Raw genomic sequence first — 144,179 nt, 5'->3', positions numbered from 1 at the left:
TTGGAAAAAACAGAGACTTCATGGGATAATATGCATGACTGGAATTTTGATATAGAAGAATACAGGTTGCACAGAAAGAAAGAGCAAGGAAAAAGAGAGGACATGTTGACTTATGTTTTATAAATGTATACACCTGCTCTGAGGTTGAGATAGAAATAGGAGACCCAGCATCTTACAGGAAAAAAGAATCCAATCTAGACTTAAGTTATTCAAGTGATGGCAAAACCACTAGATTCTGTGGTAAATCTATCCAATGTTCAATAACCCTGCTACTGTCAAGAATCTGTGCCTTATTCTATTATGGATTTGTGTAGCTTCTACTTTTAGCCCCTAGATTTTGTTAAGCCTTTGTCAGCTAGTTTAAAGAGTTATCAACAATCAAAAATCCTTTCCCCAACTAGGTACTTACAGACTGAGCAAATTACCTCTTACTCTTCTCTTAATAGATTAAGCTTCTGTAATCTCTCACTGTCTATGCTAGAGTAGTAGTTTTGTTGGCCCCAGGGAATTAGGGAGACAAGGTGGATGAGGTAACATCTTTTACTGGAACAATTTATCAAGCTTCCGTGCCACACAGAGCTCCATGGCATCATTTCCAGATGTCCTACTGGTTGCAATTCACCATTTCTTGCCAATGGGAGCTGCAGAAAGTAGTGGCCCGGCGAGGACTTTCCCAATGGAGGCACCAGGACGGTCCCCATGAGAGCACCCAAACCACTTCTGCTCCACCCCCACTGTGCCCCTGCTCTATCCCTTCCCCTCCGCCCTGCCCCTGCTCCACCCATAATACTTCCCACCTCTGCCCTGTCCCCTTGCTGAAGTCCAGTCCCTGACCAATGACAGCCATGGATTTCCAGGGAGCCTGGCACAAGGTGGCAGTAAGGATCACACCTCCCCCCGCCACACACACACCCTGCATTCACTGTGTCATCAGGAGCCTGCTTTGCTCCACACCTCCTCCCTCTGCCTTCCCACTCTGCTCAGCTTCTCTGTGTCATCAGGATGCAGAGTTCCCTGGGGCCGGGACACTCTGTTTCCTACTACCACAGTGAAGCTGAACACAGCAAGCTGGGAAAGGATGGCTGGGCCAAGTGGAACGGACTGCCAAGTCCTCCAGCTCCTGCTGCCATGGTGAGTGTGTGGGTGGGGAACTCCTGCTGCCACTCGGTACCGGGCCCCTCCCCACCAGGCTGCCCAGACACTTACTGCAGGATGACTGAGGTGTTACACTGTGGGGTACCCAAAGCATGGCCCCTTGAGTGACCACACCAAATCATGCTATGCACACGATGCCTCTGTGTCTGGCCCATGTTGCTTCCCATAGCTCCCACTGGCCTGGAATGGTGAACCATTGACACTGGGAGCTGCAGGGCTGCATGCCTGCAGACTTACAGGTAAACAATCCGTCTCACAGGCAACAAGCAGTTAACACTGATGACCCAAGTGCAGCCACCATGTTGGAGTTTTTCTACCCCTGGATTAGGCCTTTGAATCAGTGCATCTTACTTAGTGTTGATGTCAAATTTATTATCAACCATGATCTATATGTCAGTATGGGAGTCATTGGTTTATAAAATATAATACCTCATTCTATAAATGAAACCTACGATCACTGTTCCAAAGTCCATGACCTGACATTCGGCTGGTTTGTTGCTGACTGGTTGGTTGGTTGTGTTTTCTGCCTGCTTGTGTAACATTTCTCCATGTAATGATATCTAAGATATTATGCTGTAACTACAGAAGTTCTGCTTTTTAACGAATCAACTACTTTGGTAGCAAGGCATTTCTAATCCAAATTTTGCTGAACAAAACAATATCTTTTTGCTGAACAAAACAATATTTTCTCTGATTATTTTTAAGCAATTCACTGAGTTTGATTCCATGAAAATTTAAGAAGTGGCCATATTGGGTCAGATTAATCATCCATCTATTCCAGTCTTTTGACACTGGTTGATGTTGAATGACGGAATGAACAGAAAAAGGTAATTATCAAGTGATCCATCCGTCTTGCCCGGTCCCACATTCTGGGAGTCAAAGTTATTGGGGGAAAGAGGAAATATACCAGCAACTAATTGATTCTGCCTGCACAGACTGTGAGAAAAGTTTTCATTAACATGCTTCTCACAAGCTCTAAATTATTTCATGAGCAAGAGAATTAATCAATATACTGATTATACTTCTCTGGAAATACATGGATCACTTACCTCTATAAATAAGGTAAACAGTCATGGTCCAAACCTATACTAAATGAGCAGCTCTTTTAACAATGCCAAAGTCTTTACTCTGAAGGTTGGAATGTTTGAATTTATTAACTGATTAATCTTAATTTTACATATGTGATTTTTAAAGTGCTAATGAAGCTTGGGGTTTGTACTGTAAAATATAAAGCAATATTGTTCCTATTACTCAGGAGTAGGCAGATTGTGGCTGACCTTTGAGAAAATGTACAATCAAGAGAGGGTTAAATAAGCTTTCCTTTTTGTAGCTTGTGGAAGGCCTAGCTAAACTAGCATTGCCAACACCTTCCTTTTAGCAGCAAGTAAGGCACGAGTTAAACCAGCGGATAAGGAGAGGCAGATGGATGAATGTTTACACCTCCACATCAGAGCTGTCTGGTTAGGTAACAAGGTGTGTGCTGCACACATTGAATAACTGTACCAGCTGGTGCATGTACCTTGTCACATGTGAGTTCTGAAAACAGGTTATTTTTATAGGCCATGTTGCTTCTAGCAATATACCCATCATTGGCATTTCTACAGCCTGCAGAAGGCTGCTTGCCAAACTGAGCATACACGGACACTTGGGACTGAGAGTTACAGGGTCAACTACCTTTGCTCTAAGCCTGTATTGCACAGTGTTACCAAGAAAGAGGACAATTTTAAAAAAACAAAACAAACAAACAAACAACCCCAAGGTGTAAGAAAAACATCCTAGTGTGATTTTGTGGCAGAAACATTCTGCTTTAGCCAGGCAGTGATGTGCACCACCTCAATGGAGGCAGCCTGTGACATGTTGTCAGAGTACATCTTCATTTCTAGGGTTCCCCCTTCTTTCTGGGCAAAGCAAAGCAAGATACTCCATCTCTGCGATTCCTGTTGGCCATTTCTTTAGCTCTGCAGTGGCCAGTGTTTCCCTGAGTAGTCCCTAGCCTGGACCTCAGCATCACAGGGCTGGAAGGGACCTCAGGAGGTCATCTAGTCCAGCCCCCTGCTTCAAGCAGGATCAACCCCCACTAAGTCATCCCAGCCAGGACCCTGTCAAGGCGGGACTCAAAAACCTCAAGGGATGAAGAATCCACCACCTCTCTAGGCAACTCATTCCAGTGCTTCAGCACCCTCCTAGTGAAGAAGTTTTTCCTAATATCTAACCTACACCTTTCCCTCTTCAACATCAGACCATTACTCCCTGTTCTGCCATCTCACCCTCCTCTTTAGAGCTCCCCCTTCAGAAAGCTGGAGGCTGCTATTAAATCACCCCTCAGCCTTCTCTTCTGTAAACTAAACAAGCCCAAATCCCTCAGCCTATCCTCATAGGTTTTGTGCTTTAGCCCCTTAATCATTTTTGTTGCCTTCTGCTGAACCTGCTACAGCACATCCAAATCATTTTCATACTGGGGGACCCCAAACTGGGCACAATATTCCAGACGTGGCCTCACCAGTGCCAAAGAGAGTGGAATAACTACTTCTCTAGATCTGCTCAAAATGCCCCTCTGAATTCACCCTAGTATACTGTTAGCCTTCTTGGCTACAAGGGCACACTGTTCACTCATATCAAGTCTTTCATCCACCATAACCCTTAGGTCCCTTTCCATCGTACTGCTACTGAGCCAGTTTGTCCCCAGCCTATAACATTTTTTGGGATTCTTCCGACCTAGATGCAGAACTCTACACTTCTCCTTGTTGAACCGCTTGAGATTTCTTTTGGCCCAGTCTTCAAACTTATCCAGATCACTCAATTCTCTTTCTACCCTCCAACGTATCTACCTCTGCCACTAGTTTTGTGTCATCCTCAAACATGCTGAGAGTGCAATCCAGTCCTTCATCCAGGTCATTAATAAAGATGTTGAACAACACCCGCCCCAGAACCGAGCCTTGCGGCACTCTGCTTGAAACCAGCCATTAACCCATCTTTTAGATATTGAGTCATTGACCACTACCCACTGGGCCCGACCATCAAGCCAGTTTTCTATCCATCTTATAGTCCAAGGATCCAACCAAATCCATATTTCCTTAGCTTATGGACAAGAATGTTGTGGGAGACCGTATCAAAAGCTTTGCTGAAGTCAAGGTATATCACATCCACTGACTTCCCCATGTCCACAGAACTTGTTACCTTGTCATAGAAGCTAATCAGATTGGTCAGGCAGGACTTGGCCCTGGTAAATCCATGTTGGCTACTTCTAGTCACTTTCCCCTCTTCCAAGTACTCCAAAATGGATTCCTTGAGGATTCCCTTCATTATTTTCTCAGGGATTGAGGTAAGGCTGACAGGTCTACAGTTGCCTGGATTGTCCTTCTTTCCTTTTTGGACAATGGGCACACATTTGCCTTTTTCCAGTCATCTGGTATCTCCCCTGATCTCCAAGCGTCTTCAAGGATAGTGGCCAAAGGCTTGGCAATGATGTCTGCCAATTCCCTCAGTACCCTTGGGTGCATTAAATCCAGACCATGGACTTGTGTACACCTAGTTTTTCTAGATACCTCAGAACTTGTTCCTTCCCCACAGATGGCTGCCCTCCACCTTCCCATACTGCATTGTCTAGGACCATCACGTGGGAGTTGACTTTGCTGGTGATGACTGAGGCAAAAAAAAGCATTGAGTACTTCAGCTTTTCCTACATCATCTGTCACTAGTTGACATCTCTCATCCAGTGACAGCCCCACACCTTCTCTGATAACCCATTCATTGTTAACATGCCTGTAGAAACCCTTCTTGTTACTCTTCACAGCCCTTGCCAGCTGCCATTCCAATTGTGCTTTCACTTTTCTGACTACTCCCTGACATTCTCCAGCTGTCTGTTTATACTCCTCCTTAGTCAACTGTCCAAGATTCCATTTCTTGTATGCATCCTTCCTGAGTTTAAGTTGACCAAGAATTTCCCTCGTAAGCCAAGCTGTTTGCCTACCATGTTTGCTTTTCTTACTGCGCAGAAGGAGGGTTTGTTCCTATGCCTTTAGTAAGAGTTCTTTAAAATACTGCCAGGTCTCTTTAACTCTTCCCCTTCATTTTCATTTCCCAAGGGATCTTGCTATCCATTCTCTCAGGGAGTCGAAGTCTACTTTTTTGAAATCAAGGGTCTGTATGTTACTGCTCACCTTTCTTCCTTTTGTCCAGATCCTGAAATTTATGATTTCATGGTTGCTGCAGCCCGGGTTTCCACCCACTTCTATTTCTCCTACTAATTCTTCTCTGTCTGTGAGCAGCAGGTCAAGTTTGCAAGGCCCCCGGTCGGTTTCTTCAGTACGTGTACCAAGAAGTTATCCCAACATTCTTCAAAAACTTCCTGGATTGTCTGTGTGCTGCTGTATTGGTCTCTCAACAAATGTCCAGATGATTAAAGTCTCCCAGGAGAACCAGGGCCTGTGATTTGGAAGGTTCACTTAGCCGCCTGAGGAAAGCCTCATCTACCTCATCTCCCTGATCTGGCGGTCTATAGCAGAGGCCAACAATGTCTCCTCTGTTACTACCACCTCTAAGCTTAACCCAAAGACTCTCAACTGGCTTTTCTGCCTCCATATACTGGAGCTCTGAGCAATCATAATTCTCCTGCACAGAGTGCAACTCCTCCTCCATTTCTCCCCTGTCTGTCCTTCCTAAACAGATTATAACCTTCCATGACCATGGTCCAGTGATGTGAATCATCCCACCAGGTCTCATTTATTCCAACCACCTCACACTTTGCCCGTTCCAGGGCCTCTAATTCTTCCTGTTTTTTTCCTGAGGCTTCTGCCATTAGTGTACAAGCATCTTAGAGAAGTGGCTAATTGGCCTACTTTCTCCTCTTCACCCAGGAAACCCACTTGATTGTTTTCTCCACCTTCCCCACTTACCTCAGGGCTTGTGTCACTGTCCCCTGATGAACCTAGTTTAAAGCCCTCCTCACTAGGTTTGCAAGCCTGCCCGCAAAGATGCTCTTTCCTCTCTTTGTGAGGTGGATCCCATCTCTTCCCAGAAATCCCTGTTCACAAAAGAGAACCCCTGGTCAAAGAAACCAAATCCTTCCCTGCTACACCACCTACGCAACCACCCATTTACCTCTGTGATTCGACGATCGCTATGTGGACCCCTTCCTTCCACAGGGAGGTTAGACGAGAACACCACTTTTGTGCTGTATTCCTTCATCTTCCTTCCTAATGTTACACAATCCGCCATGATGTCTTCAAAGTTGCTCTTAGCTGTATCATTCATTCCTACATGGAGAAGTAGGAAAGGGTAACAGTCTACAGGTTTAACAATTTTTTGCAGGTACTCTAGTATTCCAGATTCTAGCTCCAGGCAAGCAGCAAGCTTGCCAGGATTCTAGGTCTGGATGGCAGATGGATGACTCCGTCCCACTTAGGAGGGAGTCCCCGACCACCACCACTCCCCATCTTTTTCTCTTAGGGGTGGTGGGATAGAACCCCTATCCCTAGGACTGTGCATCCCATGCCTTAGTAACTGTGGGGACTCCTTCAAATCTAATCTCTGGGAGGTATCAGCCCCAGTTATGTCTGCTATACTACCTATGGAGAGAGGCTGAAAGTGGTTACTTACCTCTACTGGAATTGGAGAGACCCAAACTAGTTTCCTCCTCTTGGAGGTAACATGCTTCCAGTTCTCCTCCTTGTTTTGAGTAGCCTGCTGTTCCTGCAGTATTATATGTTGCCTTCTATTCAGAAAGTCTTCACCCTCTCTGATGGACCTGAGGGTTGATATTTGCGCCTCAAGTCCTTTAACCTCCTCTTCTAAAATGGCTACCAGCTTTCACTTGGTAGAAAGAAAATCCTTTCTGTCGTCCGGGAGAAAGACAAACATGGCACATGCCATGCAGGTCACAACAACAGACCTCTCACCAGTCATATCCCTGTTCATTTTTTCCCTTTTCAGAGATCCCTTATTTGTTTCTAGTGCCTCCTTGAAAGGCACAACAGAAACAGCATATAAGAAAGGGAAAACAGGTATGGGGCTCCTCCCTAAGATGAGCTTGCAGGCAAACTCCCTGATAGCTACTCCTGTTTGCTGTGGTTGCCTTCTTGTAGGTCTGCTAGCAGGTTAGGCCCATCTCAAAGCCTTTGATTCCAATCTAATCAGCCCTTGAAGGCCCACCTGGAAGGAAGCTCTCCCAATTCACACCTTGCAAACTTGCCAAAATGCCAAACATGTTTTCCAACTTCCCCTCTCTGCAAAACAGATGCTCAGGCACACAGGCAGCTATGCAAACTGCCCCTCACTGCAAAATGAAACAAATGCTCATATGCACACACACAGAAATTCAACCCACCAGCTCTCAGTGCAACCCCCAAATGCCACACTCACCGGAGCTGCTCCAGGATACTTTTTCTAGGCAAACTCCTCGTTAGTTGATCCTGTTTGCTGCTCCCACATTCCCACCTCCAGCCACATTCCCTCTTCAATTCAGACCCCTTTTATATCTCTTTGGGTCTCTTCTGTTTCTGTTCTGTTTCCAGAAAAAACAAACCCATAACTGCCTTCCCAGACATCCAGCTTCTTGTTCTAGAGGGCCACTGAAGATATTGCTCAGCTTGGCAGCCTGAACATGCTAGGCATCTCTTGCAGAAAGGTCTTACTCCCTTCTCTTTCTCTCTAGCTGAGTTCTCAGCTCTCTTCATGTAGTGCGTTTCATGATCCTTCAAAGCCCGGTCAGACGTCTAATGAAATTCCATTATTCCCAGCTGGAGTCGCTAATTAGTCCTATGTTTCTAGCTCATCCGTAAGGCTTAGGAATAGCTGCTAAGAAGCATAAGGCTGAGCCTGGCCTGTCTCTAAAGGTCAGTTGACCAGCCACACACCCACATTATAGCTAATCCCTTTCTGAAGTATATTGAAATAATATCCTGGTCAGTCTTTGGAACTTCTATTGTGTGGGACACAACAGTCCTCTTCCTGTAGCACCAACAGCTTCTATATCATTCACAGTTCCTTTCATCTCAGGAAATGACTCGCAGGTAGTAAAGATTATTTTTTTCATACAAAGCATTTCAGACATTTCCACCAATTATTTTTTCCCAGAGTCACCTAAAATTCTTCCTCAGTCATGTTAGTTAGGCAGGGCCTTGGTTATAGCAAGATTACATGGTCAATGAATTTTCCACAAAAATTACTTATAATTTGCCACTTCTGCTTCCGAATCTAAATGCTCATTTCTTTGAAGTCTCTCATGCTGATGGTTATGAGGAAAATTTTTGAAACATGAATCAAAGGAAAAAGAAAGATGCGATGACCTGGATCTGAATCTCTAGTAGTCTTAATTAATATTTATATTAAGTGGAAGCCAGGGGCTCCATGGACCACACTATGCTTAGTGCTTTTCAAACCCACATAACTGTACCTTCTTAGGGTGCAAATACTGGCATTGATTTATATTTTAATACCAACTTTGAGAATGCCACTGCTAAAATGTTAGCAGAAATAACAAACTAATATGCTTGTTTGCATTTAAATTCACCAAAGAAACATTAACACTCAAGCAAGCGACATAACTTTTCCCATTTTCTTCTGCACTATGCAAGGGATAAACCACACACTAAAGATTTGGTCTAGTTCTCAGATGCTATAAATCAATGCTTAATTTGAGGGAGGTACCCTGATTGGAATACCCAGTCCAGCTGGTGTCTAGTCTATAAAAGGAGATGGATCTGTGCCCCCCTCCACCCCACACACACTCTCTCTTTCCATTTTCAAGTAGTTTAATATAAAGTTCTCAAGGAAGAGACTAACATCCAAATAGGCAGAAACCTAAAAGTCCACAAAGACATAAAAGCTGGGTCTATATGTGAGCACCCTTTCGAAAAGGCAAAAATCAAAGTTTGGTGGTTGAAATAGCGGCCGTCGAAAGGGAGCAGCTGCTGCCATTATCAGATCGGCATTTCAATCCACTCTTTTGAAGTGCTGCTGCAGGTCTTTTGAAAGAGAGCTCCAAGCCCTCTTTCAAAAGAGGGGAGGCAAGAAACACTTCAGATGGGGTCCCATGGCTGACAAGCCCTTCCAGGGCCTCAGACAGCCATCCCCTTTAAAGGGCCCCTCCTCCCACCCTCCCCTCCGCATGAGCCAGGTGCTGCCCAACCTTTCCCAGCCCAGCAGCGCCCACCCGTGCCCACAACAGAGGCCCAGTGACAGCTTCTGCAGGAGGAAACCCTCATAATGGATGCCCTGCTGGCAGTGCTGTGCACCATTGCCACAGTTGCACCCAATCTCATTGGGTGGCTGGGCAGTCCCCCTAGGGCCATGGGGCTTTCCCACCTGGCGCTCTGCTGGGTGCCCCCCCCTTGTGCCCCAACGCCTCTGGACCCACCCCAGCAGCACCAAGTGGTGGGAGCACTTGGTGCTAGGGGAGTGGGGTAAGGAAAGGTGACTGTGGAACTTCTGCATGTCAAGGCAGACCTTCGAGGAGATCTGCCACTGGCTCACCCCCACACGCTGGCACCAGGACACCTGCATGCGGCCAGCCCTCACACTGGAGAAATGGGTCACGATCACCATCTGGAAGCTGGCCACCCTGGACTCCTACCGCTCCTTGAGACAGCAGTTTGGGATAGGCAAGACCATTGTCGGGGCTGTACTGATGGAGGTAAGGTGTGGCCTGGTGGGTGGGGGGGTTGGGGCAAGGGAAACCCTCCACTGCAAGGGGCCAGATGGGGCAACGGCTGAATGGGTGGGAGGCAGAATGGGCCCAAGGCAGGGGGAGACAGCCACCACGCCCACACTAGAGTACATGTCCTCCTTCCCCACCTGCAGGTCATCAGAGCCATCAACGCAATATTTCTCCATAGGGTCATCTGCCTGGGGGATATGGACATTACTGTTGCTGGCTTCCAGGACCTGGGCTTTCCGAACTGCATCGACGCTTTGGATGGCACACACATCCCCTTCCGCGCCCCGCCACACAGCATCGGCCGGTACATCAACAGGAAGGGCTACCATTCGGTAGTGATCCAGGTGAGGGGCCAGTTTACTATGTGGGCTGGCTGGCCACACCCATGATGCCTGACTCTTCTGGAACTCCGGCCTCTACTGGTGCATGGGAGCCGGCACCTTCATCCCCCAGCAGGAGATCCCAATGGTGGAGGATGTCACCATGCCACTCTGCATGGCAGCAGATGTGGCATACCCCCTGCAGCTGTGGCTCTTGAGGCCATACACAGGACACCTCGACCCCAGCCAGAAGGCATTCAATCAGCACCTCAACCATGCCTGCAATGTTGTGGACTGGGTCTTCAGGTGCCTAAAAGGGGTGGTGGAGGTGCCTCCACATGCAGCTGGAGGTCGGGGTCCTCAACATGCCCCAGGTGGTACAAGCCTGTTGCGTTCTCCACAATGTTGTGGAGGGAAAGGGGGATGCCTATATCCCTGGGGGCAGTGCCGGCTATGAGAAGCTGGGCACTGTCCCCATCCAGCAGACCCACCAGGATGGCCACCACATCCAGAAGGCCCTTAGGTAGGCCTTTGCTGAAGGCCATCTCTGATCCACATGTACACCCACGTCCCACACACATCTGCCACCCCCCCTCCCTGCCACCCCCACCAGCACCGTACCTGCATATCCACCACCCACCATCCCCCAAGGAGCACAGCATGGAGTGGTGAACAATAAAATAAACATTTATCTACACTATTATCGTTAACTATGCACAGGGGGTGGGAACCTAACTTAGAAAGGGACAGGGGGAACCTAACTTGGAGGAGGGTGAGGCACTCATTCCAGGGCAAGGGTGTGGGCCAGGAGACCTGTTGGACCCTGGAGCCCCTGCCTCCCTGGTTGTGGGGTCCCCAGCAGGGAGGATAGGGTGTGCGTAGCACAGGCAGATGATGCCAGCAAGTGGGCCTGGTGGGGGCAGAGGGAGTGGGCTCAGTGGGGGTGGAGGGGGCAGGCTCGATAGGGGCTGGGGGGGCAGGCTCGTGAGGGTGGGGGAGCAGGCTTAGTGGGGTAGCTGCTGGGGGGGGCAGGAGGCTGACAACAGTGGCTGCATGGGCCCAGAGGATGTGGCCAATATCCTCCAAGGTGGTCAGCAGCCTCTCCCAGGCTGTCCTCCTCCACTCCATCTTGGCCTGGGCGAGCCTCAGGTGCTGCTCAGCCACCTCGGCCTGGCGCTGGCTGGCTGGGTCCTCCTGAGCCTGGCAGGGGGCTCTCTGGCCATGGCCCTGATGGCATGCTGCCTGGAGTGGCACTCAGGTGCCTCCGACGGCTGCAGGGGGACTCTCGGGGATGAGGGATGGCGTAGGGCTCTCCTGGCCCACAGATGGTGCAGCTTTGTGGAGAGGACAACATGTCAGTAATGTGCCCCAAATGGAGGGGACCTGGCTGTAGCCCAACCACCCAAGCCTACCCCATGTGGTCTCCACCCCCTCAAAGGACACTGACCCCCCAAGGGACACCAACCTGCCCCCCATGGGCTGTGCCTTCTGGCCCGGAAGTGCATCCAGGGGTCTCTTATGCAGCTGGCCCTTCCTGGCCTAAGGAGTCACCCCCACCTGATGGAGCAGATGTGCACCCCTCCCTGTACGTACCTGAGGGTCCCTCAGCGACGTCCAGGGATGGCCGGCTCCCGGTTGTCTGGCTGGAGGAGTGGGAGGGGATGAAAATGGTGAGGTCCCCCTCCTCACTTCACCACTTGGTGGTCCCCTCACCCTCCTGTGTCCCCAGGCTGGGCTGCTCCTCCTTCTCTGGCTGCAGCTCCTCAGCCAAGATGTCCAGCAATGAGGGGTGGTGGTGAGCTGTTCTGGGGCCCCAGGATGCCCCGGAGCTCCTGGAAAAAGGAGCACGTGGTTGTAGCTGCTCCAGAGCAGCCAGCCTGGTCCCTGGCCCACACATAGCCCTGCTGCAGCTCCTTTACCTTGGAGCGTACCTGCTCTGAGTTACCCTCTGGGTATCCCTTGGTATGGAGGCACTGCACCAGGTGGGCGAAGGCACCAGCATTGCACTCCTTGACCCCCATCTTGTGCAGGATGTCGTCATCCTTCCAGAGGCCGAGGAGGTCCCGCAGCTCCTGCTCCATCCAGGAGGGGGTCCTTTTTTTTCTCCCTCTTGGAGCCCTGGGAGCACAGTGGGGACTTGTAGGGTGGGCTATGGAGCTCGCCGGGGGGGCTGGCTTCCGGCCATGCTGTATCTCTGGAGCTTGGGGCTGGAGCACATGTAGATGATGCTCCTAGCACACTCTTAGCTTCCTGTCACAGGTTTCCTGCATGCTTGTGGCTTTAAGGCAGTTGAATGCAGGGACCATAGAGCCCTGCTGCTGCTGTCTGGAGCAGCCCCGCACTCCAGATGACCAGCGCCGTGGCAGACCCGTATTTTGAAAAAGCGAACTGTGGAGCATCTACACGTGTACTCTTTCAATTCAGTATTTCGAAAGGGGCTGATCTTCCTGATCTGGGGTCAGGGTTCAGATTTCAAAGTTTGACCCCATTCTTTCGATTTTCTTTCAAAAGACAGTTTACATGTGTGTATGTTCCTCCCGCTCTTTCGAAAAAGGGCCACTTATTTCAATTTTTTGTGCATGTGTAGACACATCTAAAAAGACCCCGATTTGCCCCTAAAAATAGTCATATTAAAAAAATCTTCCCAAGGAAAACAAAAAGCATATACAATTATATCTAGAACCAATGAACAACCTCTCAGAGAATATAAGTGAAGCTTTAAAATTAATTTCTAGGAAGTGGCAGAAAAACTGCTAGAGACCCCAAGGCCCTCTGGACATTTCATATGCAAATCTCTTTGTTATGCAAATTCTAAAGTGATGGTTAACTTGTAGAAATTCTTATCAGCTTCAGCATTTTGATGCTGAAACTTTTTCCATAGATCAAATTGAGGAAAATTTTCATTTAGATATAAAATTCCTTACCTTGACCTTTCCCTAGAGTTTTCTAGTTGATAAGCCAGACAAGCATAAGTTCATTGTTAAAATATATTACTTAATTGGACTTTCCCACTCTGAATGTAAAGTGAATGAGCAACCCTGAAGAAAGATCTAGATATTGTGATTCTTGTTAAGGACTAAAGACGTTTTGCTAGAAGGGATAATTAGTTTTAAATCTGTGGTAAATTCAAAATACCTGTTTTGTTCAGTGTTGTTATTGGAAATTCTCAGAAAGCAATGTGAAATAGGATTTAATTCTCCAACTCCCATATCAAACATCTCATAAAAAAAAACATCCCTGTACTGAAAAATATGTAAGGGCCGGTTTTTTTTTTTTGGTTTTTTTTGGTTTTGTTTTTTTACAGTATGTAGGTTCCTAATGTAGAAGATAGTCTCCTAGTCTATTTTTTTACTTTTTTACCCTGAACGGAACAAAATAGAGCCAGAGGCTCAGATAGTGATCCTGCAAATATTCTCAGCTAAAATTCAATTCTCAAGGTAGTAATGTTAACTTCTTTTCTGGTGTTGTCTTGTGTAAATTTGCATTGTGTAACCTGTTAAGAGCAAATGTTTATACAAAAAGAGCTTATCATTCTCATTTTCTATATTTCTGCCATTTCACGTGGTCAACCAACTTTCCCTATACTTATAGGAACAGTTGACAGTATCTGGGAAGCACTTTTTATACTGTTTCCTCAACCAAGTGATCAATAACAGATTAGCTTTGTCTACATGAGCCCCTATCTGTTGTTAGGAAGAAGGGGCTTTCGAAGACTGGGGCGGGGTCCTTTCAAAAGGACCCCGTCTCCATGGGTGGTGCATGATTCGAAAGCAGCACTTTCAAATCGCTGCAGCTGCCATTATGCTAATGAGGTCATTAGCATCTTTCGAACTTGCTCGTTAACATGCCCCTTCTGAAAGGAAGGGGCTCATGTAGACACAGGTATTCTCATCAGTTGCCTTTACCCCAGAGTCCATTTTGAAAAATTATTATTGTTCACTTTAGACCTCTTCCGTTCATCCGGGAGTGTATTTGTTTCTTAGGCATATAGTCTGTATTCCTGTAGGAAGCCAAATTTAAATAAGTAGCAGTATTTCATTCTAAAACTGAATTTCAAGTAAAGGAGACCTACTTTGTCTTAGCTGAGAATCCAGTTACTGGATGTTTTTATAGACAAATAGTGGTCCACAGCAGGCCTGTATTTAGTGGAGGAAAATATGCACAAGCCTTCAGATAGCTGTATAACACAGGACTATATTTGTCTGCATTCCTCTGGCTCTTCTGGCTTGGCATAGCCAGAAAATTATCACTAACTGTGTGAAAAAAGTCTCATTTTGAAAGAAGCAGTGTAGTAGTCAGTGCTGGAGGGGGTCCTACTGCCTTGGGGACAGAACAGTCATGGCACACCACTGAAGTTCCCCAGGCTGGCACGCTGAGCACCATTCTGCAGGGCTGGGCTGCACAGTTTATAAGGCCTGGTTCTGGGGCAGTGCTGAGCAGCAGTCAATGGGCTCAGTGTCTTGCAGCAAGGCTGAGCTGCACAGTTTATAAGGACTGGTTCTGGGGCAGGGATGGGCAGCAGTCAGCAAGGCCCAGCTGCCTTCAACAGGGCCGAGCAGCTCAGTGCACCAGTGTCTCCCCTGCAGCCAGATAGAGTGGAAAGTACACCATCATGGCAGTGTGGGCCAGGAGAGGCAAGGGGCAACCTCTCCAGGGTAAGGAGAGGGAGGTGAAGGCCCACTTGCTCCACTGAGCCCCGGCCTGGGGTCCCTAGCAACAGCTCTCACCAGAAGCCAGGCAGTGACTATCCAAACAGCAACACACGACAATGGGCTCTGGTGGAGCAGCCCCCAGGCCACTTCCTACTTCCATCCCCATCATGACTGGTCCTACTGGGAGTCCTTGGGGAGATCAGGAAGGCAAGCATCCTCCAGATATGTGGCAGCTGGCAGGCCCATCCAGTCAGCCATCTCCACATTGTTTGGATAGTGGATGGGCACAGGATCATAGGCTCTGATCGGTCCAAGGGCTCAGGGTCACTGGTGACGGGCAGGATCCCAGGCTCATGTCATTCCTGGTCCTTGGAGTAACTGGTAGTAGGGGGACCCACTGGTGCAGACAGGTCTGGGCCCTCAGTGTAGCCAGCAGCGGGCAGGCCCACTGGCTCAGGCTCGTCCTTGGGGCAAGGGACATACTGCAGGCCAGAGGGCCACAGCAGATCTGGGAACTCTAGGTACAGGGCCAGAGGCAGGCTTGGCTGCACCCTTATGGCAACTGGCTGGTGGCTCTGGCTGTCTGGCATGGGTCTTTAAGCTCCTGATTGTGGGAACTTGGTCACAAGCCTCTGCTGTGCTCAGAGGCCAGCCTTTTAATGAGCTGTGGGCCCCGCCTCTGACACTTCTAGTCACAGGTGCTGCTCACTTTGGGGCAGAGCACAAGCATTCTGAGCCCGCCCATCAAGGTCTCTGAGAGCAGATGGGAATAAGGGGACTTTGAAGTAGGTGGGGTCCTTTCGAAAAGGAAGCCCCATCGGGACGAGCCGTGCGGCGGCGAGGTGAGTCAATTTCGAAGTGCCGCGGCCGCCCACATGCTAATGAAGTGCTGAATATGTATTTCAGCACTTCATTAGTAAATTTCGAAATGGCAAAGTCTGGGGCTAGTGTAGACACGGTCTCTCTGTTACTATTAGGCATCTTCAGTCATGGAGCCCTGCAACTCCCAGTGGATACCATTCATCTTTCCTGGACAATGGAAACTGTTGGAAACAGTGGCCTGGCTCACCAATTGATAATCTTGATGAACTGTTATGCAGCTGGTGAACTGGAAGTTCCCCACCCTGACCTATCAGCTATTTCATAATTGTTGCTGTTTATGATAGAGTGAAGTGGAGGAGACTTGTAGATGACCTGTGTTCCACATGGAGTACAAGGGTTAAGTAGTAGTAGTAGTAGTGTTGCCTAATTTACAGCATTTTAAAATAAATGGATTTCAGCAACAATGAGATCTAGTAACAGGGACCTGGTGCCTCATGGTAAGTCAAATTGGTAATAATGATATCTTATACTTCAGAGAATAGTACTATAGTTTCTGTCTTTCTGGAAGATGTAAAACACTACTTTTAGGTTAGTGTATAAGCTTATGTTTCATTTGAAAAACAAGCATCTCAATTTTCAGTTTAGACCTGAAAATACATTAATGCTGAAGTCATCTTTTTTCAATCATTCCTTTCTGTCTTTCTCATGGTATTAGTCCAGCAAAAATGCAGCAAGCCAACAGCAAATGTAAAGCAACTCAGCTCATACAGAAACAAATGAGTCTCTGGTTATCAGAATATGCATGTGTCTGAATAAACTTAGATAATGAGAGAGGAAGGAATAATATGTATTTTGAAATTTAAAATAAAAATTAAATATAAGCAAGAAAAATGTGTATATAAAAAGTAGTAACCTCCCACTCTCCCCCAGCTTCCCCCCCACAAAAAAAAGAGGTATTTCAGAAGCAAGAATAATCAGTGGGGACACTGGACAATTGAGATTCTAAAGAAGAATCCAAAGACTGTAAGTCTGTTGTGGGGAAACTAAATGTAGCCTTCTTATCTCCATATTCATGGCTGAGGATGTGAGGGACAGTCCCAAACTGAGCTATTTATTTGGGTGACAAATTTGAAGAAAATGTCACAAATTGACATATAATTAGAAAAAGTTTTCACACAAATTGATAGACATGGCCATAATAAATCACCAGGACCACATGATACTCACCTAAGAGTTTTGAAAGAACTGAAACATGAAACTACTGAACTATTAACTGTGGTATGTGGCCTGTCTTTTAAATCAGCTTCTTTACCAGATGACTGGAGAATAGCTAATATGACACCAGTTTTTAAAACATCTTCAGAGGTGATCTCAGCAATTTATAGTCTGGTAAGAAGTTGTTCATCTTGTGCAGTCACAATGATTTTTTCAAGATGCATGTCTTTGTGAATGCTCCACTCTAGATGTCAGTCCACCCCAACACAAATGATCGGAGGCTTTCAACTGTAGTGTTTGGTCACGTTACACATGCACAGTAGCCATGTCACTGTGCTGTTGTTGCCAAATATAGTGCAAGCACAACATGACTGCTGCCATTCCTCAACTGCAGAGCTGAGTAGATCGGGGTGAGCAAACTTTTTACACTGGGCCCCACTTTTCATCCCTGCACTTAGCAACTTCCCCTCCCACCGTCCAACCTGTCTAATGTAATCTAAACTGGTGGAAAATTTGGTTATGTTCATATGAAAAAAAAAACCTTTTGGCATATGTAAAATCTTTATTAATCAGTATATAAATGTGAATGCACACACATAAAACAGTAATACATTTCAACATTTTAGTGAGATGGATGAGTCTGACACATAGCAACCAACTGTGCTGTGTGTCCCCTCCCCCTATGAAATTTCATGCCTCCCTGATGCAGTTTGCTCGCACCTGGGGTGGACTGACTTCAAAGTAAAAGGTAGGAGGGTGGGTAGTGGAGCACTCACAAGGATACACCTATTAAAGAACCATCATTGCTGCACAAGGTAACTTCTTTTTTAAGTGATGCCCCCAGGGCTGCTTTACTCTGGGTGAGTGTAGAGCAGTGTCTCAATAAGGATGGGAGGGCTTTGGAGTTATAAACTGGCCATGAAGGACAGTGCAGGGAGGTCAATATTGGTACTAGAAATTGGTCCACCCATGGTGGCATAATGTTTTGGAAAAGTATGCTCCAAGGTTGAGGTTGTGACCTCGCAGATGTTTAAGGGGACATTATTTAGGAATACCGTCAGGGTTTCCACAGCTGAAAGAAAATGGTCTTTTGCTCTTCTAAGCTACGTCTACACGTGAAGCCTACATCGAAGTAGCCTATTTCGATGTGGAGACATCGAAATAGGCTATTTCAATGAATAACATCTGCACGTCCTCCAGGGCTGGCAATGTCGATGTTCAACATCAATGTTGCGCAGCACCACATCGAAATAGGCTCAGCGAGGGAACGTCTACACGCCAAAGTAGCACACATCGAAATAAGGGTGCCAGGCACAGCTGCAGACAGGGTCACAGGGCGGACTCAACAGCAAGCCACTCCCTTAAAGGGCCCCTCCCAGACACACTTGCACTAAACAGGCCAAGATCCACAGAGCCGACAACTGGTTGCAGACCTTGTGCATGCAGCACGGACCCCCAGCTGCAGCAGCAGCAGCCAGAAGCCCTGGGCTAAGGGCTGCTGCACACGGTGACCATAGAGCCCCACCGGGGCTGGAGAGAGAGCGTCTCTCAACCCCTCAGCTGATGGCCGCCATGGAGGACCCCACAATTTAAATGTTGTGGGATGCACAACAACTACACGTTCCCTACTTTGACATTGAACGTCGAAGTAGGGCACTATTCCCATCCCCTCATGGGGTTAGTGACTTCAACGTCTCACCGCCTAACGTCGATGTTAACATCGAAATAGCACCCAACACGTGTAGCCATGACGGGCGCTATTTCGAAATTAGTGCCGCTACTTCGAAGTACCGTGCACGTGTAGACACGGCTCTAGTGAGTTATTTGTCATGGATGGTGTAGCAAGGATGTGTACAGGAAGACATCCATTTAGAATTGTTTCATGGACACCACAGAGCTTTTGGAGTGTTCAGCTATAGAAATGGACAGTCTTGGCAACGTGTGGAATGGCTTGCTCCTATGCAGGTAGCAGGCAACAGCTCCTCTCATATTGGGTGTATGGTACCATAACATGCATGATACAATGAAGTTGATGAGTTTGTTTAATGTGGAAGGCAGTGACTATTTCAGCAAAAGTTTGGGATGAGATCACATCATGATCTTGTCTTCAGGGAACACCATGTCAGATGGTTCTGCCTCAAGTGCTCCTGTTTCTCCAGCTCATCAGGCTGACATAAGGGCTACAAAAATACAACTTTCATCAACCAAATATAAGAGGAAGGACATGGCTACGGGTTCAAAAGGTGGTTGTGTAAGGCTTCTGATGTTGTAGTTGAAGTACCATGGCAGTGTGAATTGATGGTCTTATGGATATATGTTCTGGATAACTGTGAGGAAGCATTCCCAAAACTGAGTGAGTAAATAGGAATGGTTTGTCTCTTTGGTAGTAGAAGACTATAGTGGCCAAAAGGTGACCCTTAACTGAACTGATGGGTAGACCAGATTCTTAATGATCCAAAATGTAATCTACTATTGTAGATAGAGGCACCTATATAAGGGACAGTTGTTTTTTGTTGAGAATCTTCCATTTCTGTAGGTATTTCTGGTAATGTGTGGGTGGCTGTTTAGTAACACATTTTACTCTGTCTTAGAATATTTCTTCTCCATGTTGCAACCACAGAGGAGCCACACTTTGTGGCTGAGCATCTCTGAGATTGGAGAACAACAAGAAGTCTTGTGGCACCTTATAGACTAACAGATATTTTGGAGCATAATTGGGTGCAGTATGAAGCTTTTGTGCTGTGAAAGAAGATCCAGTCATGGAGGAAATGCATGAGGATTTCATACTGAATTACACGGGAGACACATTTTCCATCCAAAACTTGTGGATGAGTAAAATCAGCAGTATTAGCAGGAAGGCATACAGAAAAACTGAGTTCTACAACATGAGGACAAAATCTCCCAATAATCAAGGTGCAAGACCTAATTTGGAGCAGAAATGCAGACATTTGCAGTTTGATTATAATGTAAATGGATGAATGTGTGGGTAACCCCATTAGCAGAATATCACCCTGAGGAAACTGAGATGTATCTCCCACCCATGTTTTTCTGAAAAAAAATGGCAGCTGAGGATATCTGCTGTGGTATTTTGACAAGCAAGTAGGAGGGATGTAATAAGGGTTATACTGTTGCAGATGGTCCAGTCCCATAATTTGATAGCTTCCATGCATAAAGAGTTTGACTTGGCTTTTCCTTGCCAGTTGTTATAAAACATGCATGACATGTTGTTAGTGACAATACAGATGGATTTGTTCTGCATGAGTGGGAAGAAGTGGTGTCAGGCATAGCATACAACTCAGTGCTATAGTGGTGTTTAAATGAGTGTCCCGTCTTATGAGGGATGTGTTTGTGGTGATAACCAGTGACAGAGGGTCTTTCTGAAAAGTAGCTCTTGCAAGGTTGTTTTGCAATTGTGCCCACCACTCTAGGGATGTAAGGACCTATGGTGAAAGCATGAGTCATCTGGCCATATTGTCTTTGTTGGGTACATACAGTCTGATGAGCCAAACTTCTAGGCATTTCATGTCGAGTCTTGTAGTGTACAGTACTACACAATTTATAACTGCCATATGTTTGAAGGCAAATTCTCACGATGGTTTGAGGCCAGTAGTAGACTGTGTGGATAGTATTGTCAAAGTGGTGAATGAGTGGGATGGTAACACTGCTTTGACCTGTATGGAACTGAGAAAAGCTCCAATGAATATCAGATGATATATAGGCTCCAGGGTAGATTTCTGCTTATTGACTGGGAGCTAGTTGGTGAAAGACATCTACTGTTGTTTGTGTCTCAGCTGCCATTTCATGCTGGCTGGTGCCCTTTGGTAGGCAATCATTTAAGTAGGGGGAAATTATTACTCTCTGGCATTGGATTTATGCTACTACTACTACCATGAGTATCTTCAAGAAGACATGAAGGGCAGTAAACAGACCAAATGGTTGAAGTTGAATCTATGGTTGCATATAAAGCTGCTGAGTTTGAAAAGAGCTAAGATAGTTCTCCATTCACCGCTTTTTGTTTTTTTTTTTTGCTTAGGGAATGCAGAAGGCCAACCTATGGAATTCCTTGCCTGAGTTTGTTATGAAGGAGAAGTGTGATGGGGAGGACTGGGCCACAACACCCCCAGCTAGAGGTTCCCATATTTGCCACACCCCATCCCAGGAATCATAGAAGAGTCTTCAAAGCAAGGCTAGAAAGTTCTCCCAGGGAAGCAGAAAGCAGACACTCATGGGCCAGGAAACCCAATATAAAGGTTTGAAACACCTGAGTCAGATTAGTGTGGGGTTGAGGACCGACAGGACTGGCTGCTGGATTTGAAGCAGGACCTTGGAGAGTTCACTGTGAAGAGATGGTGAAAAAAATTGTGATGGATAAGCCTGATGGACTGATTATAGATCCCTGACCTGAGGGCAAGAACTTTGTCTCCAGGGCTGTGTCTAGAGTGTCAAGCATTGTCAGCAGAATATATGCAAAATGCGGAAAACATTTATATATCTCCTTCTGACAGCTCTGTTGGGAGAGGCTTTCCAAACTTTTGTCAATGCTCAAATAACAAAATAAAAATATCCATACATGGTCAGACCCAAAGTTTCATCTAGCCCCCTATCCTGCTTTCCAATAGTGACCAGTGCCAGGTGATTCGGAAACAATGAACACCCGTGAGTGCCCATGTCTTGCCAAGTGTGTGTCTGCATTGCCTCTGGTCTTTTTTTGCCTTCTCAGCTACTCAGCTCTCCGGCTGAGTTCCTCCAAGCATCAAACCCATTCTAGGGTAAAAATTTCCCAGGGTTTGTTCCATGTCCTCTTTATAATCTCCCAGCTGGTTTCCCACTAAGAGAGAGTGGTGCTTCCAGGGCTTTTCCTCTTGGAGACTGTGTCTGGGTAGTGTCTAGTTCACCACAGTCTGTTCCCCACTTGAGAAAAGGAGCACTGTCTCTTCAGAGATTCTGTTTTATTCATTCTGGAGAACCCCATATATCCTGTTACACTTACACCTGTAGTGTTACACTTACACCTGTAGTGTTACACTTATACGTACAGCCCTTATACACAAGCAGAAGGATTCCTACTACATTTCCCTTATCTGTAGATCTATGGGGAGGGGTAGCTCTGTGAGTAGCATTTAGGCCTTGGGTTATGAGTTCACTCCTTGAATGGGAAGTTCTGGGGCAGGTGAAGTTAAAAACTCTGTCAGGGATGGTGATAGGTCCTGCTGTGAGTGCAGGGGACTAGACTCAATGACCTGTCTAGGTTCCTTCCAGTTCTACTACATATATATGTACATCTTCATCTTTTACCAGCTACTGGCATGCTGCACTTTTTACAGGATATTTTTCCCATGGCCTTCACTGAAATTTACGTCAGCAAGCCCATATGGTAACTTGCAGTCATTGCAGAATTTCGCATGCTGTACAACTGCACATTATTGTGGCATATTTACCCAAATATTACACATTAAGACATCTTTCAGAATAATCTTGTTGCTTTATTGGTACTGAATAACCTCATTTGACAAGACTTTAGATCCCAAAGCTTGATATTGTTGAAGCTGAAATTTTATGGACCTTGTGCCTGTGGGAACTGTTACCTTTAGTATATGGTTACCTATCTTATACCCTTATAATTCTATCCTACTTATTGCTACAATATCCCTACAACTTAATTCTATTCATTACACGTTGACTACATATGAATTAATGACAGCCATACCTAATGCCATGGCATAATTATATAAAATAGTTAGAAGAGTTACCTGGTATTGCCTGAGTCCAGAGCCAGGCCTGAATGGTAGACATTGAACTGCCCACCCACCAGCTTCTTCCTGAGGCTGGTGCAGGGCAAGAGGTGGCCACCCAGAGCAGCAATGAGGACCACAAAGGCCGCCTGCCAGCTTCTCCCTGAAGATAGCCAAGAGCAGCAGATGCCACTTCACCCAAGTTCTGGCTTACCTCCAGAGCTGGCCTAGGGCAGTGGGAAGCAATCTGGGGTGGCAGAGGCCACAGCATGGTGGTTCAGTCGGAGGCCAGTGTAGTGGGGTCATGTGGTAACTAGAAGCTGCTTCTCCAGGCTGTATGTCATGTCTACTGTGGTCATTCATGAATTTAACTGTCCCTACCATCCCGTCCATCATTTTCCATTTGATGAGGAACAATCACATTCCATGCACATCCCATTGTTCCATTTGAACCAAACCCTGCTTTAAGTTATAAGTGCAAGAAGTTCTTGAACAACTGGACTCACAGGCAGATGGATGGACACATGGATAGACAGATGCATAAATTCTCTGAAACGTATAGTAGGTGATACTTTTCATTATCACATATAGGCTACATCTACACGTGCACCCCACATCGAAGTAGCTTATTTCGATGTTGCGACATCGAAATAGGCTATTTCGATGAATAACGTCTACACGTCCTCCAGGGCCAGCAACGTCGATGTTCAACTTCGAAGTTGCGCAGCCCGACATCGAAATAGGCGCAGCGAGGGAACGTCTACACGTCAAAGTAGCACACATCGAAATAGGGATGTCAGGCACAGCTGCAGACAGGGTCAACGGGCGGACTAGCGCTTCCGGGGCAACAGCTAGCCGCTCCCTTAAAGGGCCCCTCCCACATACACTCAGCCTGCACAGCACGCGGTCTGATGAGCCATATAGGCACACAGACCCCGAGCGCCGCAGTCATGGACCCCCAGCAGCAGCAGCAGCAGCAGCAGCATCAGCTAGAGGTCCACCCAGCCCTCCCGGCAGGAGCAGGGCTTGCCCTGGCTCTTGTCATGTTGGGGGCAGCTGAGCACCTTCTTGCCCCAGGGGAGGACATGCCCCCAGGGCAGCAGGGCTCAGCCCCTCCCCCTGCAGCACCCCGCTCCACCCCCCGCCTCACACGCCGGCGGCTGTGGAGCTACCCCACCAGCACCGACTGGTGGGAGCGGCTGGTGCTTGGGGAGTGGGACGACGAGCACTGGGTCTGCCACTTCAGGATGACCTGACAGACATTCCTGGAGCTGTGCCAGTGGCTCAGCCCCGCACTCAGGCACCGGGACACTGCCATGCGGCGCGCCCTCCCTGTGGAGAAACGGGTCGGCATCGCTGTCTGGAAGCTGGCCACTCTGGACAGCTACCGATCCGTGGGGCAGCAGTTTGGCGTCGGAAAGGCCACCGTCGGGGCTGTCTTCATGGAGGTAAGAGAACCCACAGGGGGAGGCCAGGGCAGGCCAGGGGGGCCAGGGCAGAGCAGGAGGGCCAGGGCAGGGCAGGGCAGGGCAGTGTAGGGGAGCCAGGGCAGGGCAGGGCAGGTCATAGCAGGGCAGGGGGGCCAGGGCAGGGCAGGGCAGGGTAGGGGAGCCACGGCAGGGCAGGGCAGGACAGGGCAAAGCAGGGCAGGGGGGCCAGGGCAGGGCAGGGCAGGGCAGGGCAGAGCAGGGCAGGGGGGCCAGGGCAGGGGAGCCAGGGCAGGGGGGCCAGGGCAGGGCAGGGCAGGGCAGGGCAGAGCAGGGCAGGGCAGGGTAGGGGAGCCAGGGCAGGGCAGAGCAGGGCAGGGGAGCCAGGGCACGGCAGGGCAGGGTAGGGGAGCCAGGGCAGGGCAGGGCAGGGCAGAGCAGGGCAGGGGGGCCAGGGCAGGGGAGCCAGGGCAGGGGGGCCAGGGCAGGGCAGTCCAGGGAGGCCAGGGCAGAGCAGGGCAGGGGGGCCAGGGCAGGGCAGGGCAGGGCAGGGCCATGCACACGCTGCCCACCCCTCATTGGGGCTGTCCCATGTGCTTTCTCCGCAGGTCGTGCGTGCCATCAACTCCATACTCCTGCACAGGCTCGTGAGGCTGGGGGACCCACAGGCCACTGTCGCCGCCTTTGCCACCCTGGGCTTCCCCAACTGCTTCGGGGCTCTGGATGGGACTCACATCCCCATCCGCGCCCCGGACCACAGTGGAGGCCGATACCTCAACCGGAAGGGCTACCATTCAGTCGTCCTGCAGGCCTTGGTGGACAGCCGGGGACGGTTCCAGGACATTTACGTGGGCTGGCCTGGCAGAACCCATGATGCCCGGGTGTTCTGCAACTCGGGCCTGTGCCGCCGGCTGGAGGCGGGGACCTACATCCCCCAGCGGGAGATCCCTCTGGGGGACACCACCATGCCCTTCTGCATCATCGCGGATGCGGCCTACCCCCTCCGGCCGTGGCTCATGCGCCCCTACACGGGCCACCTCTCCGCCAGCCAGGAGCGCTTCAACGAGCGCCTGAACCGTGCGCGCCAGGTGGTGGAGCGCTCATTTGGCCGCCTCAAGGGACGATGGTGATGTCTCCTCACATGCCTGGATGCCAGCCCCAACAACATCCCCCAGATTGTGGGTGCCTGCTGCGCCCTGCACAACCTCGTGGAGAGCAAGGGGGAGAGCTTTCTTCAGGGCTGGGCCGCCGAGGCCGGCAGGGCATACCTCCAGCCACCTGCTGCCCCCAGTCGGCAGGTGGACCCAGAGGGGACCCGGGTCCGGGAGGCCCTGCGGGCCCACTTCGATGACCAGGCCGCGGGGTGAACTGTGCCCAGGCCCCCTACTGCCCGCCCCTTCCTCCCCCACACTCCTGCCCCAACTCCCACACCATGGAGCACCCCACCGCCCCCCCCCCACTTGTCCAGGAGAAATGACAGCACGAACTTGTGGGTGAACGTAAATGTTTTTTTTGTCCTCACGATTTTTTTTTTTTATATAAAAAAATATATATAAGTGAAACAGAAACCAAAAAGGAGGGACAAACATTTAACAAAACCAAGATGGGCACAAATAAAACTATGTACAACAATAAAAATGAAAGCACTGTGCGCCATCAAAAGAAAAACAAAAAGCAGGGAGGAGAGCGGGGAGAACTATGTACATGGGGGGACGGGACAAACAGGGGAAACACCCACACCACCCACCCAGTCCCCAAAGTCTGTCCAACAAGGGGGGGGGCACGTCCCAGGCCCCTCGCCCCTACAGCCCAGCAGTGGGCGTGGCCGGCCGGGAGCTCCGGCGGGCCTGCAGTCTGGTGCGCGGCTGGGTGGGAGCAGGCTCCACCGGAAGGTAGCGGCGCCGGTGAGTCGCGGGTGGCTCCAGGGGTCCCTCGGCGCGGTGGCCCTTGCGGGGAGGTGGTGGGGCGACGGCAGACGGCCCGGCGACGGCTGGAGCAGCCGGTGGTGGGGCTGCAGGAGCGGGCATGGAGGGCGGTGGCGCGGCTGGCGTGGCATGGGGGGCCAGGGAATCAATCAGCCGATTGATGGTATCCAGAAAGGCCCCCCATGCCTCTCTGCGCCAGGCCAGCGCCTGCTCCTGCAGCCGGAGGTGCTGCTCCGAGACCTCCAGATGCCGGCGGAGGATGGCCAGCAGCTGGGGGTCTGTGGCCGCCGGCGGTAGCAGGCGCGGGGTCTGCCGTCTGGCCCTCCACGGGGCCGGTTGTTCCTCGGCCGAGGGGCTGCCCTGGAGCGAGGGTCCCGGAGGGGTCTCCGGGACGACCGATGCCTCGCCGGCGCTCTCTTCTGGTCCTTCGGATGGTGCAGGTGCAGGTGCAGGACACAGGAGAGGAGGGGGGAAAGAAGAATGGAGACAGGCGTTAGTGTGGGCCCCGAGCCGTGGCCTTTGTCCCCCCCGCCCTGTGCTGCAGGTTCCCCATCCCCGTCCCCGGGAGATGCTGCTGTGATGGATGGGGTTCAGGGGTCCCCCTGCCCTGCAGCCCGTCCCCTGGTGGGAGCAACTCTCACTTCACCCCGCAGGGTCTGAGAGCCGGAGAGCTTTCTTAGGCCACAGATGGCCAGTTTCTGGCAGGAGTGACATCACCAGCTGTCGGAAGAGACAGTCCTTCCAACCCGTCGTGGGGAGAAGACCCCAAGGGGGGCCCCTCTGGGATGCAGCTTTCCCCCTCCTCTGGCTGGCTGCCTACCAGCTCTCCCTTCCCCTAGCCTCTACCTGTGGCCCCCGCCCTCGCCCCCCAATTCCAAGCCAGCTCGGCTTCTCCCTCCTGTTTGTTCAGGGCAGAGGTGTCACCTGCCAGCTGTAGCGCCAGGATCCCTCTTTGGCCCTGGGAGCTCCTCAGCTTGGGTGGCTCATATGTAGCCTGAGTCTCCCTTTGGCACTCCCCCCACTCCATCGCATGCTGCTGCTGCGGGGTGTCCCACCCCCTCCTCCCGGGGGCCCCTCGAGGTTCCGCTCCCCCTTGGCCCGGGGATGGGGCATGGCACTGTCATGCAGGGTGGCGGGGGGCAGGGGCTGATGGCTGCAGTGCTGTGAGGGCCATGGCCCTGGTGTCCTTGGGGCCATGGCCATGTGAGCGTGTGGGGGGCCCTGGACACATATCTCTTACCCCCGCCCCTCAAGCCCCGGGGTGTCCACCAGAGAGGGGTACCTACCTGTGGGTCCGCTCCCACGGTCCGGAGATCCCCGGGGGTCGGAGGCCCTGCTGCTGCTCCGGGATGGCAGGAGGAGGATCTGCAGGCTGGAATCGGTGGAGGAGGAGCCCCCCTCCTCCTCCTCCTCCTCCTCCTGCCGCGATGTCCCGGGGCTTACCTCCGGGGCGGAGCCCGGCTGCAGGGCCTGCTGGGGCTCGTCAGCCGAAGTGTCAAGGGTGGCCGGAGGGGAGGAGGTGTGCCGGGAGCCCAGGATGTCCCTGAGCTCCCTGTAAAAGGGGCAAGTGACGGGGGCGGCCCCAGATCGGCTGGCCGCATCCCGGGCCCGGGCGTAACCCTGCCGCAGCTCCTTGACCTTACTCCGGACATGGTCCGGAGTGCGGGCAGGGTGACCCCGGGCAGCCAGGCCATCGGCCAGCTGAGCGAACGCATCCGTGTTCCGCCTCTTGCTCCCCATTACCTGGAGCACCTCCTCCTCGCTCCAGAGCCCCAGCAGGTCCCGCATCTCGGCCTCCGTCCAAGAGGGGCCCCGCTGCCGCTTCCCAGACTGCGTGGCCCTCTGGCTGCCCTGGCTGCTGTGGCTCCTCTTGGGGGGGGTCCCCTGGGGGTGCTGGGGGGGCTTCTGGGCAGCCATGGCTGCCGTCAGGGGCTGAGGGTTGTGCAGGCTCGCCGCCGCGTGTGCACGCAGGAGCCTGCACGTTGCCTCAGCCTCCTGCAGTCAGGGCGGGGGAGGGGACCTTTAAGGGGCCGCTCCACGCGGCCACCAGTGAGCTGCGGGGCTGGAGAGAGCGTCTCTCAACCCCCCAGCTGATGGCCGCCATGGAGGACCCGTCAATTTCGACGTTGCGGGACGCGGATCGTCTACACTGTCCCTACTTCGACGTTGAACGTCGAAGTAGGGCGCTATTCCTATCTCCTCATGATGTTAGCGACTTCGACGTCTCGCCGCCTAATGTCGAAGTTAACTTCGAAATAGTGCCCGACACGTGTAGACGTGACGGGCGCTATTTCGAAGTTAGTGCCGCTACTTCGAAGTAGCATGCACGTGTAGACGCAGCTATACACAGTAAACTATGGCTAAGAAAACATCTACATTATAGAAGCCCACATTTTAACTTTCATAACCATAGCTACTGGGATGGGTCTGGGTGTGGCATCCTCACTTTTGTGGCTATTTCACATAAAGAGTAACATAAATCATATAAAAGTAGTCTGTAGCAGAGTAATTCACACTTATGCAATACCTATGTCTTAACCAAGATATACTTTCATCTATCTGTATAATATTTTCATTGTCACGGTAACCATATTTATGCTTTACAAAATTGATCAAAAGGAAAGAAGTTGCATAAACAGAGTCTGGGGAAAGATAATTTGGACGTAAGGGCTACATCTACACTAGAGAATTTTGTCAACAAAACTCGAGGAGTGTCTACACACAGAATGAGTTTTGTCGACAGTCTGTCAACAAAACTTGGCACTTCCACCAATGGTATTCTACCTCTCTGCAATGAGGAATAACAACTTTGTGGACAGTTTCTGTTGACAAAAAGCCATGCAGATGCTCTATGGTTTAGGGAGACAGGCTTCTGTTCACAGACAGGCTTTCCAGTTCACTGGGCAGCTGGTTGGTCATTCTATCAAGAGAGTGGCCGGGCAGTCTGGCCAGTCTCTGTCAACAGAGCAGATCACTTTTCTAATCTGCTTTTGTGTGTGGACGTGATCTCTCAAGTTTTGCTGGAAGATCTCTTTGGACAGTAACATCTGTTGACAGATTGCCGTAGTGCAGATGTAGCTAATTTGTGTTCAGTGTGAGGAAGAGATAGCTTTTGGGGAGAAATGTTGTTATATTTGCTATATTTTTCCTGAAAGCTCCAGCTCTTTGATATATACATTTGCATGAGAACCTCATGTTTCATTAAACATACAAGAAAGTATTTACACCAGAGGGGTGCAAATTATGGCCCATGGGCCACATCTGGCTAGAGACTCTATACCTTATGTTTTCAGAGAAAATCCTGAAAAAAGAACCATGTGGAAACTAAGAAACTCATGCATTATTTTCAATTTATTATTTTTAAACTAGTCTCATGATCTTGTTATGTATGTGGTTGAACTTGTTTTTAAAATGATTTTCTTATATGATAGATGACTTTAATCATCCAGATTTTATTTTATTTTTCAAACAAATTTATTCTTGCACATAATTTGGGGGAAAAAGTTTAGGAATTATTATATGGTATGTCATTAATATATTTACAACTAAGTATCAGCAAGTCATCCTACACTTCTTTCTTTAAGAAATCATTGTAAAATGAAAATTACATATGAAAAAGAAATGTAAGTCATTTCTATTTAAATCACATTAGAGCTGTGTTTACACAGGAACCCTCTTTCAAAAGGCCGAAGATCGAAAACCAGTAATCGAAATCCAGCGATAGGGAGCATGCCATGTTGGCCACATGCTCCTGGAGGGTCTCATGTATGCCCTCCAGGTGGGACAGCAGCTGGTCCTAGGCATCCACCCACCAGGCCAAGTCAGCCTCCTCCAGCAAGAGGCGCTGCTCTATCTTCTCAGTCTGGTGAAGGCTGGAAGTCTAATTCCCTCAACTACCACTTTGGGTCTGTGTGGTGGTGCTGCTGGAGGTGTCTGGCCCCTCTCTGCCACCTCTCTGGGACCACAGATGGCTTGGAACTATGCAGGCCATCGAATGATGCAGATGAAAAGAAAGAAGGACAGCATTACGGTTCCTGATCAGGACCCTGGGGCCCTGCCCCCTGGGGTTGATGCCCCCCACTCCTGGGGTGACACCCCTCAGCTCCCACTCCCCTCTGGGACTGATTACCCCCTTCCCCAAGGATAGGACAGGCCTGGTGGCCATGTGGTACTGGGAGTGCACAGGCGTTCTCTGCCTGGGTGGGACTATCCCCGGGTGCAGCCCAGCCCTGCCTATGTCTGTCTGCATGTGTGGCGCAAGGAGCTGTCCATGGGCCTGGGTGCTGGCTGTTGCTGGTGGGCATCATGGTGTGCCAGGGGGCCATGGCCAGCCAGGATGTCTGGCCCTGGACTGTCAGGCCTGTGCATGGCCCACTGGCAGCTATGTCACCCTGGTCTGCCAGCTGGACTGCATGCCTCACTGTGGACTTACCAGGAGACCCCTTGATAACATCCAGTGATGCCCGGGTCTGTATTGCCCAGCTGAAGGACTGTGAGGAAATGTCAATAATGAGGTCTCCCTCCTCACTGGACCATTCTAGGGTGGTATCCAGCCCCTTGCTCTGGCTGCCTGGTCCCAGCTTCTCCAGAGCCTCTGGCTTGGGCTGTTCCATGGCAGCATCCTGGACCACTGGTGGTGGAGAGCTGTCCCAGGGCCTCTGGATGGGGCTCCAAGTAGCAGGGGCAGGTGGAGGGAGGTTGATGGGTGCTGGCCATCCTGTTCCCAGTGGTTCGAGGGTGGCTGTGAGGGCCTCCTAGAAGCAACTGATGCTGTTGCTGCTCACCCACTCTTATCTTCCTGCCATGGGGTTTCTGTGTCTGTGTGGCTTTAAGAGCAGCCAGATGCAGGAATCATAGAGCCCTGCTGCTGCAGGCCAGGGCTTCTCCACCCTCCAGCTGGCTAGTGCCATGGCAGACTTCTCTTTCAAAAGAGTGGGCTGTGGAGTTTTTTGAGAATTTTGAAAGGGAGCGCTTTTCCTAATACAGGTCTGGGGTCTGGTTTTTGAAGTCTGAGCCACATCCCTCTGATTTCCTTTTGAAAAACTCATTATACACGTGGACACTCCTTGGCTACGTCTACACTAGCCCCAAACTTCGAAATGGCCACACAAATGGCCATTTCGAAGTTTACTAATGAAGCGCTGAAATGCATATGAGCTCATGTGAATAAGGGGACTTCGAAGTAGGCAGGGTCCTTTTGAAAAGAAGCCCCATCGGGACGAGCCGTGCGGCAGTGAGGCATGTCAATTTCGAAGTGCCGTGGCTGCCTGCATGCTGATGAAGAGCTGAATATACATTTCAGCTCTTCATTAGTAAACTTCGAAATGGCCATTTGCGTGGCCATTTCGAAGTTTGGGGCTAGTGTAGACATGGCCCTTGTGCTCTTTCAAAAGAGGGCTTGTATTTTTGAAAATTTGTGCATGTGTATATGTAGCGTAATTGTATAAAGAATCTATTACATGTCAAAAGAAACAGTATTGCACACTGACCAAAAAAAATGAAATTCTAAGTGGGTTTTGTGTATGTTTATTTTTACTTTACTTTCAGACATGTAAAGTGGTCTTGATATATTAAAATAAAAAGCCAGAACTCCTTTGTTTTGTTCTAATTGTCTGAACTGAAATCAAAGTCAATTTCATTTAATCTTCTTTCTATATTTTACTAGGATTTATTTTGTTTGTAATTTATATTGTTCTTTATTTCATTCTCTTGACTCGGAATTGGTGGGCGATACCTCAAGGCCCCTTCACATTAATCCTGTGAGGACATGTTATACAAAATACTTATCTGACAAACGCACACACTTAAAATATTTCTCTTTTGAATTAGCAGCATTTAATATGGGTAAACAGAAATGCTTCCAAAAGCCACTGTCTTACATATTTTAATTATAGTTTACTCTATTGTTTTACAGTTATACTGAAGGGATCCTTACTGATCCATGAAAATGATTTTGAAAACTGACTAATACTGTCAGAGAATTTAGAGGGGAATCAGCTGTAAAAGACTTCCTTATCTCAAGTCATGTGGGTAACCATATTCAGGAGATTGGATGGTCCCTTAATATCTGTGTATTTCAACCTCCTACTGTCACCATGTCAGGTAATCCAGCCAGAACAGAAATTAGCATACAGACTTATCAAACAAGAGTAGACATACTGAGATAGTATATCTCATTTACATCCATTCTCCTTTCACATGATAAACAGTTTTCTTCAGCTTTTTATTATGCTGCAAAGTAAGTATGCATTCAAGTGAAGATTGCCCTCATTTTCACAGCCAATTTTCTCCTCCAGCTTGATTCTAGAGTGAAGTCATACTAATATTGCAGTTCTGACATCACCAACATTCCCATGGTAACATAGTCTCATAAAAATATATTTATACAGAGTTGCTATTATGACTTTGCTGCATAAACAAGGAGAAACAAGCTGTGAGGGAGAATATTCGTGTTTTAGAATCACATATAAGCATAAATATCTTCAACATATCAATGAGGAATAAAGGGAATAATGAGCAAAATAAATGTGGAGCTGACCCTGATCTCACTGAAGTTAATGGGAGTTCTGTCTTTGGACTTCAAAGGGAGCATTACAGCAGCTCTGTAAAGGTGGCTTACAAGGATTTTTTTTTTAGTAAAATGGCTACATTATCTGAATAGGCATGTTTTCAGTTGGTGTTGCAACTTAAAAGGAAGGAACATAAGATTTGCCACCCTGGAACAAACCTGTTTCTTCAAGTGTCTTTGCAATGGAACGGCCACTACATTACAAAAAAGCTTCAAAAGAAGATGGAAAGTAATTCACAGTGTGCTAGCTCAGTGCTGTACATGAAAGGTGAAGTGGGGGAAATCCATCCTGACTGTGGGAGTTGGTCAACTGAATGAAGCCTTGAAGCATGAAGTTTGATCAGCATTTAATATGTCAGTGATTTTAGAAGTATTTAGCTCTTTAATTTAAGTAAGGGTACAATGCTTGAATGCATGGTACTCTTGAGCAGAGATTTCCACAAACAGAATTCATGCTGTGTGAAGCAGTGTTTCTTTTCGTCTGTTCTAACAAAATGAGTGACCTCTTGTTCCTCGATTATAAGCTAATGTTAAGAGATTGAATTAATACATTTCATACCCTAAGTAACCTAGCAACCTGAATTTAGTCTCTAATTTATATATTCAGGTTGCTAGGTAATACTCCTCTCGAATGCCAATATCCTTCTCTTCAAATCTTTCGTTATCACCCATGTCTCACATTCATACAACATGTGGCTGAATACACACTTTTTCAAGAAGCTCAACTTCATTCCTAAGTTAATATCTTTGCTTTTACAGATCTCATCCATCACCTTCAAACTCCCTCTTTCTTTTGTTATTCTGCTCACTATTTTCTTCTCACAATCTGGATTCTACATCATGTTTCTCCCCAGATATGTGAACTTGTCTACATTCTCTAGTTTGATCCCATCTACATTGATCTTCCTTCTTATTTCCTTATCTCCAAACATCATCTTCATTTTATTAATATTCATAACCAGTCCATTCTTCTTCCCTTCCTCATTTAGCACCTCTACCATTGTTGCTGGCTTCTTTTCATTTTCCTTGATGATAACTGAATCATCTGCAAACCTCAAGTTGTTAATTCTCATCCCATGACCAGTATCCTTTCTACCTCTTCCTCGATCTTGTACATTGCTCTCTGTAGGTGCATGATGAAGATACTCGGCAATATCGGTTCTTCTTGTCTCGAAACTCTACTCATTTTTATCCAACTTCCCAACTCCCTACACATTCTCACCACTGTCTCTGCATTGTCACTGAAATCCTTCAACAACCGTATCAGTCTGCTATCCACTCTGTACAACTCCAAAACCACCCAAGTCACTTACTGATCTATACTGTTAAATGACTTCTGAAAATCAACAAAGCAATTGTAGATGTTCTGGTTCTTTCATTGACCTTTCTTTGCTATTAATCTTAGAGCCAATATCTGCTGTGTGGTACTTCTGTCTTTCCTGAATCCTGCTTGCTAGATGTTCTTCTCCATCAATGTCATCAACTGTCTTGCCTACATGACTCGTTATGGCAATTGTTCTGTAGTTCGTGCACTCCAATGTGCGTCCTTTCTTGGGTATTGTCACTACCACTGATCTTGTCCATTCCTTAGTTGCCTTCCCTTCTTTTCATGCTATATTACATAGTCGGTGTGTTTCCTGAATCATACTTTCTTCACCATATTTTATCATCTTTCCTGTGATCTTATCATTTCCAGGGCTCTTGTTGCTCTTTAGTCATTTCATTGATCTTTCTACCTCCTCCTTCAAAATATCAGGCTCATTCTCAATGCTTGGTGGTGATGTCTCTTTCAGTTCATCAATCATTCTCTCAGAGACACTTGAGTCCAACTGTGTCTTGTACAGATTGGAGCAATATCTCGTCCACCACTGCACAGGCTTCTCCTTGTACATGAGCAACTCATCATTCTCATCTTTGATCATCATCTGCTTCAGCTGCCACTTCCTATTAATATTCATGAATTCCTGATCATCTTATACACCTCCCTGCTCTTACAATCACTGTAATATATAAGTATTTTATTGCTACTGTCAGGAACAAATTCCTGTCAGGAGTTAATCCCAAAGGCCATGGTTGTACTAGTGAGTTTTGCTGTCAAATATCTGGTTTTGTTGACAGTATCTCAACAAAATCCAGCACATTTGGTGACAACCTTCTGCCTCTCCAAAATGAGGAAGAGTGGCATTAGTCAACAGGCGCTGTCAATAAAAAACCTGCAATGACACTCTGGGAAGCCTTCTCTTGACAGACAGGGCATCCAGAACAATGGGCAGCCCTGTCTGCTGTGCTTCCAGGTGTATGTTTTGTTGAGAGAGCAAGAGGGGCAGTCTGGCCACTCTGTCAACAGAGAGGCAAACTCTTCTGATTGGCTTTTGTTTGTGGCTGCACTCTGTTGACAGAAGTTTTGTCAGGAAATGTCTTCTGACAGTGACTTCTGTCAACAGTGCTGTAGTGTAACCATAGCCAGAGAGAGCAGGTTCTCTGTTGGCAAGTAGCCAGGTGAGCTAATGGGAAGAGAGAGAGTTTTGTTTTTTTTTTTTAATTTTATGTTGTTGCCTGTTGAGGGAGTCTTTTGCTCTGTGACCAGAGCAGAGAGAACAAGATGCTTAATCATTAAAAATCTTAATAAATCCAGTAAATACTTTGGCCACAACGTTATCTGGGCATATAGATATGTAAGTAGAAAGGAAATGTTTAGTTAGACGTGATCAGGTTATTTTTAGTTTGGGTTTGGTATGGGACTTCTAAGGCTCTTTGATGTATTCTCCCCTGTACCTTGTAACACCTAAACCAAATCCCAGCGAAGTAATGCTCTGTGCTCTAATCTTGATTTTTTTTTTAAGTTTCTTTGTAACACTTAGCAATGCAGGACACTGTATCACTTTCCTGGTATACTTTATATTTTGCTTTGTTAATAAATTACATTTTTAAGGAAATGATTTGATTCCTGTGTCCTACAAGAGTGTCTGTATATATCTATCAGATTGCAGCTTAATTTCTTTCTTTTGTTTTCAAGCTATCTACTTAGGGAGTATTAAAAGCTTGTGGCTACTTCACAGGGAGATATCCCAAGTGTGTCATTCGGGGGGTGTGGGGGGTTGTCAGTTGAGTGGTGGCTGCTACCTTTCAGAATTAGGAGGGGCTATGTTCTTGGGAAGCTTTTAAGCAGATGTCTATAAAGGTAAGTTTTTTTTAAGGTCTCTTGTGGACTCCTACCCTCTTCACTCAGTGTGTCAGAGTGTGGATAAGCCCTGACAACTCACATTACTTCTGTTCTGCTGTCTGCAGAGCTGGGCCCTCAGTCAGCACCTTCTACTTTTCACATTCCAGCTATGAAGGCAACAATGTATAAATATGGGTGGCATGGGATTGCCACCCTAGCTTTTCCAGTGCTGCTACTCGTGCACTTCTCACAGAGCTGGCCACCTGCCCAACAGTTTCCACTCTTTGGCTGCCCACCTATGAAGGCAGTGCAGAAGTAAGGGTCACAGTACTGAGACCCACCCACACACATTAATCTTGTCACCCCCCCACTGATCCCTTTTGATTCAGGACCCCCAGTGTGAGAAACACTGTTCTCCCCCATGAAACCTGTATAGTATAGGGTAAAAGCCCACATATGACCAGATTTTAACGGGAAAGGGTGGAGGAGAGAAGGGAGACTGCAGCAGATCATATTTCACAGTCCATGACACGTTTTTCATGTCATTGAACTTCGCAGGGCACTAATGATGACACTCAGCTATTTTTCCCCATGTTTCTGTGAATTCAGAATCAGTTAGCATATATTAATATTTCAACACTTTTTGCCATTTTCCTATTGCTATTTTTCTTATATATTTTTCAAAACATACTATTTCTTACAAAGTTTCACTAGTTTGGTTTGCTAGCAATTTAGTTCAGTTTCTTTTGTTCAATCTACAAAACAGTCTCAAGGAACGTCACCATATTAGCATTTATGGGTGTCAAATTCTGTGCTCAGTTAAACTGGGATAAAGCTAGGATAACTCAGATGAAGCCAGAGAATAACTTCAGATTTGCCAGGTGAACCAAGTACAGAATTTTACTCTATATTTTAGTCTATTTTTGTATCTTAATATAGCAATCCCAGAAAGATCTAATGTTGAAAATGAAATTTACAAAATTGTATGTTAATAGTGACTAGGATATTATGTAAAACACAGTTGATGATTATTAAATTGTTATCAGTACAGCAACTAAAACTGTCATTGTTCTCTGTCACTGCATTTGTTTACTTCTGTCTGATAATACCACTTATAGTTATAGTGAGTAACAAAATATAAGAGCGTTGAAAAACATTAACACCCTTTTCCAATTTTTTAACAGGAGAAAAGCTACAGATATTTTTATTTCCTTTAATCCCTAAGTACAGAATAGGAATGGTAATATCACTTATTGCAGTTGGAAGATAACTATTTTGCTGAGGAATTTTCCAGGATACATTGTACTCCTTTGCTGCATCTACACTAGCAAATTCTTTTGAAAGACTTTTCAAAAGAAGTGGTCCTTTCAAAAGATTCCATGGAGCACCTACACACAAAAAAAGCATTCCTTTGAAAGTAAATCAAAAGAACGCAGAGCTCCTTTTGAAAGTGCTTTTCCACTACCATTTCAGGAAGAATGCCTTCTTTTGAAAGCTTCTTTCAAAAGAAAACATGCGCAGACGATCTTCAGGGCCCTTCTTTCAAAAGAGTAGGGCCTATGTGGATGCTCTTTTTCAAAAGAGCAGATCTCTCTTTTGACCTGCTTTTTTGTGTGTGGATGCGCTGTTTCAAAAGAGGTTCTTTCAGAAAAGATCCTCTGAAAGAGCTTCTTTTGAAAGATATCTGTAGTGTAGGCATAGCCGTTCATGATTACACTAATACTGGATAGCAGAAGGTACCAATGAGAACAGTCTGTCCAAAACACAGCTACAGTTAAGTTGGGCTCTAATTCTAGCCCAGTTCATAAACTATTAGTTCTTGTTAATGAATAGTCATGGGCATGGGCTGATATATTTCACATAAGCTAACATAAAAATAATCCCATCATTCTTTTCATTGCTTTTGAGGAGATGGTAGGCTAATCACATTTTTGTCACGAGGCCTATAATAGTCTTTCCAGTTTCCATTGTGAGTGTGATGCCTGTCAGTGTTACTATTTTCCCAGGATGGGTCTAACTCCTCAGTAGGAGAGAAGAAACATTCCAGCTTCTGCCACAGCTGCTGAATCAATGGGCCATATAGAAAGAAATTTGCCATATGGGCTAGCACAATACCTAGGGAACTCTTTGTAGAACATGAAATGCCAAGGCAATCTTCTGTGCTTAGTATGGAGCTAATCTCCAAGTGGATTCTGCAGGTTAGGTTCATGTATCCCATTAGAATGAACCCTTCAAGGTTTTGTGCTGCTCTAATTAGCCCCCATGTAGTCTACTACTAATTAGCTCCTATGTAGCCCCTATGTAGACTAATTATCTCATGTCATGGCACCATACAGAATTTTAGCAAATTTTCCAGGCTTCTGAAAACACAGCAGCAGTAGCCCCTGCGTAGACTACAGTGTGTCCATCACAATTCCTTTAATGATACTGTAGTGTGCTTTAATTATATAAATAGATAATTAAATGACTCATATATCAATAAAATTCTTTCAGAGTAATCTGTGTACAGTTATTTCAAATGTAAATAGTATACAGTACTCATTTAATTTCAGTCTCATGCTGCACGAGATTTTATATCCTTCAGAGTCAATTCCAATGAATAAAATGTTTCTGGAAAATATCTCAAGCTTCCTTTTTAGAAAAAAAGATTTAAAAAAAATTTACAAAACTTTAGAACACAGGAATTCTTAACACTATATACTTTGTCCAATGCTTGAAAACATATTTCAAAAAATGAATTCAGCAGGCTTGACATTTGAAACCCAAAACAGTCTGGAAGGTGAATCCAACCTTAGCACTGCACTTGAATAATTCTCTCTATTTATAAGATTATAAATAGCACGGCACCAAAAAAATCTTATTTCAAAATTCTTATTTGGAAAAAGCATGTTTCCTCACATTTTCTTGGGATTTTGTTTCTGAAAAATAAAATGCATATATTTTCCTGACTAGTTCTTGTAACTCAAATTGAAATGTCTTATAAAAGATCACTATGTATAGAGAACAGACTCAGAATAAAGAAAATAGTTTTCAAACTTTACTTTCTTTTCCTGCTTCAATGGGAGTTACAATTATTAAGAAGATTAAGTTGCAAAGCACCCAGACACTATACCATGCCAGAAGTTCTTCTGCTAGCCAGTGTAAATTTAAGATGAGAACAAATCTAGCTACGCCCGGGGAGGACAATGGTGCCTAGGATGTGGTTCATAATGCCTAAATTAAGCATAAATTAATTCTACTTGGACAATCTCCACCCTTCCATAGTTGCTATGCCTGGTCTCTACGGAGGACCAGCTTAACAATGGAGCTCTGGTCCCCCAAGCAGGAAACGTCTACACCATGAGATAAAGTCAAATTTCAAGGCATTAGCTCAAGTTTAAAACATGACTGTCTTCACATGCAATCCTGTTAACTTGATCTATTGAGCTGTAATACCAATAACAAAATATTGATATTATGGGATGGATAAAGCATTAATTTTTAATTTAAAATCTTGAACCAAGATGTGTGTGGAAACCTCACATCCTTAATTTGAATGTGCTAGCGTCCAGAAGTGTCCCAAATGTGTCCCACAAAGCTATGTGGTGACCCTCCCAGTATGGCCACTTCATTGTGCATTGTTGTCAGGTGTGCAGGAAGAAGGTCAAAGTAAGCCTGCAAAGTTTTGATTGAATTTGAATTGGAATTTAGCAGTCCAGCCCTACAAATAAAAAGGGCATCCAATATGAAAAAATCCCTTTGCCCATCATGTTGCACCACATTGGTAGCCAGCGCACCACATCAGTAGCAATTATCAGTAGCCCTGTACTACAGTCTTGAGCACTCAGGGAAGTGATCTGCCTAGCACTTCTCAGGCTCGCAAGAGAGCTCCAGCTTGGACCCACCAGGAGATTATTGATCTCATTGTCATTTGGGGAGACCAATAGATGGCAAAGAGACTTTGGGTGGCCAAGAGAAATGTGGTCATCTATGATCAGATATCCCACGAGATGGCCGCCAGAGGATACTCCCAGGATTCTATAAAATGCCAGGTGAAGATTGAAGAACTCCATCAGGCCTATCAAAAAGTCCAGGAGTCCACGCAATGGTCGGGGTGGCTCCTTGGATCTGCAACTATTATCAACAGCTGCACGTGCTTATGGGTAGCAACCCCACCATGGAGTCCAAACTGAATTAGAACACTTGTGGAGGCCCTGGTATGAAGCTGGGGGTGAGCCTGGAGGAGCTGGGTGTCCAAGAGGAAGAGGGCAATGGAGAGGAGGAAAGGACCAATGAGAAGAGGACAGAGGAAGTTGTTCCAGAGAGCCCAGAGCTCTTCACCATTGACCTGGAACCAGTTCCCTCCCACCACAACAGTCCTTTCCACAACAACACCCTCCACAGCATTTCCCTTCACACTGGTCACCTCCACGCTGGTCCCTAGCCCCCTGGAGCAAGACTTTTGAGTGAGTTTTTATTCTGCATGCTAGAAGCAGGGTGGGGTGAGTAAAGCTGTAGGGTTTTGCATAGATACAGGTGCTGGAAAAGCCACTTTCCCCTGGGGTACAGTGTTCCCCAAAGGTCCGAGGCTGGAGGTCAAAGCAGTGAGGCAAGAGTGAGATCTAAAAGGAAAGTTTATTTGCATATATGCAGGCTGCCAACTTCCAGAGAAGTGGAAGCCCTGAGAATCAGTTTTCAGGCCTTTTTATACAGTTTGTTTAGATAGTTTGGTAATTAATTGTCTTCTTTAACATACCAAAGTCTCAGCCAAGTTATCCTGAGATCTGTCTGCAAACACCAGCTCTGCTGACTTCAGTTTACCCTACAAAGGTACATGATGACAAAAACAAAGGAGTCTCCAGGGTAAATTGTCTTTAAGTGACAAGGTAACAACTTCAAAGAGGTGCAGATAACCCCCTAATTTCCTCTCACAGAGTGGGGTCTGGTTATTGTGGAAAAGTAAAAATTTTAAGCCCTACAGCAGTTTTTCTTTTTCCTTTTTCCCCCACACAGGTTTGCTAGCTATGCTTCTGCGCCCCTGAGAACAGCTCGTTAATATTTCATGGGATGGAGCTCTTTCTCCTTTTTGGAGATCTCCTAGAAGGCCTCAGCCAGGCATTCTTGTATTTTTTTCTCAGGGTTCTTGGGGAGGCCTGACTTGCGGCTTCCACGGTAGAACACCTTACCACACCAGGCAGCCAGATAATTATCTGGTGTCATGGCACCACACAGCATTTTAGCAAATTTTCCAGGCTTTGGATCACATGGTAGGAGTAGCTGTTCTTTCTCCATATCTGTTAGTTTTTGGAGGGTGATGTGTTCTTTGGCAACATGCAGAAGAATGGGAATTTGAATTTTTTTTTTAATGTGTTTTCTTCCGCTTTACATTTGCCTGCAGAAGCCAGCAGGAGCTGCATTCCCAACCCAACACAGTTTACAGGTTCTGTGGTGATTCCCATCCACATCTCCCTTTTCAACCAGCATTTATTTTCATTTTTCATGACTCCTCCATGTCACGCTGCTGCCAGGCTCTGTTGTGCTTTCCCCAGCCCATGTCCCTTTCCCCCAGCTTTTCTCCTCCACCATTTCTCTGCATTTTCCAGGACTCTCCGACATCATGCGGCTGCCGTGCTCTGCTGGGCATTCCCCCCTTCCCACGTCCCTTTTTCCCCAATTCCTCGTCAGTTTTCTTGAATCTCCCACACCTCACAGGGAATTCCTCTGCTGTGCTTTTCTCCGACATGTTCCTTAACATTCAGCCTTTCTTTGGATTTTCTTCTTTACTTTATTTTTATTGCACATTGAACCCCCGCACACAGCTGTCCATTTTTCACTGCCACAGGACACGTGGCCAAGACACCTGGCGGCTTCCCCAGATTTGCAGGCCTTCTCTTTCCCACCAAATGAGGACAATTGCTTACACCTTATCCTGTCCACAAAACAATGTGCTCAATAAGTGATGGCACATGAGGTATTGTGAAATGCATGCTTATTATCCCATTCTTAATAATCCATGTGTCCTTCAAAAGTATACTTTCAGTGATAGTTCACACAGAAACCCATTCATTGAACTTCAAAGAACATTTTCTGAACTGCATCTTAATTTTGACCTCCATTTTCCAGACTTAGTGCCCAGCATTGAAGAGAAAACCAGAAGACACAAGAAATGCAAACAAGGTCTGATCCTACAGCACATGGAAAACACTGAGGCAGAACACAAGAACCTGACAAAGGATGCTGCTTAGTCGCATCACAGTGTAGCTGTGTGGCGTCAGAGTCAAGTAAATTTTGACAAGAGAATGCTTGACCTCCAGCAGCAGCAATCATCAAAGATGAATGAGGCCACAGAAAAGCAGACTGAGGTAGTGGCAAAGCAGACCAAGTTCACAGAAAAGCTCATGATCATGGTAACTGAGCAGATGGAGGTCCTGCACTCCCTGCTTCAGCTGCAGAGGGACTCCCAATCCAGCAGGGCAGCATCCAATACTGTCTGGCTGGAGACCCCTGAAGAGAGGTCACCCACCCCCATCGTCATGGTCCCTGCACTTGGGGAGGGAAGCAAGGCTACCCTGCCACTCCAGGTCCAAGGACCACTGCAAAAGGCTTTTCAAGCACCCTTGAGAAAGCTTCTTTTCCCATCCACTTAAACCTCTCCTCCCCACAAAATAAAATCATTCGTTTGAGCTTGGTGTGATTTCTTGTCCTGCAGGAGTGTGGGGGGAACACAAATCAAAACAGGTGGGTGGGGGAGGGTGAGTTCCGCTGAAGGTACAGCTGGACAGCATTACTCCCTGGTCTACAGCAGAAGTACAGCTGAGGGAACCAAGAGTGTTGGAGGTGTGCTAAAGGCACAGCTGCTCACTGCATGCATTCTATTTACTGCAACTTAAACCCCTCCCACCAAGTAAAAGCATTAATTCATCACAGCACGGTATGATTTATTGGCATTATGGCAGAGAAATACATATGTAGCATGTGCATTAAAGATCAGTCATAAAGCTCTTTTTTAAAGTGTGCCTTATTGCTGCAGGCTGAGCATGGCTACTCATGGGTGGAAGTGTAGATGGCTGCTAGTAAGCCCTGCCTATTGCTTCCACTTCTGAATTCCAGATCTATGGGAAAGTCTCCCAAATTGATTCATGTATGTTGTGCAAATAGTGTGTGCTGTAATAAAGCTGGGGACGTTAACTTCACAAATGTCCTAAGGGGTCAATAAACATCTGAACCTCACTTTTAAACATCCAAATGCACATTCCGTGATCATTCTGCATCTGCTCAGTTGGTTATTAAAGTTTTCCTTGCTGGGGTCCAGTGGTCCTCTGTATGTTATCATCAGGAAGGGAAGCAGAGGTGAGCGGGGTCACCCAATATAACAATGGGTATCTTCACATTGCCAATCTTGACTTTCTGATCAGGGAAAAAAGTCCAATCCAGGAGCTTTTGGTGCCGTCATGAATTTTGGAATATGAGCGCACTGTGAACCTTCCCTGACCAGCCAATGTTGATGTCAGTAAAATGACCTTTGTGATCTACCTACTCCTGCATGACCATGGAGAACTGCCCCTTTCAGTTAATATACTCTGAGGCCAGGTGGGCCAGGGCCATGATGGGGATGTGTGTGCCATCTATCGCCCCACAGCAGTTAGGAAACCCTACACAACAAAGACATCCGCTATGGCCTGTACATCTCCTGTGGTCACAGTCTTCCTGAGAAGATTCCAACAGATTGCATGGGCCACCTCCATCACTACAGACCCCACTGTAGATCTGCCCATGCCGAACTGATTTGCCACTGACTGATAACAGTTGGGGGTTGCAATTTTTGGCAGTGCAATTGCCACTCACTTGTGAACCATTGAAGCATACCTCAGTTTGGTGTTGCTATACTTCAGGGTCGGCACCAGCACATCACAAAGTTCCATAATGGTGGACTTGTGCATGTGAAAGTTCAGCACCCACTGCTGGTCATCCCAAGACTCCAGAATGAGGTGGTCCCACCAGTGTGTGGTGGTCTCTCGAGTCCAAAACCACTGCTCCACTGTCAACAATGCTGTCATTGCAGCCAGCAGCTGTGAGTTCTTGGACCACAGTTTGGAGATTTGCTCTTCCAAACCATACTCCTCTTCCTCCTCCTCCTCCTCCTCCTCTTCCTCCTCAGCAGCAGCTGCAGCAGCACAACAGCAACACCACCAGTAGGATAGCCAAGCATCATTGAGCTTTGGAATTGAAGAACATATCGTGTGACAGCCACTATGGATGCTGACATTATCTGTACAATGAGTTGGAGCCCTCATGGATCCATGCTTGCACTGGAATGCTGCAGCAGGAAATTACACGATCTCCAGTTCTTTTTTGGGGATATTCAGTGATACAGTGAATTCTGGGACAGTGCTTGGAATTCTGGGATTCCAACATGAAACACCCACTAGTAACTGTGGCTAAGGCACTGTGGGATAGGTACCCACAGTGCAGTGCTCATGCTGTTGAACTTGCATAGGGCAACAGGGATGCGGAGATCTGACACAGAAAAAAGGTGGGTTGAATTTCAAGAAGCTGTGTGGACACTTTATTCAAAGTCACAATATCAAGGTTAAATATTTGAATTTATTAAAGACCAAATTTATCTCATAGTGTAGATGCTGACGAAGCCAGAGAGTGGCTGTAGAAAGGCAGAGAAGTGTTAGCTGCTGAAGTAGAGCAATTCACAGTGGGAAGATTTGGAATGTGAATAAGTCTAAACCAGGAGCCTAATCGTGTCCCCTTTTCCTCCTTCTCCCTGACCAGGGAGAATAACTGGATTCTGGGAATGAACTTGGAAGCTTTCCCCTCACAAACTCTGCCCACTGCAGCTCTGAATCACCCAAACAGAGAAAACAAAAAACCATGGAATGAAATGCCCCGGGAAAGCTGATTTGGAGTAGCAGCCAGTAAGGAGTGAGCCCTCCTTTGCCCTTGTGTCTGGGGCTCGAATCCAATGGAAGAAGAGGGGTGTCTGGGTTCCCCCAACCATTCTCTCCTTCTTCCTGCCACTTCAGAGATTCCAGAGGACTTTGGAGGGACTGGCGAACTGTGCTTTGTCTTCTGAGTCCAACTTGGCTGGCCTGGAAGAGCATGGAGAAACTGTTTTGTTGTTTTGCTGAAATGCTGGCCACCAGAATGACGCCTGCCACGGTGTCACAAAGACCACATAGTTATACTAAGGCATATTCATTTCCCGTAGAACATCAAATTAAATTTAAGGGTTTGTTCCTTTTCTTCAAAGTACTCAATAGCCCGGACACAGAACATCTCAATGCCTGTCTAAAGCTCTGAAATAAGAACTGGGGTCAAAAGTGTTTCCCTTATGAGGCTTAAGGGAACTTTCCACTGTAAGAGTGAAGCTCAGTTGTACAGGGCATAGAGCTTTCCTGGGAGATGATCAGAGACTGTGACCCTTCCAGTCCAAGTTCAGGGTACAGTTATTTGACCTAGCTGTTTCTAACATAAACACGCAGCAGAATGCATATATTGAAATTAAACAAACAAACACAAAATCCCACTATGCTATATACACAATCCCCCATCCCATCACATCCCTAGGGAGAGGCTGTGAGAAAGAACAAACCACTCTGACAGATAGGCACATTGCGTAATGTACTGCTCGAAGGAACTAAGAGACTATGATAAGATTCACATAAAGCTGTGCCGAAGTGGCTCAAAGCATAATGAACAACCTCATGGGAGACTGTTGAGAAGCAGAGGACAACCCCAAAATTGCTCCTTTATTCTATAATGACATGTCACCAATGCTTAAGTGCAAACTGCTCAAGAAATATAAGAGCCTTACTATGGAGTCACAGACAGTCCCCCGGGGATACTTCAGTCTGTCTCATTATCCACATGAACAGACATTTGTGACCTTTACATCCCCTATACTACAAATCACAGGAATATTCAGGTTACTCCCAGTCATAAAGGAACAGTCATTTACCCCAAGCCTATTGCATCTTAGATCTCATACCAAACACAATGTTTATAGCCAATCCTATAATACACAGTATAAAGACTTAATAACTAGAAACAAATTAATAAGGAGGTAATTTGCAAGTTAAAAGCAAATGTGTAGATATAGAAAGAGTCCTGATCTTAAATTTCAAGAAGTAGCAGTAGTTTTAGGGGTAATCCAGGACAAGCACTGGAGATATTTTGCTTATGATTAGTATGAGTCCAAACTGCATAAAAAAACAGTTTCTCCCTGTTAGGGTTTTTTTTTATTCTTTTCCCCCTTCTGGCTGCAGCTGCCAGTTCAGCTGTTGAGAAGAATTCTGTTGCAGGTCTCCCCATAAGCTATCAACAAAATCTTTTGTCCTCTGACGTTCCACAATGATTAACCTGATGCTGATGGAAGTCTTTTGGTCTGGCAGGAGCTCACACTCCCCTGCTATAAACAAGTATGTCATGCTTATTTATGCTTCTCTCCTGTCTGGTGATTAACAGGCATGGAAAATATGCACAAACACACGCTCATACCATACAACATGAGACAGAGATGTTGTAAAATTAAGTTAATGTGAATAACAATTTTCAAACATTCCAGAAAGTCCACAAACTAAACATGTTTGTAAGTCTAATGTCTATTTTAACAAAGTTACCAAACAGGTAAGCAGGGACATGTGCAGGAATAAAAAAAATGACCATTTTTGGTGGGGCACATTCTATGCCACCGCTGTGGATCCAGCTGCACCCTCAGAGAGAGAGGTATTCTGTGCTGTCAATTTCTCGGAGTGGCATACTCCTGCTTGCCCGGTTTTGTGCACACCTGTGCAGGTGAGCCGGGCTGGTTCCAGCTATGAATTTGTCAGTTTTCAGTAGAAACTTATGAGCATTGGCATGAGCTGGTGCCAGTGTTACAGGTAGCATAAGAAACCAGACGGGGTGTAGAAATCTGGATACAATCTAACCACTGCTCTGCTGTGGCCAAATAAAAATTGAACCTTTCTAGTCTGGCACCCTTGGGGCCTGACTGGTGCCGAACAAGAGAGTTTGCCAGCCCACAGGAGGTCAATATTGTCTAGCAGCATTACCAACACTTCCACTGCTTACTGGGTTCTTAGAAGACATTTAGAGGTAAATTACAATAAATAACAGCACAGAACACTGAGAGCCGGGACTAGTAGCTGTAAGCAAACCTTATGGGAGCATGGGAAACTTGGCCATATCCATGAAAAGTGGACATCTGGCTAACTAAAATCACACTGCTCTACAGAACTTGCGGACGAGAAAGTGCTGTATGAAAGAGTTTCTGCTCATACCAAGGAAAGATGATGATGCAAACTAGGCTTGCTCTTTTCTATCAGGTCCTACTGTCAATAGCTTTTCTCCTTCTGCTGCAGTAAGGGTAAATCAAGACCATTGTGTTTAGAACTCAGCAAATTGATTTTGAAACAAAGTGAAATTGATTTTTTTGGCAAACTTACTTTGGATGGATTTGAATTGACATTTTGAAACAAAATATCAAATTGAATCAGCATTTCAAAATGAAACAATTTCAAAACAATTTTTATTCTGATCATTACAAAATGAACTATTTTAACTTCTTTAGCATATTTGTTATTGTTTATTCTGCAGCAGCAATTTATGATCAAAATTCACAAATATTTCTTTTCACCATGTAGCGACATTTCCTAGTGATTTACTATTCAAGAAAAAGAAAAAATCACCCTCCTCTGTTTATGTTAAAATAACAACATACTTCCTTTTAGCTGTGGCCTGTTTATAAATAAAGAGGCCTACCTCTGTGGTGCTGATAAGTCTGAGATAGCTTTATCATTTAAAATATTTGCGATTTAAGTGATACCAGAATATCTCGCTTTAAAAATATTGATGAACAAAGTTAATAAATATAATTATTATAATTTTACAAATGGGTAAACAGAAGCTACAGTATATGGATTATTTAAGGTTTGACATGGTCTCTGTGGTATAACCCAGATTCTCCATTCTCAGCCTCACTCTTTAACACAGAACCACTTCTCTTCATTTTTAATTTTAGTTTCCAAAGCATCTTCAATCCTGAGTTTTGTGACCAAAAATGAGACTAATTCATGGGCCACCAATAAAGCAAAGCACTCAAGGAAATTATTTAGAAATGTGCCAATGAGACAAATTTAAAAAAATTGTAATATTTGTGTCACATCTCTATTTTCTTCAAATGTGGATTTTTTTAAAGCTATCTCTGTGACTTATAAATCAAACCAATTCTGAAGAGAGTGAGGCAGATCCACAATGGCACTGGAAATATTTGTGGATGGGGGAGCGGATCCATGTCCCCACAATCTGTTCACATCCCTCAACCCCCCACACATGTTGTAGTCACACTTAGGATTGCCATCTCTCCCAGACCAGACACTATGTCAACAAAAATGGCATTTGTTCTGTCCAAGCCAGGAGAACTGACAACTTAGCCACAGCTGTAGGTGGTTCTGGAGGCCCAGATCAGTATTAGGATCTGGAGCAGAAGTCATCTTCCAGGACAAGTGGTTTGGATACAGGGACAGTGGAAAGAGGGACACCAGGTGGTATCAATGCTAGCAGGATCCCGCAAGGGCAACCCAGAGACAGGGACATGAGACCAGCAGGATCCTGGAGGGGCTGCCTGGAGTCCATTACATAAGGCAGGTGAAGGCTTCCCTTGGGTGCAGGGAAGTCAGGTGGGAAACCTGTGAGTGCTGTAGCACCCCTACTTTCCAAAATCAATAGGTTTCTGTATTCTATGGCCAGAAGAGGCAATTGTGTTCATCTTGTCTGACTTCTTGAATAAAAGTGGTCATAGAATTTACCCAGAATAAATCTGACACATAAAAATAAGCTTTAATAATATAAAGAGTCATAAAAAATTCAAAATTATAAATATTTTAAGGTATAAAAACAATGGAAAGGATTAAAGTTCATATAACGAACCTCTGTTGTTTCAGCAAACTATGAGCTTTAATGTAATACGTTTTTACCAGGCAGTTTCCTTTGTTATATACATTCAGAAGCACTTGCATGGATCCATCCATCCCTGTATCAATGGATGGCATCAGTTGCCCTATAGCACTGATGCCAGTTACATGGATACCACAGAAGGCATTCTAGGAGGATCCTCAGACACAAGTGGATAGGATAGAAATGGAACAAGCTAGGAAACATAACCTGTGCTGACTCCCACAAAACATGAGGAATCTACTAAGGAAGTAATACAGTCTTAGGATTCCTCCACAGATGTTGAGGGTCAAAGAAATGCTGCTTCATTAAACACAAAGGAAACTATAAGAATATTATCCAAATAGAGACATATTTCTAAATATATTAATGAACTTTAGTCTTGGTGAAACATATAAAAAATCTGTTGTTTCTCTGACTCTTACATAATTGTCTTTATTTTATATTTTATTGCCATATTGGTAACATTTAGAAAGAAAAAAAAAAAACTTCTCCACATCATTGCTCTCTCATTTTATTGATTGTTTCTCCTAGCCTGAGATTTTTACATCTGTGGTTTCATTTAGCTGGCAACTGTTGTTTTGCATATTAACAAATGAAACCTTAGGTTCTGCTGTGTTTTAAACCCTCTTGAAAGAGGCGGAGCAGCCATAGCATTAGAAGCAGAGGAAATTAAGGTTGAAAATGTGTATCATTATATCCACAGAAGGTAGATCAATAAGAAGCTCCCAAACAACATCTTTCCTTCTTACCATGTTAACATTGTTTGTAAGAAAGATACAATGCAATTCAATTTTGTGATTATTTCTGTGTAAATCTGTGTTATTTACATGACAGAGAAGAAAGCGATCAATATCTATGAAGAATACAATAGTCATCCCTGAGAAAATTTGAAAAGGAGAAATATACAGAAAATTATTGAGATGCAGTGACTCAATACCTGCGATGGAAAGATGAATTACACAAAACAGAGAATCCAGTGCTGAAACAGGTTACAGATAAAATTTCAATCTATACTCAAAAGAGGTGAGAAAAAAATTAAATGTTTAATATCAAACAGGAACAAATCCTATGAAACACAAGAATCTTAGGAAAATTCCCTTGGGAAGATCCTAACCTGGTAGAAATTTATAATGGTTTACTCCCTAGTCTTTAATTCTGGTAAAGGACTAAACATGTCTGTCAAGACTGAGCCGTGAAAGTAGCTATATACTCTTTATATACTCAATAATTCCACAAGCTTAAGCACTTCAATTTCAACTGGATATTTCCCACAGGCCATGCCTCCACTTGGAAAGTATTTTGAAATTACTAAAATTGTGTTAATAACTCCCAAATCAAAATAGTGTGTCCATAAAATCTCCATTTAGAAATAACTATTTTGAAATAAACATTAATCCTCAGTTGCATCTACCCTACTCAATCTTTCGAAAGACTTTTCAAAAGAAGGGAGCTCTTCTCAAAGATCCAGCAGTGTCTGCACACAAAAAACATTCTTTCAAAAGTAAAGCCAAAGAATGTGTCACTCCTTTTGAAATCACTCTTCCTTTCCCATTTCACGAAAAGCACCCCCTTTTGAAAGTTTGTTTCAAAAGAAAACGTGTAGATGCTCTGCAGGCCCCCTCCTTTTTTTTTTTTTTGAAAGAGCAGTCCTCATGGGCCCTGATTTTTCGATCCCTGGCCCTTCCTTTTGAAGGAGCAAGAACTGTGTGGATGCTCTCTTTTCAAAGAGAAGATCACTATTTTTATCTTTGTGTGTGTGTGTGTGTGTGGCTACATCTACACTAGCCCCAAACTTCGAAATGACCACGCAAATGGCCATTTTGAAGTTTACTAATGAAGCAGTGAAATGCATATTCAGCGCTTCATTAGCATGCGGGCGGCCACAGCACTTTGAAATTGACGCGCCTCACCGCCGCGCAGCTCGTCCCAACGGGGCTCCTTTTCGAAAGGACCCCACCTTCGTCGAAGTCCCCTTATTCCCATCAGCTCATGGGAATAAGGGGACTTCAAAGTAGGCGGGGTCCTTTCGAAAAGGAGCCCCGTCGGGACGAGCCGCGTGGTGGTGAGGCGCGTCAATTTCGAAGTGCTGCGGCTGCCCGCATGCTAATGAAGCGCTGAATATGCATTTCACTGCTTCATTAGTAAACTTCGAAATGGCCATTTGCGTGGTCATTTCGAAGTTTGGGGCTAGTGTAGACATGGCCTGTGTGTGTGGCTGCACTCTTTCAAAAGAAGTTCTTTTGTAAGAGATGTTCTGGAAGGTCTTCTTTCAAATGATCCCTTTAGTGTAGATGTAACCCTCATGGCCCTGGTTTACACTGGGAGCCAATTTTGAAATAAAGACCATTATATCAAAATAATGGGCATGGTAATATGGATGCTCCGGTATAGACCTTACTGGCTGCAGTAGCCATAGTGAAGTATCTGCATATTTACCCTGTATCAAGCCATCATGCATATGCAGCACAGCACTTCATTAATAAATTCCCAACACTCTACTTACCATCCTCCTATCGAAGGAGGGAGGTAGTGTAGACAAGCCCAAACAGTCTTAAAATCAGAAGAAAATGCTACTGGAAGGCTGTGGCCACACTTGGCCAAAACTTCAAAGTGGCCATGCTGAGATTTTGAAGGGGATTTTGAAATGTGAGGGGTCCTTTCAAAAAGGACCCCATGAGGCTGCGCCGAGCCGCGCACCTTTGAAAGCGGCACTTTTGAAGCACTGTGGCCGGAAGCGTCCTAATGCTAAATAGGCACTGAATATTCAATTAGTAATTAGTAATATTCAATTAGTAATCTTTGAAATGGCCATTTCGAAGTTTTAGCCAAGCGTGAAAGTAAATTTCCCTTCCTCAGAACACAAGTAATATGTTGGGGTTTAGAATGTAGGTAAAGGCTAGAACTGCTGAGATCTGGAATTTGTTAATTTATGTATCTGTATGATAAATACAACTTGTATTTCAAGAAGGACCCTCTCACAAATAATAGTGCTGCATTCTTAGTGGGTGTTGACAAAATTCACACCGTGTTTACATGTTGCTGAAATGTAACCGTCAGTGTTCTAATGAAAATGTGTTATTTTCATTTGAGCTCATTTCAGCAATCCTTCTATTTATGTAATTTTGTGGAAAAAATATGCTACAGATTTTTCCCCATTTTCATTTCTTTTAAAAAACAATTCTGGATGCTGCTACTGTTCTTGTCTCCTATTCTAAGAGTATCACAGTGCTTTACATGCGTTCAATAATTAAAATAAAGCAGAATTAAACTGAGAATTCTGCTGCACTGCAGTATTTGTTCATCAAGTGATAATGAGATTGGCTGAATGAGCCAAATTTAGGAAATTAAATATAACACACATGTTTCCCTCTCCCCTTCTGTACACACTGTTCATAGGAAAATAATTTATCACAACAGGAAGGTATACACAATTATTTAGACTGTTGAAAAATGTATCAGTTTACATTTAAAACTAGTTGATTGTTCTTAAAATGGTCCATTGCTTTTGAAATATCTGGTAGACTAAATTAACTTGTTTCACTCCAGTACCAGAATATCGTGTGTTTCCTCAGTAAGAGAGATACGCAAGCCACTTCTCTCTGATCTATTACTAAAGCTTAGATCAAGCTTTTTAAATTCTTGTATGCATTCAGTTTTATAAAAAATAGAATATTGAAAAATACATTTTGAACCCAAAATAAATTACTTTAAAAATTGTGTTCATCTGCTTTTTTTAAACTGGAACTCTTATGTTCCATATCTACAATCTTACATTTAAAACACTGTGAAATAATTTAGCTACCACTATAAAATCCCAATGCAACTCTAAGGCTGCATCTACACTATGAAATAAACACAAATGTATTAAAGTCGACTTTTTAACCACAGATTTCATAAAGTCAAAGTTGAGCGTCCACACCTGCTCACAAAGTTGACTTAGTGTAACCCCGCTAAATTGCCCAAATTCTACTGTTGCAGCAATGCATTGTGGGCATCTATCCCACAATTCCTTAAGCTGCATGGCATTTTGAATTTTATTTTTTATTTGCTGATGTGTTATGGAAAAAAATGCCCTGCAAGTGGTTGTGGGTGTATGATGTCATCTTCCCAGATTGCCTTACACCCATTTTTTCCCTGCCATTAAATACAAGTGAAGAGAGAGGTTGAAGGATCCAAGTTTGAATGAGAGAGAGACAGAGAGATTTGTGAGCTGTCAGGACAAAGAAGTGAAGAACAGCCATTTTTCAGATGTCTCTTCCCCCGATGAAAACACACCAGAGAAGAGTGGTTCAATGTGAGTCTATGGCTATGTCTACACTAGTGCCTTCCTTTTGTAATGATCGAGTTGGGAAGATGCTAATGAGTCACTTCTATGAATATGCAGCACTTCATTAGCATAATAATGGTTGCACATGATACGACAATGCTGCTTTTGAATCGTACACCACCCATGTAGTAGGGGCATTTCGAAAGGACCCTCCCAGACTTTGAAAGTCCCTTCTTCCTAAAACCAAATAGGAATAAGGGGCTTTCAAAGTCCAGGGGGTCCTTTTGAAAGGCCTCTGTCTACACGGGTGATGCACAATTTGAAAATGACACTTTCGAATCGCACAGAGCCACCATCATGCTAATGAGGCACTGCATATTCATGGAACACATCATTAGCATCTTTCCAACTCACTCATTACCACGCTCCTTCTGAAAAGAAGGGTTAGTGTAGACATAGCCTATGTGACTAGTGAAAGACTCCATATTATTCAAAAGGAAAGAGGATTTAATGACAACAGAAGAACAAGTATGGATCCGAGAGGGAACTGATGTCTAGCCATTTGTGTGACTAAAAGAAAAAGAGAAGGAAGGACTCAAAGGGTGTTGGTTTTTAGTGATTAAAATTTCTTCTCCTGGTGAAAATACACTACAGAGAAATCTATGTGACTGGTAAAAGACTCTGATGAAAGAGTGGTAGCGTAATGATAGTGTATGTGGCTGAAGGAACCAGGTTTGAAGTAGAGATACAAAGAGAGAAATTTGTGAGTCATCACAACATAGAAATGAAGAATGCTCTAGAAAAAGACATCATGTTATTCACAAGGATAAAAGAAACAATGACATAAGAAGGAAAGACTCAGTATGGAATCCCAGAGGCCATCAGTGTCTAGTGGTAGAAAGCATTGGTGTCTAGTGGTTAGCATGCTGGAAGCAGCCATTACTCTGTTAGAAGTAACAGTGGGTTGAGAAGAGAAGGAAAAGTTAAGGAAGCATTAGAAGACAGAAAAGTTGAGGAAAGAATGAAGGGATTCCCTTGTCTCTTCCAGCAAAGAAGCCCCAACCCTAACAGCTGCCTCTGTGTGAGAGAGAAGGGAGATAGAGAGTCCACAAGCTCCTTTCCTTCATAGAAAATCATCCCATGATCTACAAGCTTTGGGAAGGGGGAGTACTTTGTATGTCCCCAGTCTCATTTTGCTGCTGTCCCAATGATTACTGAGCCAGGCTGTATGACTGGCTGTGTGGCACCAGAACTGGCCAAAGGAGGTGAAAGACAATTGGTAACAGGGTTATTTTAAAAAGTTTGGTTTTAAAAGTCATGGCCCACACTGCCCAGCAGCCATGTGGCAGGGGGAATGGGAGCTACCCACCAGCCACATGATGGCTTGGAGGGGCAGCCCTATAAAAGATACACTGCTGAATACTTAGAATATCCTCTTTTCAGTACCTGTAGCATTACTTTCAAGCCCTTGAAAAAATGGGAGGAAGAGTTCTTTCAAAGATGAGGTTTACTTTTGAAAGAACCCCCATCTACACAGCTTTTCTTCTCTCAAAAAAGCTTTTTCAAAAAAGAGGACTGCAAGTGTAGACACATCCCATCTCTCCTGAAAGAACTTCTTTTGAAAGAGAACAGCCACACTGCCCACACTCTTTCAAAAGAATGGACTAGGGATCAAAAAATCAGGTGCTGCGAGGACTGGTCTTTCAAAAAAAAGGGACTGTGGAGCATCTACACATTTTCTTTCAAAAGAACTTTTCAAAAGAAGCTGCTGTTCCTGCAAAGAGAGTGGAAGAGTGCTTTCAAAAGGGCCGTTTCCACACAGGCCACTTTCTCCGAAAGTGGCATGGTAATACACGGCCCAAAATATGCTAATGATGTGTGGATGCAAATTCCCTGTGCCTCATTAGCATACGGTCACGTGATTTGGAGTCCAGAAGATCATTCTTCCAGACTCCAAAATGCTGTGTAGAATCGTGGCCCTGGGGGAGCCTCCAGAAGAAGGAATTACTTCCAGAAGACGCCCGGGGGCCGCACTTCTAAATGGCATTTTGGAGTCCGGAAGACCGTTCTTCCAGACTCCAAATCATGTGACCATATGCTAATGAGGCACGGGGAATTTGCATCCATGCCTCATTAGCCTATTTCGGGCCGTGTATTACCATGCCAGTTTCGGAGAAACTGGCCTGTGTAGAAATGGCCAAGGAGTGCTGCATATTTTCGATTTAATTTTGAAAGAACATTTCTTGTGCATAGATGTTCTGCTGCATATTTCAAAAGAGCCCGTTCTTTTGTTACAAGCCTAAGAGTTCAAAGAGCACTAATTTAATAATGAAACTAGATACACGTATCAGTATTGGAGTTGCAGGGGAAACTGCATATTATCTTGCAACCACAGCATAAGCATACCTGTGATACATAGAAATTGAAGCATTATAGTGGGCAAAGTGTTATAATCAGAAAGAAATATGCCTCACATAGGATCAAGGCCAATGGTGCAACAGAGGACAATTAGCAACCAGGGTAGAAAGTCAAAATCAGTGAATGCAATCCATAATTTAGCTGCATTTACAACTAGTTGATCCTGATGGAGCTGTCATAGACAATATATAGATTGTCATGCCTTAAAAGACTGAATACTCTTTGTGTGCATAAAGAGTCCATGAAGAAAAAAAGATTTGGGCATATATTCCAATCTCATTTATATCATGTGGACTTCACCTGCTGTTCCTAGGCCTTGGCAAATGCAGAAATAGCTACTTTGCAGACAGTTATATTTAAATATAATTTATTTCTAGATAATGTTTCCTCAGCTTTTCTATTAGATTAAAACTAGTGTTATTGTCTTATTTTAATAATGGGATTGCCAAAATTAATTTTTGAAAGACAAAAGAAAAATTCCACTAATGGAGATTCTTGAGATGAAATACCATATATGTGACAACTGCACTGTTGGATCAAAGAATACATCCTGCTCCCATTATGTTAATGGACTTTTGCCATTGACTTATATGAAAACAAGTTATTCAATCAAAATAAGATTTTGTTGTGCTTTGTTTTGTTGGTTGGTTGGTTTCAGCTGCGCCGACAGATAGCCACCTGCGCCTGTGGGGCAAGGATGGTAGGGGGCAGCTCCCCACCTCTAAAAGGGGCAGGGCTAAGGGTGGAAGGTGAAGGCCTTGGGGAGTCAGTTCTGCTCCCCTTCTCCCCACCACACATGCTGTCTCAGAGCCACATGCAGAGTGGCAGCACAGGGCACCGAGGCATTTCAAGGGGGCCCAGAGCTCTGGCCACCACTGATGCTACTTTGGCAGTGACAACAGCTGGAATTCTGGCCCCCTTTCAAATGCTGGGCCTGGGGGCAACTGCTCCTTTTGTCCCTCCTGCCCCCACCTCTGTGGGCAGGCCTGCTAAGTTTATTTTGCTTTATTCTCAAGAAGAAGGCTGCGTGTGAACAACAACAAAAATAGTTCAAGCTTTTTATTTAATAACAGACGTTTAATAATAATGGTAAATATTCTGTGGCATCTAAACTTTTTATAATGGATCAGGATTTGGCATGACCTCAGAAGTTTAACAGGCAAATTATTTTCCTTAAAGTGTGCTGTAGAAAAGTGTATTTCACTGACCTTTCCAGACATCTTTAAAATATTAAGTGTGATGTAAGGACCCATTTAAGTTATGTCTACACTAAAGGGTTTTGCCAACAAAACAAGCATTTTGTCTAAAAAGAAAAAAAAAGTCCCAGTGTCCACACTAAAAATGCATTCGGTCACCATACTTTGAACAGAACTCGGCACTTTCATTGACAGACTTCTGTCTCTCTCCCAGGAGTCAGAACACCTTTGCTGACAGCTTCTGTTCACAAAAAAAGCTGTGTGGATGCTCAAGTGGGCTCTCTGTCAACATAGAGGTCTCCCAGGTCAGCAGACAGCCCTGTCTGCTGTGCTTCCAGTTGGCTGTTATGCAGAGAGAGTGGCCAGGCAGTCTGGCCACTCTCTGTTGACAAAAGAGATGGACAGAGCGATCCACTCTCATGTGTGGGCTCAATCTGTGGACAGAAGTTTTGTTGGAAGTTCTCTTCTAACAGTAACTTCTGTCAACAGATCGCTGTAATGTAGACCTAGCCTGTGAGGTTAAACACAAAGATCATGGTAATGTTCATTAAATGAATTTGCAATAATTTTACCCATCGCTGATCATGGTACGATTTTCATACACATCAGTTGTCTTTAAGCTTCTCGGATGTAGATTTAACTGAATGAAAGTCCTGTAGGTCATGTATAGCTTCCAAGTGTAAAAATAAAGTAAAATATGATAAAAACTTGCCAATCAGAATATCTTGGCCTATTTTGGTAAAAAAATATTCAGCTTTCCTAGAAGAGAGTTTGGCATAAAACCAAGAAATCCAAAAGCAAATTTACATTAAAAAAATAAAAATCCCTATGTGAAGCTGTCATACCATTCTTCAAAGAGTAATACAATTCGCATGGCAGAAGGTGTCTCAAGAATTCTTAAGTCTTTTTTTAGGCTACAGCAGATTTTATAAGATAGTAAACAAACCCTTGCAAATAAAGCATTTAATAGAAACACTCACATTACCCTTAACTGCAACATTAAGGATGGTAATACCATAATAAAACATATATTTCACAACAGGTAAAGTCAAATAGCAAATTTATTTTTAATTAAGAGCCATTCATTTCTTCACTAATTCCCAGGCACACGCTAGCACTGGAAAGATGTGTTATGGGACAGGTTGTGGCTGAAAAAAGTGGGTGGGCATTAGGTATGGAAAGGATTTAAGAAGCCCTGCTACCTCTTTGGTGCACAAAAAGCAGCCAGGGGAGTAGAGGTATATTTATTGTTTAGTGCTGTGGGGCTATGTCTGCAATTGGAGATTTAGCTCAGATAAACATATCCAGGCCTGTTTATGTTGAGTGACTGTGCTAAAAATAATAATGGACCCATGATGGCATGGGCAGTGGCAAGCAGAGACAGAGTCTAGCTGTCAGCCTGGATCTGCGGGTATGTCCTTGAGAAGGCTAGCCCACACTGGGGCTTACCACTGCCTGTGCTGCGGTGTCTACACTATTATTTAATCCACTTATTCAATGACAGCTCATGACAATACATCTATGTCACTGGGAAACATACCCGGAGCTACAAGTCTAGAGATAATAGATTTCGAAGTGGGTTCAGATGTGGAGTGAGAGCAAGTCCCTCTCTCAGATGCACAATACAGAGGAGTTGGAATAACTTGGTAGGGCAGGGTAGACAGTACATAACATGATCTTTCATTAAGTGCTAGAGCTGCATCTTGAACATTAGCTTTCCCTTATCTCTTGAGGATTTTGTTCCAAGACTGACAAAATACTTGCTAAGACACCAATTGCAGTGTGTTCCACTCCAGTATGGCTAGTGACTTACAGTATTTGTCTCTGTGTGTTTATCATGGTGCAAGCTGATGAAATATCCTGACATTATTTCTGAACAGGGCAGTGTACTGTAGGCTGCTCCCACAAAGCTTCCTCTTGCACAGACTAACAAGGCCACCTCTCTGAAACTTGTCAAAAAACAGTGTATGGGAGATACAAATTCCAAATCTAACTAACAGATTGTTTAATTCAATGGAAATGAGGCACCACCTATCTAGTGATTTCTGTAAACAGTGGAGCTGGGTCTTGACATGAGCAGCCCTTTGAAAGGGTAAAAATTGACATCTGGAGGCTGAAATAGCATCTGTCAAAAGGGAAAGACTGTGTGCTAATATCAGATCGATGGGCCAATCCACCATTTCTAAGGGCTGCTGTAGTCTTTCTAAAGGAAGCGTCCAGGTGGCTCCAAGCCCTCTTTCGAAAAAAGGGAGGCAGGAAATGCCTAGAAGGGGTCCAATGGCCAACAAGCCCTTCCGAGGCCACAGCCAGCCACTTCCTTAAATGTCCCTTCCCTCCACCCTCCACCTCACATGAACTGAGTCCTGCCCAACTGTCCCCAGCCCAACAGAGCTTACTCGTGCTCCAGGATGGAGTTACAGCAGCAACTATTGCAGAAGGAGACCCTCATCCTGGAGACCCGTTGTCAGTGCTCTGCATTGTCACCACAGCCACCCCTCATTTACTTAGGTGGCTGAGCAATTACCCTGGGGTCATGCTCTCCCCCAGGACACCGTCAGTTTTCCCCCAGGTACCCCAGCACCTCTGGACCCACCCCAGCAGCACTGACTGGTGGAAGAGCCTGGTGCTGTGGGAGTGGAATGACGAAAGGTAGCTGCTGAACTTACACGTGTCAAGGCAGACCTTCGATGAGATCTGCCACTGGCTCGCCCTGCTCTCCAGCACCTGAATACCTGCATGCAGCCTGTTCGCACCTTGGAGAAATGGGTTGCAATTGCCATACAGAAACTGGCCACCCCTGGCTCCCTATTACTCCATAGGACAATAGTTTGGGGTGGGCAAGGCCACTGATGGGGACATACTTATGGAGGTAAGGCAGGCCAGGGTCACACACCCTCCATGGGTAGGTGAGGGGGCTGGGTTGAGGGGAACCTCCTGCTTCAGGGGCCAGGATGGCAGGGAGTAGGCTGGGGGGGCAGGCCAGGAGGAGGAAAGACAGGAAGGGGCAGGCTGGGAGGGGGCAGGACAGAGCCAGGGGTGGGGGGGGTGGTCTGCCATACCGTCATAGGAGCACACGTCCCCCTCTCCCCCATGCAAGTCATCAGACTTATCAACATGATGCTGCTGCACAGGGTCATCTGCCTGAGCGATCTGGATGCTGCTGTCGTGGGCTTCAAGAACCTGGTCTTTCCAAACTGCTTTGTTGTGTTGGATGGCACGCACTTCCCTATCCATGCCCCAGCACACAGCACTGGCCAATATGTCAACAGAAAGGGCTACCATTAGGTGGCCCTCCAGGCCCTGTTTGATGCTAGGGGCTGGTTCGAGGATATCTTCATGGGCTGGGTCAGCTGGATCTGCGATGCCTAGGTCTTTCAGAACTCTTGGGCTCTGCCAGTGCATGGGGGCTGGCATATTTGTCCCCCAGCAGGAGATCCCAGTGAAGGGGGGAACATCACCATGCCACTCTGCAAGGTGGGCAATGTGGCCTACCTCCTCCAGCTGTGGCTCCAGTGGCTGTACATGGGACACCTTGACCCCACCCAGGAGGGAGTCAACGAGCACTTCTACCAAGACCATAAAGTCTTGGAGCAGGCCTTTGGGCTCCTCAAGGGGCGGTGGAGGTGCCTCCACATGTGGTTGGAGGTTGGCATCCTGATCATGCCCCGGGTGGTGGGTGCCTGTTGCATCCTCCACAACTTTGTGTAGGGAAAGGCGGCTGCCACTGTGCAGGTGGGTGCAGTGTGGCTAGTGCCAGCTATGAGCAGCCAAACACCAACCCTATCCACCAGGTCCACCAGGATGATCTCCACATTAGGGAGGCCCTCAGGCAGGCCTTTGTGGCTGTGACCCACTCCCTGTGACTCATCCCCACCCCCCATGTGCTTCAGCCACCTGCCGTCCCCACCTCTATCACTCCCCACCCCGTCCATGTTCCCCCATATCATCTCACCCTGAGGAGCACAGCATGAGGGGATGTATGGTAAGTAAACATTTATCAGCAACTGTACAGTATGTGCAACTATGTTCAGATCGGGGAATGTGGTGTGGAGGGGAGGGGCACCTAACCAGGAGAGGGGTGGTGGGCTTGTAACCTGGAGGGAAGTGAGGGGGCTCATTCCAGGGACAGGGTGGTGGGCCATGAGCCCTGTCAATCCTGAGATCCCCTGACACACCACACCTGGAATGAGCCCCCTTTCCCCTTCCAGGATCAGAGTCCCCCCACCCTCAGCCTGGTTAGGTACCCTCCTGACGCTTCCACACCACGTGCCCCCCACCTGTACACAGTTGCACATACTGTACAGTTGTTGATAAATGTTCATTTACCATACAACCCCTCGTGCTGTGCTCCTCGCGGAGGAATGGTGGGTGGCAGATGGGAGGGTGTGGTTCTGGTGGGATGCCTGCCCCCCATGGGGCACCTGCATCCCCTCATGGGACACCTGTTCCCCCTCCCCATGGGCTGAGCATCCCATCTGATGGCACAGCAGCCAGGGGCTTCTCTGATGGGTGGGCCTTCCCAGCCCATGTTGCGTGGTGCCTGGGTTTTGTCCAGCACTGATGGGCTGCCACCCCGCATGTGGCTCACGGCGCTGTCCATTAGGGACAGGTGCCAGCCATCATCAGTGGGCCACCATGGATGCCATGTACCACAGCGGCTGGCAGGTGTGCAGCCTGGGACCCCTGGTCATGTGTGCGGCCGTCTGGACGATGCATCTGCCCCACCCCATGGACTGGGGTGCACGCCCTCCACACACATGCCGGAGGGTCCCTCGGCAATGTCTGGGGATGCCCAGTTCCCAGTCACTCAGCTGGATGAGGAGGAGGCGATGGAGAACACAATGTCTCTTTCCTCTCTCAACCACTCGGTGGTCACTTTGGCCTCCCGGGTCTCCACTTTGGGCTGCTCCTCCACCTCTAGCTGTGACTTGTCTGCTGATATGTCCAGGACCACCTGGGGTGGGGAGCTGTCCCGGGGCCCCAGTATTCCACGGAGCTACCAGAAGTAGGGGCAGGTAGCTGGGTCTGCCCCAGAATGGCTGGCCTGTCCCAGGCCCAGGCATACCTCTGCTGTAGTTCCTTAACTTTACTGTGTACCTGTTCTGCGGTACGCTCAGGGTGGCCCCTTGTGAAGAGGCCCTGGGCCAGGTGGGTGAATGCTGCAGCATTTCAACACTTGACACCCATCTCATGGAGGACCTCTTCCTCTTTTCAGAGTCCCAGGAGGTCCTGCAGCTCCTGCTTCATTCAGCAGGGGGCCCTTTTTTCTCCACCCCCTCCAGAACCCTGGTAGCCCTGCTAAGGCTCAGAGGGGGAGCCCAAGAGCTCACGTTGGCACTGTGTGCAGGCCATCATTGCATCTCTCAGAGCGTGCAGCTAGACCTTGTGCTGAAGCTGCTGCTATCATGCTCTCAGCATCCTGCCACGGGGTTCCTGCATTCATGCTGCTTTAAGGTGGCCAGATGCAGGGATCATACAGCCCAGCTGCTGCCAGCTGGAGCAGCCCCATGCTCCAGTTGACTGGCACCATGATGGACCCCTCTGTCAAGAAAGCTGGATGTGGAGAGTCTATATGACTTTCAATTTAGTTTTTCGAAATGGAGCGATCTTCCTGATACAGGATTGGAGTTTGTATTTCGATGTCTGCCTCATGTTCTTTCAATTCTCTTTTGAAAGAGGGCATTACACATGTAGATGCTCCTCCTGTTCTTTTCAAAGAGTGCCACATATTTTGACATTTTGTGCACATGTAGACACAGCTTATGTAAAACCATTCTCTCTCTTTCTCTCTCTCTCTCTCTCTCTCTCTCTGTAATATCTACTTAAATGACCAATTGTTACTAGTTGGAAATAGATTTTGAGGACAATTTGTAAACATTCTATTTACGTGACCTATTGATAATAATACACTTTGAGCTGACCTTTCAGATGTTATTTTTGTTGGTTTGCTTTGGAATCATTTTAGAATGTAATGAAAGGAGGAGAAATAGAATGTCACCTTCTCTTTTATCTGAACTATCACAAACCTTTTTCCAGTAAAAGTCCTCACTTTAAATTTCAGCTCTTCCAGAACTGGCTGTCTGTTATTGCAATCTTTTGTGTATCAAATAGTTTACACAAATCTTTTGTTCACTCTGAGATATATTTCTTAAAAATTAGAGCTGCCGGGAGCTGTTTACAGATGAAGCTAGCTGTGCTGAACAAATCCCTCCAATCGTACTATCCATTACAATTACGATTCTCTCTTAAGGCTTGTTCTGCCTTGTGGAAAATATAGAATAGGCTTGGAATGAAAAGAGAGACCTTTTAAAAACAACAATAAAAAGAAACTAAAAACCTGATGAATAGTAATCACCATGCCTTGAAGTAAATTCGGATGCATTAAGCAAAGAAGTAAATTGAGCAGTTAACATTACAAAATGCTGAGACCCGGATCAATTTCTTGGATTCATTCCTTGCAAACATACTTATTTTGGAGGGAAGTGTGGTTGTGGTGCAGGCAGAGGCTGAGGCAGGGTTCAGTGACCTGCATGTCCCAAAAGGAAAGAGAGAAAACAAAAACCAAACAGACAAAAATACTTTACAGGGGTTTGTACTTACAATTACAAACCCATTCTGACCACTTAATGATACCAGTTTCTCATCTTACCTTTGCAAATGTGGAATAACTTCATTTCAGTGGAATTATTTCCAGTTTTACTAGTAGACTTAATATAGTAATTGGCTGTACACCCATCCCCAGATATCTTGCATTTCCAGCTTGGATTTCTTCCATGAGCTCTAACTGAAACCTTTACAGGGACTTATGAGAGCCCACAGTACAGGTGCCAAATAAACAGTGCTTTTCTCCTGTAGCCTAAATCCACTTCTGCTGAAGTCAAAAAAAGTCTGTCCATGGAAAGAACACTCCATAGACCAATATTCCTAAGACTACACTGGCTTCCAAATTGTTTCTCAGTACAGATTTTTGATTTATAAAACCTAAAGGCCGTGTCTACACGAGCCCCAAACTTCGAAATGGCCACGCAAATGGCCATTTCGAAGTTTACTAATGAAGCACTGAAATGCATATTCAGCGCTTCATTAGCATGCGGGCGGCCGCGGCACTTCAAAATTGATGCGGCTTGCCTCCGCACGTCTCATCCAGATGGGGCTCCTTTTCGAAAGGACCCCGCCTACTTCGAAGTCCCCTTATTTGATGGGAATAAGGGGACTTCGAAGTAGGCGGGGTCCTTTCAAAAAGGAGCCCCATCTTGACGAGATGCGCGGCAGCAAGCCGCATCAATTTCGAAGTGTCGCGGCCGCTCGCGAGCTAATGAAGCGCTGAATATGCATTTCAGCGCTTCTTTAGTAAACTTCGAAATGGCCATTTGTGTGGCCATTTCGAAGTTTGGGGCTCGTATAGACAAGGCCACAGTGTAAAGTGTTGTTCTGGTTTTGGCTTTTTTAGGACAGGACACTTCCTTTTCTGTGTTCAATACTAACAGTCAAATTAACTACCAAGTTCATTATTACATATCCTAGACCTGAAGTGAGGACTTTTACTGGAAAAAGGTTTGTGATAGTTCAGGTCAAAGAGAAATTAACATTCTGTTTATCCTCCTTTCATTACATTCTAAAATGTTTCCAAAGCAAACCAACAAAAATAGTATCTGTAAGGTCAGCTCAAAGTCAGAAGGTGAGGTGTTTTATATGGTGAGTGGCTCTCATAGCTGATTTTGATTTTTCTACTTGATTCAGCAAATAAAAAAGCTGCCAGACTTCATTTCACATACAAATTTTATTAGTGTTTAGACAATCCCTTTTAGTTAACACTGCATTCATGATTTTATGGGTTCATTTACATGTGCATAGAGATTATAGTGATCACTTTTTATAAAGAGGGAAAATAAGTCATAATGAGCTCTGTGTTAGACTTCTTCCTTTCAGTTGCTCCATATGTCTAATGGGTAAATTCAGTCCTATAATAAACATTCTGTTGTATAAACTGCAATTACTACACATCTTGGACTATTATTAGCAATCATATGTTGATACAGTACAAATGATAGACTATAATACTAATTCCTTTTCATAACTGTATCCGGTCAATTAACCTTAGCCAAATATTTGAACATTTCAGAATAGTCTTTGGTGGTTTGTCAAAGTTCACTGAGGGGGATATTTTCAGAAATGGCATTTGAGCCCTGGAGTTCTTGGTTTATTCCCAGGCTCAAAATTTGTTTATTCTCTTGTTCATGGGTTTTATCCTTTAGGCAGATATAACATTATATCAAAGATTTTCTGTAACTGTCACACTCATCAAGTTTCTCTAATGTCAAGACTTTACATTTGCAGATTAAGATATATTTCATTAGTTCAAAGATGGGGTATTACCTTCAGGAACTCACAACAGTGCATAATGAGAATCTTGTAGATTTTGAAGTAATGATTTTATTAACTCTTGTGGTAAATATACCAGTATGTTAATTAATGTTTCCTCTTCTACCAGAATGAAATGAAATGAAATAAAAAAATGTTAGGCAGTGAAACTGATGTAGAACAGATCTGGATGCAAGAAATATTAAAAGAAATGGTGACCCCTACAGTTCAAGTAGCCTTTAAAGAAACTGTGACCCCTGCAGTTCAAAAGCCTACTGGACTGCCTTTTTGTTTTGACAGAATATAGCCTCACTGGCTATCTCTCTGTTACGGTTCTTTATGCTTCGGTATGCCATGCCAGCAAGTTATTTTTAGCCTTTAGGGTGTACCAGAGGGACACAAGAGAAGCTGGCTGTCTCACACCTTCCCTCTGGTGTGGCTGTACAGCACCCAGCCCCACCAACTAACCTTCCACAGAGATGCATTTCTCTGTGTACAGCAGCACAGCGCTGTGGCAGGAGGCTTGGAGGCCCAGCTGATGGAGTTGTTGCCAGCATGTTGCTTTCCCCACTGCCCCTTACTTGGGAAAAATGCACATCTCCCGCAACCCCAGGCCTATCCTGCTGTACACAGATGGAAATGCATCTCTATGGAAGGACAGGGTGGGGATTTCTGCACTTTCCAGGCTGTGGTTCTCACAGGGCTCTCTTGGGAACCACAGCATAGAATGGAGCAGAGGGCCTCTCTGCATAGTGGTGTGGAAGGATGGGAGGTAGTACGGCTGTTGGCATGGGGTTGCCTAGATGCCTACATTCTGATCCTTTCCTGGGTCTCCAGCATAGCAGGAGGAGGACAGTGCACACACACCAAGTATGGTGGGATGGGTCATGAGGAAAGGACAGGGAAAGTGTGTGTACCCTGTGCTGCAGTTGTCACATGGAGAGTCACTGTACCCACTGGGCTGGTGACTCTCCCAATACCAGTAGGAAATGGATTTTGCTTGCCCCCACAGCTTTTGCCTTGCTGGATATCAGTTATTTAAATTAGTAAACTATTGCAACCAGGGCTTGTCTACACTACCACCTTCTTTCTAAGGAAGGATGTTAATTAGGGTGTTGGGAGTTTACTGATGAAATGCTTCCATGAAAATTCCCTGTTCCCAAAATTTTGAGGAGTAAGGGGACTTTGAAGTTGCCCCAGCTCTTCGAACTACCGTCAGGTGAAGCACGGCTAGATGCATGCCGGTACTTTGAAGTTTAAAACTTCTGACTTGCCGCAGGGGGGATTTTGCTTAATGAAGTGCTGCCTATACACAGTAACACTTCATTAATAAACTCTGAACAGCCTCATTACCATCCTTCCTTTGAAGGAAGGTGGTAGCGTAGACACAGCCTCAGTGTAATTACCTATGTGAGGAACTCTCACAACTCTGAAAAGGAGGTTCCCACTCTGGAACGTTGGTATGACATGCATTAGTGCCAGGCTGAGTATAATATTTAGACTCTGGAGACTGCTTAGAGGAGAAAATCCTGACTTTCTGAAATATTGTACTGAGCATCTGCAATATTCAACAAAGGGAGTGGGAGCTGTGTGTATGAATAGTCTTCGAAAATAACCCCAGCAATACATTGTGCATGGATGGTTGTTTTAGAAGCAGATTCTTATCTCTTATTCAGGCTAAGTGTTTATTGTCCATGAATAAAGATAATAAAGAGGAGCTTTGGAACAGAGCAGGACAAAAACCATTTACAACACTTATGCTTCAAAATATCTGTTAGTCTGTAAGGTGCCACAGGACATCTTATTGTTTTTCCCAGGTTGTGTGCATTTCTGAGTGTATTCTGATTCTGTTACTTTCCCTAGCAGCCTCTGCATTTGTATTTTTTCCAAAGATTCTAGGTTAAGATTTTCAAAAGTTGAAAAGGACCCTAACAAATTTCATATCTTTCTATGTTCTTTAATGAAAAAAAATAAAAAAGCACCGTTTACATCTGCTTCCAAAATGCCTCATCTTCAGAATGGCAAGCTAGCTCACCCTGGTAGCTATCTGGAGGGTCAACTCAATCTCCTTCATCTCAAAATACTTTTAGGAAGACATTAACCTCAAATAACTTCTTCTATGTTATCCTTCAGCATAAATCCTAAATTAAGTAAACCCTAAACCTTAACTAAACCCTACCCTTTACCATACTCTCAGGACTGTGACAAGGATGCTTATCGTCACCTTTCCTGTTCTTGATCACAGTGGAATGGATTATGAACAGGACAACAGTTGGCTATCAACTAGGCATTCAGTGGACACTTTTAACACCGCTACAGGGCATTAATTTTGCTGATGAAGTTGCACTTCTTTCACAACAATGTGATAGCATGGAGGAAAATGAAACAACATTAGATAAAACTGCCTCAGTGACTGGACTGAGCATCAACAAATGAAAGACCAAGACAATGAGGCTCAACCAGTCCCACAACAACAACATCACACTGGAAGATATGGATTACTTCAGCTACTTGGGGAGTATAATGGGAAGAGATGGAAGATAAAGATATCAGTGACTGGATAGGAAAGCAACAGCTGTATTCAAGACTCTCCATTGCATATGAAGTTCACAAATAATATCTGCACAGAGGGAACTGATGATCTTCAGCACAAGTCTAAAGACTGTGCTCTTGTATGGATGTGAGATCTGGCATACTAAAAAGTCTTCAAATCACAAGCAACAGGTATGTGTAAACAGATGCCTGAGATACATTCTTCATATCAAATGGCAAGACTTTGTCATGAATAAGGAGCTTTGGAACAGAGCAGGACAAGAACCACTTGATATTCAAACCAACAGCAGAAAGCGTGGATGGCTAGGCCATACTCTCAGAAAACTATCATCTAGCGTCGTCTGTCAAGCTCTCAAACGGAACCTACAAGTAAAACACAGAAGAGGAAGACTTCAGATAACATGAAGAAAATCTACTGAGACTGAAGAACAACAAGTGGGATACTCCTAGAGCCATCTAGAAGTTTTGTCCTAAGACAGAGTGAAGTGGAGGAGACTTGCAGATGACCTATGCTCCACTTGGAATACAAGGGCTTAAGCAGTAAATTGTATGTTAGAATCCATAACAGCATACAATTCCTTCTTACTTCTTCTGAATCAGAAGATTTCTCTCTGGCTTTTTCTATACTACATGATAAATTCAAATTCATTAAAATCAATTTTATAACGCCAGTTTTGAGTACCCTCACTTCACACAGGCTACCAAAAAATTTGACACATTGCTTCCACACAGAAACCACCAACAATTGACTCCTGAAGCGGTGCATTCTGGGAACCTATCCCACAGTTCTTTCAGACCCGCATTCTGAGCCAGCAGCCAGGTGCAGCAGTGCTGTCCATTTTCTGGGTCCCTGCAGGTTGGAGAACCCATGAAAGTGACAGTGCAGCAGCCCAGGTGTTTCCCAGTTCTCCCAATCTGCGGGAACTGAGAATCTGACAGCGCAGCAGCTCTCTTCAATTTTCTGGCTCCAACAAAGCTGCGGGATCTAGAAAACTTACAGTGCAGCAGCCTGGTCAATTTTCTGGCTCGAACAAAGCTGCAGGACCTGGGAAACTGATAGCACAGCAGTGCTGATCAATTTCCTGGCTTTCCCAAGCTATGGGATCTGAGAAACTGACAGCACAGCAGCCCTGGTCAATTTCCTGGCTCCAACAAAGCTGCTGGACCTGGGAAACTGACAGGTCTGCAGCACTGGTCAGTTTCCTGGCCCCACTAGTAGCAGGGAGCTGGATGCCAGGTGCATCACATAACTTTATGGGAAACATATGGGACACTTGTGGAAGCTCATAAATTCAATTTTAAGACATGGTGCTCCCACACTGGCCTTTAATTAAACTTTTGAATTTGCGCTTGATGTAACTGGTAACTGTAATATTGTAATCTGAATATTAGTGCTCCCAAAATCGAGCTAACAGTATTTACAGTTAAGACAGTCATGTGGTAATATTGAGCTAATTGCCTTAAATTCGAATTTATCTCATAGTGTAGAAGCAGCCTCACTGTCACTCTTTTGATTGGATTTTAATTTGCTGATGTTTTCTTGTATTCATAGAGGACAGGTCCATCAATGGCTATTAGTCAGGATGGGCAGACATGGTGTCTCTCTCATCTATTTGCCACAAGTTGGGAAGGAGATACAGAGAATGACTCATATGATGATTACCTTTTCTGTTCATTTTCTCTGTGGCATCTGGCATTGGCCACTGTCAGAAAACATGATACTGTGTGGATGGGCCTTTGGTCTCAGCCACTATGAACATTCATATGTACTATATTTTTAAAGAGTTTGTTTGTCTGTCTGGTTGATCAAGAATTCCTCCTTAATGGTAAGAGCTAGGATCACCAAGTTTGGTATACAGCTTCCTCTTATCATAACAAAGCAACATAGGGTATGGTTGTTCCAGGAAAATGAGATATGCCTGCAATGGAATTGCTTCTCATAAAACCAAACAGAAAAGAGGCAGCATCACCAAATCAAGTAGTCATCAAAACTGATACAACTGTGCAAATGTAGAAAGAGACTGAACCAATATGAGCAAGAAAAAATAGGATGAACCTGGAATAGGATTGCTTCTCAATAAACCTTACAGAAAAGATATGGAAAGGCTAAAATTGGAGTAGTGTTCTGTTTTGACACAGCTAAATCAATGCTTAAAATTTGAAAACTAGAAGAAAATGTTATTGGAAACTGTACTGATTATAGTCCTTTTTTGTTAAAACACAACAAATGATTAAAGTTCATAGAGATGAATAAAAAAGACTCGATGGAATTCACATGAAAATACTAAAAAGTGAAAAAATGTAACCCATATTAATGAAAAGTGAAATAAAAACTAACAATAAAAATAACGCTTTTTTTGAAAAATACAATCATTTAAATAAAGCTTGTATATTTCCCTTTTGTATTGCAACCCGTGACCCCTCAACAAGAATGAGTTAAAGACCCAGGCACCACCAGGTAAATCTGCTAGTACTGCATACATCCCAAATTGCTGGGAAATGTATAATTTATTTAATTTATAACTTAATGTTATCAAGAGAGTTATCTTCTTTCATCACAGTGTCCAGTGTTATTACTGAAAAAGCCATTTCTTTGCTTTTACCATACCCCTGAAAACACACAAGAAAACTGCTGCCATGTAAGTTTTACAAGCCTATTCTGTTTTACAAGCACCTTATTCTTATTCCATCATGACTTCCAATTCAAAATCAATGAGTCATTAGCATAAACCCTACTTAATGGAAAAGGAGGCTGCAAACTTTTCAGCGCAAGTGTCTTAGATTTCCTAGTTTCCATCTTGTCAGAAGATTCTGTAAATAGGGCTCTGTATGGTAGGTAAGGAGCACATGAGTAGCTACGAGTTCAATAGTAATATATATTCTCCAGTATACATGTTGTTCGCTCATCCTTCAAAATCGCTACACACAACATATTACATGGAACCTTAATGACAACATAATTTTTTCACAAATGCAAAACACATCACACATTGCACCATCATGCATATATGTCAACACTGAATATTTGCTAGCATTGCCAAGTCTGCGGTTAATGATCCCTATTTCCAGTCATCCGGCGCCAGTTCCAGGCCCCTCTCACTGGGAGTATTGGATTATAGCAGAGTCTCTGAGTGCCTTGTTGGACAGCAACAGCCACCCCAGTGACTTGTGAGAGCACTGATTGCTTAATCTTGATGTCCCAAAGGCACAGCCAAGTTTCAAAGGGATGAACATCAACTTTTAAATTATTGAATGCATTACCTTCCAAGGGGGGCAGAGCAAGGAAGGGGGGAAGCAGCTTTTTGCTCAGCAAGCACTGGGAAGCGTAAACTCCAGACAAACCCTGAAGGGCACAACCGGAAAGAGGGGCCATTTCTGGGAAAGGTGGAGCTGGGGATCTGAGAGGCAGCACTCCTGGGCTGTGTTATATATGAGGAAGGTGATTAATGTACTATGCACAGTCTGTTGCCTTAGCTGTTAGAAGCAGAAGAAAATGTCTCGTAGAGGTGCAGAACCTGTCACTGCTTGTGAGATGAAGGTGTGTGGGCTTTCAGATATTGTTAAAATGCTTCCTGGAATCTTGTATTTCCCTCCTTGTCTAGGGTGGCATGGGGTATATCCCATATTTAATCAAAATAACTTAAATAAGATACGCTTATCTAAACCCCAAAATATAGTTTATGCATAGGATTTCTGAAATGGGGTGTTGGAAAGCTGTGGAAGGAAAAACAGTCTCAGCACCCTCCCCCAGAGTCACAAAACCAGTCACTCTGGGGTATTAAAGCTGAATGTGTCTAACAGTCAAACAAGAGAGCAATCGTCACAGGGGCATTCTGTTAGGGTATGTCTACACAGAAAAGGAAAACTTGCTGCTGGCCTGCAGCACCTGACTTGGCTTAGGTAGTGTTGGCCATGGGGCAGGTTCGCTGCTGTGTAGTCTTCCAGGCTCAGACTTGAGCCCAAATTCTGGGACCTCCCAACCTGCAGTTTCCTGCAGCTTGGGCTGAGTGGGTGGGAGGATGGGAAATTCTGAGGCAAAAGGATGACATCATTCCTGGGCACTGGAACAAAGACAATTGAGCAATACAGTAAGAGGGCTCAGGCTCAGAGTGCAACAGGTATGCTTTTGCTTCTTTGGAGAAAACCTGACTTCCTTGGAAGGTTAAAAATCAGTCTGGGGGAGACACTGGAAGAGACAATCTGGGATCAGGCTATGTCCCAAGCTTTCCATTTTTCTTTTTTTTAACACAGCATAAGCAGGTGTGGTTCTTTTCTTTAACTCAAGAATGAAACCCTACTAATTTAGCTTTCCCAGTGCTTTGTTCCAGTTGCCAATAGAGTCACAGACTCATGAAGATAGGATTGAACAAGTTCCCAAACATAGTCAAAGAACTGGAGGAGTGTTGTGTTGCTCAGCATTGCTGCACCTAACATTTAGGTGCCTAGAAAATCACTTGCAATTCATAAAGCATGAGCTTCAGTGCTTTGTCTTTCTATCCAAGAAGTGGAGAGAGAGATGAACCTCATAACAACCAGTTCACTAGGTGGCTCCTTGTCTAAACTAGCAGAAAGGATATGCCAGACTGAGGGGTATGTGATAAACCTCAGTCTTCTCTGAGCCACAGATGCATAGTAAAAGCTGCAGGGAACATTTCCCAGTGCTTGGTATTCTGAGCTGCAAACACCCTCTAACCATTAAGCATCCACTCCATTGCAGCAAGAAGCCAGGGGGCAGGAAAGGAGGCCATCCCAAATATTTTTTAATGAAATAGTTAACATATTCAGCTTCCTTTCCCTTTCCATCTGAGGGGGGAAAAAGGATTACAACATCCTCAGGCAAATACCCTAACCGCTGGGACACAGAATATTTTACATTTGTGTTCCTTCAGTTCCTCCCACTTCATCTGAAAGAAATGTTGTGTGAAAAAGAAAAAAAAAACACGTACAGGGATACTTTCAGAGAGACCAAAAGAACAAAGGTGCAAGCAGCCCCAATTATGACATAACTATTAAATGTACACAAAGTGTTAAATGCAACTGGGCCATCACTGTTCTTCTAATTGTTACAGTTAAAAAGCCCAGTTTGTTACAGAAAATAAAACGTTTCCACAGCAATATTTGTTCAACCATATGACATAATGTATATGCATATCTAGAAAACGAATATCTCAGCCAGCCAGTAACAGAGAGTAAGCTGTGCTAGTCTATACACTATCAAAACAAAAAGCAGTCAAGTAGCCGGCCAGGTGGAAGCTTTATATTAGTCTTTTTTGATCAGGGTCAACAGCTTAAACTGAGGGTAAAATCAAAGAGGATTCTTTGCGCTAGTATGACAAAACACTTCCAGTGCTAAGTAATGCTAAGACAGCTCTATTCTACACTTGCTCCAGCTTTGGTATAGTTTTCAAAGTAGAGACATTAAAAGCTATAACAGTCCCTATTCATGGTGAACAAGGGACCAAAAACATTTTCTCATTACATCTCTCTCATCTACCAAGAGATAACCAGCAGGATTCAATCCTGGCCCTTCTGAAGTTAATGGCAAAATTCCTATTGATTTAATTTCAGTTGTTTAGCTTGCTGCACTAGAATGCCTCTAATGACCTTCCTTATTTTAACTAGAACATTAGACAGATATTTTGCCAATATTAAACTCTAGATTGTCTTTCCCTATACATGCAAGACAGTGTCAGTCATTCTTCACACAGGCAAATCACTACCTCAGCCATTACCATATATCTATTTCCAAAGTTACTAGACAACACTATTTATTTCAAGGTCAATTTCTCCAAGATTATTTGAGATAGATAGATAGATAGATAGATAGATAGATAGATAGACAGATAGATAAGATTAGATTTGAAACTTATACTTCTGTTTCTTTACAGAAACAAAGGTGTCATTCTTCAAGATTCTAACCACCATAGGTGCGTCTACACAAGAACGCGACGTCAAAGTAACAAGCCAAATTTCGAAATACTGAGCACCGTGTCTACACATGGCACATGCTACTTCCAAGTTGAAATCGATGTTTGACAACAAGACGCTGAAATTGCTATTCCTATCAGAAGATGGGAATAGCACCCTACATCGATGTCCAACATCGAAGTAGGACACGTGTAGACGTTCCGTGTCCCGCTATGTCGAAATAGCGGGATCCACCATGGCAGCAATCAGCTGTTAGGCGGAGATATGCCATCCAGCCCCTATAGGGCTCTATGATCTCTGCACCCAGAGGTTCTTAAAGCCACACTGACCCAGAAACCCCCTGCCAGGAAGCTGAGACCATGCAGGAAGCAGCCATGCAATGCGGAGCCTCTGCATGACCCAGAGGGAGATCATGGAAGCCAGCCAGCCCCTGAGCATCCCCAGGTCTCCCTCATGGTCCCCAGGCCTCCACCCATCTGGGCAGGAATCAAGGCCCTGTCTGAATGAGCCGCATGGAAGCGAAAAGCGGCAATTTTGAAGAGCCACGGCTGGCAGCATGCTAATGAGGCACTGAATATGCATTTCAGTGCCTCATTAGTAATCTTTGAAATGGCCATTTGCATGGCCATTTCAAAGATTTGTTTCAGTGTAGACATAGACTACATGAGGCTTTGGTTTATATATATAACCAAACAGGAATAAGGGGATTCGAAGTGTGCAGGGTCCTTTCAAAAAGGACCCTGTGTAGACGAGCCGCGCATGATCAAAAGTGGCACTTTCGAAATGCCGCGGCTGCCATTATGCTATATGCATATTTATTGCAGTGCCTCATTAGCATATCCCAAAGTGTCTCACGAGCATCCCCCTCTCGAAAGGGGGGTGGCTAGTGTAGACATAGCTTAAGTCAACTCTTGCAGAACAGAAGCTATAAGTTATCCAAACTATTTCATTGTGGACATGGTAAAATCTTGGTGGCTTAAGGATGGCAGAGGGATTGAAACAAAACCCTGCAAACTGTGAAGTGTGGAAAAAAAACTTTCTCAGTAGTTCATGGCAGAATGGGGTGTGGACAGCCCTATGAAGTGCAGAAGAAAAAAAAAACTTTCTTGGAAGCTTATAGTGGGGTGAGAGGATGATTAGCCCTGTAAATAGTAAAGCACAGAAAAAAAATGTCTTGGTGGCTTCTCATGAATCTTGTGCCATGGAAAAGCCATTTAAAGCAGGGAAAGCCCACACCAGCCACATGGAAGGCTGGGTGGGTGGTCAGCCCTATAAACTGTAAAGCACAGAAAACAACTCTTGGCAGTTCCTCAGAAATCCTTCACAGCCATGTGGTGGTGGAGAGTGTGGGGAGCCGGGGAGCCCTCCAGCATTGTGATGGGAGGGGAGACGGTTGGGAGAGCCTACCAGTCACACAGAGGAGGGAGACAGAGATCCCACAAGCCACCTGGTGCAGCAGAGCTGTCCTGGGAAATTTAAATGGTCAAGGAGAAGTGTGATAATATTAAAGAGACACACTTTAATGAAACTTCCAGTGATTCTTCTAGATTGCACAAAGAGACATCAACCTCCAAAGAATAACAGACAGTGAAAAAGAAAATATGCTCATACTGTGTGAACACAGGGCTGGAAATTTTGCCAGAATGCTGTGTGGTTCCATGATACCAGATTACTTTCTGGATACCTAGTACGGCAAAGTATGCTATCATGGAAGCCACAATACACCAGGCCTCCCTAAAAACCTCATGTGAAAAATAAAAGTACCTGGTTGAGGCCTTTATGGACATCTCCAAAAATGATAAGTGCTTCATCCCCAGAAACATTTAAAAGATGTTCTAACAGACATAGATACACCACACCTGACTCACAACCTACTAGTAGAAGTTTAAAAAATATCTCAACAGAAGTAAACCTGTACCCCAATCAAGCCACCACCCGCTTGTAGCATTCTAAAAAAATATACTCACCAGTGAGATCTCTCCAGCATTGTGGGACTCTGGAGCATCAGGTGTCAATGAGGGAACTGGCTCCAGGGTGATGAAAATCTCCGGTCTGGCACGATCAGCTTCCTCGGGTGCCTGCTGACTGTTAGCAACCTCCTCTTTATTGGCCTCAACATCCTGCTCAACTTCTTGACTCTCACCAGAGAACTGAGGACAGCCTTGTGAGGAATTCATGCTACCCTTGGGGAATGTGATTCGGTTCCTCCCAAGAATGGCATGGAGCTGCTCGTAGTAGCGACAGGTCTTGGAAGATGACCTAGATTGCTCATTGGCTTTGCCTGCTTTTTGATAACTCTGTCTGAGCTCTTTTATTTTGACTCAGAATTGCTGAACATCTCAGGCATACCCCTTCTTGAACATGCCCCACAAAATCTTCTTATAAAGGTCCACATTTTGTTTATTGATTCACAGTTTACTCAGCACTGATTTTTCACCTCACACAGAAATGAAATGCAGGATCTCATTATGGCTCCATGCTGAAGCTCTTTTGTGACCCTGAGAATTCAGATCAGAAGAAACATGAGAAGTCATCATGGCTAGAAATGATGGATGGCTCCTGAGGCGAACTCCTAGGAGTGCTATGCATGCTGGTCAGAAAGAAAATGAATTAAAATTCCCAGGTTTCCTGTTACCTGCTTCCTGTGCACCTGGAGACAAGCAGAGGTGAAAGTGTCTGAAATGGACACTTGTGGGGCATGGTGGATTACTTGTAGGATACCTCTGGAAGCCAATAAACTCTATTTAACTAATTCCGTTTCCACATCAGCATTAATTTGACCTTTTAAATTTGACATTGGCGTTATACCACATTGGAGAGAGTCGAACTTAGCGCCCGTTAAAATTGACCTTATGGTATTTGCAGTGAAGCTTGTAAAATTGCTCTAAGTGCCTTAAAAATCAACTTTATGCTGTAGCGTAGATGTAGGCTAAGGGACATCTCCCCATTGTCCTCATTTGTCATCTTAATGGCTGCTTCATGTTTCCAGATTGCTGTCTGAGTTCCCCACCTTTCTGTCTATGGCCAGTTCACAGGCTGGAGCCACCGACTTTCTGGAGCCACCACATTCTGGTCTTCTGTCTGCCTGCCTGTCTGTCTGTCTGTCATCTCTTTATCATCTCTTGTCTGGGGATGCTACTCTTTTCTCAGTCAATTTTTTGGTAATACGGTGCACTTTCCTGTCTACATGTCTGGTACTCTGACCATATCTTACTTTCAGTCTCCAAGGTCAAATTTGTCCTTATATCTTAACCTGGGCACAGATGAACTGTAATGATGAATCTGTTGATCCCCCTGTTTTGTATTCTACATCCTTCTAAGTGTGTAGAAACTTGTGCTCAAAACGAAGCACAACTGAACCCATAGTTTTCTAATTTTGGTTTTCACTGAGCATTTATTTTTAAAACTAAGCTATAGCTTGGGAATTTTTTTATTGTATGAAGAAAGTATTGCATTTTGCCTCCCTTAAAAGCAAAGACAAAATGCTTCTGATATAGCATTCTGGAGTGCAAGCCAGGGAAAGGCTGAGCATGTGTCAGTGGTCTAAATAAAACTTGATATCATAAAGAATCATGAGAGGCTTAAAGTCTGCTTTTTCCTATAATGGCTCCACCAGAGAGCATTTGGGAACATACTGAACATTTGATTACTACTTACTCCCTCATCTACCTACAGCCAGTCAGAAAAAGTGGTGGATCAGTGATACACATATGGTGAAACATTACCGGATCCATGAATCAGTGTGTGTATTAATATAAGTACTGAACAGAAGATTTTTTTCAAGCGAATGTGATTCATTTACCCTTTATACAAATGCTTTTAACTTGTGTCAGAGTCTATCCAAATGTCCCAGAAAAGCAACATAATTCCTTTACTATCTAATGTGAACAATCCATGAGGTGACATTGAATTCAACAGTCAAAATGAATATATTGCATTCTGCAATTAAATGAATATTATCAATATTAAAAAACATAAAGCTTAATTTTTATTCATGAAAAATACTTGCTCAATAATGAATGCATTTAATCCATAAACATTGTAAAAACTATTGAAAGTTCACAGGCAGACTAATTTATATAAATAAATGTGATATGAAAAATATGACAAATTAGATGAAAAAGAAAAAAGAGAGGACATAAAGTCTGACAGAAAAACTAGGTGGCAAAAGATTTGCCCTCCAGTCCTTTGCCAGAGCTCAGATAAATACAAGTAAAATCTAAAATCCGATTATATTTAGCAGGTATCAGCCACCCACTTCATACCTGGAAGTCAAAAGTCCAAGTCCATGAAAACAAAACAGAAACAGTATCAAATGTTTGCAGAGCTTCAGATAGAAAACTTAAATATGTTTGTAAAGTCCCATAAGAGGACAAACAGATCAAACCACTATATTCTACAATTCCTCATGGAGTTCAAGGGAAAAAAAGATGTTATGACTTTATCTTCCAGGTGTTCATGTGTAATTTTCAGACCTTGTTTGGGCTATTGGGTTTGCAGAGTTAGTGCGGGAAATGAGAAAGGCCTAAATGGACATATCTGGATAAAGGAGAGCGAATTTAGCTGAAAATGTGGTGTTGACAACAATATTAGTGAGGGGAGTATAAAATGAAAGGGAACTCATGCAAATACTACACATACTAACTATGATATTTATGCTGTCACTTAAGTCAGCCTCAGTTCCAAATGACTAGAGGACAGCTAATGCAACTGATTGGCTTCAAACAGCTCAGAGGTGATCCTGGCAATTACAGATTGGTCAATGGGGCAAGGAGAGGCTGGTAGAGTCAGGTATGCTATACCATTCAAATATACATATATATATATATTGGTTCACTGTAGCTGAAAGATATTTTCAGAACTGTTGGGCTCTCCTGGCTCTCCTGGCAACTGCAGTGGCAAAAGGTGCAGGACATGGGGCTGCTTGGCTGTCCCATGATGGCAGCTTTCCAGTGCAGTTGTACTGCCTCCAGCCATGCCTCCAGCCCTTCCAGACAGATGTAGCTCATCAAATATCAAAGAAGCCTTGGGAAATACCAGTAAAGAACTGTATAAGAAAAGGTGCCAATTCCAAAAGAAATGGGTCATTGCCGTAATGGCCAAGGTCAGAGATTCAAAGTACATTCCTCACTCCCATCAGAGTTAAAGCCCACAGAGGTAGAGAGACTGTCAGCCTGTGTTCTGAGAAGAAAAGAAATATGGTTTGAAAGAAAATGTCTGTCTTTGGACTATTAGGATTCCTACAGGGCAGAATAATTGAAGACAGAAATCCCCAGAGTTATTTATTCATTTAATTTATTGAAAATATTTTATCCCGCCTCTCTATTTCAAATATTCAAGGTGGCTTACACTTTTTTTAAAAACACGAACATACAGAAAATATTTAAAAATATAAAATTCCAGAAGGACATAAAACCTACCAAAAAAAATCTCAAAAGAAGGATCACACACACAAACTCAAATGCCAATAAAAGCCCAAGTAAAAAGGATGGCTTTAACCTGGTTCTGAAACAATGTTAATATTGGTGCCATGTGAATATCCCAGGGAGAAGAAGTGCACAGCCTGGGAGCAAAGGATGAGAAGGCTCCATGTTGATGTAAATCTTATCTCCCTAAGTGGGGGAACAGCTAGAAGAGCCTCCCCAGCTGACCTTAATCCAGTCAAGACGTGACAAGAGCGTGGATCACTGTGGCTGAGTCATGCTTGTTCAGGAAGGATTGCAGCTGGCAGATCAAATAAAGCTGCCCAAAATCACCCTAGCCACTGAAGAAATTAGATTTTTAAATGTTAAAAAATGGCCCAAGAGCACTCCCAAGCTGTATACAGGTTCTTTCAGGGGAAAAGTAACCCCATCTAAAAGAGGCACCATGACACATTCCTGAACACATGGTCTCCTGATCCACATGACCTCAGTCTTATCTGGATTCAGCTTCAGCTTATTAGACCCTATACAGTCCATCACGCCATCCAGACATGGGTTTAGATCAGTTACTGCCATACCTGGATCTGGTGTCACAGGGAAATAAATTTGGGTATCGTCTGCATATTGGTGGAATCATCCTCCAAAATGCCTTATGATTTCTCCCAGTGGCTTCATGCATATGTTAAAGAGCATAGGAGACAATAGGGAACCTTGTGGCACCCCACAGCAAAATTGACATGGGTTCAAATAACAGCCCTTTGTTCCACCTTCTGAAAATGCCCTGACAGGTAAGACCAGAACCACAGAAAAACAGCGCCTCCGATACCCAGCTCCCACAAGCATTCCAGAAGGATACCATGGTCAATGGTATCAAAAGCTGCTGAGAGGTCCAGGAGAATTAACAGGGATGCACTCCTCTGTCTACTTCCTAGCGTAGGTTGTCCACCAGGGAAACCAAGGTAGTTTCTGTTCTAAAGCCTGGCCTAAAACCAGACTGAAATGGATCTAAATAGTCTGTTTCATCCAAGAATGCCTTAAGTTGCAATGCCCCTGCTCACTCAGTCACCTTGTCCAAGAATGGAATATTAGCAACTGGGTGATATTCAGGTCATGTGGGTCCAGAGAAGGCTTTTTAAGTAGCAATTTCATCACTGTCTCTTTCAAGGCAGCCAGAACTATACCAGATCTAAAAGAAGCATTAATAATCCTCTGGACCCAACCAGTGGTCCCTTCCCGGTTGGATTTAATAAGCCAGGAAGGACAGGGGTCAAGCAAGCATGTGGTTGGATGCACTCCTATAAGCCCCTTGTCCACATCCTTGGTGTGCAATGGCTAAAACTGTTCCAAGGAAACATGACTGGATGGTATGCTCAACACATTCTGTACTCCATTTACATGGCACCCAGAGTCTAAATCAGATTAAATGCAAGCAATCTCAGCTTCAAAGTGCTTTATGAACTGATCACAGCAGGAAGCCAAAAATGCTTCTTTTTTGTTATAAGTGCCAGAGTAGAACAGGACCCATGCCAATAAAAACACTTCTGCTGGACAGCTTTGTGCAGATGCAATACATATAGAAAAATAGATTTTCTTCTCTGTGAACACTGCTATAGAGTGAGCTCGTGATTCAGCTCCCATCTGCAAGGGGCTGGACTCAGCTGGATCTCCTCCAGCGGCTTTCTAGCCATTGCACAGATCAATTTGCCACCATCTGTTCCCCAGAGAACCAAGGAATGAACTTGCCTCGGCTATCTCTAAGAGGCTGCAGAGGAGCAATCATGTCAACTGCTCAGGTTACTTCAATGCTCCATATATTAACTAGGGCATCAACAAGATCATTTGCCCTATCAACTAAGTAATCTCTCCAGGATGTCAAAAAGCCCTCTGGGTCCATCAGCATCCCACCCCAACCTCTGTGGAGGGGAAGGTCAACAGATAGTCTCAATTTGATAAGGTAGCGATCAGTCCATGACAAAGGGAGTTAACCACATCCCTGATCCCAAGAATTCTTATCGCCCTTAGTCCAAAAGACCAAATTGAGCATATGACCTGCAACATTTATGGGGACAGTTAACTCTTGGTATAGTCCTAACATTGTCATAGTATCCATAAAATCTCGAGCTGGACCAGACAGGACAGCTTTGGCATGAATATTAAAGTCCCCCAAGACAAAAAGCCTTGGGGTACTCAACACCACATCTGAGGTGAACTCAGCCAGCTCAAGCAAAGCATCTGCTTTACAACGAGGTGGATGATAAACAAGTAGAACACCCAACCTATCTTGACGACCAAAAATCAGGTACAAAGACTCAAATATTTTGTTGAACCAAGGCCTGGGTCAATGAGATTATATCCCAATAGACAATTGCTACCCCCATTCTCAACCACTGACCCGCAGCTCACGCTGTACCTAGAACCCAGCCTGGCACAACTGGGAAAGGTCAACACCTCCCTCCACTCCAAGGCAGGTTTCAGTAATACAAGCTAAGTGGGCCCTTTCATTGAGGATGAAATCATGGATTATAGTTGTCTTGGGGGTCACTGATCTGGCATTCAGGGGTGATGGCCGGGTGTGAAGGTTCCCAGAATCATTGAGGCTGGGAACAAGACCAGAACAAGGAATTGTACACAACTATTGAAATCTCGTTCCTCTTGATTGGCTAGTTCTGGTCTTATTACCATATCTCCCCAATACCTGTTACAACTGCCCTGGTGCTAACTAAACCCTTCCCCTTAGCCACCCCATCTGTGCCAAAACACATAACAAAACGAAAGAATGGACACAACCCTTCTTTGATCTTCATTATGGGCAGGAAGGGGGAACTTCCTCTCACCAAGAATATTCACCTGACCTCCCTGCTCTCACCAGGAACAGAACAGGCCAACACACAAAGAAGTATGCTGCTCCCACCTGCACCCAGAAATACACACAAAAGTTACAGTTGATCACACAACCACCACAACATCCACCCTCACCCTCGGTCTACCCCAAAGGGCAACCCAAAAGGGCAGCCCCATCTGGCTCATTCCTTTTGAGAAACCTGCTGGCTGCAGCCCATCAAAGAGGCGGCCTCCTGGTTTTAAGCCTGCTGCAGTAATGGGTGAAGGCAAAATCTTCAGCTGAAAGTTCTTAGTCCTAGTAAGCAAGACTTCTACCCAGAAGATGCTGCAGCAACAGCAGGGCAAAATCTTTCCTCCAAAGATGTTAGTCCTTATTCCAGCCCACAACCCCTCCTTGTCTTTCTCAGTTATTCTGAGTAGTCCTGGAAACTGGCAGATTACTACATCTCTGCTACTATTTAGAATTATGAACTGACTCATCTGTACATATACTTTACCTGCTTTAACATCTAATTAAGTGCCATTCCTTTTTTCTTAGCTAATAAACCGATAAGTTAATTTATTATTAATTTGGCTGCTAGAGTTGTCTCTGAAGTACCAACGGATCTGGTATAAGTGACTGGTCTGTTGGACTGGGAAAAACCTGGCGTGTTGTGATATTACTTTTAAGTAACCTTTTATCATAAAGTTTGTTTTGTTTGTGTAGCAAGATAGATTGGAGAGTTCATGCTAAGGGTGGTAAATGGTCCAGGAGTCGAGATTTGTTACTGCCTTAGTAAAATCTAAGTTATAGAACATACCCCAAACTAGCAGTGGCTGCTCTTGTTGGCAGTGTCTACACTAGCCCCAAACTTTGAAATGGCCACGCAAATGGCCATTTCAAAGTTTACTAATGAAGGGCAGAAATGCATATTCAGCGCTTCATTAGCATGCGGGAGGCCGCTGCACTTCGAAATTGATGCACCTCGCCGCCGCGCGGCTCGTCCCAACGGGGCTTATTTTCGAAAGGACCCCGCCTACTTCGAAGTCCCCTTATTCCCATGAGCTGATGGGAATAAGGGGACTTCGACGTAGGCGGGGTCCTTTTGAAAAGGAGCCCCATCGGGATGAGCCATGTGGCAGCGAGGCGCATCAATTTCGAAGTGCCATGGCTGCCCGCATGCTAATGAAGCGCTGAATATGCATTTCAGTGCTTCATTGGTAAACTTCGAAATGGCCATTTGCGTGGCCATTTCGAAGTTTGGGGCTAGTGTAGATGTAGCCATTGTCTGAGAGTCTGCCCTGAGGTAGGCACTCACAGTTATCAGACACTCCAGACATCGTTACAATAACTAAAGGGGTTAAGACAGAGTGGCCATGTCTACACTCGGGAAAAACTTCGAAATGTCCATGCTAATGGTCAAATCGAAGAATACTAATGAAGCACTAAAATGAATATTCAGAGTCTCATTAGCATGCTGCTGGCTGTGGCACTTCGAAAGGGACATGTTTCACTCACGTGCAGCTCTTCTACACAGGGGTCGTTGTGTAAAGGACCCTGAAAACATTGAAATCCCTTTTGTCCTAGGGGAATTTCAGCACCTCATTAGTACTCTTCCATTTGGCCGTTAGGATGGCCATTTTGAAGTTTTTCCTAAGTGTAGATGTGGCTAGGGAGATTAAATTACAAATGATGTGTAAAAAGTGTAATAAACCTTACACAAAACACACAGACCAAGGCATCACCCAGTAAAATTAATAGTCAGCGGGTGTTGAACATACATATGGAAATACTTCTTCACACAACAGAATTCAGTGACAAGAGGTGGTATGAAGGCCAAAAGTATAACTGGGTTAAAAAAATTAGATAATTATGTGGCATATAGTTCTATCAGTTCCTCAAGATGGTCAAGGCTGCAACCCCATGATCTGGATATCTCTAAATCTCTGACTGCTAGAAGTGTCAACTCGATGACAGGGGATGGATCGTTCAATAAATTGCCCTTTTCTGTTCACTCTTTCTGAATCATCTGGAAGCAGCCATTGTCAGAATACAAGACAATGGACAAGATGGGCTTGTATTACCCAGTATGGCCAATCTGACATACTTTCGTTAAATTGTTTGGAAGAGGATAGCTGCAATGAGTCTAAAGAAAGTAATTCTAGTTAGGGCATGAAATAATCTATGGTAAATAGCAAATAAGATAGAAACCTGAATATTTGAACTCACATACTGGGTAGGTCGCATTTGCTTCACTTGAAGGAAGAATGGAATTTTGGTGTAAGGGAAATTTGTTTTGTGGCGGAAGAGCCCTAGCAAGAAAGGGTATTATAGAACTATAGAAGTATAGAGCTGGAAGGGCACTCAAGAGACTCACTGATCTGTGATGAGACAGGACCAAATATACTAAGCCAGTCTCGGGAACGTGTTTGTCTAACCTGTTCTTAACAGTCTTCAGTTTTGTGCTTTTAGAACCCTCATATGTAACCTATTCCACTGCTTAACTATCACTGTATTTTGAAGGTTTTTCTGACCTAAACTTCTGTTAATCCAAACTGAGATGATTCATTCTTGTTTTAGATGTGGTCATGGAAATCAGGTGATCACCACACTCCTCATAACAGCTTCTGTCACATGGAATATTCTTACTGTATCCCTCCTCAGTCCTCAGTGGGTCAGTTACCTCCTGCATCTTATATATGACAGTCCTATGAATAGATCTTGGAATAACATTTGCCAGCTTTTGAAAAACCAAAACCAAAACCAAAACAAACAAAATAAAACAAAAAGCAGTTTTGAGTCATTCAATTTGTGATTTACTGTAACCTCCAGACCATTATTGCCACGCTTGTTATGTCTCATTTTCTGTATGTACATTTTATTTTTAATTCCAAGCACAATTCTTTGTACTTTTATTAGAATATTTGCTTTAGTGCTATCTTTTTTGTGAAGCTTTACAAATTTTCCACTGTGCATGAATGAATGATGTAATTAAATATTTGTTCCTAATGAGTCCTGAAAAATTAGAGCTCCATCTGTAATTAAGCAATGTGACAGCCAAAAGTGCACTTCTGAATAATTACAAGAGGAAATAAGAAATGCTATAGGAGATGGAATTAATGGCCAAGTGGTTTTAATCATTTAACAAATACAATAAGCACTTTACATGTGCTTCCTGAAAAACCACTTAAACATAGAATCAGAGACTCATAGGCAGAGACAACTGGAAGGGATAAGGTCATCTGCTGCAGTCCCTGGCACTCAAAGCAGGACTGTGGAAACAAAAGCATCTGTGACATGTGTTTATCTCACTTGCTCTTAAAAACCTCCAAAAAGACACGTCTACACTAGCCCTTTCCTTTGGAAGGGGCATGGTAACGAGCCAGATGGGCAGATGCTCATGAGGCGCTGTCATGAATATGCAGTGCCTCATTAGCATAATGCTGGCCACGCACAGTTTATAAGTGCTGCTTTCAAATTGAGCACCCCCCGTGCAGACAAGGGCATTTCGAAAGGAACTCCGGCACGTCAAAAGCCCCTTATTCCTATTTGGTTTTAGGAAGAAGGGGCTTTCGAAGACTCGGGGAGGGTTCTTTTGAAAGACACCTGTCTACGTGGGCAGCACATGGTTTGAAAGCAGCACTTTTGAACTGCGTGTGCCCAATATTATGTTAATGAGCTACTGCATAACCAGGGTAGTGTCTCATTAGCATCTTCCCAACTCATCCATTACCATGCCTCATCCTAAAGGAAAGGGCTAGTGTAGACATAGCCAGATTCCCCCCAACATCCAGCTTAAACATCTCTAACTGAAATTTAATCCCATTGCTTCTTGTTCTATCCTCACAGAATACTAATGACATTTTTGACTTTCATTTTGTACAATAAAGGTTATTACATGAAAACTATTATTGTGCCCCTCTTAATCTCTACTTCAGATTAAACTAACCCATTTTCTTGTAATCTTCCCTCACAGGTCTAGAAAATTATGTATAATCATTTTTGTTGTTCTCCTCTTGATTTTCTCTAATATGTCCAACAGGACTGTAGTTATTGACCTCCCCTCCAGGATGTTGAGCCGGGACACCTCCAGCTGGGCATCACCAGAGTTCATGGATGTACAGGGCATTTGGGATTGCTCAGGGCCTGGGGAGGGGGAACCCTGGCAGGGGGCCATATGCCCATGTGACACTTGGTACCTGCCTTTGCACATCCCCACAGTCCACAGGCCTGGGGAAAAGGAGGGGGCACTAAACCCAGCCTGACCCTCACCATGTGAGAACCCCTCTGTACCTGGGATCCCAGAGACCCCTGGGACACCTGGCAGAAGGAAGGCAGGGTGGGGTCCAGCAGAGCAGGGGCCCCAGAGTCAGGACACAGGACTCAGAGGCTGTCCCCTGCCCCCTTCTGTCTCCACAGGTCCGCCGTCCAAGAGCCATTCCAACCCATCCTGGGACTGGCCAGAAGACACAGAAGGCCAGGAATCAGTCACCCTACTTGTTTATGCATCCTCATGTGCTCGCCCACGGGTTGGGTGATGCCACCGATAGGGGGATGAGGAGGCAGCCACCAGCAGGGCCATCCTGTGGGAGATGATTGCAGTGCTCCGGGGCTGGCTGACGATGGAGCAGGAGGTGTGGGTGTGGGTGGCTGGCAGCCTGGAAACCCTGACTTAGGCTGTGACCACCTGCCTTGCCCAACCTCCCACTCCCTCACCAGATTGCCCCACAGCAACCCCCCTGCAGCACCTCCTGCAACCTTCCCACTACTCCTGGGCCTGCTTCAGCCCACCCCCACTCCTGCTGCCTGACTGGCACTCAGCCAGTGGCTAGTGCCACCCAAAGCAACCAGGCCACTCCTTCCACACTGACTCCCCCATCCCTCCCCATGGCTCCAGCCAACCGCAAGGCTGCTGTATCTCCCCCTATTGCCTCTACCTTCCCTTTGTTCCAGCCCCAACACAGCCTCGATGGGATCCCTGCGCATGGGGCAGTAGAGGGTCCCACAACTGCCATGGCTCCCAGCCCTCCACCCATAAGTCCTCACCCACCCAGCCCCCTCCTCCAAGATAGTTCCCTCCCCCAAAGCCCCTTCCCCTTCCTCTTGTATATTGTTCCCCCCTTGGACATAGTTTTAGGCACTCGTGTTGTTTAGAGGTTTATAAACATGCAAGTTTTATTTACAATAGTAAAGTTTATGTTCCACCCCTACTCCTGTGTCTTTATTGTGTGGTGGGGTGGTAGTGAGGGGTGGAGGTGCTGGGGGGTGGTCAGGATTTGGCTGGGGGAGAGTCACTGGGGGCTCCGGTTGAAGGCTTCCCACAGGGCATCCCTGACATGCACCCTCTCTCTGTGAACCTGGTGGCACGGGGCTGTGGATGTCTGCTCATATCTGTCAGCAGGTTCAGCAGCCCAGCCCTGGGAAAAGGGCTTCCTTTGTCTCTCCACAGTATTGTGGAGAGCACAGCAGGCCATGACCACCATGGGCATGTTCAGGAGGCAAACCTCCAGCCCCATGAGGAGGCATCTAAATCACCTCTTCAGCTTCCTGAATGCCTCCTCAAATGTGTTCCCCGCCTGGTTCAGGCATGCGTTGAATATGTCCTGGGATGGGTTTGTGCATCCTGTGTAGGGCCTCATGAGCCATGGATGCAGGGGGTGTGCATCATCAATCACAATGCAGGGAGCCATGGTGATGTCTCCTACCGGGAGCCCCACAAGGGGAGGTAGGTACCCTTCTGCATTTGGTGGCCGAGACATAAGTTACAAAACACCTGGGTGTCATGGGCCCTGCCCGACCATCCCACAAATACATCCATGAACTGGCCTCAGGCATTGACAAGGGCCTGGAGGACCACACTGTGGTATCCCTTTCTGTTCACAAAATCACCCGTGCTGTGGTCTGGGGCCCAGATGGCTATGTGCGCGCCGTCCAGCCTGCCAAAACAATTCGGGAAGCCCAGGTTTGCAAAGCCAGTAAGGGCAATGTTCAGGTCCCCAGCAGTGGAAAAGAGTGTTGATTGCCTGGACAACTTGCTTGGGCTGCAAAACAGGTGAATCCATAAGTACAGGGATGGGGGGTACCTATCCCCTTACAGGGTCCCCCTTCCCAGCACCCCCATCCCCCAGTGAGTGCATGGACCTGGCCTGGCTTTGCTTAGCTCAATCAGGACTGCCCCGGCAGTAACCTTGCCCACCCCAAATTGATGTCTGACAGAGCAGTGGCCAGCTTCCAGAGGGTAATTGCTACGCTCTTGTGCAGGGGGAGTGCGGGACACATCTTTGCATCCCAATGCTGGAGGGCTGGGGTGAGCCAGTGGCAGAGTTCCTCAAATGTCTTCCTGAAGGTGTGCAGCTACCAGTCATTGTCCCAGTCGCCCAGCACAAGGCAGTACCACTAGCTGGTGCTGGTGGAAAGCCCCTATATTGCCAGATCACCAGGGTGGGATGCAGCCACTGCCCCTCACAGAGGGACTGTGCAGGTGGCCATGCAGTGCTGCCCAAGCATGGCCATGGCCTGAAGAAAATCCCCCTTGAGGAGCTACTGAGGATAGAATAGAATATATGGAGATATACCTATGTCCTAGGATTGGAAGGGACCCTGCGTCCAGTCCAGGACCAGGCACCAACCCCAACATTTTTTTTTATAATCTACTTGCCATAGACCCCTAAGGCCTCTTCAAGGATTGAGCTCACAAGGCTCAGTTTAGCAGGCTAATGCTCAAACTAGTGAGCTAACCTTACACCCAGAAGGGTCTCCACAGTAGCTTATCTCTGTGCTGAGGGTATGCTGTGCTGTGTCCAGCCTGGCAGCCCTGAGCACATGCAGGGTGTGCGTGTTGGGAGGGGCCCTTCAAAGGAATGTCTGGCTGCCTGCCCTGGGAGGACTTGTCAGCCATGCAACCTCTCCTTGTGGTGTTTCCTGGCCTCTTACTTCGAAATAGGAGCCATGGATGTGTAGACACTTCCTTTCGAAATGCAGGGCTGCTACTTCACAGTAGACGATGGTGAATTCAATCCACTTTTGTGTGTGTGGACACGCATTTTCAAAGTTTGTTTCTTAAAAACTGAACTTCAAAATAAGCTCCTTCAAAATTATGATGTAGTGTAGATGCGGCCTTTGTGAAGTAAATAAGTCACCACTGGTGTTAACAGTTCAGAACCAAAGTGAAAAAAAATCACATGGCCATTCTGTAATCAATCTTTGCATGCTGCAAATACAGACTCCTCAGTCCTGTGCTATCACTTATAAAATAAAAACCAGGGAGATCCTGAGGGGAAGTCAGGAAGTGGTCAGGGCTTCATGTGCACTAGAATAGTGATTAGTTGCAAGCTATATATTTGAGAGAAAAAATTGAATTATTCAGAGGAGATCCTCAATAAAGTGGTGAAGAACTAGCAGGGGTGGATCACAGTATTCTATTCCACTATTGCCTGAGGGAGTTGAAAAGTACAGCCATTTAGCTGTCTTGTCAGATTAATTTTCTGCTGTATTGCTGCTGCAAACAAAACCTTTGCCAAATGCATCCTGATATAGTCCCTTTCTTTGCATGTTCTTTAACCTGTTAGAAATCCTCCTTACTGACATATGTCAATTGTATTTTTGTAAAGTGTTTGGCAGTTAAAATGTCAGGTACAGAATTGTCTATTCTGCTTTTAGTATAAAGTTGATGGTAACCTTGAACAAAGGGTAAGTATCTGCTGTGTATTTTGGGCTCTGCCTCCAGCTTCTGGATGCTTAAAAAGATCTTTAAGGTGCTGGTACTGACTGCTGTTTCTGAAAAGAGCAACATTTGGCAATCATATCGTCTGCATGACATATCCATAGCATATATTATAGCAAATGCAACTCAAGGTGCTCTGCGTGCTGTGGGTTAGATAATCCTGCTCACTTGGAATGCTGTACTATAAAATCAGTACATTCTGAGAAGCTCATACATTTTAATATTACCCTTTTTAACCTCAGCTATTAGTCCTGTGGGTGGGGGAGGTAATAGCTAACCATTTCTGTTAGTAGGAATTGATGATGCAGCCAGGGATTTCTTGGATCCAATCTTACTTATTTATAAGGAAATCAGAAAGTCCTGTTTCCCTCTACATACTAGGAATTAAACAAATGTAGACAGGTTGTTTGCTCACGTTCCAAGATTATTTGAGCTACACTCATCCCCAAATCTGATATCCAGCTCATAGGGTCCTGCCATGAGGACTTTTCTGGCTGTGTATGAGGCTTCTTTGTTTCTTCCATGTTCTGTGTGCCTTTGCGGCTTTTCTCGTCCACACACAGATATACAAATTGAACAACGTTCCAGCCTCTGCACTTACTGTATCAGTGCACAAGGAACTCCCTGTTCAGCATAACATTTAACCAGATGCTTAAATCCCATTGACTGCAAAGTATGTGCTTAATGTTTAGTAAATGCTTACATGCTTTACAGAATCTAGGCTTTATGGGCTAGGTCTAGGAACTCCAGTCAAACCTGGAAGCAAACACTGATCTTGGGGACTTGTGGTATTGATTATGTTCAAGAGGCCTCTGTTGTCTGCTCTGCAAACTGACATTTCTCACTGACTTTTATCCTCATGTCTAGGTAGAAAAGATACAGTGATCAAGTGCTGAAGTGAGGAACACATGGATTATGACCGCTATTATTTGTGACAGGGTCCACCTGACCTGACGGCCACATACATTTTTCCTTGGGTGTCAGATGCTACTCAGACCAGGCTACCAAGATTTAATCTAAATGACAAGGAGGGCACAAACATTTAACAAATTATCCTTACAACAATTTTCAATGTAACTGAAATAATTGAATACATCCAGTTGGTGATGCAATTGACAAATAGTTACTGTGAATAAATTTATTATTTATTTAAAATTCAGTCAGGAAACTATTCTATGCAAGTATTCTAGTGCTAACTTGATCCAGCGCTTTAAGAAAAATGTTTCATCTTCTTGTTCAGTGTTAGGAAGGCAGTAGCTCTTCCTGGTTGCTTCTACACTTGCATTCTTTTGAAGATGGGGTTTCTTTTGAAAAAGCAGTGTCTACAATGGTGTATCTACACTTGCACTCCTCTTTCGAAAGAGATATGCAAACGAGGGAAATCAAAAATGCAAATGAGGTATACATTTGTATATTTGGCACATCCTTTCCATATTCTAATTTCGAAAGAGCTTCTTTCAAAAGAAGAAAGCCAGTGTAGACGCTGCTCTTTCAAAAGTAAACCCCATCTTCGAAAGAATCCTTCTTCCCATTAAATAAAGGGAAGAAGGATTTTTTCAAAGGTGGGTTTACTTTCGAAAGCATAATGTCTACACTGGCTTTCTTCTTTCGAAAGAAGCGCTTTTGAAATAAGAATATTCAAATGAGGTGGCGAATATGCAAATATGCACCTCATTTGCATTTCTGATTTCCCTAATTTGCATGTCTTTTTTGAAAGAGGAATGCAAGTGTAGATGCAACCCCTGTGATTTTTTTAGACCATATGACAATTCCTTTAGGAATAACAGCTGAGTTTCAAAATTGTGTTGTATGTTCTTTTTCATATTTTGAGATATTAGTATATTTAAAGAGCATTAGCAGGAGAACACAAGGCAGTTAAGCCATTGAATGTTGTGACAGAGTGACTGACCCATTAAGGGACATGAATGTTACCTCATCTATGAATTATTAGCTTTGTCGTCTGGCATGAAGAGCATCTGACCATTATCTAAGCCAACAAGAGCTCAACTGAAGAGATGAATGGTGGAATGTGGTGAGAACAGAAAGTATTATGCATGGTGTGTTTGGCACTGCAGGCAGTATGAGTCCCAAGAGGACAAGTTGGTGAAAACCTGGGGAAAACCAGGTATGTTGGAAGACAAGGTTTAGAGAGGACTGCCATGAGAATCAGTGTCCTGTAGAAAGCGGGGAAAGACTGAACTGAGCCATGGAAGGGCTGAGAATTAAATTGAGGACATGCAGAAGACTCTTTTTGAAGACAGTCCCTCAAGAAGAAAGGTCTGTGGCCATAAGAAGACTAGAGTAACACTTTATTTTTAGTACGTGCTTGGTTGGACTGTGGAAGGAAGGAATTTTTTTTTTTAAAGTTTTGACTTAAAAATCCTGACAAACAAGCTATGTGGGAGGGATGATAGAAACAACCTGTGTGAAAGGAAATGGAAGCATCAGCTAACCTAGAGCCAGAATGGGTAGATGGTGTGATTATGACTGTTTAGAAATAAGATCTCCCTTCTTTCCGTACTCCCCTTTTTCAGGAAAGTATTAAAACAACAGCAAAAAAGGAGGATAAAAAGAATGAAGATATGAGCTCTCAATCTGCACAACACCAAGATGGTAAGAACAAAATTAATCAAGGAATATAAGCTCATAAAAAAGAAAATGTTGATGGCCTATACACCATCCTAGGAGTCTGGCTCAAAGAAAGAATTAGAATTGCGGCACAAAATTTGATTACTGAAAGCTGGTAGGGTGATTTGGACAATTGGAATGTTAAAAGCAGTTATAACTTATTTAGGAAGTACTGAGCAGGCAGAATGGAAGGGAGTAGGACTCATTTTCAGAAATGACATTACCTGTTTCTGAGTCACTGACAGTTTTCTTCTGAGTTCTTGAATGGTTATGGATCAATGTCCTAGTAGCACAAATGGGCTGTTACTGCTGCTACAGATGACCAAATCACACTGAAGAATAGGATTAGCACTACCTTATGAACCTGTTTATAAAAGATATATGATCATGGTGACTTCAGTCTGTGTAACATATTTTGAAGTTCTCAGGCTGCCAGCACCAAAACATCTCTAGAATTTCTTAAAAAGAAAAAGTGACAATGTCCTACCACAGATGATTGAAGCCACTTGGGGGAATTCTTAAATGGACCTTATCCTTGTCCATGGAAAGAGGAAATGATCACGCAAATAAAAATAAATGTTGAAACAGGCATAAGTGACCATGATGTGATCACATTTATAATGTGTAAGAGGAATACAATATATAGCAGTAATACATACACTTGCTGATTTCGTTAGGCAGATTTCATAAAGCTGAAAACAATTATTAACCAAAACTTGTGAGGTGCACTAGGGAGAGCTCTGTGTGAAACCTGAGAGGAAGGCAGCATGCTCTGGAAACCGAGCTGGGTAGTAGGCTCTTTGCACTGTTCAGACAGCAGAGCCTCCGGGCTCACCTTCCATGAGCCACACATCATCCACCCAAAGCTAGGCACTCCCGTGGAAACTAAGTTTACCTGGAGTTTCTTTGCCAGGGTGCTAGCTGACAGGATGTGCACCAGTCATCTGGTCTGGGCACCCACCCTGCTGAGAGGAGGCTGAACACTCTCCCTTGCCCTCAGCCAGCAGGTGATCCACAAGGACTGATGTCCCGAGCAGTCCCAGCTGCAGTGGTGGCTCCTCCAGCCCTGGAGACTCCAGTGGCAGCAGCTCAAGTGAGTCACTGGCATTTATTTGGGAAGGTGGGGAGGGGTTGGCAGACAGTGTCCATTATTTCTGAAGTTTGTTAAATTGGGGTCATTAAATTGATGGTTTATTGTAGAAATATTTCATAAAGAAGACATGACACAACAATGGAAAAGTACTTCTATAAACAGTTTCAGTTTAAAAAGCATCACTAGTGTTTAATTTGCAGGAAATGAAAATAAAGAAGTGGTTCGCAATCAGTTATGTCTTTAAGGAGATTTTCTTGAAATATCACCTCCAACCTCTAAGGAACTTGTCCTAGCAATGATGTCAGTACCCCAGGATTCCTTTTCCTTAATAATCTGAGGTGTAGGGCAGTGGTAGCACTGACTAGCAACAACACCATAACTAATCACAACCAGGAACTCAGAAACCAAAAGGTTGTTTTTTATTTTAGATGTTGAGAAGAGAAGGAGAATCAACAAGTGTTGTATGAAGTCTCCCCTCAGTCCAGAACAATGTAGAATTTTCCAGATCTGAAGAAATCATAGAATCATAGGGCAGAAAAGGACTTTAGGAGGTCATCGAGTCCAGGCCCCTTCTTCAAGCAGGATCAACCCCAAATAATTCATCCCAGCCAGGATTTAGTCAAGCTGGGACTTAAATATATCTAGGGATGGAGATTCCACCACCTCTTTAGCCAACGCATTCCAGTGCTTCACCACCCTCCTTGTGAAGTAGTTTTTCCTGATATTCAACCTACTCCTCTCCTTCTGTAACTTCAGACCATTGTTCCTTGTTGTGCTGTCTGTCACCATTGAAAACAATTTCTCTCCATCCTCTCTAGAGCTCCCCTTCAGGAAGTTGAAGGTTGATATTAAATCACCCTTTAGTCTTCTCTTCTGCAAAGTAAATAAGCCCAAATCCTTCAGCCTTCCCTCATGGGTCATGAGCTCCAGCCCCTTAATTATTGTTGTTGCCCTCCTGCTCCAGCACATCTACATCCTTTCTATACTGGGGGGCCCAAAATTGGATGTAAGACTCCATATGTGGCCTCACCAATGCCAAATAAAGAGGAACAGCAACTTCTCTCGATCTGCCCTAGAGCTCCTTCAAATATGCCGTTAACATTCTTGGCTACAAGGGCACACTGTTTACTCATATCCAGCCTTTCATCCACCAGAATCCCTAGGTCCCTTTCAGCTGTACTGCTGTTTAGCCATTCAGTCCCCAGTTTATAACAATGCTTGGGATTCTTCTGTCTCAAAAGCAGGACTCCACTTCTCCTGGTTGAACTGCATCAGATGTCTTTTGGCCCAATCCTCCAATTTATCCAGGTCACTCTGAATCCTATCTCTACCCTCCAATATATCTACATCTCCTGCAATCTCAGTGTCATTTGCAAACTTGCTGAGGGTGTGTGTAATCCAGTCCCTCATACAGGTCATTAATAAAGATGTTGATCAACACGGGCCCCAGAACCAAGTCTTGGGGGCGCGCCTTGAAACCGACCACCATCCAGAAAGCTCATCACCTAATAAATTATTTAGTTAGTTTTTAAAGTGCTACAGGACTGTTGTTTTGTTTTACAATGCAGATGTACATTTTGTAACTTTTAGCCACTGTTTTTAAGTTCTGTAACTTGCTCTAAGCTACATTCCATCTTGCAGAAAGGGAGAGCTGAGTAGATGAAAAGAGAGAGAGTGAATGGAGGCTGTGAGTTTCTGGTGGCTGAGGAAAACAGCAAGGACAAGAACAACTGTGGCCAGGAGCCAGGTGATGGATGAGTCATTAAAGCAATCAGGGAGATATGCTGCTGTAAGAAAACAAAGGACCCTGAAGAGATCTGGACATGTTCCTCCCTGAGGGTCACAGAGGAAGGACTCTACAGAAGTGGCCCTGTTCCAATAAAAAGGAGACAGCACATAGGGGAATCTCTCTTCCTTACCAGCTTGCCAGCGAGGCTCCATGACTGCAGGAAAGTAGTCCAGATATACTATTCCTTGGCTCTTCATTCTCCCTACAAACTTTTGCCTGCATAAATGTGTGAGTGCCTGAGGCCATGAATGAGTGTGTGTGTGTGTGTGTGTGCGTGTGCACATGTATATGGTTGTGTGTGTGTGACAACTTGCCCCCCTTTAGTTCAACCCTATAGTGGTATATGATAAAACCACATAAGTGTAACCCTGATGTGGTCTCTAGTGTGAATTAGGGTAACAACAAGGATGATTCTTCTACCCTCCACACTTCTACTCAAGTTTTGAGCCTTTTGTGATCTGTGGGATATTGAACAGCATCTTTTCAGCAAAGATCAGAAACCCAGGAGGCTGAGGACATAGTCAAGGTCAAAATACAAACTTACCAAATATTTGAATTTGAACTGGAGAGCCATGAAGACACGCTTACTATCCTAGGGGATGATACTTCACAAGAACCATCCTGTTTATTTTTGTATTATGTTTTAAAACAGCTACTGATGTCAGTGCTGGACCACCCATCAAAGACTGAATCTAAACTCATTATTTGCCTGGGCAGGTGCGGGGAAGGAGCCCAGGGTAATTTCTTGTACTTGTAACTGTTGGAGTGGGTAAAGTTTATGTATTGCTCATATTTTTTTTCACTATCCTTATCCCTGTTTTCACTGTCTCCTGTTCCCAATTCCCCATACCTTATAAAGCCTTGATTACTCTTTTGTTACTCTGGGAATTGTGACAACTCTGACAAGCCTTTTTACAAGATTTTGTGTTGCATCCTTTCCCAAAGGACAAGATTTCTGTTTTCTGCACTATGAGGGGGCTCCTTGAGTGGAAGCACCATGAAGCCTTATAAGTGAATGCAAGACAAATAATGCTGAGGTAAAAAGGGAGAAGGCTTCAGCTATGTCTCTGGACTAGGCTATAACTAGGTACACTTTAGTAAACACATTGTGTGCTTAAATACATGGCCACAACCTCGGCCACCACACTAATTCTAGTGTTCCCAGCTAGATGTGCTACTTAATTTTTGGTCTTGAATGTCAGTTATTGATTAAGTGAAGAAACAGAGTGACAGAGCCAGACACGTACCCAGAAGCTATAAGACAGGCCCCACAAGGAAAATAACAGAACATCACTGTCCATCACGTACAGCCCTCTGCTAAAACCTCTCCAGCCTTTCATCAGTGAACTACAACCCATCCTGAACAACAATACCTCACTCTCCCAGACCTTGGGAGGTAGGCCAGTCCTTGCCTACAGACAGCCTGCCAACCTAAAACAAATTTTCACCAGCAACTATAGATCACACAACAGTAACTCTAACTCAGGAACTAATTTCTGCATCAAACCTCAGCACCAGCTCTGCCCACATATCTACATCAGTGACACCATCACAGGACCTAACCCCATCAACCACATCATCAGGGGCTTATTCACCTGCATATCTACCAATGTAATATATGCCATCATGTGCCAGCAATGCCCCTCTGCCATATATATTGGCCAAACTGGACAGTCTCTACGTAAAAGAATAAACAGACATCAGATATCAGGAATGGTATAATACAAAAACCTGCAGGAGAACACTTCAATCTCCCTGGATACTCAGTGACAGGTTTAAAAGTAGCCATACTGCAAAAACAAAAACAACAAACAAACAAAAACAAAAAAAAACCATCAAAAACAAACTCCAAAGAGAAACTACAGAGCTGCAATTCATATGCAAATTTGATAGTATCAACCAAGGAGTGAACAGAGACTGGGAATGGCTGGCCAACTACAAAAAGCAGTTTCTCCCCTCTTGGGGTTGACACCTCCACAGAAGGTGCTGGAAGTGGGCCACATGCTTCCTGACTGAACTGACCTTGTCAGCTCTGGCCTTCCTCTTTATTGGCACTCCTGCCTTTTCATGAGCCTGGAAAATTAGACCTGCTTCCAGAATCTCCAGTACATTGCATCTGACAAAGAGGGTCTTTGCCCATGAAAGTTTGTGCTCCAAAATATCTGTTAAGGTTCTACAGAGATTCTCATGGTTTTTGTGGATACAGACTAACACAGTTACCCCTCTGATAGTTGTTGGTTAAGTTGCAGATTGTATAAGGGGAACTAGTAATGAATGATCTAATTCTTCATTCTATTATATAGATTGCAACTGAGAAAACTGGTGTTCCCAAATAAAGAACTAACCCCAAAGTTGCACGAAGTATTTCATGTTTCTAGTACCGAACAGAGGCCACATAAACAACCACTCTAGGCCTTTTAGCAGCCTCAATGGCCTAAACATTGTTAGTTACTACTTGCAGACATTAAACACTTGAATTGCTATCCTGAGGCTTTACATATTGATTTTTCATTGCTGCTAATCCTTACAGGGAAAAAGAAATCATTGAACCTCCAAAATAAAATTATTTCTACCTTACATTACCATGATAGCTTGTGAGTCCATTGTAACACTATCATGTTACTTAACCTGAAAACCCAAACAAAAATATGGAAAGATAATTTCTAACACAATCTCTGTGATGCCATGGACAATGAATATTTTTCCAAATCTCTCAGATAATATACCCAGGCACATATTTCAAGTAAATCTTGTCAGTTTTAAGACAGTGTTAATTACTTCGGACGTTTAATGCACATTTAAAAACATGAATATGGTGTTCAGATGAGGATCCTGTTTAATGAACTTAAACACTAGGGCTGTGTCTACACTAGCCCAAAACTTTGAAATACATATTCAGCGCCTCATTAGAATGCTGGCAACTGTGGCACTTCAAAATTGATGTGGCTCGCTGCCAGTGGCTCATCCAGATAGTGATCCTTTTTGAAAGGACCCCGGCAACTTTGAAATCCCCTTCCATAGGAATAAGGGGATTTCAAAGTTGCTAGGGTCCTTTCAAAAAGGAGCCCTGTCTGGATGGGCCATGTGACAGCGAGCCACATCAATTTCAAAGTGCTGCAGCTGCTGACATTCTAATGAGGCACTGAATATGTATTTCAGCGCTTCATTAGTAAACTTCGAAATGGCCATTTACATGGCCATTTCAAAGTTTTGGGCTAGTGTAGACGTAGCCTAGGTCAATAAAGTTTGATGAGCACTTTCACTCCTATTGATGATATATTGAAATGTGGATACAAGTGCTTCTGCAAATCAGGTTTGTATTGTATTATGGGTGTGTGTTTGTGTGTGTGTGTGTGTTATATACATGTGTCTCCTTCTTAGGCAAGAAGTAGAAATCAATGTAATTCTAAAATCTTTGGTCTGCATTGCTGCTCATAATATAAAATTCTTCTTCAAATAGTCTGAGAAGAAAGTAGGGTGTGTCCACACGGGCACAAATCTTCGAAATGGCCATGCCAACGGCCGTTTTGAAGATTACTAATGAGCCGCTGAATTGAATATTCAGCACCTTATTAGCATTAGGACACTTCTGGCTGCGGAGCTTCGAAATCGCCGCTTTCGAAAGCATGAGGCTTGACGCAGCTACAGGGGGGTCCTTTGATTTCTAAGTGTCTCATTAGCATCTGCCTTTTGAAAGAGGGGGGCTAGTGTAGTCATAGCCCCAGAAACAAAGAATGAAGCTCATACTTACAGGATCTATATCCCAGATACACAAAAGCAAGTTCACTGTCATTTTTCCAGTGTTGCGCATTGTGTCAGACTTAGCAGCAGGAGCAATAGTTGGAAACCATGATGTGCATTTGAGGACTGAAGAAGCAACACAGCATATTAAATACATTAGCAGAGAACAGCAGTTAATCTGATCTTTTTTGCCTGTCTAAGATCACGGCTTCACACAAAACATAAAAATTGAAGAAGCGGTATGGGACCTTTTCTCACACTACTTCAAACCGGTGATGCAGGAGGTCTTCAAGGATTCTGGAAATAACATTCTCACCATGGCTACATCTACATTAGAGGGACAACGTTTGTAGCCAACCAGGCTCAGGTTCCCCAGAGACGAGGCTGCACCCAGAAGGCGAGTGCTATATTTGTTTTATTGAAAGCGCATGACACCCGTGACGGAAGCCCCGGAGACGCCACAGTCACCAGTGGGGAAAACCCGACGCATCAGAGCTTCACTCGGGGAGAGGCTCAGTAACAGGCCTCCTAACACTAGCTGATAAAGCTGAACTCATTAACATAAGATTGCCTAAAATTGCCTAGGCATTTCTTATCACTATCTCTTGTGGCCTACAGCCAGCGTAGCCTTGGAGTTTTGGCAGGCGTGGCTTGTTTCGCAGGTGATGTGAGTCGTTTTGTAGCTTTCACCTTGCACAGACCAGTTCTGGTATCTCTTGTTTATTGGCAGCATGTTTCTGTATATGATTCCTCTAAGAGTTCACAGGGGGGTCGGACTGCTCTCATGAGACCGTTACAAAGTCTTCTTGCACCCTACACTCCTCCCCGTGACCCCTTTGTGAATGCTGAGGCTAGTAGTAGGACTCGAGGGAGGTGTTGGAGGCCCCCCTGGCAAGGCGTCTGGTCACACAGCCTGCACCTGCAGAACAGACTTAACAACAGCACATGAGACCAAGGTACCCGGTGCAGAGGCATAAGAGCCCAAGGAATAGGATCTGCACCAAGTGGGCTACCCAGCCCCTCAGTGAGCCCACCCAGGACCAAAGCCAGCTACTGCCCTGGCTTTGTCAGATGCCCTGAGCCAGGGCCTCCAAACGATTTAGGTTGGTCTTCACTGTGTTACCGACATCAGTGATGTTGAAACAACACATACCTTCAAACTCATCACATGAGTGTCCATGTCGCAAAAGGAGATAGTCTATAGCCATGCGGTTCTGTATCACTCCTTTGCGCACCTCCCCAAGTTCCTGATTGAGGGCCGCAATGAGAATGGAGGTGAGATTAATAGTTTTAGCAAGGGCACATGCAAGGTGAGTTATAGCATACTAGTCATGGCCCAAGAGGCCAGAAAGACCTCCAAAAACAAAGATCAGGGCTGCTGCCTCTTTTTCGGCAGCCAAAGTCACCCTCAGATCGCAAGTGGGTGGCAGAGGCAGGGTTGGTAGGTCATGCGCCGAACGACGTCGGGCCTTGCGTTGCGATGGGTAAGGGCTGATAAGGGGTACAATCCTGCCAATGGTACAGGGGCCGCCCGAGCTATTTGCGGGTACATAGGTGCGGGCTACATGGCCACATAACAGGAACCACCCTGTTGGTAGCAAAAGGGGGTTGCGGGCGTATGAGATAAGCTCGGTCTGAGCACACTGTAACTCGGTGTTATTCAGATCTACGCGGGGCCCTGATGCATTAACAAACAACATGCACTGTGTGGCTCGTGTTACGTTGGCTACACGAAACACATATGTGCGGCTGTCTGGGGCTGCTAACACAGTCCCCATATCATACAGATTGGCGAAGGTAGCAGTAAAAGCAAAGTTACGCAGAAGGGTATGATTTTGCAAGACAGCAGGAGAAGCACTGACACCGATGAAACAGGTGTCCATGAGCTGTCCTACGGCCATGCTGTGGGGCAGACAAAAGGCAGACGCGTTGATGGCACTCTGTGCCAACGTTACCCATAGGTTGGAGCGGTCACTGATACGTGGGCCCCACTCTGAGGTCATTGCTACAGCAGTCCAGAGGTACCAGCGCCACAGCCAGGCCATGGTTACAAGGTCCGTAGTGTCAGCCTGCAGGAAGAAACACATGGAGGAGAGTCCTTATCTTCAGGGAGGACCACGGCCGTGCCCGAGCCTTCTGCTAAGATCGTAACTGCTTGTATAGCCCCCGAAGGTGCACCACGGCACCAGGCACTGATCAAAGGTGCACTGGTTGCTGGTGCAGGGGCACACTCTATGTGTGCAGTTGTAGGCGTCACAGGGACCAGCTCAACTAGGGGTTGCCCTACTTCCCAGACAACTGGCTGGTCGGTGTCATTGTAACACCGTAGTTCAGCCAGTGGTGGACCAGGAACTGACCAGTAAGTTGGGACCCAACTCAACCCAGGTACTCGGGTATTAACAGCAAAGAGGATCTCAGGGGTACACTCAAGCATATCCGCCCCCACCCAGGGTTCAGCAGTGGTCAGGGGTGCTACAGTTTCTGGAGTCCCAGCAAGGAGCACCACCCGGTGCCCTTCCATTTGCACCTGGCCTGGGAGGGAGGCCTGCCTGACACAGATTACAACTCCTTGCTCAGGGGCAAGGTGCAGGCGCTCATAGGGCGTAGTGGGTCCAACCGCCCGGTTGTTAACAAGGAAAACAGCACGGTGCACCACCTCCCCCAGCCCTTTCAGGGTGTTCGTGGGTGTTAGCTTGCGGATTTGCTCTTTCAGGAGTCCATTCATCCGCTCAATTAGCCCACTTGCAGTGGGGGTATAGGGCATGTGGAATGTCCAGGTTATCCGTAGGTCAGACACCCAGTTATGAACGCACTGGGCGGTGAAATGTGTGCCCTGATCACTCTGAATCGCTAGTGGGACACCATACCGTTCGCTGAGCTGAGTGAGTGCTGTGATCGTAGCAGCAGTGTCCGCATGCTTGCAGGGATGTACAAACAGCAGGCCCGTATAGGTGTCCACAGCAGTCAGTGCATAGAGCCACGAGTGCGATGGAGGTAGCGGTCCAATGTAATCGATTTGCCACTCACTACAGGGCAGGTGCCCGCGGCGTACGCTTCCTATGGCTAGTGGTAGCGCTACGGGGGCCAATTTGGTGCAGACGGTGCATTTCAGTCGGGCTGCCCGATATGCCACCAGGGGGAGGTTCTCACCTTTGCTTAAGCCATATTGGTGGGCTGTGTGAGCGCCTCGGTGCCCTGACTCCACATGGAGGGCCATGGCACATTCTGTGATTGTGTGTCCTGCCATCTGATCCACGGCTGCGTTGAACTGCGCCTCCAAAGTCGTCTGTTTGGTATGGGCATCAACATGCCGCACCGCCAGAGGCTGCTGCCGCCGAGCAAAATCTAAGAGTTGTTGCCATAAGTCGGTGCCCCAGAGGGGGCGATCCTCTATTTTCCACTCCTTGACTTCCCACGTTGTTACCCAGGTGCGCAGACCCTTGTAGACTACCCAGCTGTCAGTATAGATAAAGGTCTCCACTTGCCCAGCTTCCACTGCCAGCATTGCTGCTCGCAATTCCGCCCATTGGCTTGAGTTACCTGTTCCCCAGGCAAAGGAGATTTCATCCCTGTAGGGGGCGTATGTGACTGCTCGCCACCGTCTCTGTCCCATTGCGGTGTACGTAGCAGACCCGTTGGTTACCCAGATGCTTCCTCTCCTCTTCTCAGGCACGGTATCCAATGGAGGTGCCTCCGCCACCGGCGAGGGGGCTACTGGTGGGTCGACAGCAGGTAGCTCATCCGCTAGCTGGGGATCATGCTGAAAAGTAATTGTTCCCAGGAGAAAGGCATGTGGGACAGTGAGTGTGGGGCTCCCAAACACATGCGCTGCTGTAAGTAGTGTTTCCACTTCAAGTGGGTAGCTGCTTGGGCTGCACCCGTATGTGCATGCTCAGAGGTATCCGTGACCCACTCCATGAAGGGGATCGGGGTCCTCATGGTAGCAGGGGCGACGCCCGTGACCCGCTCAGTGTCCTGCAAAGCCCACACCACTGCTAGGATCTGCTTCTCCAGGGGGGGTGTACCCACCTTTGGCTCCACGGAGGGTTCGTGACCAGAAACCGATAGGTTCTTTTCACTGGGTTCTTACCTGTTGCCACAGACCCCAGGACGCCACGTCGCCGACAGTTGTTACCTCCAGTTCAAACAGTTGGCCCTGCAGTGGTGCAGTGAGGCGGGCATGTGCTACCACCACCTCTTTGCAGAGGTCAAAGGCGCGTTGGTGCTTCTATGTCCAGTTCCTCTGTGTGGCCTTGCGCACAAGCTCCTGTAAAGGACACATAAGAAAAGCAAGGTGTGGAATAAAAGCATGCCAGAAACCGAGAAGGCCCAGAAAGGTTTGCAGCTGCTGTTTAGACGAGGGTGTGGGGAACACCTGGATGGTATGCCGCACTTTCAGCAGAATGCATTTGTCTGTACCCATCCACAGTACACCCAAGTAGACCACACTGGTGGCTGGACCCTGCACTTTCTTGGGGTTAATAGCCCACCCCCATTCTTGCAAACCTGTTACAACGGTGTCGAGGGCAGCTTGAACAGTCGGTTCATCTGGTCCCGAGATCATAATATCATCGATGTAGTGATAGTAGGTTGTCTGGTCAGGGAGGTCAAAGGCGCTCCAGATCGGCCTGCACTAGCTGATGGCAGATTGTCGGGGAGTGCTTAAAGCCCTATGGTAACATGGTAAACATGTACTGCTTTGTTAGCCACGTGAAGGCAAACTGCTCCTGTCTCTCGGGATGAATGTCAACAGAGAAAAACGCATTAACCAGGTTTATGATGACATGCCTTGTCAAGGCTGCCACGGTAATGCGCTCCAGGATGGTAACCATGTCCGTAACTACGGACGTGAGCTCCGGGGTTACCTTATTGAGTTCTCGATAGTCCACTGTCATGCGCCACGAGCCATCCAGCTTCTTCACTGGCCAGATGGGGCTGTTGAAGGCGCTTAGCATGGGGCAAATAATCTCCGCCTGTAGCAATGCAGCAATAGTGTCAGTGATCTCCTGCTCTCCACCGGGAATGTGGTACTGCTTGACTGACACCGGGGTCTGGGGGACCAGCAGGCGCACAGGGTCCCATTTGGGATGTCCCCGCAGTAGGGACTCCACAGTTCTGATTACCCAAATGTATCAGGGGTGCCCAAAGGCAAACAGCCTGTATTGCGTATCCACACACTGGCCACGCAAAACATCCATGCCAATGATGTATTCGTCTACTGGCGCAGCCAGCACAGTCGCCCAAAAGGGAGGGGCTTTCCCCAGCGTGAGGGTGACCTCCACCGAATAAGTGGTGGTCTCCGCTCCTCCAAGGCCCTGCACGACCACTGTGTGACCCGCAGTCTGGGTAGAATGCAGAATGGTCACTTCAGCTCCAGGGTCTAACAGAGCTAGCACATGCTGCTCCCCTCCCCGGGGCCACTTGATGGTTTACAGGATGAATGGGCACCGGTCCCCTGCTACCTGTTGCACAGCCACAGCCTGTATTGAAGGGGTCCTGCCTCCCTGTCACTTCCTAGGGGGAAGGGTCCAGTTGACCGGGGCGCTGGGCTGTGTCCTCCCCCCAGCTCCTGTACCTTTCTGTGGTGCCTGAGTCTCGCCTGCCCTCTTGGAGGCACCCACATCTTCACTCCGCTGAGTAGGCGGCAGTTGTAACCAACGCTTGTACAAGTCTGGTGTTGGCAAACCATTGATCTCCTCACGGGGCACTTCTGCCTTCAGTAAATCCGTCCACATAGTTCTCCGAGTCACCTTAGCGTGTCCTTTTTCCTGACCAGAGGTTCCCACCCAACCACCCTTTCCTTTTGTGGCGCAGAACGCTTTCGCGCCGCCTATGACAGCCTCTAACTGCATCAACATTCCCACCAAGTCACCTACAGTCCTGCCTGCTGCCATGACAACGGCCATAAGGGAAATATTCAGCTCGAGAGGGGCAAGGCATAACAGAGTGGCCTTGATGGATTTCTGGACCGCTACATCATCCGGTCCCATGTCAAGGGCCACAGCCCATGCCATGCCCAGCTGCCGCAGCACACTCACCCCTTCTGGGATCGTATGCCAGGGCCTCACCTGTGCTTCCAGCTCCCCCGGGGAGGGGTAGACCTGGTCCACCGCTGCAGCCAACCAGCGGTACAGGGATGGCGCTTCCACGGCGTTTCCCTGTGCATCATTCAGACCTTGCATAGTCTGCACTACCTGCCTGACTTGTGAATCCTGGGGCAACATACCCATCTGGTGGAGTTCCGCAGCCAGCAGCAACACAGAATTGCCCGCGTTGTCCCACACACGCACCAGCCAGGCCACAAGGCCTTCCCCCGGCTCCTGCTTAAAACTCTTCACCAGCTCCTGCAACTCACTTGTCTTGAACGTTCGCCAGACATCGGAGCGCAGTTGCCCCCCTTCCAACCTCATCTCCCGAACGGGACGTGCCTGTCTCGGGTTGGTAGGCACAGCCTCCCCGATCACCTCCTCCTCCTTCTCAGACGAGGAAGAGCTCCAAATGTTACCATCCCAGCTCTCAGGGTCCCAAGGGGCTAGCACTAGGACCGCACGCACTTGGGCCTTCGACACCGGTGCTTTCCCTACTTTCGTGCGCCGCCGATTCACAACTCTTGCCGCCAACACCTCACAACGATGGCTTAACTCTTGCGTCCTTTCGGACTGCGAGGTAACCACCTCCTGTGCTGTTGCCCGCGCATCCGCCAAATTGCACCATTCCTGCTCCTTCCCTGCCAGTGCCTTCTGCAGGAGGAGAAGCTCATCATCCAAGGCCCGGAGGGCAGTTAGGAAAAGCCATGCTACCTCTCCCGCCACCCTTTTTTCCGTCCCCGGCTGGCGGCTCAACCGCAGCCGATGCAACGCCCCTTCTACCTGTACCGGTGTCACGCCTGCTGCCTCCTGCAACTCCGGCCAGTCTGCTGGGGCTGCCCAACAGGCCACCATCCGCGCTATCGGCCCCCATTGCTCCGTCGAGGGCCATCCTGGTATGCGCTGCAGGGACAGTGCTGGCTTCCCTGCCTCCCCCGCTTTCGACCAAAAAGGCATCATACCTGGAGAACCCTGCTCGCTGCGCCAAGTGTAGCCAACCAGGCTCGGGTTCCCCAGAGACGAGGCTGCACCCAGAAGGCGAGTGCTATATTTGGTTTATTGAAAGCGCGTGACACCCGTGACGGGAGCCCCAGATACGCCACAATCACCAGTGGGGAAAACCCGACGCTTCGGAGCTTCGCTCTGGGAGAGGCTCAGTAACAGGCCTCCTAACACTAGCTGATAAAGCTGAACTCATTAACATAAGGTTGCCTAAAATTGCCTAGGCATTACTTATCACTATCTCTTGTGGCCTACTGCCAGCGTAGGCTTGGAGTTTTGGCAGGAGTGGCTTGTTTCGCAGGTGATGTGAGTTGTTTTGCAGCTTTCACCTTGCACAGCCCAGTTCTGGTATCTCTTGTTTATTGGCGGCATGCTTCTGTATATGATTCCTCTAAGAGTTCACAGAGGGGTCGGACTGCTCTCATGAGACCGTTACAAAGTCTTCTCGCACCCTACAACGTTCTACCACTCTACTACTGAGTATCCAGGGATGTTAAAGTGTTCTACAGGTTTATGTATGTTACCTTTTCTGATGACTGATTTGAGTCCATTTGTCCATTGGCACAGACCCTCTCTACTTTGGCCAAAATACATGGCAAAGTGCCTTTGCTGGTACATGTCACATACCACATTAGTAGATGTGCAGGTGGATGAGCTCTGATGTGGTTAGATCCTGTGATGGTACCACTTGCGTAGATATGTGGAGAGAGTCAGAAAAGGGGTTTGTTGCAGGGATAAGTTCCAGGGCTAGTGTTTCTGTGTTATGGTGTGTTTGGGAACAATTTATACCTTCAAGTCAGTGGCACAACTATGAATACTCTTGTGACCCCACAGTATGCCAACATTTTTATGACTGACCTAGAGCAATACTTCCTCGGATTTCATTCTCTAGCACCTTTCTTCTATTCGTGCTGCATTGATGATATATGGACCCAAGGCAGGGACACCCTTCAAGAGCTCCACTAGGATTTCAACAATTCCACCCCATCATCAACCCTCAGCCTGGTCAAATCGACATCAGAGAACCACTTCCTGGACATTATAATTCAAGTAAACAATGGTCCATAAACAGAAATCTACTGATTTACCTGTATACTTCTGGCTGCCATCCAGGATATTTTCCATGGTCCATTGCCTACAAACAAGGCCTAAAATATGACTGGATCAGCTCCAATCCCTCAGACAGAAACAAACACCTACAAGTTCTTGATCAATCATTCTTAAAGCTAAAATACCCACTTAGCAAACTAAAGAAACATGTTGAAAAAGCCAGAAAAGTACCCAGAAGTCACCTACTATAGGACAGGCCCAACAAGGAAAATAACTGACCACCACTTATTATCTACCATAAGCCTCAGCTAAGACCCAGCCAGAGCATCACTAATAATCTACAACCTATCCTGAAAAACAATCCCCAGCTCTCACTGACCTTGGGAAACAGACCAGTCCTCTCCTACAGAAAGCTTGCCAACCTGGAAAAAATAGTCACCAGCATTTTAGCATTCTCTTATTTTATTATTATTATTACTTTGTTGCTAGTTGTATTTCCTTACTGCCTCTGTTTTTGTTTTTTTTTTTAGTTACTCCCATATTTCTGGTATTAATATATATTATACTTTTCTTGCAATTCCCCGCACTGTTAGAATTCATTCCACCATCATTTTTGGGTCTTTCAGCAGACAATGGCTGTGTCTACACGTGCCCCAAACTTCGAAATGGCCATGCTAATGGCCATTTCGAAGTTTACTAATGAAGCGCTGAAATGCATATTCAGTGCTTCATTAGCATGCGGGCGGCAGCGGCGCTTCGAAATTGACAAGCTTTGCCAGGGACTTCGAAGTAGGCGGGGCCCTTTCAAAAAGGAGCCCCGTCTGGACGCGCCGCGCGGCGGCAAAGCTCGTCAATTTCGAAGCGCCGCTGCCGCCCGCATGCTAATGAAGCACTGAATATGCATTTCAGCGCTTCATTAGTAAACTTCGAAATGGCCATTTGCATGGCCATTTCGAAGTTTGGGGCACGTGTAGACACAGCCAATGTGTGTTTGACAACACCTCTGTAATTATCACATCTTATTTGTGTGATTTCAAAATCAAGAACTGTATTCATTTGGCAGCACTTTAACAAAATCTTTCCTTTCCTTTAGTGTCAAATCAGCACTAATGATGATCTTTATCTTTGAAGCAAGGACTTTAGACAAAAATACATACTTTGTACAACCATCTTGAAGTTCCAGTTGTTTTTTTTTAACTTTCACATATATTTTCTCTGCTGCTGTTGTCATAAGTATCACAGAAGTCATTCATTACCATGGCCAGAAATCAAGAATTCCATTTCATCAAAATGTTGAGGACTTTTTTTTTTCATCCCAATGCCAAATGCAAATGGAACCTTTTTGATTTTGGGGGGAGGAGGAGGGGAGGTGGGAAATAAACACGAGAAAGTCAACAAGAATAACAATTGGTTTGGTGGATATTGTGCCTAATTCAGAACAATTATTTTAAAGTAGCATCCCCTACATCCTAAACTGGTGCTATACATGCCAGGCTACGTAGTCATCCTAAACTGGCCCTATGAATCATATTTGTACAATGTGGAACAGATCCAGCAGTAGGGATTGACTCGATAGCTCAGTTAAGGCAGTAATTCAGGCTAATCCACATTCTGGTCCCTGTTCTAAGGTATGTCTATATAGCCCACACCAGCAAGACTCCAAAGTCCACAATGGGCCCACAAACTTCAGCTACTGCTCTAGTAATAGCAGTGTAAACATTGTTTTGAAACTGTTTCTTAGGGTTTGGAGCCCAGAGAGTCAGTTTGACTTCCAAGCAGGAGCTGCAACATCAAAGTTCTGTCCACTTAGTTCTTTTCAGAGTAGTGATGGGAGTTTCACCATTTTAAGCCTGTGAACTCAGTCTAGAAGACACACTGCTGTGGATTTGATACATCTATATCCCTACATCAGGGGTGGGAAACTTCGAGCCTGTGGCCACACACACAGTTTATCAGTATTAGCCAGAGGCAGGCTGCTACATGCCCTGTTTATCTGAGCATCACAGGTACGGAGTCCTGAAATTTCTGTGTTGCACTGTTTTTGAACAATGGGAGCTGCAGGACATCGCACAGGCTTGGCTATCACCTCTCACAGTTCTTGTTGGATTGGAACGGCAAACTGTGGTCACAGGGAGCTTCAGGGACCCATGCCTGAGGATGCTCAAGTAAATAAACAACCTCCACCCCTATCCTTTATTGTACCAGAGTACCAGACAGTTTGTTGTTCTGCAGTTTCAATGTCTCTTAGTAAAAATGTCATCTTGGACCTGAATAGCCTTCCCAACTAATCTTTGTGGACACCAATTTGTGTCAAATGGTACATTTCCACAAAATTTTGCGTTCAACAATTTGGGATTTTTCCTTTCAAAAAAAAAAATTACTCCAGCTGTACCGCATGGCAATTCAATTTCAAACTGTGAAAACTGTGGAGAATGCATTCTCTTCCAGTGGGCCAAGAGTTACAACTTTGGCACAGTTATTAAGTCTTTGTATTCCCTTTTATGCTTTGACATCCCTATCCAGTCTAGTTTTGTGAAAGAGTTTTTGTAAGATTGCTTAGTGAACTGCACATAATTGTGTTGAAGTAGCTGATGTTAAATTCAGACCCTGAATTTCTTTTTTCGTTCTATTGTCTGCATGTTCAGTATCACTTGAACCTTGGAAGGAACAGGCAGCAATCAATTTGTCTCCTAAGTGGCAGATTTCAACTGTTTAAAATTGACTCTTGGCCGCCTTCTGCTAAAAGCCATTTCTTCTTGGGATTTCCAGTACTTTCTGAAATCATTCCTCTTGGTCAGTAGAGGAGCTATGCCAGACTATTATGTCAATAAACACTTTCACTGATGTAGAACATTTAAGGAACTGGAGTACTGTGTACTTAGGATACTTCTGGTATTGCTGGGATCCTGAAAGACAGGAAGAATTATCTGCTAAAAGGTGTTTTGAAAGTATAAATTTTGGGGATTTTTGCATGCCAAAAGCATACCATTATATCAAATTTTCTGAAAACAATAGCTCATTGTAATTCAGCAAACATTTCATACATCATGAGCAAGTGGCCATCCTTCCTTTTAATGTTTTAGCCATTTCTATTTACCCTAGCTGTTTTCCATTGCAGGATACTAAGGGGCTCACTGCTCTCTGGTAGTGTCTTTCAAATGTCCTAAGCATTTCAATGTACCCAAACGTATAACCAATATCTAAAGTGTGTCATGTAAGATAGCAATAGAAAGCTAATAAAATCCAAATAATTAATATTATTGTGTGTCGGATCTCCAGATATTGGATTCTGTTCTTGAAGTGTGCCTCCCAGCTCAGGTTGAAATTATCCTATGTGAGAATATGGTTGTGTCATTTTGAAGATATTTTTGATATATGCTTAAAAGGCAACTGGACTGCATTTATGTAAAACAAAAGAGACTGATCCAGAAAAAAAGGGGCCGAGTATGCCCATTCTGCATTATGGCAGAGGAAGGAGGTCACAAAAACAGTTAAGTTTGCATTTTAGCAGACACCGGTGGGGAAGAAGCCATCATGGAACTTGCTTCACCAGGAAACTCCATGCCTCCTCTGTCACAGCTTCAAGGGCCCTTACATGTGGAGAGGGTCTTCAAAAGAATCTATTTGTCCTGTTTTTCCCAGGACAGCCCCTTAATTAAAGGCTACATCTACACTTACAGAAAACTTCAAAATAACCATACTAATGGCCAAATCGAAGAATACTAATGAGGTGCTGAAATGCATATTCAGTGCCTCATTAGCATGCCACCGGCTGCAGCACTTCGAAATTGCAACTTTGGGCTCCCACACGGCTCGTCCAGATGGCCATTTCAAAGTTTTCTCCAAGTGTAGACATGGCAAAACTGTCTCACTTTAAGAAAATGGGTAAATTGTCCCATATTTTGTAGGGCTTCTGTTCCCTGGCCCCCAGGGTCTCAAGGTGGCAGCCCCTGTTCCCAGGGAGCTCATCTCCAAGGCAGTTGACCCATTCCCTGGCATCCCATTGAGGCAGACCCCACTACTGGTGAGCTCTACCATGCAGCAGCCTCTTCATTTCCTGGTAACCCCCTATTGGGAGGCTGTGGAGCCCCCATCCTCCACCTCCCCTCATCAGGACACTGCAGAACCCTTATTCCTAGTGCCTCACTCTGGGGCAGCTGCCCCCATCACTGAGGAACCCTGACACAGAACAGCACCCGCATCTCCAGAGGTCAGTGTCCCCAATTTGCCATGAAAAAAATGTGGTTACCCTATTTGTGGGTGACACTGACCAAAAGATTGTTTTGTAACTCTTAGTTCCTGAAAGCAGTTTTCGTTTTAAGCCTTTTTTTTACTTGTAATTCTCCTTTATGCTTGAATTCTCATACGACCCTATCTCCTTTTGTTAAAGTTGTTTAATCTAAACCAACCCTGTGCCATTGTGACTTCAAATAACTTCATTTAAAGTGATAAGCTGTTCATTTTGTCTCTTTAGAGGAAAAAAAAAGAGAAATCTTATTATAAATGTGAATGTTCCAGAACAGGACTGAACATTGCAGAGCACATGGTTTTCATGAAATTCAGGTCCGGGTGAACTTGCTAGGTGTAATTGAGACTAGTAGGAGTAACATGAAGTCAGCTACAGTTTCTGGTCCAGAGATACTGTAGATCTAATGTCTTTTTTTTAAAGACGTGATTTAAAGGTCTTAGTAGTACATACATTGTGAGATCTTCAAGACCTTTAAAGCATGCATATTTAAAAAGATATTAGATCTACAGTAGCAAAACACTGCTTTGTGGTATTCATGGTAACTCTAGACTGTAATCTTCTATTTTCCTTTCATGCTGTATATATGTGGAAACAGTGTGTACGGTGAAAAGATTATGAAGTCTAAATCAAGATGTGCCCTGTGGATCTAAGAGGGGAGTTTTGCAACCCAGAATTTTCAAATTTATCTATCATTTTGAAATAAAAGCATGGTCCTCCTCCCCAGAATGACTACTATTACCGGTAGAACTGTATTGTATATACCTGTTTTTGTGGCTACAGAACATACCAGAACTCCATCAATTTTTCATTTATTTGGGCTAGACATGAGTGTGATTTCAGATGCCTCCACATCCTGTGGGCTGAGCTCACTGATCCCTGAAGCTGTCCCAGCCTCAAAGAGATCATTGCTTATGGAAAATTAATGTTCAGTTTAAGAAGGATTAGTAGTAGTAGTAGCATCCTTCAGTCTACGTAGACTATGGATCACTCCCTTTGTAGTTCCATTTGGCATCCTCAATTGCAGTGTCGGCTGTGACTGTGAAGACCCACACGAGAGTGACAGTCCTTGCTGCAACTGTTGCTTATGTAATGGGTGTCTGGCAGGCCCTTGCTGTGCTTTCTGTGATCTCGCTTCTCATTTGCTAGCTGTCTGATCCTCAACTCACCCTTCTGAAGGTCCTTGTATAGTTCCTGCCTCCATCTGCTGCGATCGTCTGCCAGCTCCTCCCAGCTGTCTGGCTTGATGTCTGCTTCCCTGAGGTCTCTCTTGCAAACATCTTTGTTGCGCAGATGGGGGCGTCCGGGAGGTCTTTTGCCAGAGGCTAGGTCACCATACAGGATGTCTTTTGGGATCCTTCCATCATTCATCCTGTGGACGTGGCCAAGCCTGCGGAGCTGACGCTGCCTGAGGAGGGTGTGCATAGTTGGGATTCCAGCTTGCTCAAGGACGGTAGTGTTGGACACTCTGTCCTTCCACGATATTCCAAGGATGGGCCTGAGGCAGCGTAAGTGAAAGATGTTCAGCGTCTTTTCCTGACGGGCATACAGGGTCCAAGTCTCGCTGCCATAAAGGAGGGTGCTGAGGATGCAGGCTCTGTAGACTTTCATTTTGGTGTGAGTGTACAGCTTGTTGTTATTCCACACTCTCTCATTGAGTCTGGACAGAGTTGTGGCTGCTTTACCGACCCTCCTATTTATCTCAGTCTCTAAGGACAGGGTGTCAGTGATGGTGGACCCGAGGCAAACGAACTTGTGGATGACCTCTAACATATAGTTGTCAATGCTGATTGATGGAGAAACAGCAATGTCCTGAGCAAGTACGTTTGTCTTCTTTAGGCTGATGGAGAGCCCAAAGTCCTTGCATGCTTTGGAGAACCGATCCAGCAGCTTCTGAAGCTGGTCTTCTGTGTGTGACACTACAGCAGCGACATCTGCAAACAGCATATCTCTGATGAGGACTTCCCACACCTCAGATTTAGCTTTCAGCCTCGCAAGATTAAGCAGCTTCCCGTCAGATCTTGTGTGCAAAAAGATGCCCTCTGTTGAAGATCCAAAGGCGTGTTTAAGGAGGAGTGCAAAGAAGATCCCGAACAGTGTCAGAGCAAGGACGCATCCTTGTTTGTTGCTGCTCCTGATGCTGAAAGAATCTGATAATGTGCCATCATATTGGATGGTTCCTCTCATGTCTTTGTGGAAAGACTGGATCATCTTGAGTAACCGTGGTGGACATCCTATCTTGTGGAGCAGTTTGAACAGTCCATCCCTGCTGACCAAGTTGAAGGCCTTGGTTAGGTCGATGAAGATAATATAGAGTGGCTTCCTCTGCTCCCTGCATTTCTCCTGCAGCTGCCTCAGAGAGAAGACCATGTTGACGGTAGATCTCTCTGCACGGAATCCGCACTGTGATTCAGGATACACCCTCTCAGCAATCTTCTGGAGTCTGCAGAGGATGACGCAAGCAAACAGTTTACCAGTGATGCTTAGGAGGGAGATTCCACGGTAATTGTTGCAGTCTCTTCTGTCTCCTTTGTTCTTATACAAGGTTATGATGTTAGCGTTGCACATGTCCTGTGGAACCTTTCCCTTTCTTCAGCACAGGCACAGTAGCTCATGTAGGGGTTCCAGGAGAGTGTCTGTGGCACACTTGATTACCTCTGGTGGTATAACATTCTGACTCGGGGTCTTTCCTACTGCAATGTTGTCGATGGCTTTCTTCAGTTCATCCACAGTTGGTTCCTGGTCCATTTCATCCATTACTGGTAGGAGTTCGACGGCATCGAGGGCTGAGTCGACCACAATGTTCTCGTGTGAGTACAGCTCGGAGTCGTCCTCGACCCAGTGCTCCATCTGGTTGGCTTTGTCAGTGATGACTTCACCAGATTTGGATTTCAGAGGTGCCATCTTGTTCTGGGTGGGTCCTAATGCCTTCTTGATGCTCTCGTACATTCCCCTGAGGTTACCAAAGTCAGCACTGGTCTGGATGCTGCTGCATAGCTCGAGCCAGTAGTTGTTGGCACAGCGCCTGGCTGTCTGCTGTACTGTTTTTCTGGCTTCTGTGAGCACTTGCAGAGTATTCTGGCTTGGTGCATTTTTCTACTCCAGGAGTGCAACATGCTTTTTTTCGATGGTTGGAATCATCTCATCAGAATTAGCTTCAAACCAGTCATTTGTGTTTCTAGCTCCTCTTCCAAACACCGACAAGGCCGTGTTGTACATTGTATCCCTCAGATGCTGCCATCTGGATGTCACATCGGCACCCCCACGGTTGCTGTGCAGATTCTCCCTTGAGGGTTGCTCTGAAGTTTTCAGCTCTGTCTGAGTTAGCCGTCTTTCTGGCATTGATGCGGGGCCTTCCAGTTGGCTTAGAGCGGTGCCGCTTCTTGGGAATCACCTCGAGTTTGGAGCAAACTAACGAGTGATCTGTATCGCAGTCAGCACTATGATAGCTGCGTGTCAGAAGGACGTTTTTGAGGTTATCACGTCCAGCGATGACCATGTCTAGTTGATGCCAGTGTTTTGAGCGTGGGTGTTTCCATGACACTCTGTGCTGTGGCTTGATTTAGAAAAATGTATTTGTGATGCACAGATTGTGGTATGTGCGAAGTTCGAGAAGACGCTGACCATTTTCATTCATTTTTCCCACACCGAAGTGACCTAAGCAGGAAGGCCACGAGTCACGATCGGCTCCAACTCTCGCATTGAAGTCACCCAGAATGTACAGTTGTTCGCGAGCAGGTATTTGTGCTATGGCAGCACTAAGCACGTCATAAAACTTGTCTTTTACTTCCGGTGAGGCATACAGGGTTGGGGCGTAAGCGCTGATCAGGTGGACAGGACTGGTGAGAGTTTGAAGTATGACCTGAAGGAGTCTTTCTGATTCGCCCATGACTAATTCCACCATTTGTAGAAGGGTGTTTCTGATGGCAAAGCCAACATCATGCTCCCTGGGTTCTTCTCAGGCTTTACCCTGCCAGAAAAAGGTGTAGTCCTTTTCCTTTAGAGATCCCGAATCTGCGAGACGTGTCTCTTGCAGAGCAGCAACTTCAACTTGGAGCCTCTTCAGTTCCTCATTGATGACAGCGGTCTTTCGGGTGTCACTGATGTCCTGAAGATCTTCAGTCAGACCTGTCAGCATGGTCTGCACATTCCAGCAAGCAAGCTTAAACCTTTGATGGTTTCCTTTTCTTGTTGATTTTCTTACTGGTTTGCCTGGTGCTCAGCTTTCAGGTCACTTGTCAGGTTTGGGAACCTTAAGCCTCACGCACCAAGTGAGGCAGGTGAACTGTGGCGGGACAGTACCCTATTGGCTGGGGGCTGCCCAGCTTGAGGCGGGTGGTGCCTGTCCAGTGAGATGCGATGATCTCTCCCACCATCGGAGAGAACGCCTGGTGCTTGTTCTCTATGCCAATTGAGCAAGAGCTTATAACCGGTATCTGTTACCTCCCATGTTGGTTCAGCGCTGTTAGCAATGCTGGAGTACCTCTCCAGGTGTGAGCTTGGGCGATTATTGGGACCATGGGCTGCCCAGACACCAGTGTTCCCCTCTCGGCTTTACTGATATAGTCCAAAGGAGAGGATAACCTCTATGTCTGGTACCAGCTCAGCTGCAGGAGTTGCCGGCTCAATGCCAGAAGTTGGCAAAGAACTGCCTTAGGACTCCCCTCTGGATTTTCTGTCAGGGTTTACTCCTTTAGCCTTGCTCCTTTCCAGGATAACCCAAAAGGCGGTGGGGCATGTAGAACATGGGTATGGTCCCACTACCTCTTGCACCTCCCTGGTGCCACATGTCTCCAAAGCTCCCCGTGATGACCACCTCGTCTCCCCAGGACCCTCCTCCCCACCCCTCTGCCTCTCATCGGCTACCATCATCCCCCAGATCCTTCCTCCCTGTCCCCTTTTCCCCCATCCACTCCCATGTCTCCTGACTGCACCACACTGCTCCCTATCAGTTCTCATTGCCCCCAGGTCCCCCTTCCCCTGGCCTCTCCGCACCTGGCCACATGCTGCTGCAGTCCCACGTCCTCCAGGAAGGTGCCGATCTTGCAGCCCAGCCACATCCTGGGTCCCAGCCAAATCTACCAACTCTTCTTCTGGCTACGGCTGTCCCTGGAGCCCCACAGATCTGGTGTGGCGCGTGCATGCAGGGAGCGCAGGACTGGGCCTGGAAGCCGTGCAATCTGGGCCAGCACACTGCAAGCAGCCTCTGTGGGTGCTGCCATCCTCACGTCTGTACCAGATGCCCCCAAACCACTTGCCTACCACTGACATCCCTTGATCTCACCCCCCACACTCATGCTGCAGCGAGTCCCTCAGCTCCAGCCAGCAGTTGGGGATGATGCTGCCTCCTACACCTGAAGTAGTAACTAGCTGCCTCTAAGCTCCCCCTCTAAACTCCCCTCTCAAAACTCCCTCCTGTTAGCAACCACCCTGGTCGCATAAACCCGGTCCTATGCTCCCTGGTCGCTTGCCAGCAGGGCTTTAGAGCTCTGGCCTACCTGAGAGAGCCCCTCCCTCTAACTACTGCTCAGCCAATTGGCACGCAGCCTGAGCGCATGGCCTTTCAAACAAACAAACAGACAGCACAGCACTCCAAACACCAAACAAACAGACAAACCCAGGCCCAGACCCCTAAACCCAGGCACCTACACACTCCAGAGAGCCACTTACCCAAAGGTGCTGTAGTTTGCCCCCTCCTTCCCCAGGAGAGCCCCTCTCAAAAAAAAAAAAAAAAGAAGGATTAAATTAAATTAAATTAATAGATTTCTATCGCATTATTTGTTTCTATTCATTTAGAAACACTGCAGAGAATTCAAGACCTTACTTATGCTAAGGTGCTATATACACATCATGAAAAAAGAGAGTCCCTTCCCCAAAGCATTTCTTTTTTAGCTATCAGTCTAAAATATTATAGAGTTTAACAGAGATGATACCTTATTGATTTTTGAGACAGCCAATAGAAATTCAAATTTTTTAATATGAGAAGTCACCACTACTCTCATCTAATTTTAGCAGTATGGCTTGAAATGGTGATTAAATGCCCTGAATCAAAATCTGGCACTTCTTTGGGAGCCAGAATGATGTTGCACTACTTCTGTTTCCTGAGCTGTCATATGTTGTTCTACAGCGAGGTCTGAAGACATCAGTGCAGCCCCCAGGGAATAATGGGACCCCATCACCTGACCACCCACTCTGAAAAGTCTATGGCAATTAGGTACACTGGGCAGGCCAGGGAGAAGAGATGGCACATCAGTACCCTGGGTTAATCCAAAGCAGCCCATGAAGCAGGTAGTAGGCCAAGGAGATGGTGCCCTTCCTCATGGTATGTGTGCTGGGAGTTGGTCGATGACTGGGCAGCTAGTTAGTCTAAGGCTACATCCACACGAGCCCCAAACTTCGAAATGGTCACACAAATGGCCATTTCGAAGTTTACTAATGAAGCACTGAAATGCATATTCAGCACTTCATTAGCATGCGGGCAGCTGCGGCACTTCAAAATTGACGCAGCTTGCCGACGCTCATCTCATCACAACGGGGCTCCTTTTCGAAAGGACACCACCTACTTTGAAGTCCCCTTATTCTCATGAGCTGATGGGAATAAGGGGACTTCGAAGTAGGCGGGGTCCTTTCGAAAAGAAGCCCCATTGGGATGAGAAGCGCGGCGGCAAGCCGCGTCAATTTTGAAGTGCCGCGGCCACCCGCGTGCTAATGAAGTGCTGAATATGCATTTCAGCGCTTCATTAGTAAACTTCGAAATGGCCTTTTGCGTGGCCATTTCGAAGTTTGGGGCTCGTGTAGACACGGCCTAAGTGTCTCACACCGCAACAAAGCACCATTTTTCTCCCTTTCAGCCCTCTTCTCTCAAGACAGCTCTCCTTTGCACCTCTTCTCTTCCACTTTATCCCATAAGTAGACAACTACCCAGGCATTTCACTATGTCTCCTGCACAGTCCTATATCTCACTCATGGTGTCTTCTAAACATATCCTAACACTCATTCCCTACTACATCTTCACAACAGATAACCCCCAAATCCGCTTCATCCAGGCACCCAGTTTCACAAAGTGCCCATCCCAGTTCCACCCATCATCATTATATCTTCAATTCTCTTTACCTCCCCAAATTCTCAAAATGATTTCATCCACTCACAATACCCATTGACTCAGGCATCAATACACATACTCCACCCTTCTGCACATCACATTCTTTCCATTTGTCTTAAGACACAAAGACCACTGCCCTATTCAGGAACACACCCAACCACTGTCTCCTACCCAAAAGTAGTTAATATGTCATTTCTGTGGGTAAAGAAGGTGTTATAAGTGATCAAAAAGAAAAAGGTCACAGGGAATTTGTCATTGTGTTGCTTGCGAGAAACAGAAAAGTGATATTCAAAGTTAAGACTAAAAACAACAAGAAGTCCAGTGGCACCTTATGAACTGAGATATTTTGGAGCATAAGCTTTTGTGAGCAAAGACCTACTTCATCAGATGCAGAATAAGATGAAGCTGTTCTTTGCCCATGAAAGCTAATGCTCCAAAATATCTGTTAGTCTATAAGGTGCCACAGGACTTCTTGTTGTTTTTGAAGATACAGACTAACATGGCTATCTCTCTGATAAAGGTAAGTTTTATATTGTTATAGGGTATCTGGGTAAACCTAGATTTTTTTTTAAATTTTGTTAGTTTTGTTGCTGACATTGTTAATCCTGGCACTTTTTAAAAATTGTGACCTCTGGACCGAAAAACTCCACCTGTTGTTCCTTTTTTCCTGAATCTGTTAGCTGAATGGGCACGTGTCTGTCAGAAAGGTTTCCAGCCTCAATTTATAGATTTCAAATGACCCACTGAAAGTTATACCAGTGGCTAAAGCTTCATTTCTAGGTTGAAACTATCTAGCTTCAACTTCAGGACTGTATTTAGTTAATACCTGAAGTGACAAAAATCCCAGTTTTACTCCCACTGGGTCCTGCAAGTCTAGGTGGCAGTAGGTTGAGTATTCGCTCTCCATCTGGAGAAAATGGCAACATCTGATTTAAGTGCTCAACTCGATGGCTCACTACACCTAGGAGCTTAATCCTTTTACTTAGGGTCAAGCCATAATCTGACTCAGACACTGTCATCATCAGCACAGGAGGGGAACAAGGGAGGGGAAATATTTCTTCATCTTCAATGGCCTTTCAGGACATGGAGGCAGCAGATTATATTTCTTACCTCAGCCTCTCCCCACTCTGTCAGGGGTTTACCTTCTTTGGACTTCTGGGGCCTGAAAGGACTGTTCCTTGGGCAGAGCTCTCTCTGTCCCTTGCTTCTGTCTCTGCAGGATTTCCTCCTGGTGCCTGATGGCATCTGTACAGTTTCTGCTCTCGTGCCACATATCTGCCTCCACCACTCCTGGCATGCCACTAAGTTGACCAAAGGGGATGCTAAAAACTCCAGGTGTCCCAATCAAAGCTAACTGTCTAAACTCTTTCTAGCAGGTTCTAAATTACCTCTAAGTGTCTTAATTAACATATTTCCACTGGTTTATACACCCAGAGGTGTCTTCTTGACTTCAGGAGTCTTAATTAACCTGGGGTAGAACATGTTTGGTTACAAGGGACAGAGACTTGTTTAACAGGGGTCTAATCTACCTGCTTTCTGTTACCTTTCCATAGCTATCTAGCCTGAGCCCATCACACTGATCACTGAATTCCTCAGGAAATTCAAAAACGCTTTCAGAAAGGTTGTTATTTCATATTACATTGTCCAGGACTTGGTTCCAAAAAAAGAAAATATTGAGATGTCAGAACATGAAGGTACTTTCACTTTAAGAGAAAGTTTCTTCTGAATTAGGCGGGCAGCAAAGTGGCATCCAACACGCTTTTGAAATAGTGTCACTGCAAGTAAATAACATTCCTTTTAATAAAAGGCTTATGTTCATCTCACCAGGATTCTTACTTTGTTGTTCATTTGATGGTCAAGAAACAAAAAAGAACAAAGGCACTTGAGACAGCTGAATTAAACAGTTTGTGCCAGTCATTAGTTCGTGTCACCAGTATGACAAAGCAGTTAAAATAATCAAGTGTTTTGCTGTATTAGGGCCTATTACTTTGTGAGGAGATTTGGGAGAGCACCCAGGTTGGGTAGTGAGTTTTTCATGAGGGAACTTCTCTCTATGTACTGAGAAAACAAAAAAAGCAGTCTAGTGGCACTTGGAAGAGTAACAAAATAATTTATTAGGTGATGAGCTTGTGTGGGACAGACTCACTTCTTCAGCTCATCAGTGGATCTGCTATTTTATTTTCATAGTATATAGACTAGCACGGCTTTCTCTCTGTTTCTATGCACCTTGGTGTGCCCTAAAACCCAGTGGCACTTTCCCGTACAGTAAACCCTTGAGATATGTGCATTTGACATGCATATATCTCACTTTAGCGTGATTGGAGGGGGACCCCAGAACTGCACAGGCGACAGGGGAGATCCCCCCAGGCAAAGGAGAATAGAGCGTCTCCTGAGTGCCATCTCGGAGGGGTTGGGAGACAGGACACCTGGCTGTGGCCCACCATTCCTGTGGAGAAGCAGGTCACAATCACCCTGTGGAAGCTTGCTACCCCTGACAGCTACTGCTCTGTGGGAAACCATTTTGGTGCGGAGAAGTCCACTGTCAGGGTCTTCTTCATGAAAGTAAAGCATCCTCAGCCTGAAGGCCCTGCCTGGAGTGGGGAGTGTCCTGCCCCAGGGGGAATCTCAGGGAGAATAGTTGTGGGTGGGAGGGGAAACCCATCCATGGGGGACCATTCCATCCCACCCTCACACAGCCTGGCTGCTGGGGGTTAGATTCCTGTGGAAGGGGGTGCCCTGAGAGCTTAATGGGGGAGGGAAAGGCAGGGGATGGGAACTCCCTCCATCCCTGATCTGTGTGTTTGGTTCTTTCCCTCTGCATGTCATGACTGCCATCAACACACTTCTGCTGCAGAGGGTTGTCTGTCTGGCAAACATGGATGTGGTCAAGGCCAAATTTGCTTCCCTGGGGTTCCCCAGCTGCTTTGGGGCTATCAGTGGGACCCATATCCCCATCCATGCCCTAGACCATGGTGTGGCAAAATACATTAATCACAAGAGATATTTCTCCATCTTGCTGCAGGCCCTGGTTAACCACATGGCCAGTTCATCAATGTTTATGTCAGGCAGTCAGGCATGTGATTATTCCACAACTTTGGCCTGTGCTGGAGCAGGGAGGTGGGCACCTTGACCCCATCCTAGAGCTGGTGGTTGGGGATGTACACATGCCGCTGTTCATTGTGGGGGACGTGGCCTACCCCCTGGCTTGTGAAGCCCTGTGTAGGCAGCTGGACCCCAGCTGCAAACTCTTTAATTCCTGACTCAACCAGGCCCAGATGCAAGCCAAGTGCATCTTTGGCTGCCTGAAGGCATGCTTTCCATGCCTTCTTATCTGCCTGGATGTTGGGGAACACAACACACCCCAAGCTGTGTCTGCATGTTGTTCCTTCCACATCATAGTGGAGGGGATGTGGGCAGCCTTCTTCCTGGGGTGGGGGGCATATTCCAGCCATGGCTACAAGCAGCCACGTGAAGGGTCTGCAGATCTGCAAGGCCCTGAGGGAGAGCTTCTCCTGTGGCTGCACAATGACCCTCTCCAGGGTACTCCTGGTGGGGGCCTTAGGCCTGCAGCCCTAATCTATCCCCATCATGACCCCTGCCTTTGCACCTTCACCCATTCCAACCCCCACACAATAACCAGGGATATGTGAGGGGTGGTCATATTTACTTTAACAAAGAGAAACTTTTGGAAATAAATGGTGCAAGAACAAACTATGTACAGACAGTGAACTATAAACAGTGGGGGCGGGGTGGTTTGAACAAGGTGTCAGAGTGGCTTCAGTTCGTGGATGGGGGGCTGCAACCCCACAGGAGAATGGGACCCTATGAGGCATTGGCCTCAGGATCCCCTCCCACCATGGATTTGGGGTTTTCATTGGGGCTGTTTTTCAGTAGGGAGCTCGTGGAGGTATGGAGAAGCTGGTTCTGTGCAAGGTTGAGCTTGGCAGAGGGCACCAGAGTCTGGGATGCAGGATGGGCCAGCATGACCCTCAGCAACTGCCAAAACTCCAGGAAGCTTTGGGGGGTAGCTGGCAGGGGCAGTGGATGCAGGGGTGGGGGAAGGGGTGGTAAAGGTGGAAGAAGCTAAGCGGAACTGGGCCCACCAGATGCCAGTGGCAGGGTTAAAGCAGGACATTAACTGATCCCAGGATTGCAACCACCACTCACAGTCATCCTGCAGCCACTACACCAAGAGGTCAGTTAGCATCCAGAGACTGGCAGCTTGGGCCCTCTGGAAGTCATCGTCTGCCTGGCAATGGCTGCACCAGCTGTGGACCTGCCCTCTTGGTTGGGAGGTGCCAGCTTGTGCTGGTGCTGACATGGCACTGGTTTACTTTGGTCCTGGGGTGGGGCTGGCTCACCCTGGCAGGGAGGTGGGGCTGGCTTGGCCCCTTTCTCGGTGCAATGAAGCTGTCAGCAGGACAAGGAGAAGGGATGGTGATTCATTCATGCAACACAGATCCTAAGGTCCTGTCCCCACCACCGTGAGCATACACCAACATCCCCGGGCCATGGGAAAGGTATGTCCTGGGAGCACTGTCTTGTGTAGCCTGCACAATGGACCTTGCCGTATGGGTACTACATGATGCCTTTGGAACTGGGCTGACCCCCATGGACTCCCCCCTCAGTTGGCTGGGGCCAAGTGGGGTGCCTGGCCCCAGAGGTGTCCCCACATGATGGTTGAGCTGGGCCCAGCCTGCCCTCCCCAGGGGCCCATCATGGATGTGCAGCTTTCAGTGCTGTCTGTGGGATCGAGTGCTGATGCTTGCCTGGGGACATGCCCTCATGCTAGCAGTCACACTCCTCAGTGTGTGTGGGTTCAGGTCGGTGCCTGTGTGGCTGGTTCATCTGGCCTCCCACGAGGCTGGAAGCAGGCTGGTGCCCATCTCCATAGACTGCCTGAAGAGTCCGAGTGGGGCACACTACCTTGCACTTGGTTCCACATGCTGGCACCAGAGTGCTAGGTCCAGGCCAAGCTATCTGGGCAACTCTTGAAGCATGCCCCATCTGCACCTGCCTCCCACACCCTGAGGTGCATGATGCACAGGTTGCTTACTGGAGAGCCCCTCATCCAGCTCTGGGGACACCCTGGAGATGGGCCAGCTGGAGGGTCCTGACTCCAGGGTGATAACAAGGTTGTTCCCACTTGCCTTGCACCCTGTGTCCACCTATGGCTCTTGTGGGGGTTGAGCCCTGGGTTGTTGCTCCTCCTCCTCAGGCTCCAGCTGCAGGGTACGTCATCCTCCATGGTGTCAATGTGAGGCAGAAGGAGGGGATGTTTTGTCCACCCCCAGAGGTGGTGCAGCTCCCTGTGGTAGCATCCTGCCCCAGATCTCTGGCTGGTAGAGCAGGCCAGGGTGTAGCCCTGGCAGACTTCCTTCACTTTTGCCTGCACCTGCTTTATGCTTGGCTTTGGGGTTGAAGAGGGTCTGTTCCTCACCCTACATGTCCAGCAAGGCCTTTTAGATCACCAGGTGGGTTTTGGGACCCTTCAGGCTGCCCCCTGGAAGGAACGGGGGGTTGTGAGGGTCCTGGCTTTCTGCCATCTCTGTGAGGTCTGGAGAATGGGAGTGGCTTTTGGTGGGCTTGGGGATAAGCAGCATGCAGCTTGGTGCTTCTACACTCTCAGGTTCCTGTCATGGGGTTTCCAGGGCTCCCTGCAACTTTAAGAATGGCCAGAGGCAGGGACCATAAAGTGCTACTTGCTGTAGATGGGGCATCCCCTGGGTCACATGCTTGGCTCACTGGAGGCTCCTTCTGTTGACAGAAGGCCCTCAGAACTTCAGACTGGCTTTCTGTCAACAGATCTTTGTCAAGAGAATCATTCCGCCTCATGGGGAGCAGCAGAATACTATTGAAAAAACTGCTGTGTTCTGTTGATTTACTGGTGACATAATGTCTTGGTAATCCGTATGCTCCACGGGTTTTGTGAACAGAATGCCAGCTTTGTTGACAAAACCCTCTAGTGTAGACATAGGCCTTATATGACATGTGTGAGAGGCGAGGTATGCACCATCAGAAAGGTGGAAACATAAAAATGAATCTTGGGAATTTGCTTAGAATATTGAGGCAGAGAAAGTTCTGTATTTTGACAAAAATACCAGGCTATTTAAACAGGTAAAGCTCTGCCTTGAGACAGCTAACAGAAAACGCAGACATGGACAGCTTCATGCTGACAGATATTAGAAGCACCCTGAACTGAAGAACTATTCAAATTCTCAATAGTAGCCTAAGATTCTGGGAATTCAGTACTTTGGATGCATTCTTATGGAAAGCTGAATATCTACAAGGTACTCTGAAAACAAAACAACCCACACAAATCTAATTGACTCAGTGATTTAGAGATTTAGTGATAAAGTGATTTAGACTCCTAACTCTCATATTAAGCACTTACATCCAAAATTTGGGTCCTGCTGTGATCCACAAAACCCTGCTAAGGTTCCATGTACCTCTGGAGGCACTTTGCTGCCTATATTTCTGCAATAGAAGATCTCTAGACACTTAAGATTCTATCTCTGGACATGTGTACAACGGATCAGACTCTATGCCCAAATGCCGATCTAAGCCCAGCAGGCTCCTCAAGCCAGGTGAAGGTAGATGTTGCCCCACATGTCTTACTTGCAGGGCCCAATCTGATAGGTGGTCTTTAAGAACTCATTAAGGTAAAACAGACTGTGGGGAGTATAGTAATAGAGAGAAAGCCTTACTAGTCTATACACTGTCAAAACAAAAAAGCAGTCAAGTAGCACTTTAAAGACTAACAAAATAATTTATTAGGTGAGCTTTTGTGGGACAGACCCACTTCTTCTGTTCTGGTCTGGCTATGGTCTGAAGAAGTGGGTCTGTCCCACGAAAGCTCACCTAATAAATTATTTTGTTAGTCTTTAAAGTGCTACTTGACTGCTTTTTTGTTTTGTGGGGAGTATGGAGATGAGGGTGGAATGGCAGTGCAAAGTCAGTAATAATGGTGGTCAACGTTCCTTCTTTTTTCAATCTATATATGCAGTAACTTTTATATGCATCAGACAATAGAGGCAATGTGGGGATGTGTGCCTCCAGTAGAAACAAACAAACAAACAAACAAAAAAAAAAGGCTAGCTCTGCTATGTACTTCTGTTTGTCTGTTTCCCCAAGAACTCGTAAGAACATAAGATCAACCACACTGAGTCAGACCAGAGGTCCAAATAGCCCAGTATCCGGTCTTTCAGCAGAGGCCAATTCCAGGTGCTCTGGGGGAGTAGCCACAACAGGTAATCATCAAAGTGATCCCTCTCCTGTCATCCATTTCCAAACTCTGACAAACAGATGCTGGGACCACCATTCCTACCCATCCTGGTTAAACCTATTGATGAACGTAACCTCCATGAAATCATCTAGTCCTTTTATGAACCCTGTTAAAGTCTTGGTCTTCACAACATCCTCTTGCAAGGAGCTCCACAGGCCTAATATGCACAAAGTGAAGAAGGACTTCATTTTGTTAGTTTTAAACCTGCTAATATTAATTTTATTTGGTGTCCCCTAATTCTTATGGGAAAAAATTAATACATTTTCCTTACTTGATTTTTCCACACCAGTCATGATTTATAGACTTCTGTCATATCCCTCTTAGTATCCTCTTTTTCAAGATGAAAGGTCTCAATCTCTTACATTTTTTTGATATTGCACCTGTTCCAAACACCTAGTTCTTTTTGTTGTCCTTTTCTGAACCCTTTCCAATGCCAGCACATCTTTCTGAGATGAGGTGACCACATCTGTACTCAGCATTCAAGATATGGGAGAACTATGGATTTATATAGAAGCAATAAGATATTCTATGTCTTATTCTTTACCATTTTTTTCATAATTCATAGCATTCTGTTTGCTTTTTTGACTGCTGCTGCACATTGGGTGTACGTTTTCAGAGAATTATACATGATTCCAAAATCTCTGACTTGAGTAGTTATGGCTAAATAAGTATCCAACATTCTGTATGTATAGTTGGAATTATTTTTCCAATGTGCATTACTTTACATTTATCAACATTAAATTTCAATTGCCATTTTATTGCCCAATCACTTATTTTTGTGAGATCTTTTGAATCTCTTCAGAGTCAACTTTGCTCTTAACCAGCAGTTCCCAAACTTTTTCCAGTCATGGAACACTTGGATGTCATGGCGCTCTCTGCGGAACACGTTATCTTTTTTACATCATCATACTAACTATGAGGAACATTACTAAAGGAAAATATTTCATAACAATATTAATTAAATTATTGTACAGTAAACACAACTCAACAAATAATACTGAAACCAGACATTAACAAAACAAATATAGCAGAGATGAAAGATAAAATTAAATAAAGTTACCACACTTATTTAATAAATTTAATGTGGTGGATGAGCCAGACAGGATGAACAAAGATGCCCAATGTCAGGTGTGATATCTGACAGCTGAATCTGCAGTTCATTCTTTTCATCAAGTTTATTTCTGTACTTTGTTTTTGTGGTGATGTACCTGCAAAAACCTGTTTTCACAAAGATAGGTGATAGAGAAAGGTAGGATTTAGAGGAGCGCTTGCTTAGCAATATATGAGAACTTATGCTGCACTTTTACCCAGAATTTGATGATTGTCACAGGAAATTCCAACTTTAAATCCCCATTACATGTGAGATCAATACACTGCTCTATGTTTTTACTGCTGAATCAAGTGTTATGCTGTTAAATGGATTGCAAATTTAGTCACACTCAGTTTCAGGAGGAAAATACTCATTAAAAGTGATTTGGAGTCCTCAGATGCTGAGCATTGTATCTTCCTTCACTGCCCCATCAATGTTGACATTACACTCTGGCTTTGTCTACACCACAAAAATAACTTTGAAGTTGCTTACTTCGAAGCACATCTTCAAAGTAAGCAACTTCCAAGCTGAGCATCTACACACACCCTACTTTGAAGTTAAACTTCGAAATAGGGCACTACTCCATTCCCAGGAACTGAGTAAGGACTTCATAGTTGGGCTCCCTACTTCGAAGTTAACTTTGAAGTAAGGGAAAATGTGTGTAGACTCTGCTGGCTACTTTGAAGTAGTGCCAGCTTTGAAGTTAATTTTGAAGTTAGCTCCTAGTGTAGACGTACCCCCTAAGGGGAAGTTTTTGAGAGTGGGAAAACAACTAAGCTGACCCTTTTCTACACTTGAACACCAAAATTCAAGGTTTCTTTTACTGAGTGAGATTTTGCTGTGAACAGAGAAAACAGTAGTGGCTGTGCCTTGAAGACTCAGGTTTAGCTCATTCATTTTAGTAAACATATCTGCCAAATATGAAAACCATTGGCACCTGATAGCATCATGCAGCCGATACAACAAATGAAATGTGTGGATCTCAAAAAACATGTTAATTCATTTCTTAACTTGAACACACTGGTGATTGTTTTTCCTCAGTTCAACCAATGTGCAACTGTGTGCAACAACAAAGTGTGTGGGCTTCTCATTTCTTCACAAATTTAAGAAAAAAGTTTAGCATTCAGAGGACTAGCCTTTATGAAATTTACTATCTTAGCTTCATCCAACACACCAGCCAGTCATTGAGGCATTTTTTTGTCCAGAGTTGCTGGCAGTGAATAAAACAGTGGAAGCTAGTACACTGTGGATTTTTATGTTTTATCCATGCTATGACACACTTAGCTGAACTAGTTATGCTTTTGGCTCCATCCATCCACACATCTGTACATTTCTGCCAAGAGATCTCATTTTCGTTCAAGTATTTATCCAAAAAATTAAACATTTCTTTGACAGTTGTTATGGCGGAGAGGGGCTTACATAAAAGCAAATAATGAACAAATGCTAAGAGAACTGCAAGCTCTGCTACATCTGTTGAATCATAGATCTGAAGACAAAAGAAACCACAACTTCTTAATTGAGAACATAATGCTGATTTTATATATGCCATATAATCAATGCGGGAAACTACTGTGTTGTTCAACAGAGGAACACTTGATTTTGTTTGCAGCTGCTTCACTCCACACTCCACCCACAACATCCAAAACACAGGGCTTCATAAGACTTTCTGCAATGGCGTGAGCTTTGCCTGACATTGCTATTAAATTGGCCCTGTGTAAAAAAAGAAGAGATGAGTGAGTTGAAGAGCATTTGATGGGAGCCTTCAACTAACTGAAATGGGGTTCCAAAGATGATGGAGAGATGTTGTCCTCAGTGGTGACAGATGACAGAATGAGGAACAATGGTCTCAAGTTGGAGTGGGGGAGATCCATGTTGGACATTAGGAAAATCTATTTCACTGGGAGAATGGTGAAGCTCTGGAATGGATTGCCTGGGGAGGTGATAGAATCTCCTTCTGCAGAGGTTTTTAAGTCTTGGCTTGACAAAGTCCTGGCTGAGACATTTTATTTGGGATTGGTCCTGCTTTCATCAGGGGTTGGGTTTACAGAAAAGAAAAATATTGGGAAATTTGGAGTAGTGTAGTGTTATGTTTTGTCACAGTTAAATCATTGTATAAAGCTTGAAAACTAGAAGAAAATGTCATTGGAAAGCAAAGTACTAGAGCCCTTTTTTGTTAAAACATAGTGAATGATGAGAATCTGTAGGGATGAAGAAAAAAATATCCTTGATAGAGTCCCCATTTTAAAAATGTCACTAAAAATTAAACAGAAAAAATTAAAAATCCCTTTTTTAAGAAATCCAAAATAAAAATTGTCTCCATAAAAATAATGTTATTTTTGAAAATTACAATCTTTTAAAAGTAGCATGTACATTTTCCTTTTATTTTCTAAAAAAAACAAACAAAAAAAGCAAAATAAACAAAAGCTACCAAAATTTAATTGAGTTAAGGATCCAAGCAACACTGGGTAAATCTGCTAGTTTAATATATTTTTAAATAATAATCATAGGGAACATTGCTTTAGACAAGAAAATTAGATACTTTATAACTCATTACTCACAGAATTAAAATGAAATTAAATTAAGAGAGAAATAAAGGTTATTAAATGCATAGACCAGATGAAGTCAAATAACAGCACTTTTAAAGAATAAAATTAAAGAGAATATATATGCATTATAGGAAGTATCAAGAAGTAACAACAATAAAAACAAGATGTGTTGTGAGATGAGTGTGGAAGCCTCTTTGTGAAGGGGGAAGAGAGAAAAAGAGAGATATATAGAGAGAGAAGGAGAGAGAGAGAGAAACCTGTTCTAGTCAATTAAACAATGAGAGTTACCTGTTATATTTTTATTCCTAATAATATAGCAATGATTTCCATAAATTTCTTTTTTTTCTATTTGCTCTATCTTCTTCTCCATATTTACCGATCAGTGAAACCTAATAAAAAGTCACACACTGCCTATTTTTCAATATGTCCTCAATTCTGACTCTCAAACTAGAAAACTGGCAGGGGCATTCTGTCTTGCATATGCGTTTTCGTGTGTACACACAAAGAGACTGTACTGTGGAATTATGAATATTAAAAGCAAAGGCTTGCAGGTAACACTATATTTCTTTCCCCTCATTACACTGAGGGGATAATTTATTTTGAATACAAATTATCCGGTAAAGATTTTTGTGGAAAACTGATATCAGAGTTAACGTGAGCAATTTGCTTTTACTGGTAATATTATCTTTACTGGTAAAACTGGATATAATTTGTTATATGTCAATAGCCACAAATGAATTCCTTGAATAGGGCAGATGGAATGGAAGGGATTATTACTCCTTATTCACCGTGTCTAAACTAGCCAAAAACTTTGAAATGGGCATGCAAATGGCCATTTCAAAGTTTACTAATGAAGTGCTGAAATACTTATTCAGCGCCTCATTAGCATGAGGGCAGCTGCGGCACTTCAAAATTGATGCGGCTCACCACCACGTGGCTCGTCCAGACAGGGCTCCTTTTTGAAGGGACCTCGCCTACTTCGAAGTCCCCTTATTCCCATTTGCTCATAGGAATAAAGGGGCTTTGAAGTAGCCGAGGTCCTTTCAGAAAGGATCCCCATCTGGGCAAGCCGTGCAGCAGCGAGCCCTGTCAATTTTGAAGTGCTGCAGCCACCCGCATGCTAATGAGGCACTGAATATGCGTTTCAGCACTTCATTAGTAAACTTCTAAATGGCCATTTGCATGGCCATTTCGAAGTTTTTGGCTAGTGTAGACGTAGCCATTCTGTTCCATTTATATGTTCAGTTTATAACTGTATCTTAATATAAATAGTATAGTTTTCCTTAAATAGAAGTCGAGGTACCCTGCACAGGTAGGTGACTAGGATGCAAGTTTCAATTTACTTCTCTTTTTAGGAAAATTATGGTGGGCAGATTCTCAGACGATGGACCTATACCAGCTACCAGCACTATAGGATTGAGCCCAATAAGTTAAATTAAATATGACAAGATTGGCTATGGTGAGTAATAAAGTCTAACAGGTGAAGGGATCTCCCTAAACATTGTCACACTAATCCTAATTGAAAATAAGTGAGTTTAAGTAGCCTGTGATTAAGAAATTGGAGACTTTAATGTCTCTTTTCAGAAGCGGTCACTGGCTCTGCAGTATGCCAACATTTTTATGTCTGACCTGGAACAACGCTTTCTCAGTTCTTGTCCCCTGGCGCCCCTCCTCTACCTGAACTACATTGATGACATCTTCATCATCTGAACCCATGGGAAGGAGGTTCTTGAAGAATTCCACCGTGATTTCAACAGTTTCCACCCCACCATCAACCTTAGCCTGGACCAGTTCACACAAGAAATTCACTTCCTGGACACTACTGAACAGATAAGCAACGGTCACATAAATACCACCCCATACCAAAAACCCACAGACCGCTATGCTTATCTACATGCCTCCAGCTTCTATCCTAGCCATACAACACGATCCATTGTTTACAGCCAGGCACTAAGGTACAACTGTATTTGCTCTGAACCATCAGACAGAGACAAACATCTACAAGACCTTTACCAAGCTTTCCTCAAACTGCAATACCCACCTAAGGAAGTGAGGAAACGGGTTGATAGACGAGTACCCAGAAGCCATCTGCTACAAGACAGGCCTTGCAAGGATAACAAGAGAACACCACTGACCTTCACATACAGCCCCCACCTAAAGCATCTCCAGCGCATCATCAGTGATCTACAACCCATCCTGAACAATGATCTTTCACTCTCATAGACCTTGGGAGGCAGGCCTGTTCTCACCTATAGACAGCGTGCCAACCTTAAACAAATCCTCACCAGCCACTTCAAATCACAAACCAGTAACTCTAGGCCTGGAACCAGCCCTGGCAACAATCCTCGCTGCCAACTCTGCTCACATATCTATACCAGTGACATCATCAGAGGACCTAACATCAATCATACCATCAGGGGCTCCTTTACCTGCACGTCTACTAATATAATATATGCCATCATGTGCCAGCAATGCCCCACTGCAATTTACATTGGCCAAACTGGACAGTCTCTCCGTAAAAGAATAAGTGGACATAAATCAGACATCAGGAACGGTAATGTACAGAATCCCATGGGGGAACACCTCAATCTCCCTGGACATTCAGTGGCAGATTTAAGAGTAACAGTTCTGAAACAAAAACATTTTAAAAATCAAATGGAGAGATAAATCTCTGAGCTGCAATTTATTTGCAAATATGACTCCATTAGCCATGTATTAAACAGAGAGTGGGAGTGGCTCACAGCTTACAAAGACATTTTCTCTGTTTTAGGTGCTAATAGCTGTGTCTACACGTGCACGCTACTTCGAAGTAGCGGCACTAACTTCGAAATAGCGCCCGTCGCGGCTACACGCGTCGGGTGCCATTTCGAAGTTAACTTCGACATTAGGCGGCGAGACGTCGAAGTCGCTAACCTCATGAGGGGATCGGAATAGCGCCCTACTTCGACGTTCAACGTCGAAGTAGGGACCGTGTAGACGATCCGCGTCCCGCAACGTCGAAATTGCCGGGTCCTCCATGGCGGCCATCAGCTGGGGGGTTGAGAGATGCTCTCTCTCCAGCCCCTGCGGGGCTCTATGGTCACCGTGGGCAGCAGCCCTTAGCCCAGGGCTTCTGGCTGCTGCTGCGGCAGCTGGGGATCCATGCTGCAGGCACAGGGTCTGCAACCAGTTGTCGGCTCTGTGGATCTTGTGTTGTTCAGTGCAACTGTGTCTGGAAGGGGCCCTTTAAGGGAGCGGCTTGCTGTTGAGTCCGCCCTGTGACCCTGTCTGCAGCTGTGCCTGGCACCCTTATTTTGATGTGTGCTACTTTGGCGTGTAGATGTACCCTCACAGCGCCTATTTCGATGTGGTGCCGCGCAACGTTGAAGTTGAACATCGACGTTGCCAGCCCTGGAGGACGTGTAGACGTTATTCATCGAAATAGCCTATTTCGATGTTGCTACATCGAAATAAGCTATTTCGATGTTGGCTTCACGTGTAGACGTAGCCAATAGCTCCCCATTAGACTCTGACAAAGGCTCACATCACCCTGTCTGATCTGACTTGTTTTTTTCCTCTTTTGATAAGTACTGTTGATACTGGGCGATTTCCACCTTGCAGAATAGACCTTGTCAGCTCTGGCCCTCTCTCTTACTGGGACCCCACTCTTTAAATACCCCTCTGAAAAGCCCCCCCATGCATCTGATAAAGTGGGTCTTTGCCCACAAAAGCTTATGCTCCAAAATATCTGTTAGTCTATAAGGTGCCTCAAGACTTCTTGTTGTTCTTGAAGCTACAGACTAACACGGCTACCTCTCTGATACTATTCAGTATCTGTTGCCGTATTACCCCTGCTGTCCCTGATTTTCTCTTTTCCTTGCAGAGAATTTATAGATAGTCTTTGAGAGATCATTTTTCTTTTCAACTCCTGCCATCTAGAATATATGAAAATGTTTTCACCTTCCTTGTATATGCGTCTCAGTCCAGGATTGTCAATCTCATTTGATGAAAAGGGTGACTTTAAAAATTTCATTATGGTCTGTAGGCCAGGATCAACCTGGTACTACAAACACTACACAATGGGACAGGAGAGTTCACATTGCTGAGTTACTGTTCGGTGTAAATTGTTTTCTTTTTTCTTTCCTTTGAAGATAAGCTTACTAAAAGTACCTTATACCCACGCTTCAGTTGACCTTGCTTTTGTTGTACAAGATGTCACCAGACATTGTAGGCTAGATTCACAAAGGAATCTGCTCAGTAGCCACCTAACTGTAGAGGCACTTATATTTCCATTTATAAGTCACATAAGTGCCTAAAATTCTGCTGTTAAGTCTGGCCAGTGCTGAACATCTTAGATCCTAAATGCCAGTGGGTTCCTTAGACTAGATACTCTTCCACCTATCTTGTTTGTGGGACTCCATATAGTAGGTATTCCCAAGGGCCACCATTTGGATCAGGTCTTACAGAAAACACAGACAAGGAACTGGTGGTAGTGCTATCCCCTTACTTTTATACCCAATAGACCAGTGGTTAGAGAAATCCCCTGGGATACAAGTTCAAATCCACACTTTGCTTTGTTTGGAGCATAGATTCAAACCTTTCTCACCACCCATGGAAGTGATTGTTTAAACCACAAAGCTATTAAGCAGTGGCTCCAAAACTTTTCAGCATCATGCCCCTGCTTTTGATTTTGAGAAACTCTGACACCCCCCACCTCTTTTTTACCATCATCCAATCCCCATTTTAAGACAAAATTCAATTTGTAATTTAAAATGAACACAAAAACTTGATATAAAAATGTTTTTTTAAAATTAAAAATAAGCACAAATAGTTTTTCTTGGTCCCTTGTGGGTGTCTGGTGCAGTCCAGCAGGCTGGGTGCCTGAGCCCATGTCAGCCACCAAAGCTTCCCATGCAAGTCACCCACCCACTTGAGATCTGCACTTCCAGAACCACCAGCCTGAGCTGCCCACCTGCACCCCACCCAAGCCTCGCACTGCCAGGACCAGCTGCCTGCCCACCAGCTTCCCATCCCAGCCATCAGCCAGCTGCCCGAGCTCCACGCTGCTCTGACTAACTGCCTGTCTGCCAGGTCAAGCCACCCTGTGCTGTCAGGGCCAGCTGTCCACCTGCCAGCACAAGCTGCACAGGCCCTGTAGGCCACCCTCCCGAGCCTCTCCCCTCCCACAAAGCCAGGCACCACTAGTCCCTACTTTTACTCCATCCCCATCCTCCACATCTAACCCCATCTTCCTCCTCCTCCTCCTGCTCCATCCCACATTCAATCACCTTTGCAGGAGGCAGTTAGCTCCACATAGGTCTTCTAGCACCACATGGGTATTTGCCAGCTGCTTGGTTCTTCTAGTGGCTGCGCCTGGTCAGCCACATAAAATGTCATGGGCTGAGAGACGGAAGCAAGAGCCTGCTCTTTCTTCAGGTGGGGAAAATGATGGGGGAGGGGCTGGGTCACCTCACGCCCCCTCTGGAATCTCTTCATTCCCCCGCAAGGGGGGCATGGCCCCAGTTTGGGAAACCATGCTATGAAGTAAGCTGCAGTTGACGTCACTCAGTGTCTCCTACTGAAACACTTCTACTTTGTATGAAACATTCAAATATTCAAAGGACTGAAGTCATTGACTGTGTCTACACTAAGACAAAACTTCAAAATGGCCATGATAATGGCCATATGGAAGCATACTAATGAGATGCTGTATTGAATATTCAGCACCTCATTAGCATTAGGATGCTTTGAGCCGTGGTGCTTCGAAAGTGCCACTTTCGAACGCACATGGCTCAGCACGGCTACACAGGGCTCCTTTTCAAAAGGACCCTGTGCATTTCAAAATACGGCCATTAGCATGGCCATTTCGAAGTTTTTTCTTAGTGTAGACACAGCCATTGTGGGACTAATTCTGTAGCTCCATGATCAGTTGCAGGGCATGGATCAGTGCATTTGTCTCATTCCCTGTAATTAGGCAGCTAGGCCAGGGAAGCTAATGATCCAATCGGCAGACCAATTTCAGTGATGAAACCTAGTCATGTGCCACCTAAAGCATGTTGTATGTATGTCAAGATAAAATGAATAGCTCACTCCCCTGGGAGACCCAGTTTTTCATCCTCGTTCCACTGAATAGTAGATTAAGTCCTCTTTCGTTTCATATCCTGTATCTGTGAGAATCTGAATTCTGAAAATAAGAGTATTTTAGGATAATTTATTACTCAACTACTAGTTACTCATTTCTTCTCCTGAAATAAATAAGCTCCATCTCAGGTTAGAAGCTTGCTAACCTCTTAATATTGTGAAAATAGTTTTACAAATTGTGTATTTATAGATGTGCTATTAGAATGGAATTAAAATGTTCATAGAAATGTGTCTATTATTGCTTGATCTATATGTCTAATCAAGCTTGTAGAAAGAATAACGGTGGGAGGAATAGGTAGGAATCTTGCTGAAGTTATTTTGGATCAAACAGTGTGTCTCAAAAGTTTTTGCCTCATTGGTGTTGTATAAAATTAACTGTGAGGTTTCAGATAACTGATAATCAAAAAGGAGAAACAATAGCTTTGTATCTTAAGCAATCAGTCACAGCTAAGTGATTCACCTCTAATTTTTAGTTGCAAGTCACTGAATAAATACAATTTTCAGGAAAAGAAAAAAATATTTTGTCAGATAACAAATGCGTTTGAGAAAATGTTGATTAATTGTGGACATTCTACTGACAGAAAATGGAGAAACAGAGAATAAACTTACTGGTGATTTTTTTCTTGTTTCTATGTGTTATTATTAAACATTTCATACTGAATTTTAATTTTTTCTAGAGTGCAGGGTTAGTCAGTCTGGTGGGGTTTTTTGTTTGTTTTTGTTTTCTTTTGTTTTGTTTCTTGTCCTTTGTAGTTGTTTTTTCATGATGTCTTATGAAACTTTCAAAGTTATTATTAGTGTTTTTGTGCCATTACTTGCTGGTAATGAGACCAGTACCTTGTTAACCCCAGCCATGGGATTGGCCAGATGGGGGGCGGGTGGGAAAGCTGTCTGAATACTGGCTCGGGTTTTTTAAACAAAAAGGGTACTTCTTATAAGTATTGTGCTGCTGTTCAGTTTCATTTATGCAGTGCTGACATCAATTTCTGCATGTGTGTTTATTAAAGAAAATAAATACTCCTGACGATAAATCAAAGAACTGATATTGTGTTCAAACAATTTCTTCTAATACTTCAAGTGAAGTGATCAGAAAATAATTTTAGGTTGACTTCTTACTATTTGATTTAACAAAAAGCCCTGACAGAAAGAAAGCTGGAGTTTTTAGAAAGTATAGTGATAATTATCTTGGAGAAATTACATAAGACTAAAACTTTATCAAAAAGATATGTATTAAAAGATCTTAAAATGATCATCTCTTCTCTTCAGTGTCATATGCTAAAGAAAACTATTATTTGAAGAAGATTTTTTCTATGCCACCAGAAATTAGTCACTGAAAGGTACTTGGAAAATTGCATTCTCACAAGTGTGCAGAAGATGCTTAAATTACTTAAATGTGAGCATCTGCCAATTCACTTATTTGAGTACTTAATTGAGTACTTACTGCTCATGCTGTCAGAACATAAACATCTACCTGAATCACTCTCAAAAGGAAGTTTTACTAAAAGAAGAAACCATGAGTGAGGAAAGAATTTCTCAAGGTTAAGGCATTAAAAGTAAGGTCTATAATTTTCAAGAGTGATAACTATTTTTGAAGGGTCCTGTGGCACCTTATAGACTAACAGAAAAGTTTTAAGCATGAGCTTTCGTGAGCTGGACCAGCATCTGATGAAATGAGTCTTTGCTCATGAAAGCTCATGCTCAAAACTTTTCTATTAGTCGATAAGGTGCTACAGGACCCTTCGTTTCTGTTTCAGATCCGGACTAACATGGCTACCCCTCTGATACTCAACTATTTTTGAGTATCTTTTGTTGGATGGTGAGCACTCCTCTTTTGGAAAACTGGTCCCTTTGAAGTGTCTTAAACAGGGCACCCCAAAAAGAGGCACCTCTAGTCACTTTTGAAAATGCAAGTTGCACCTCCTAAAACCAGCATTCTCTGGTCAGACAACATCCCTCATCCAGCAGGACCAGGTATGTTCCAGGACCAGTGAGCTCCAGCCATCCTTTTCATGGAGGCATCCCTCCTGGGAGGGGCTGGAGCTATCCCTGGCAGCCTTAAACTGCACAGGCAGGAGACTGCTTGGTGGGAAGGAGCAGCTGCTCAGTGCCTGGACCAACTTTCCCTAGCAGCCCCTCAAGGCTGGAGCCTCGTCCCAGGCAGCCCTGTAGGGCTGGGGACAGGGGCTACCATGCAGAGGTACAGCTGAGTTCTGGGCAGCCCCAGGGGGGCAGAACTGGGGTTGGATGCAATGCTGGATCTTCTGGCAGCCCCACACATCCAGAGCAGCAGCACAGTGATGGAGCTGCATCTTTGGCATCCCCACGGGGCTGCAGAGGGAGCCAGCCTCCCCTGGCCTATTCCACAGAGCCAGAACTGGGGTTGGGGCTAAGCTGGAGCCAGATTCCCCTGGCAGCCCTATTGAGCCACAGGCAGCCATGTGGGGCTGGAGCAGTATCCCCAGCAGTCCTGCTGGACCAGAGCTGGAGCTGGTGTCTTACAGCAAGAGCAGCATGAGCAGAGCCCCAGCTGCAGCCTAAGCCAGGGTGCCCACCTAACAACAGATAGGTGAGCAGCCTTCAGGTGGTGGCAGGGGGAGAATTCGTGGGTTAGGGGCTGGTGACAAGAAACCTCTCTTGGTCCAGCAAATTCTCTTGTCCAGGACCAGTCAGGCCCTGACCATGCCAGATGAGGACAGTGGAACCTGAACCCTAAAGGACAATTTAAAAATCCAGATTCTTCAGTTCAGGTTGTCCCTTCATAATATCTTTCACTGTCTCTTTCTCATCCAGGTGTACACTTCACATTCTGTCCAGATCTTATACTAGATTTCCTATATATCATGGGATCTCCTCCCCTATGCCAGCAGAGCCCCTGATTTTGAAGGGAGCATTGACTTTTCATTGTATTTAGAGGATAATGCATGAGGTCAGGTATACCACTCTATCTGCTGGGCTGATTCTCTTTAATTAAATGGTTTTCTTTCGGCGCTGCCTAGGATCAGAGTTACACAACAGGAACTATATGTACTACAGCCTTGAAGAAGAACAAATACTTGTGCAGTTTGAATAAAGTGACTGGATTATTGAGACTTCAACAAGCGTTAGCATTATTTTTACCACAGCAGTTCCTCTAGACGCTCCATTGAGGAATTGAATACCCAATATGCTAGGTGCTGTACAGATACACAGCAACAAGATGCTCCTTATTGAAAAGTGTGTGCAATCAAAGTTAAAGGTACAAGATATTCTTCATCAGAGGTATCCAGCCCATTACGAGTCAGACCTATTATGCATAAGAACACTATGCAAGAATAAAGGTTTGTGACAATTTCAGCTAAAATGTTTGCAAACAAGTCCTCTCATGTAGTTCATCTCATCTATAAACTGGTTAGTTAAGGTTCCCCCACCCCCAGAAATTAAGACCATCTCACAATGGCTATGTCTACATGAGAGGCTTTTCTCTGCAAAACTGGACTTTTGTCAGAGAAAAACCACAGAACGTCTACACTCAAAATGTACTTTCTCAACAGTTTGTCACCAAAACCTTGCATATCTGCCTGTTCTGGTACAATGCCTCATTCAACAGTGTTCTGTCTGTTGACAAAACATCCATCTAGATGCTCCGGGGCCCTTTTGTCAACAGGCAGGGCTTCTGCTTTACTGGGCAGCCCTATTTTTAGATCTTCTGGCAAGCTGTTCCATCGAGAGATTTCTGGGCAGTCCAGCTTGCCTCTGTCAACAGAGCACATTGCTCTTTCAATCTGCTTTTATGTGTAGGCGAGATCTATCAACAGATGTTTTGCCAGGACATCCTTTCCGACAATGATTTCTGTTGACAAAGGCTTCTTATGTAGATGTAACCAGTGATTTCCAAATGGGAAAGAAGTCAACATTTTCATGGAACATTATGTATAAATAATTTGATCACTATAATATTAAACAGACATTAGTTAGTGAATAGTTAAATCCTACGTCCTATTAAAACAATTTTGTTGCCTTTTAGTAGCAAGGATTTTGCCACTGAAAGTGCCTCTCTAAACCCTTCAGGAGCAAGCTCACCACAAACCAAGATACACCAGAACTTACCAAAACAATAGATACAAAGTCTTCAGACCTGTCTCCCGTTAACAATGATCAACACTTCCCACAGCATATCTTTCAAGATCTATGGATGCCTACCACAGCATGTAATTTACCTCATCCAGTGCATTAAGTGCCTCAATAACCGTTATTTGGGTGAAACCAGACAGTCACTACACTCTTTAATATACTCACACATAAAAATGATAAAAAACAAAAACATCACATCATCTGTGGGTGATCACTTTACTCAAAAAACAAAACAAAACAAAACCTACATCCGGTGTATCCCATTCACAAAGGACACCTGCACTATACTTTCAAAAGACAAGACTAGAAAGTGAATCAATAACTGCACTAAACATCATGGACTGAACAGAGAACAGAACTGACGTCATGTTGTAACAATATGAAAACCACTTTTGCCCTATGACTGTGCGACTGCAATCAAGTGGATTGGAATCTGGAACCTGTGGAACGTAGTCCATGAGCCTCTACAACATGAACTACAAGCCAGATGGCTCTTAGCTAAGCCTGTAGGGGAGATTCATTCTTTCTCTCTGGAAGTGGTCTAAGTGCCACTACACTGAGCAGTTAACTGCACCCACTAGGTTTGTGGGTTACAAATGCACAGGAGTTAACAGGACTGTTTCCCATGCATGGTCACTTAAAATATGTGCTATCAATTCATGCTAAATAACCTGTTCCATCTTGAACTTTGCTGTGATGCTGGAAGAGAGAGTGCTGAAGGACTTGCTGGGCCCCTGGACAAGTTGTGGGGGCTGATAGAGGCAGCCAGCTCTCAGCACTGCCCAGGCCACACACACCTCAGCCAACCGTTAGCACCACTCAGATCTCAACACCCTTCCCTCCCACAGTCAGCCATTAGTGCCATATGGAACAATTTAAAGGTAATGGGACTCGAGCTACCTCTGCTGTTGCCGTGGCACTGGTCAGAAGCCCTGAGTCCTTTTGAATTGCTGGACCCTGGGTAAATCACCCACTTTTATCCCCTCCCCCATTTGGAGCACCTGTGCTGAAAGCACCTTACCTAAGCCTGAAGAGGAGCTCTGTAGTGTTCAAAAGCTTGTCTCTCTTGCTGACATAATTTGGTCCAACAAACGATATTGCCTCACCCATCTTGTCTCTCAGGAATTCAATCATTTTAAGGACAGTTGGGAAGCGTATCAAAATGTATGATTTGTTTGCAAATGTATGATGTCATTTGCAGTCTAAAAAATGAAGAAACTACACAGACAAAGTTGGCACCCAAATAGTTGCTTTGACTTATTTCTGGAAGCTTCTGAAATATGAGTATATAAAAAGGACCATAACAGAGGTAACACACCATTCCTATATAATGCAATGTCATAATAATCCTAATCAAAACCTGCTCCACTTATCCTCCTGTATCCTGTCACTTTTATAGGGGCAGTTGCACACCATCCCAACCTAAGATCTGTCACACCTTGATAAGACTAGTAAATGGAAGACTGACTTTCAAGGTTCAATTCTATTATACTCAACCACAACTTGTTTGAGAGGCTTTTCTAAACAATTTAACGGAAAGATTGCAATAAATGCCCTTGCTGATTAGCATAAAGGCATATTATAACTTCAGGAAATGACAGATTTCAAGGTTTAAATTTTCTGATTTTCCCCCTGAACAGTTTATGGGATACAAATTGGATTTAAGAAGGCAAGAATGAAGAGTAGTAGTTCATTTTATCCTAGTACTATGGAACCAGTTCTGTGTGCTACCATGTGGAGAATCTGGTCCCAGGATGATAGTGAATTCTCCTTTATTGGAATTCTGAAACTAAACGTACCATAAATTACACACAATTGATTTGTTTCCTCTTTGGATGCTCAGAAGATCATACAGTAGTTCCAAAATCATATCAGACAGACAAATTAGAGATGATGGACATTATTTGTCCCCAGCCAAATACATTGTTTCTCATGTAAAAATGGGCACCAAAGAGTGGTGCAAATCTGAATTGAAACAACAGAATTTTAACTCCATTACAGTCATTTAAGTTTTGATTCCAGTAAGGTTCTTTCAATTCATTTTTTTTCAAGAATCCCCCTAGCGTGTAAGCCAGGTGTTAGCAATTATTTATTCATTACAAACATAAACTAGGAAACAAAGTTATCATTTTTAACTAAAGCAAATGTAAAATTGCCATCTCATCACTAATCAAGCAACAGCCTCATAGTGTTTGTAATCAAAAGCAGATGCATAATTCATTTAGATAATTAAAACATAATTGAAATGTTTTTAAAGTGCTAAGTTATGTCAGAGGGATGGCCAATACATGGATACTGTGCAAGAGATGTAAATTAGGTGGTCTGGATTAGCTTTTGTTGAAGCAACAGCAGCAGGTGGGGAAACAGATGATCAAGAATAAACTCAGAATTATAGGTGACTACACAAGGTACATTTAGGCAAACTTTCCACACTAATACTTTGTGAGCACGTGGATAATAACGATAGCAGTCTATCTATTTTTATAGCACAGTACTGTAGCACACAGCAGCACCAACAGCCACAGCAAGCCCCAGGGCAAGGTGCTGGGGGTGCTGGGCTCCACGTTGTGGAAGGAGCTTGGCCAAGAGCAGCAGGGGCAAAGACAATGGCAGTCATCTCTCAGCGTTGCCCAGACCACAGTGCTGTCCCCCTCCCCACTCCCTAACAGCCCCATGCAGTCGGATCAGCTCTGCCAAGGTGTTGCAAGGAGCCTGGAACGCTGGCCACTGCCAGCACCAAACTAGCAGAGGCGCTGGCTGGAGTTCTGGGCCCCTTCGAAATGCTGGCCCTGGGGGCAATGGCCCCCTTTAGCCACCCTGCAGTTGCACAGTGTCCATTTAAAATTAATAGAAAGTGGAAAAGTGCTTGGTTTTGTGATGTCCTAAATATTGTTGCAATTTCAACTGACTTCAAGCTCAGTGCCTCAGAGACCTGGGAGAAGAGACGTCCCAATTTTATGGGGAGAGACCCAATATTTTTTCTTTATGTAGGTGCCTATTACATGCCACCCTTTGTCCCAGATTTTCACACTTGCTATCTGGCCATCTTTCACATGCCCAGTGCAGAATGTGCATCTGCCTACTTATTTGGCAGGACAGTTAAAGCTAACACTTCCAGATACTGATTAGAGGTGATCCACAATTTTCCATCACATTTTTAATTGGATTTTTGATTAAATATTTTTGTGAAAAACAAATTTTCAACAGGATTGTGGAAGCTCCATCACTCCAACTTTGAGGTCAACAATGTTACCCCACTCTAAAAGATGACAGGCCGATCCACGGAGTGTATTTCCTGTGACTGTTTCAGGTCACTTCACAGTCAAATCAAATAAAAAGACATGCCAATAATAAATTAAAATGACAATCTAAATATACATTAAAATATCTATGTTAAAAGGTTAATACAAAGGTTGCAGTTTCAAGCACTTAGTGAGGGAATACTAGCAAAAGCAACTTTAATGTGGCTCCATAGCACTTATGCATTATATGTGATACAATCTTTAATTACATGATCACATAGTGTGTTTGTCACAGCACCATTCAGACATGCAATGGATGGTGCTCGCTGAATGAACAGCTATTCAATATTTTCTTTTATCTCTTCTTCATGCCTCATTTGCCACATGCTATTTAAACTTCAAATTTAAACTGCACACTGAATACAAGATTAGTAACTTCCTGGAAGGTTCTTCTATTGCTTTCATCAGTGATCAGTAATTGACTGCTTCACAAACATTAACTGATTTATCTTTGCAATAAAGATAGGATGGGGTGGGGATGGATATCCACAATTTAAGAAGTGGAACTGAGGAACAGAAATTAAAGTAAAAAGTTACCAGTAATTAGTAGTGCTGAAAATGTGAAACAGAGGCTATGTCTACACTAGCCCCCTTCTTTGAAAGAGGCATGGTAATCAGCCGGAGCGGAGAATACTAATGAGGTGCTGCAATGAATATGCAGCACCTCATTAGGTTAATTCTCCCTGTGGCAACTTCGAAAGAAATGCCAGCTTGCAGTGTAGCTGCAGGCACTTCGAAGTACCCCTGACTACACAGCATACCGGCGATTCAGAGTTTGCAACTTTGAAGTTTTCGCAGGGAGAATTAGCCTAATGATGTGCTGCATATTCATCCCAGCACTTTATTAGTATTCTCTGCTCAAGTTGATTACCATGTCCCCTTCAAAGAAGGGGACCAGTGTAGACACAGCCAGTGTTCCATCCCAGAACAGACAATAGCACAGTGGGTAGGCGCCCAGATAAAAAAGCAGAAAACAAAGGGTCCAGTACCAACAATACCTAATTCAGAGTAGGACCTTGACCCACAGTTTCCCTCCTCTAAGGCACATACCCTAATCACGACACTATTGTTAGTTTCTTCCTTACTGACATGATGAATGCATAATTGTTTGTACAGAGTGGAATAGCTCTAACAGAATAGTTTGAATGACTGATTTTCTAGTCCATTGAGAGGACCCAGGTTCAAGTAATTTCTCAGTCTCATGTATGGCAGGGACTCAAGTGGTTCTCACTTGGAATGTAAGAGAACACCTTGTCCACAAGGTATTCTTTCTCTGACCAGAAATTCCAACCAGGTCCTCAGAAAAATATAGGCACAAACATTTATTTCTATAAATTGGCACTTTTTAATGGAAAAAAAATTGACCAGATCTCGTGAATCATGTAATTAAAGATTGGTTCATAATTCACTAGCATATCACTACAGGGACCGTATTAGGCGCATCACTTACATAAAAACCAGCCCCTCTGCATGTTTCAAGTCACTGCTCCAAAGCATGCTTGAGCCAGAGCTGCTGAAAGAAAGAGTCACCGTAATTTTTTAAACAAGGGCAAAGCAGCATATTTTTCTTCAGACTTGTTCTTGGAAATTGCTGGACCACTATGTCTGAAGAAGAAGAAGAAAAGAACCTCAGGCAGACATATAGCATGAAAAGTGTCTCAAACAATCGCGAGTTGGGAAAACTCTAAACAACTGAAAGCAGGGACTATTATAGTTGGA

This window comes from Carettochelys insculpta, chromosome 1 (genome assembly GCF_033958435.1).
Source record: "Carettochelys insculpta isolate YL-2023 chromosome 1, ASM3395843v1, whole genome shotgun sequence".
Classification (NCBI taxonomy): domain Eukaryota; kingdom Metazoa; phylum Chordata; order Testudines; family Carettochelyidae; genus Carettochelys; species Carettochelys insculpta.
Note: the sequence above shows the minus strand (reverse complement) of the source record.